This window comes from Leuciscus leuciscus (genome assembly GCF_965113295.1).
Source record: "Leuciscus leuciscus genome assembly, chromosome: 17".
Lineage (NCBI taxonomy): Eukaryota > Metazoa > Chordata > Actinopteri > Cypriniformes > Leuciscidae > Leuciscus > Leuciscus leuciscus.
Window position 1 is genome coordinate 26,795,535 of NC_138741.1, and position 144,179 is coordinate 26,939,713.

General features: G+C 37.8%; 8 protein-coding genes and 3 long non-coding RNA genes across 27 annotated transcripts in view; 7 read left to right on the plus strand and 4 right to left on the minus strand.

Moving 5' to 3' along the window:
- The first annotated feature begins 3,868 nt into the window (after positions 1 to 3,868).
- baz1a (bromodomain adjacent to zinc finger domain, 1A) lies at positions 3,869 to 31,982 on the plus strand. Of its 8 annotated transcripts, none has more exons than XM_082142287.1 (28): positions 3,869 to 4,003; positions 4,318 to 4,459; positions 6,282 to 6,560; positions 9,277 to 9,429; positions 9,528 to 9,629; positions 9,753 to 9,840; positions 9,972 to 10,106; positions 10,282 to 10,342; positions 13,118 to 13,272; positions 13,474 to 13,569; positions 13,653 to 13,791; positions 13,972 to 14,133; positions 14,476 to 14,571; positions 14,680 to 14,904; positions 18,579 to 18,744; positions 18,846 to 18,950; positions 19,051 to 19,142; positions 19,399 to 19,938; positions 22,344 to 22,501; positions 22,618 to 22,760; positions 22,867 to 23,015; positions 23,225 to 23,305; positions 26,522 to 26,769; positions 27,176 to 27,363; positions 27,485 to 27,819; positions 30,128 to 30,303; positions 30,488 to 30,575; positions 30,957 to 31,982. In XM_082142287.1, exons 2-28 carry the CDS (start codon positions 4,347 to 4,349, stop codon positions 31,127 to 31,129), a joined length of 4,446 nt encoding a protein of 1,481 aa, XP_081998413.1. In that variant the 5' UTR covers positions 3,869 to 4,003; positions 4,318 to 4,346; the 3' UTR covers positions 31,130 to 31,982. The 8 variants fall into 8 exon arrangements, with proteins under 8 accessions (XP_081998413.1, XP_081998414.1, XP_081998416.1 ...); XM_082142288.1 differs by having other exon boundaries at positions 30,131 to 30,303; XM_082142290.1 differs by having other exon boundaries at positions 13,972 to 14,118.
- LOC309478717 lies at positions 14,934 to 18,564 on the minus strand. 2 transcript variants are annotated; one of them, XR_014199071.1, is made up of 3 exons: positions 17,988 to 18,564; positions 15,733 to 16,884; positions 14,934 to 15,700 (listed from the first exon to the last, which is right to left on the minus strand). It is a non-coding gene; the product is annotated as an uncharacterized lncRNA (long non-coding RNA). The 2 variants fall into 2 exon arrangements; XR_014199072.1 differs by having other exon boundaries at positions 14,954 to 15,400; positions 16,567 to 16,884; positions 17,988 to 18,559.
- A 522-nt stretch (positions 31,983 to 32,504) lies between the features above and the next one.
- On the plus strand, positions 32,505 to 37,579 carry cfl2 (cofilin 2 (muscle)). Its single transcript, XM_082142385.1, has 4 exons — positions 32,505 to 32,668; positions 34,433 to 34,740; positions 35,226 to 35,302; positions 36,598 to 37,579. Exons 1-4 carry the CDS (start codon positions 32,666 to 32,668, stop codon positions 36,708 to 36,710), a joined length of 501 nt encoding a protein of 166 aa, XP_081998511.1. The 5' UTR covers positions 32,505 to 32,665; the 3' UTR covers positions 36,711 to 37,579.
- Positions 37,580 to 42,799: 5,220 nt separating this feature from the next.
- snx6 (sorting nexin 6) lies at positions 42,800 to 56,338 on the plus strand. The gene is made up of 14 exons (XM_082142934.1): positions 42,800 to 42,868; positions 43,004 to 43,054; positions 44,851 to 44,955; positions 45,077 to 45,187; positions 46,480 to 46,601; positions 49,190 to 49,313; positions 49,767 to 49,862; positions 50,705 to 50,810; positions 51,648 to 51,723; positions 51,814 to 51,853; positions 53,030 to 53,116; positions 53,442 to 53,601; positions 55,328 to 55,413; positions 55,500 to 56,338. Exons 1-14 carry the CDS (start codon positions 42,863 to 42,865, stop codon positions 55,551 to 55,553), a joined length of 1,224 nt encoding a protein of 407 aa, XP_081999060.1. The 5' UTR covers positions 42,800 to 42,862; the 3' UTR covers positions 55,554 to 56,338.
- Positions 56,339 to 56,663: 325 nt separating this feature from the next.
- eapp (e2f-associated phosphoprotein) lies at positions 56,664 to 63,759 on the plus strand. 2 transcript variants are annotated; one of them, XM_082142936.1, is made up of 7 exons: positions 56,664 to 56,830; positions 56,982 to 57,166; positions 57,261 to 57,374; positions 59,254 to 59,368; positions 59,441 to 59,566; positions 59,659 to 60,880; positions 63,049 to 63,759. In XM_082142936.1, exons 1-6 carry the CDS (start codon positions 56,670 to 56,672, stop codon positions 59,975 to 59,977), a joined length of 1,020 nt encoding a protein of 339 aa, XP_081999062.1. In that variant the 5' UTR covers positions 56,664 to 56,669; the 3' UTR covers positions 59,978 to 60,880; positions 63,049 to 63,759. The 2 variants fall into 2 exon arrangements, with proteins under 2 accessions (XP_081999062.1, XP_081999061.1); XM_082142935.1 differs by having other exon boundaries at positions 56,665 to 56,830; positions 57,255 to 57,374.
- On the plus strand, positions 60,751 to 63,759 carry sptssa (serine palmitoyltransferase, small subunit A). Its single transcript, XM_082142937.1, has 2 exons — positions 60,751 to 60,880; positions 63,049 to 63,759. Exons 1-2 carry the CDS (start codon positions 60,778 to 60,780, stop codon positions 63,150 to 63,152), a joined length of 207 nt encoding a protein of 68 aa, XP_081999063.1. The 5' UTR covers positions 60,751 to 60,777; the 3' UTR covers positions 63,153 to 63,759.
- Positions 63,760 to 63,883: 124 nt separating this feature from the next.
- Positions 63,884 to 65,626, minus strand: LOC309479086. The gene is made up of 2 exons (XR_014199159.1): positions 65,377 to 65,626; positions 63,884 to 65,188 (listed from the first exon to the last, which is right to left on the minus strand). It is a non-coding gene; the product is annotated as an uncharacterized lncRNA (long non-coding RNA).
- A 4,572-nt stretch (positions 65,627 to 70,198) lies between these two features.
- On the plus strand, positions 70,199 to 76,877 carry egln3 (egl-9 family hypoxia-inducible factor 3). Its single transcript, XM_082142374.1, has 5 exons — positions 70,199 to 70,810; positions 75,314 to 75,433; positions 75,528 to 75,664; positions 75,750 to 75,823; positions 75,910 to 76,877. The coding sequence occupies exons 1-5, from the start codon at positions 70,433 to 70,435 to the stop codon at positions 75,936 to 75,938; spliced, it is 738 nt and encodes a 245-aa protein (XP_081998500.1). The 5' UTR covers positions 70,199 to 70,432; the 3' UTR covers positions 75,939 to 76,877.
- Positions 76,878 to 76,996: 119 nt separating this feature from the next.
- Positions 76,997 to 82,984, plus strand: LOC309478711 (uncharacterized protein). Its single transcript, XM_082142391.1, has 4 exons — positions 76,997 to 77,263; positions 81,854 to 82,034; positions 82,253 to 82,347; positions 82,964 to 82,984. Exons 1-3 carry the CDS (start codon positions 77,249 to 77,251, stop codon positions 82,282 to 82,284), a joined length of 228 nt encoding a protein of 75 aa, XP_081998517.1. The 5' UTR covers positions 76,997 to 77,248; the 3' UTR covers positions 82,285 to 82,347; positions 82,964 to 82,984.
- Positions 82,985 to 110,150: 27,166 nt separating this feature from the next.
- Positions 110,151 to 115,878, minus strand: LOC309479568. 3 transcript variants are annotated; one of them, XR_014199312.1, is made up of 5 exons: positions 115,016 to 115,878; positions 111,678 to 111,857; positions 111,386 to 111,576; positions 110,901 to 110,928; positions 110,151 to 110,735 (listed from the first exon to the last, which is right to left on the minus strand). It is a non-coding gene; the product is annotated as an uncharacterized lncRNA (long non-coding RNA). The 3 variants fall into 3 exon arrangements; XR_014199313.1 differs by having other exon boundaries at positions 111,678 to 111,852; positions 115,005 to 115,072; XR_014199314.1 differs by lacking the exon at positions 115,016 to 115,878 and having other exon boundaries at positions 111,678 to 112,238.
- A 25,353-nt stretch (positions 115,879 to 141,231) lies between these two features.
- The window catches only part of npas3 (neuronal PAS domain protein 3), a 323,145-nt gene continuing 320,197 nt past the window's right edge, over positions 141,232 to 144,179 (minus strand). For all 6 annotated transcript variants that reach the window (XM_082142316.1, XM_082142315.1, XM_082142314.1 and 3 more), the window contains one exon: positions 141,232 to 144,179. This exon is cut by the window's right edge. The gene's annotated coding sequence lies outside the window, so the exon portion shown is untranslated.

Consider the following 144,179-nt stretch of genomic DNA (forward strand, 5'->3'; position numbering starts at 1 on the left):
TTGGGACGACCAGAACCCTTCCTAGAGCTGGCCGTCCGGCCAAACTGAGCTATCGGGGGAGAAGAGCCTTGGTGAGAGAGGTAAAGAAGAACCCAAAGATCACTGTGGCTGAGCTCCAGAGATGCAGTCGGGAGATGGGAGAAAGTTGTAGTAAGTCAACCATCACTGCAGCCATCCACCAGTCGGGGCTTTATGGCAGAGTGGCCCGACGGAAGCCTCTCCTCAGTGCAAGACACATGAAAGCCCGCATGGAGTTTGCTAAAAAAACACCTGAAAGATCTCTGGTCTGAGTTGACCAAGATAGAACTTTTTGGCCTTAATTCTAAGCGGTATGTGTGGAGAAAACCAGGCACTGCTCATCACCTGTCCAATACAGTCTCAACAGTGAAGCATGGTGGTGGCAGCATCATGCTGTGGGGGTGTTTTTCAGCTGCAGGGACAGGACGACTGGTTGCAATCGAGGGAAAGATGAATGCGGCCAAGTACAGGGATAGCCTGGACGAAAACCTTCTCCAGAGTGCTCTGGACCTCAGACTGGGCCGAAGGTTCACCTTCCAACAAGACAATGACCCTAAGCACACAGCTAAAATAACGAAGGAGTGGCTTCACAACAACTCCGTGACTGTTCTTGAATGGCCCAGCCAGAGCCCTGACTTAAACCCAATTGAGCATCTCTGGAGAGACCTGAAAATGGCTGTCCACCAACGTTTACCATCCAACCTGACAGAACTGGAGAGGATCTGCAAGGAGGAATGGCAGAGGATACCCAAATCCAGGTGTGAAAAACTTGTTGCATCTTTCCCAAAAAGACTCATGGGTGTATTAGATCAAAAGGGTGCTTCTACTAAATACTGAGTAAAGGGTCTGAATACTTAGGACCATGTGATATTTCAGTTTTTCTTTTTTAATAAATGTGCAAAAATGTCAACAATTCTGTGTTTTTCTGTCAATATGGGGTGCTGTGTGTACAATAATGAGGAAAAAAATGAACTTAAATGATTTTAGCAAATGGCTGCAATATAACAAAGAGTGATATTTAAGGGGGTCTGAATACTTTCCGTACCCACTGTATATACAGTACTGTACAGTACAGGATATTAACATGCCTAAGACTTTTGCACAGTACTATTTATTTATTTATATAGGGGTTGGACAATGAAACTGAAACACTGGCCAATATGGTTTTGGAGGTTTCACTGATTTTACATTCCATCAGTAAGAGCAGATAGTCCAGTCATTTTAAGCCAAAATGTGGGTCAACATTGAACAAATTGCAACAGAAGCAAACTCAACTGATTTTGTATCCTCAATATGTCCTGAGTAAGGGAGAAAAAAAAAAGCCCAGAGGAATCCCATTAGGGGAAAGTTTCGAAAAAGACCCAAATATAGCCTATTCATATGCCTATTCATTCTTTTTCTTATGTCAATAGGGTAACATTTTTAACCTTTAGATATCACCATGAAAATTACAGTGTTGATTACTTACATCAAGACAAACAAAAAATGTATTACAAGTTTTTTTTAAATTGTTTGTTAACATGGACAAACGGTGCATAATCTAATTGCGTATGTGTTAATTTGCATAAATACCACAACAGATCTAAACATTGGGTATAGCCAGGTGAACATGTCTTGTTGACACATAATAGTAAAATACTTAATGTTAAGGTCTGAATGGAACCCATTTAGGCTACCCATGAGCATTAATACATAGAGGCAGGAAGAAGTTTAGAAACCAGCCTTTATTAATTTTTAAGAGATGGGGTTTGGGGCTGGGTCTGTGGGACTGTTTCTGGGGGACGAGTCTGAGGGAAGAACAGGAGACAATGGTAAGGAGAATGCAGAAGACAAAAGGTAGGCAAAATAAAAAGTGAATCCCCAGAAACAGTCCCACGGACCCAGCCCCAAACCCCATCTCTGCAATAATAATTAATAAAGGCTGGTTTAAAGTACTTCTTCCTGACTCTATGTATTAATGCTCATGGGTAGCCTAAATGGGTTCCATTCAGACCTTAACATTAAGTATTTTACTGTTATGTGTCAACAAGATTCAACAAGACATTTCACCTGGCTATATCCAATGTTTAGATCTGTTGTGGTATTTATGCACATTAGCACATTCATAATTAGATTATGCACCGTTTGTCCATGTTAACAAACAACTTAAAAAAAACTTGTAATACATTTTTTGTTTGTCTTGATGCAAGTAATCAACACAGTAATTTTCATGGTGATATCTAAAGGTTACAATTTGTACCCTATTCATGTAAGAAAAAGAATGAATAGGTTGGGTCTTTTTTGAAACTTTCCCCTAATGGGATTCTTCTGGGCTTTTTTTTCCCTTACTCAGGACATATTGAGGATACAAAATCAGTTGAGTTTGCTTCTGTTGCAATTTTTTCAACCTTTTTTCATAAAATGACTGGACTAAGAGGGTGAAGGTTGAATTAGCAGAGCAATAGCACAGCTGTACAAAGAATAGTGCAGTCCACACAACATAATGGGAGTTCAAAAGAGGACAAATTGTTGGTGCGTGTCTCACTGGCTCATCTGTGCCCAGGACAGCACGTCTTTGTGGTGTATCGAGAGCGATGGTATACAGGGTAATGTCGGCATACCATCACATCGGACGAACGAACCACCTCCAACAGGAGTGACTGTCGACGCAAGAGAAGCTGTCCGAAAGAGACGTCCAGATTACTAACCTGTATTGTATCCAAAAAAATAAATAATACCACAGCTGCTCAACTCACTGCAGAATTAAATGTGCACCTCGGCTCTCCTGTTTCCACTAAAGCTGTTTGTCTGGAGCTCCACAGAGTCAATATTCATGATTGTGCTGCTATAGCCAAACCTTTGCTCAATTGTGCTAATGCCAAATGTTGGTTTCAATGGTGCCAACAGTGCAAATCTTGGGCTGTTGACAATGTGAAACGTTCTGTTCTCTGATGAGTCCACCTTCACTGTCTTTCCCAGATCAGTGGGAGTTACAGTGTGGAGAAGCACAAAGAGGTTTAACACCCGGACTGTTGCTGCCCAGAGTGAAGCACAGGAGTGGATCAGTGATGGTTTGGGCTGCAATATCATGACATTCTCTGCTGTGCTTACCAAACCATTCTGGAGGACCATGTGCACCTAATGGTTCAAACATTGTACCCTGACGGGAGTGCCGTGTATCAGTGTGATAATGCATCAATGCACACAGCAAGACTTGTGACAGCATGGTTTGATGAACATGACAGTGAAGTTGAACATATCCCATGGCCTGTACAGTCAACAGATCTAAATATTTTTGAGCCACTTTGAGGTGTTTTGGAGGTGCGAGACATAAAACGTTTTCCTCCACCACCATCACAGTGACCTGACCTCTGTTCTGGAAGAGGAATGGCTTAAAATCCATCTGGCCACTGTAAAGGACTTATATCAGTCATTCCCAAGACAAACTGATGCTGTTTGGCCGCAAAAAGAGGCCCTGCACCATACTAATAAATTATTGTTGTCTAAAACAAGTTGTTTCAGTTTCATTGTCCAACCCTATATGTATTAGTATGTGTATATATATATTCACAGAAGAGACATTTTACTTTAAATACTACATTTGTTCACAAAAATTATTCTAATCATCTCTGAAACTAGGCTTTTTGTTTGGGAAATAGTGCTACAATTATCTGTGTGTATTTCCAATATATATTTTATTAACCTAAAATGTCTTTCAAGAGTCATGAAGCTTCAGTGGTAGAAAAAACCCCCTACAATTTCCACTTTCGCCTCCTACAATTGGCTGCGGAGGCGTGATTGGCACTCAAAACGCCCAATGCAATGACAGAATTGTCGTGGAAGTCCCGCCCCCAGCGCTGCCCGGTGGGTAAGTGAACTAGAGCGGATCAAAACTTGTCGTCAACACGCTTAATATCCCCCGCTCGGAGAAGTGGGACATACTCTGATACTCTTGTGTTTTTCTTTCCCTTCCGGAGCCGATTATCCTTTTTACATCATAGATTTGGTAAATATCATCTTTAGTCGTCTATGTATCAGACTAGTTTGATATATAGTAACCAAGCGTGTGCTTTATATTCGGGTTGAATAAAACGGCTAAACATGTGGGCTGGATTTTGAACGTCACCCGGGAAGCGCGTGTCATTAACAAAGACTGAAGAATATATCGTTTTTTTTTTTTTTTTTTTACATTTGAAATCCTAACGGTTTCATTTTAACCGATTTCGACAAATTTCACAGTCTGACTTTTAATGGATTCTCCTTAATTTGACATCATCTCACTTTCTGATTGTCTTTTTTTGTGTGTGTTGTTTTTGAAAGTCTCCGAGAAAGATAAAGAGAAAGAAAAGATGCCGCTTCTCCATAAAAAGCCGTTCGTGAGGCAGAAACCGCCCGCTGATATCAGACCCGATGAAGAAGTCTTCCTCTGTAAATTCACACACGAAATCTTCAGGACCTACGAGTAAGAGATTTTTTATTATTTTCCTGCTTGTACATTTCAACTTCCCCTTTGATGCCAGCCAACAACAGAAGAAGCTCCAGAAACTAACAACAGTAGTGACAGCCCGCTTTAAAGTTTTGTTTTTCATTATTAAAATAACTACCAACCTACATTCCATCTTAGTTTGCTATTTTAAACCAGATGTACCCATAATCCACCACCCCTGGTGTGAAATAACCTTGTATTTATCAAGAGTTCAGTTTTTCCCCCTTCATACACCCGGCAGGTGTCAGTTTGGAGGCCTTCGCTAACAGAGTTGGTTGCTAGTTAGTTAGCTTAGTTTAGCCAACTAAACCACGATATATAGACCAGACTGAGGGAAATAATTATTAAACCTATTTCTCGATTTGTTTTAAAGGCTTACATAGTGTCTCATCGCGGATGGGATGTCCACAGGAAAACCCCTGGTCGGGTGTTTTTGGGGTTGTTAGCGGGGATGGGACAGGTCTCATCCACACACAGGATGTTGTTGCTTGAAACGTGGTCGCTGCTATTGTTGGTGTATTTGGCCATTAGAGGCAGGAGTTTTACTGCTTTTCCCATTATTATGTTGATGCCACTTGTTATCAGGCCTTGGGGAATTAACTTGCTTGTTATATGAGGCTGGAATGGGAAATATTAAGATGACCAACTAATTGGACTGGTCTAGATGATTGTCTTTAGTTTTGATCTTGAAGAAGGCAAATATGTCATCTGTCAACAGCTCTTGGAAAGTTGTCATTCGTCTTGATCAATTTTCATGTGAGGTTTATTTAGGAGGTAGGATGCAGATTACCATTTAGAATCAACTATCATTAGGTCTGTTTACTGAGTTATGGCTATTAGTTAACTAACAGTTACTTGGAGATAAATCCTAAGGTGTGCTATTGGCAGATATTGCTTTTTAAGATCAACTGTCCAATAACTGATTTTTTTTTTTTATCACTTTATTTATTTGTTAATTATTAGTTATATTGTTAATTCTGCAGAGTTATTTTGAAATATAAATGGTATATTCATGTTTTTTGTGGAGTTTCTGTCTTATTGTTAAGATACACATTTCTCACCTGAGTTTGAATGGGATAAAGATAGTGTGTTTGTTAGAGCTTTTACTACTATAAATAACCATCAATAAGTTTTGGCTTCTAACTGTTTAGAAATAAATCAAAAGATTTGCATTGTTGCCCATTTCAAGTAATAGTAAAACTTTGAAGTGAATAACATTTATTATGGGAATTTTAGATGAGATCAAGAGAGACGAAATAGCTTTGCACCGTTACAGTGTTGTTCAGAAAGCTTGATTTTTGTTTGTTTTTTGCTATTGCATTGATTCTACATGTCATAAGTCCATACCTGTCAAGTATCCTGTTTTGGCCGGGAAAGTCCCGTATTTTACCCTTCTTTCCCGCCGTCCTCCCGTATTAGTATTTTCCCGTAAATCTCCCGTATTCACACCATATACAATTTCAACCCGTTTGTCACCTCAACCTGGCAACCTATAACCCAGTTGCGCAGTCGCAGAAAATTTAACCCGAAAGCGAGCCGATAGACATAGCAGGTTGTGTCCCCGCAAAGAAACCGAAGTACAGTTGTAACCTACCTCTTGCTATTCTACCTTCTTTTTTTTAGAACAAATAGATGTATTTTGGGTAAATTTCTCCACTCTGTTTTTTTGTTTTCCCCAAAACATGAACTTTTTGTCAAGTTGATTAGTCAGTTGTGAGCAATATGTTAATCTCTGTAAACGGTAAAGGTGTTAGGCTAGTTAATAACAACATTACACATTGTGATTTTGTTTTTACAGTGAATTCTTTGAGAGGACCATTCTGTGTAACAGCCTGGTGTGGAGCTGTGCGGTGACGGGGAAGGCTGGCCTGACCTACCAGGAGGCTCTGGACAGCGAGAGGAAAGCCAGACTCAATCTTCAGAACTTTTCCAATTCCCTGGTCATCCCCCTCCTGCACCTGACAGCACTTACGCACCGCTCACGCCTGCATGAGATATGTGATGATGTGTATGCCTATGTCAAAGACCGCTTCTTTCCCGGAGAGATTGTGGATGTTGTCAGTCGCTCTGGTACCAGGTGAGATATTGTTGTTACTCATAACTCATCAACATGAATCACAGCCAAACACGTCCGCCAAACAGTAAAACAACAGGAAAAATAGCGTAATGGAATGCAAAAACCTGTAAAGAACTACTTTATGTTTGATATTTCATGTTTGCATGATGGTGACAGATTGAAAGGTGCTGTTATTTTCTGATTTTAAAAAGCATTTGCTGTTAAAAATAGCCTATTACTGGTGTTATTTATTGCTATTTCTTTTTGGCTAAGAAATATTTAGCTTTTAAAATTTTTATATTATTATTATTATTATTAATATTTCTCTCTCTCTCTCTCTCTCTCTCTCTATATATATATATATATATATATATATATATATATATATATATATATATATATATCTGTATAGAATACAGAGTGTATAGGATATGTTTAAGATAATTTTGTACAATATTTGCCTTCATATTTCATGCATTTTTTCTGCAAAGGTATGTGTCAGCTCACAGAAAGCACATACTGGGCAGTAATTAGCAAACGTTTTGTAAAGAAATGAAAACGATTACAACAATTATTTGTGACACATATGCAAAAATATTTAACAAATAGCAAGTCATTAGTTTTACATTTACACCATGTTGATCACTACAGGTGTGGTGCACTTGGAATATAACTTTTTTTTAACCAGATGGTTAATAAGGGAAATGTTACTTCAGTCATATTGTAGTTAAATTTTTAAGTTGACTTGTTAAACTTTAAAAATGAAAAAAAATGTGAATTGGTCGATCCTTCTGAAAAAAATCAAGATTTAATTTTTTTTGCCATATCGCCCAGCCCTAGGCCGCGCTGTATGTTTTTTGTGTGGTACTAAAGATTCAGTCTCTGAATCTGATTTTAGAGTAAGAACTGTTCTAAAAAAATAGATACTAAGATGCATCACGAATCTCTCTTCAACGATTCACAGCACTCAGACACGACTAATTGATAATCAAATTCGTTGTCGATTATTGTCGTTATTGATAATAATCGATTTTATTGATTATGCCTAGTTGCAGCACTACTTACAATGTGCAGACTCGCCTGCTGGTATTTCAGTGTTTTCCCCTCAAAATGCTCTACGAAGGCATCGTTTACCACTACTAGAAAACACTCTGTTTATTGGTTGTAATGTTTCTTTGTTCTTCTTTATTATTTACTCTTTGCTTGTATGCTTAACATACAATTGTTTTAATGCAATTTATAGGCTAATTTGTCATTATTTTATTAAGTACTTTATAATTACACAAGTAATTAAAACATTTAATAAATAAAGATTTAAAGTCGGAAAACAAAAGTTTATTTTATTTTATTATTTCATTTTATTAAGAAAATAAAAATGCAGATGAAGAATCGTTTTGGGATCGAATGGTCGCATCGAATCGGATTGTGGGTGCCTAAAGATTCCCACCCACAGTGAGAAAAAATAAATCTTGTATAGAAAAAAAGATGCATTAAATAATCGTTTTATCACATCGGAGCCTTCTGAATCGTAATCAAATAGAATTCTGAGGTGCATAGAGATTCCCCTCTCTAGTCCATTTACTCATTTTGATAATGGTTAAATCTGTCTTTTGAATTGCAAAATAATTTAATGACAACAGTTGACTTCAATGTTTTGTTTTTACTGGAAGAAAACAACCATTATGCAGATGAGCCACAATTGTGTTGAAAAGAAAGTATGTGAATGGTGATGAACAATAGCCCTGTATAAAGTACTGTTTAGAACAGACCATGGCTTAACAGAAGAGAAACACCCAGATGTCAGTGTGTCTACACCCTCGCCTGCCTCCTCTGGACAAAGCGTATTTGGAGCTCTATATGTCTTTGCCAGCTCTGTGTGCAGTACATTATCAAGTCTTAGAAAAGAAAAATGACAACCCTGAACAATTATCAGTCCAGAGATAATAACAAAGACTGCGCTGTAAGCCTGATCCTGAATGGAAACTTGCTTGTTAAAGGAAAGTGTATCTGAGCTCTGTCCTTTAGGAAAGGATCAGAGTCAGCCAACACGAGCTGACCTTGCTATTTGGAGATAACATAAAGTGAATGGGTGGAGCTAAGAGAATCCTTCCGATTGGATGAACTGGTGCAAGGAGTTGCCCCAGACATCATCAGAGCGTGCAGAGACAACCAGACGTGAGGCAGAATTGAGCCCCACTGGTAGACAGGGTGGAGGGGGAATTTTTTTTTTTTTTTTTTTTTTTTGGAAGATAAGTAGGAAGACTGCTGTCTGTGTCTGGCTGAGTCTTGCTGTCTCAGTCAGTCAAATAGATCACACCCAATCCTGTATTGGTGGTTGGTGGAGTTTATCTATTCTAGGTTGAAAGTGGCTGGTCTTGAAGAAATTGCTATATTGCTTTGCAAGTAGTGATGTGTTCTCTACATTTAGGATAATTATAATTTACAGCTGTTTTCACATAGTAAGAAAGAATTCAATATATAAATGACTATTTTGGGAGTGATGGAGCCTCACATTTTTCACAGTTTCTTTATGAACCACTCTTTAAAGGTTATTAACTTTTTATCTGTACCTACTTTTTGTAGTATTTTGAGGTAGTTTTCTGGTTCTCAGGCTAAGGCTAACATTTTGTCCCATTTCCATTCTAGTTCTTTTTCAGATCACTTGGTTCACACTTCTTTTGGACTTAACATTTTGTATGCAGATTTGTTTAATTTATTTTAATGTTTCGGTGTTCAGCAGGCAACCCTGCAAAATATTAGAAGTTACTCCTCCCCATTCCAACGGCCCAGCCAACGGCCATGCCAAACATCGCATAGAGGGTGATTCAATTGTGATCAGTGACAGTGATGAAGAGCCCACAGTCACTTCTCCCAAAACACCATCTAGTGGGTCAGTGTTCAGAACTGCCTTTCTATTAAATGCTTCATATGTGTATCCTTGAATTCATTTTTAAATAAATTGTGTGTTTTATGCTTTGTTGTCTAAAGCAAGAAGAAGAAACCCACCAGTCCATCTTCATTTAAATACAGAGTTCAACCTGTCAGCCCAGAGGGTTGTGAACCATTTGTTACAAAAGCTGCTCAGATTAAGTGAGTTACACTAGAGAAAGATTCATGAATAAACTCTGTTTGTTTCTCTTGCTTGTTACTCAGATTGTAAAGTTGTTAAAAAAATGACTTGCAATTTTTTTCCCTTGTTGTTCCTTCCTATAGTCGTAAGAAGAACATTTTTAGTCGAGACAGATTGAAGCTTCTTCTTAAACAGCACTGTGAACTAATTAACGGGACCGTCAGACTGAAGGTAAAATCAAAATGTAGTAATTGTTTTGGACTGCAGTTGTCCAGTTTGCCTGATTTAATTATTTCAATTTTAATGTTTGTTTTTCTCTCTCTCTCTCTCTCTCTCTCTCTGGTTGCTGTTATTCTTTCCAGCCATCTACAGTTGTAAAATATAAGTTAGCTGAACAAGATTTCTCCCACTTCTTCCCGGACGAGCCCCCAGTGTTTGCCTTCAGTCCACCAGGGAAGGGGAGGGGTCGCCGTCCAAATGATGCCTCTCCAACAGAGGTTTGTCTTATTGTCTGCTTACATGTTTGTTTACAATTAGAATTTTGCCTAGGCCATCTTAATTCAGGCTATTACAAGCATGACATGTCATTAAAAAAACTGTCTGGTGTAAAGTTTTTGACATATGCAGTTTTAAATAGTGTTTCTCTGAAGAGTATTTGTTTTCCAATTTTAGATGAATTATGTTGAGGAGAGGTTAAAATTGATGCAGCAGAAAGAACAAATGATGGCCATGGGTAAGTTTAAAATGCAAAATACATGTTACACATGAAAATGTATCTAGTAGTCATGGGGTAAACGACTTCAATTCCTAGGCTCGAAGTTTAAAAACATTTTTTTTTGCATATGTTCCTGAAATTGAATGTGTGCAACCTCAAAAATATTTTTGGGAGCATTTGTGTGAGTGCAAATAATTGTTGTAATCGTTTTCATTTCCCTACAAAACGTTTGCTAATCACTACTGCACAGTATGTGCCTGCTGTGAGCTGATATCAGTGACCGGTCCACCGTTCTATCACATAACCAATTACAATTCATCTTTACGTTCTTAACTTTAATGGCAATTTTAGGTTGGTTAATATTAGCTGTAAATCGATTTCACAGCGCTCTGTTGTCTCATGGCTGAGCTAACTAGTGCGCAAAATGTGAAGAGCTGAAGAGAGAAGATGAAAAGAACACAGATTTATTTTGTACGCCACCTAAAGTTACAGATAATGTAACTCCTGAGGTTGGTGATGGTGATCAAATAATTTGAGTGGCTCTGCTATGAAAATGGCCCAAATTCACTGTAAAGCCTGTGGGACTAAGGTTGCAGGTAACACTGCGTTTGCCTCTGAATCCACACTAGAGATGCATGGATCAGCTCTAAAGTCACCTCCAAATCATCCACCCGAACCCTATGATTTTCTCCCATTTAGATATCTGCACCCGACCGTCGCATTACAATTATTCTAATTCTCAGTGTTGTCTTTAAAATCAACATTTATTTAAAGTAAAGGTTCTTCTTTGGCAAAATTACTTTTCCTTAATAGCCTAAACACAGGCTTTACTCCCTTCCAACCCAACTTAAATTGTCACTGTTTCCATCACTGCAACTTTCCGAACACACGCAAGACATTAAATCTGTTCAGCCCAAGCAAAGGCTGGAAATGGGTTTTATTAGTTTGTCACTTTTAAAGGGTTAGTTCACCCAAAAATGAAAATTCTGTCAGTAATTACTCACCCTCATGTTGTTCCAACCCCGTAAGACCTTCGTTCATCTTCGGAACACAAATTAAGATATTTTTGATTAAATCTGAGAGCTGGCTCACTCCTCAATAGGCTTCTAAGACACTATAACTTGCTGGCCCAGAAAATGCATTAAAGAGATCGTTAATATAGTCCAAGTGACTACAGTGGCTCAATCTTAAGTTTATAAAGCGACTTTTGGGTGAACTAACCCTTTAAGTCCACAAGACCGAAAGTACATGTTAAGTGTGCCAATTGGAACAGGGCCTTTACAGATTGCCGGTTTGCAGGTTCCCTATTAGCACTGGGTTTAAATCCAAAGAATTGCCATATAGGTGCTTTTACATTTGGCTTTGAAGCCAAAATGATTTTTATTACCATAAACAAATCTAAATGACGGTGGAGTGATGGACAAGTGATGTAATCGGTGTGCTGCTGAACACTGTAACATCGGGGATTATATACGTACATACACACACACGCATACATATATATATATATATATATATTAGAGGTGGGCATAGATTCATTTTTTTAATCTAGATTAATTTTGAAATTAATCTAGATTAATCTAGATTAAAATGGCTCATTTGAATTCTGCCGAAGGCATTCAGAATATGTGTGCTACCCAAATAATGACTATAAAAGTAAGTCTTTGAGAACGGGTTTCTCAAGCCAGGTGGCGCATTAGACCAGGGGCTCATCTCCTGTTTCCAAAATGCATCACAAACTGCTTGAGAAAGCTGTTCTACTCAGACTGTAAAAGGTTACTACTGTACTGTTACCGTCCGTAGGCAACATTAGGTAGGCCTATGTTATTATCAACTACTATAGGCTATCAATTAGGGATGGGCGATATGGCCTAAAATCTATATTGTGATATACATTGCAGCCTCTTGCGATAACGATATACAGTATATTATAATAAAACCATTTCAGAACAGATTACACAGACCCATGCTAAACAACTGCTAAATGTATTTTTTTTTTAAAGGGTGTATGTAGTTTTGAGAACATATATTGTGGAAAACTGTAAGTATACAACATAATTTTGCAGATAAATAAAATGTAAGTACACTAGCTGCAGAGACTTAAGTAGGTCTAATGTTTATTATGGCTTGGAGCTTATGAAACCCCAAATTTAAAATTAGAATATTGTCTAACTGATGTCTTTTCAGTTAAAAAGAAACACAACAACGATTCTTAAAATCGAGATTATGTGCTACACCACTAAGATATATTGGAATGGGAATAATACGCGCGCGCTGGTATTCAGTGATATCATGTTTCGTTTTGAATTTGAGGTGGTCGAACGGATTAGTCGTGTGTTAACTTACCGAACTGTTACCCCACACAGTATAGTTTGCTGCTGCTCGTCTGACGGCTTAAACCCGAACCAAGTCCAAATAATGGATGTTGCACCGATCTTTTTCACCAGCTTTCACTTTCAGCCGTGTTTACTTAAGATGACGACGAATATGCGTTGCAGCCGGGTTTACCTCGCGGCCGCGGGTAGATTGCGTCATCATAGCTTGTGTCGTATAGAGCCAGCTCCCAACCCAACTTGGAGAATAGATTAACGGCGATATTTTTTTTATCGCGCGATAAGAGTCTCGCGTTAACGCAGCACGTTAACGCCGATAACGGCCCACCACTATATATATATATATATATATATATATATATATATATATATATATATATATATATAGTGCTACATGGTATTAAAAGTTAATTTCAAGCCCTGAAATTCGCTGTTTCTTTGCATGGCTTGCATTATCAAGAAAAATTCAAGAAAGAAAGAGAAGATCTAATAGGGGCCAAAAAGAAAGAAAAAGAGGACAAGGAAAAAAAGAGAGAGGAGATGAAGAGGATACTAGAAGAGGAGAAACAGAAGCGGAAAGAGGTGAAGGAACGATTGAAGATCGAGAAAGAGAGGGTGAGTTGGAAGAACTTTTTTTTCTCTCTCTGTGCACATCTCATCTCCAGTCCTGCTTTTTGGTCCTACATACATTGTCTAAATATTATTCTTTTAAATGCTTATCTTTTGTTATATGCTATTAATTATTGCATCTGTTCTACTTTTATAAGTTGTTTACTAAATCTGATTCCATAATCATCTCTTTGTGATGTGCTTCAGGAACGAGAGAAGCTAAAGGAGGAAAAGAAAAAATATGCAGAACGACTGAAGTTATGGAACAAACCTCGAGAGGACATGGAGTGTGATGACCTAAAGGTAAGCATTCTTTCTGAGAACTCTGTGTTGGCACATACATAAACAGCAGACTAAACACTGTTTTTAAATTTGCCTGTCTTCAGGAGCTGCCAAAACCACTTCCAGTAAAGACACGTCTTCCTCCAGAGCTTTTTGGAGATGCTCTGATGGTTCTTGAGTTTCTGCATGCATTTGGAGATCTGTTTGATCTAAATGATGAGTTCCCTGATGGTGTAACACTTGGTAAGATATACTTCCTGGCTGCTCATTAACACAATACACCATGGGATATTTTTAGAATATTAGGTCTTTCTTGTTCACTGATAGATCTAGCCCGAGTGCCCTAAATATATTCTAGCTTACAAATTTTCTTTTAATTTATCATTTTTGAATGTTCCTCATGAGGGTTGTTGCTGTTTACAGAGGTTCTGGAGGAGGCCGTAGTGGGCTGTGATCCTGAGGGTCCGCTCTGTGAATTGCTCTTCTTCTTTCTTTCGGCCATATTCCAGGCTCTGGCAGAGGAACAGGAGGAAGTGGCTAAAGACCAAGTGGCGGAAACAGACACAAAAGGTCAGAGTGGCAGAGGTAACAACTAATTTATAATAGAAACTACACAAGCGGTCTTGTTCAGAATTGTGAAAAAATTATTTTATCATATGAAGTCTATATTGATTATGATCAATATACTTAATTGATTTCAAGGTCGAAATTAAATCCCACTGTATACTCAATATTTGGGCTCAACATGTGCGCTCCAATTACACTGGTTATAGCATTCGCTTAGTCCAGTGTCAGTACTTTAAGTGCCAAATTGCAGCTAATTAGTTCACTGATATTGATTTACGACTACTGAAAGTTCAGGTGTTATGTTAGTTACCTTCAGTACCATAGTGAGCCAGGTGTTTTTGACTGTTTTCTCATTCTCAGATCTGAGTGAAGCTCTGGAGGATGATGCTGACCCCACACAGTCTGCCATCAGCGCTGTGGCATCTCTTGCTGCTGCCTGGCCACAACTGTACCAAGGTCAGACAATGTGCCCTGAAATATGTTTGTACTGACAGTTATAATTTAAAATTGCTGTAAATTCAAACATCTAGTGAACCTCCATGTTTCTTCCATTTGTCTGCACAGGCTGTAGTCTGAAGCAGTTGGATCTGGACAGCTGTACGCTCTCTGAGATTCTGAGGCTGCACATCCTGTCCTCGGGGGCAGACTGCAGCTCAACCAGTGCAAAGTTCCGCTATCAGAAACAGGGGGGGTTTGGCTCCACAGATGACCCCTGTGTGGAGCTGCGTCTGTCAAACCAGTTCCTGCTCAAAAAGCTATCCTGCACTGCTGTCTATGACCTGCTGCCTGGTGAGTGTTTATTTCTTTTAATTTTCATCCTTTGTGTTTGACTTTGTGTCTTGTTATTCAACAAACAATAATATTTCCAAACTGTAGATGTTTGTGGAAAAAATTTAAATGAGATGTTTCTGATAGGGCTGGGCGATATGGACCAAAAGTCATATCGCGATATATTTAGGCTGAATATCGATATACGATATATATCCCGATATTTTTTTCCGCAAAGTGAGAGAAAATGTTCAGTCAAAGCCAAATATTACGTCACAAGTAGTTTTATTGAAACCAACTATTTCAGTGAACAGTTGCAAAATCAAATTAATAAATAATAAACAGGTTTCTTCACCTAAGTTAGGGCTGCACGATTATGACAAAAATCATAATTGCCGATTATTCCCTTCGAATTGTAATTGCGATTTATTAATTATGATTATCAAAGTTTACATTCAATATATATAGGCTATAAACAAATTTTGTGTAAACATGTTATAATTTGCCTATATATATACTAGTGGTGGGCCGTTATCGGCGTTAACGTGCTGCGTTAACGCGAGACTCTTATCGCGCGATGAAAAAAAATATCGCCATTAATCTATTCTCAAAGTTGGGTTGGGAGCTGGCTCTATACTACACAAGCTATGATGACGCAATCTACTCGCGGCCGCGAGGTACACCCGGCTGCAACGCATCATATTCGTCGTCATCTTAAGTAAACACGGCTGAAAGTGAAAGCTGGTGAAAAAGATCGGTGCAACATACATTATTTGGACTTGGTTTGGATTTAAGCCGTCCGACGAGCAGCAGCAAACTACATAGACAGAGTGTGTGGGGTAGCCTAACAGTTCGGTAAGTTAACACACGACTAATCGCTTCTACCACCTCAAATTCAAAACGAAACATGATATCACTGAATATCAGCGCGCGCGTATTATTCCCAATATATCGTGGTGTAGCACATAATCTCTGTCTGCGCCCGATTTTAAGAATCGTTGTTGTGTTTCTTTTTAACTGAAAAGACATCAGTTAGACAATATTCTAATTTTAAATTTGGGGTTTCATAAGCTCCAAGCCATAATAAACATTAGACCTACTTAAGTCTCTGCAGCTAGTGTACTTAAATTTTATTTATCTGCAAAATGATGTTGTATACTTACAGTTTTAGACAATATTTGTTCTCAAAACTACATACACCCTTTAAAAAAAAAAAAAAAAAAACATTTAACAGGTGTTTAGCATGGGTCTGTGTAACCTGTTCTGAAATAGTTTTATTATAATATATATCGTTATCGCAAGAGGCTGCAATGTATATCACAATATGGATTTTATGCCATATCGCCCATCCCTAATTGATAGCCTATAGTAGTTGATAATAACATAGGCCTACCTAATGTTGCCTACGGACGGTAACAGTACAGTAGTAACCTTTTACAGTCTGAGTAGAACAGCTTTCTCAAGCAGTTTGTGATGCATTTTGGAAACAGGAGATGAGCCCCTGGTCTAATGCGCCACCTGGCTTGAGAAACCCGTTCTCAAAGACTTACTTTTATAGTCATTATTTGGGTAGCACACATATTCTGAATGCCTTCGGCAGAATTCAAATGAGCCATTTTAATCTAGATTAATCTAGATTAATTTCAAAATTAATCTAGATTAAAAAAATTAATCTATGCCCACCTCTAATATATACATACATACATATACATATATAACATAAATTGTAAGAATATGACTAATAGTAAAGACTAGTACTAATAAATAAACATTAGGCCTATGCTAAAGTTATTAAATAGCAGTCCCAAACTAGTTTTTGTTAATACAATGTTGGTATGAGCCACTACAGTCATTTAAAAATATAAAAAATAACACAAAGAAAAATAGTGGCATTTTGGGGTTAATATGGAAAGGACAGTTACCATGGTGAATACACAATATTAACAATAACTGTTAATGAAACATGGAAACTGCTCCTGGTGAATAGAATGAAAATCATACCTGCATTTAGTGTTGTCACGGTACCAAAATTTCAGTATTCGGTACCGATACCAGTGAAAATCCACGGTTCTCGGTACCAAATTCGGTACCAAAGCTTAATTTAGATTAAATTTACATAATTATATTAAAGTGTATATCACAGTTACAAAGATGGAAACTGTAGTATTAAAAACACTTTACAATAAGATTCCATTTGTTAGATAACATAAGATAAAATGACCTAACAAAAAAACAATAGCCTAGTTATATACTGTCGCAATTATTCTCCTTTAGGGGTTAATTTAAAAATACATTTTTAAAATCAAAAGTTAACATTATTTCTGTTAACATTATTTAATGCACAATGAATGAAGTGAACAAACATGACCAATCAAGTGTTTGTATTAAATAACATTCACAAACATTAATTAATGTTGTAAAAATATATTGTTCACTCAATGTGTTATGTTAGATAACGCATTAAGTTATGTTAATGAATGGTATCTTATTGTAGCATTACCAAACTATACAGGAGATAAAATATGTTTTATTTGACTTGACTATACTTTTATTTATTCCAAATCTGTATTCATATTTAACTTTAAAAGGGCTTTTTAAACCTGCTAAGAGTTATCCAGCCAAGAATAAGACTAGAACTGCTTTTCTGACGGACTGATATTAATGACGGCTTTTTATTTCTCATCTCCATAAATATATCTAGTAGTAAAGCTAATGCAAGGGCTAGAAATCAATTAATAGGCCTATGTCACACTTCCTCGTCGTCATGGAGAGCGCAGTTCCCACAAGCGTTTGTACTCCCGTGGCGTTTGTCGTTGCTATGCATCCATGAACGCGCATGGAAAAGCGAGCGCGCCGCTTCTATTATGAGCGCGCTTGCCGCGCGCCATTTGAAATAACGTATCTGCACGCGCAAAAACATCAGCACCACATCAGCAGCAGCACCGCCGATCGCCATCAGCGCTTTTATGAAGAGGACGCAACTGCACGCGCTTCGGGCATGCACGCGCATCAAGTACCGGGTTTGAGAAAACCTGGTACCGTGACGTTTAAAAAAAAATAGTACCGACTTGGTACCGAAGTACCGGGTCTTTTGACAACACTACCTGCATTACTTTTATTTCGTGTAATTTACAACATAACGGCGTTGCATGCTCGTAGTTTCTTTTGCACTTGATCAGTGAGGCGATACAGCGCGCGCGCCGCCGCATTTGCGCGTGCAATTGAAGAGTGTGCGCTACGAGAACAGGATAACGGCTGACAGGACAAGAAAGTCAGTTTTTCTGAGGTGAAAAACTTTATCTCAGCGTACACTTATGTCACTGCCTGGTAGTTCCTATTGTGCTGGGTTTTCTGAAGTAGTCATGATTCGCCTCTCATAACAACATACTCTAATCACGCACGCACAGTGGAAAAGGAGGCGCGGGGAGCAAGGATCACAGCGCAAATTTGAACTATATCGATATATGCGATATGGTCTAATCCCATATCGCATTTCAAAAATATATCGATATATTTTTTATATCGATATATCGCCCAGCCCTAGTTTCTGATTTTAAATTGACCTGAACTAAAAAAATTAAATTAAAAATAAATGCATAAAACAAAGAAGCCAGTATGATGTAAAATGAGTTAAAGTAAAAGTCACCATATTCCAATTTTGCAAGTGTATAACTTTGTTACAAATGTGTGTTCAGGAGAGAAACTGAAGATCCTCCATTCTCTGTGTGGGAAGCTGTTGACTTTGGTTTCCACAAGAGACTTTATAGAAGACAATGCCGACGAGCAGAGATCTGCCAAACAGGAACTGCGAGAACTTAAAGCTGAACAGCATCGCAGAGAGCGAGAGGAAGCTGCAGAGAGGTACAGCGTTACATAGACCTGCACCTACCTATCAGCACCAAAGATTTTTATGCTTCGAAATTAATAGTTGTTAGTAGTTGGTAATAGTCTCCATATTCCAGGGTTCGAAAAAGAAAGGAGGAGAAGCTGAGGGAACAGGAGCAGAAATTGAAAGAAAAACATGAAAAACTCAAAGAGGAGGCAAAAAATGGAGGCCATGTGGCAGGGTAAGCTGAACCAATAATCCATTCTCAATCCCTGGGTTTCGGGACACAGCTTATATTCCAGTCCACATGCTTGATGAAGCTTTCTGTTTGTTGGTTGTAGAGAAGAGATGGACACCAGCACAGAGAGTCAGGAAGGTCAAGCTGAACAACACACAGAGGATGAGGAGGAGCAACCAGCTAAATCTAAAAAAGGTACCTGCTCTTAAAATGATCAGCAGCGTATCGCATCAGTTTACTTTCATAAGACACATTCTTGGTCTTGTTGTGATCAATAATCAGTTACTTGAAAGAGAAAAGATTTGGTTTTTAGATCAAATGAGCTAAACAATTTTTTTAATAAAACATTCAATTGATGTGTGAAATGTAAAACCTAAAGAATAATGGTTGTTCATATGCTAATTCTGTAGCATATATTAATAGTATTCCTATATTCTTTTAAATTTTCCAGTAAAGAAAACAAATGGCAGCCCAAATCAGAAACAAGTTTGTGAGGTTGAAACGAAAGACAGTCTGAGCCCAGAGGAGTTACAGCAACAGCAGCTCAAAGAGAAAGAACTCCTGGAGCGCATTCAGAAGGCTATGGCCTGCACCTACATCCTACCTCTCGGCCGAGACCGCCTCTATCGCCGATACTGGATTTTCCCTTCTGCCGGGGCACTGTTTGTTGAGGATGACTTCTTTGGCCTAACAGAGGACATGCTAGAGCCCCGCCCCACTCCTGAAGCCAAAATGGAAGAGCTTTTCTCAGCTGAGAGTGCAGTTAAGACAGATGCCACCACTGAGGAGCTGGTGCAGAACACCTCACCCCCAGTTAACCGGGCCAATCAGTGGTACTTCTACAGCATGCCTGAGGAGGTGGAGCAGCTCATAGAGGCTCTGAACCCTCGTGGACACAGAGAGAGCGGCCTCAAAGAGACTCTGCTGCAGGAGAAGCAGCGCATCACTCAACTGATGGATAGCAACGCTGCTCAGCGTTACCGTCACTCAGGTACTGTGGGATTTTGGAGCCAGGTTGCTAAGTAATGTTTTATTTAATTGTTTTAGGGCTGCACGATATATCAGAATTAGGGATGTCAATTTACACAAATTCCCATGATCGATCGTCTTTTAAATTAACAATCAATTAATCATTTAATCGTTGGCCTTAAAGGGTTAGTTCACCCAAAAATGAAAATTCTGTCAGTAATTACTCAGCCTCATGTTGTTCCAACCTTAGGAATCTTAGGAACACAAATTAAGATATTTTTGATTAGGGTTGGGTATTGGTTGGGTTTTATCCGATACCAGTACCTACTCGGTATTTTTCAAACGGTTCCGGTGCTTAAACGGTTCTTAAACCGGTACTTAAGAAAATGAAACCGCACACACTTTATCAAAAAAATAATACCTGTGTGTGTTTTCTGAAAAAGATTTTCTGATTTCTGATTAAATTAAAAATGTGCCGTTTAAAAGGCTACTGATGTAGCCGAAAACACTTAAGTTAAGATCAAAATTTTGTCTTCTCATATTATTTATATATATATATATATATATATATATATATATATATATATATATATATATATATATATATATATATATATATATATATATATATATATATATATATTATATTACGTATTATATATTATAGACTTTTACAAAACAGAGAAATATCTGACACTGAGCAGAAATATTTAACACACATAGTATAGCCTCATATAAATATACTTCATATACTTCATACTTGATATGCAAGATTTGCAGTTGGCATTAAAATACTAGACTTACCCGAAGAGGAACACTGCAGCTGAACTTGAACTTTAGTCAAGAGTGTCAGAGGTTTTGGGTTCTAATCCGCATTCGTAGTTTTTTGTTTGTTTGTTTGTTGTTGTTTTTTTAAACAGATTATGCTCATCAGTGGTTGTATATCAAGCAGGGACACTTTGTGTGCATTAGGCTATATTTTGTGATTTCACCAGAACGAATAGATATGAGGCGCCGTCTAGGGCTTAAATCGAACTTCATTCACGCACACATAAAACGCTTGCATACACATATACTAAGTAGTCACACATACATGTATACTGTTGAATGCTCCAACTATATGAAATGCACAACGTCACATCTAAAGTCGCTCACGCACACACACATAAACTCTACACACACGAGATGCGCGGAACTCTCCGCGCACATACTCATCTGAGACGCGAGCACACACACACACACAAACTCGCGCACATACTCATCTGAGACGCGAACACACGCGCACATACTCATCTGAGACGCGGGCACGCACACACAAACTGCACGCACACACAAACTCTCCGCACACATACTCATATAGATGACGCCTCATAAATAGATCGATCTCTGCAACGTATTGAAGCGCGCGTCCGAGTGAAGAAAGTGAGGTGTGCGCGAGCCACAAGAGAAAACACTGTATCCGCGCCACTGATCGCAGCGGCAACGAGCACTTTGATCATTTAATGTTGTTTAGATGTTTTGTTATTGGATCATTCGTGCCGCGAGATGTTTTATAGGGGGCGGTGAAAAAAGTCAGGCACCGAAAGTTGCGTTCTTATTCGGTCTCGATACTACCGTTTACGACGGAACCGGTTCCCTATTGGAACCGGGTTTCGGTACCCAAACCTATTTTTGATGAAATCTGAGAGCTGGCTCACTCCTTCATAGGCTGCTAGGTAATTGATATCTGCAGGTCCAGAAAAGTTCAGGATGGTTCGAGGGTGAGTAAAATCATGGGGTAATTTTCATTTTTGAATGATCTAACCCCTTTAATTGTACTTTCCTTTTCAAAGTGATTCCAATCATATTTAAATCAATTCAAAACCATAATGGCGAACTATGTCTCAGCTGGAGGAAATAATCCATTATTTATCAGCTTTAAGATATCGGACAAATTTTGGTTCAATAATGAGAACATTGAATGAACATTGCCATTGTCCAATGGCAATGAACATATATATTGGCTGATAACGATATGGTGGCCGATATATCGTGCATCCCTACACTATTTGCCTCTTTGTTCTTATTTTTAATAACAAAGATAAATCAAAATAACAAAAATAAATCATAATATTTAATGTTAAAATGACATTGTTAGATTTGTGACATTACTTTTTATTTAATGCTAAAACACTGCTGTTCACTTTCAGAAGTTATAGTGATCTTGCTTTTCCCAGAAAGAAATACATGTATGTGAAACATATATTGGTTAGTTTTTAAATATAATTTAAACAGATTTTACACTTATAAAGCATTATCGTGGAGACCTAATTTATTTTTTATTTTTTAAAATAAAGTTTGGTGCCCTGTGACTTTAATAGTGACGTTTGTTGCAGATAGCATTAACATACTGTACTATGTGATTTATATATGTAATTTATTGTGCAGATGAATCAGAGACCAAAGTCACTGCTGTAAAGCCAAAAGTTGGCCCGTCTTACCCACAAAGCACTGTACCTGCTGAGCGCTTCATGGAGAACCGTCTCAGAGATCTACTACTGGATATTGAGGACCGCATCTATCAGGGAACTCTAGGAGCAATTAAAGTATGTTGATTCCACAGTATATTTTCGTTTTTTATAGCCTGCTGTGGTTTAATCTGGATCTTTGTTAATAGCAACCTGTCTTTTTCCTCCTCTTTTCACCTCTCATTCCTGGAAAGGTGATGGACAGAAACTCATGGAAAGCCGCACTGGAAAATGGGAACTATGAACTGCTAAACCCGGAGTCCAAAGAGAATGGGCTGATCAATGGAGAAGATGAGCCGATGGAGTTGGATGAGAATCACGTCAGAGTCAAAGACAGGTTATTTTACTGTAATATATGTTATCTGTGCATTTTTACTTCTATGTTCAGATGCTGCTGCCGAGTCTGTTTGCGAATGGGACAACTGATGGTGTCTTATGTTTAGGCTGCATGAATTGAAGGCAGAGGGTCAGAGTGTCACGTCCACTAGTGTGAGCACACCACAGCCTGTCAGTAACATTGTCCACTACTTGGCACAGGCCCTGGCACAGATAGAGCAGGGCATAGAGCGCAAGTTCCTGAAAGCTCCACTAGGTAAGATCTATTTAGCTTTGTCATCCATTGAAACTTTGAGGGTTTGGCATATTTATTTGTATAAGGGTGTGTTCCTGAAGATGATTGCTTTCTGAAGGGTGTGTTCCTGTAAGGATGATTACTTTGTTTTTAGGATCATGCTTTTGTTAAATATTTGAATTCATTAATCCACAGGCTCTTATTTCTGAATATGTTTTATTTTTAATCAGGTGATGAGGATGCCAAGAAAGACCAAAAGGTCAAGAAAAAGGACAAAAAGAAAGATGACGACCAGTCCAGCGAGAAAGATGGTAAGATTTATTGTAGAGGTTGACCGATAGTGAATTTGACTGATAACTAGGGGTGTAACGATACATGTATTCGTATTGAACCGTTCGGTACGAGGCTTTCGGTTCGGTTTTCGGTACGCATTTTCAAACCGAACGGTTCGTTGGACCATTTTTCCTGCCGGCCAAAATTTCGTTATTTCAAATGTAGGCGCGTTGCGTGTGGCAAGCGCGCTCATAATGAGACGCCGGCGCGACCACAACATTGCCCAACATCAAATGGCAAACGTGATGCAAGCGGAACGAAACTGATCGTTATTGTGTGGTTGAAGGACCATTTATCAGTTTGGACCAGTGCAGCGCGAGCCGATCGTGATCATGCGACACTGTTACTACACAGCGCTAATAAGAGATCCAGTAAAGAAAGCATTTGAATTCGCCACAGCAGTAATAACATCGCTGCGAGATCTAGTGAGAAACATTCACATTTCTCTGTTATTAACGGATCAAACAGCGCGGACGTGGAAACCTGGAAGAAACATTGTGCCATGAATGAACTATCCAGTGTCCATAGATCAGCAACATTCACCGTGGAATGGATTTACTGTAGTAACACTAACTGTAACCATGGAAGTTTGGCAGGAATAGTAGGCTATAATGCCTTCAAGTAACATTACGTCGGTTTTATTTTGACATTATGAATACAATTGCTGCCCTCAAATGTTAATCTGAACTAAAATAAACCTTTGTTTATAACTACTACAATATTACATTTCATTTTTTCCAAGGAGCTGTTTTGTTTTATATGCTCCTAAGAAGAGTCAATTATAGCTCCAGAATTGCTCAAAGTAAAAAAAAATCATACTTTATGATGTTAGTTTTAATAAAAAATTAAATCAAGGAAATTTCTCTGGCATTTCTTTCTTTTTGCTGTATCAAAAACATACCGAACCGTGACACAAGTGTACCGTATCGAACCGAACCATGAATTTTGTGAACCGTTACACCCCTACTGATAACAATAACTAGGTTGGCCCACACTGGCTGATAACAGGTTAATCAACTGATATAAATTATTACATTTTAAAGTTGTTAGTAAATGTTGAAATTAACAAATGAACAATACTTTTATTAACCTTAGTTAATGTTACAAATGGACTCTTATTGTAAAGCGTTACCATTTCATATACATACAAACAGATATGCTTAAAGATGGCCATATTTAAACATGCATGAACATATCGATTTGCTTTCTCACATCACTAGCTTTAAATATGCAACTTCGCTGGATAACGAATGCATAAAAGCTACCAGCTAGATGTAACTAATGCAAATAGATGGTAACAATCGTGACATTAAACATTTGGGTTGGACTTTCATGTGTTTTTGTCACCAGCTATGTTTCCATCCAAAGTTGCGAATTTAGCGTATTGTGGTTGCGGGAGAATTGAATTAAATTGAACATCTAAAAAAACGAATAAATTGTCATTCATCTGTTGCACAAAAGCAACAAGTACAACTAAAACAAAATAGAAACGATTTACAGGCCAGAGTCTCTATCTATTTATAACATGTTTGCAGCGTTGAACAATGTAGCCAATCACAGACATATGTGTTGATTTCTTGAACGCCAATCAGATGCATTTAAGATAGAATCCCCTCACCGCTCAAAATTGACTTTTTGTTCAGTGCTGAATTCTGCATACTGGCAAATCATCTGATTATAGCAAACAAAGTGTAGATATTATGAAAGATTCATTGTGCAGCCAGTTTCATTGATAATAACAGAGATTTGTGAGATCGCGATGAACTGAGATGTCAGCTTTTTAGGAATTATTAAGGGAGAAATCCGTCCCGCGCAGGTCTCTAATGTAGACTTTAAAAACAAACGACTAACGTTATATTTACATTAACAGTAGCCTAGGCTGCAATCTAGTGTATGTGAACCTTTTTGCAGATAAACACAAGTGCATTTTCGGACAAGTTAATTGAGTAAATCATACTCCCACTACGGTAATTAATAACAGACTATAGTAAACACATTTCCTAAATAGGCCTGTGTATCTTACATTTTATGAAATAGTACCATTAGTTAAAAATAAAGTTTAAAATGCTTCCTGTTCGCATATTTCATAATAAAATGACAATTACCCTTTCTGAAAATTTTTTTTTTTGTCATCATTCATAGATTTCATGTTAAAATAATATACAGATGCACTACCCTCTTCAAAATACAGCTGATATATTGTTGTACTTATTATTTATTGGAAAGTTTGCCAATGGATAAATCAGCTTAATCATTAGATTAATCGGAAAAATAATCGTTAGATTAGTCGACTAATCGAAGAAATAATCGACAGATTAATCGACAACAAAAATAATCGTTAGATGCAGCCCTAATTAGATCAGACAGCGCTGGCGTGGAAACCAGGAGAAACATTGTGCCATGAATGAACTAGTTATAGTCTTTTAAGTCCACAAATCAGCAACATTCACCATGGATTTAATGTAGTAACACTAACTGCAACCATGAAAATTTGGCAGGAATAGTAAAATGCTTTCAAGTACGTCTCACATATTTTTCCAGCACTTCAAAACTCAAATATTATCATGTTATTTTTAATGTGGTGACCAAAATATTATTTGTTCATCCTTCAAATATTACCCCATTTATAAAACTAAAAGTTTCAAGATGTAGGAAAACGGACTTCATTGGTGTAAAATTGGAGCATCATCTCAGCCTTGACAGCAAACATACTTCTAATGTTGCATCTAGTCATCAAATGAATTACTTTATAATGATATGAAAACATGTACTGTACTGTAGTGTCCTGTATACAGTTTCATTATCTATGTTTTAAATCATTATCTGAAGTGTCCCGCTCTGTGCAGGTGTCAAAACAAACTCCATAAGGCTTTAGTGATTTCGCCTCTAGAGGCTGCTCTCGTACTGTATAATGACAGCGGACCCTTATTACTCGCTCCAGCAATCGACACAACACAACACTTAAAAACTATTGTTGTTGTTGGTTTTTTTTTACTGGAACAATTTGTCATGTGTTAATTAATCAGCAAAACCAATCAATCGGTCAACCTCTCATTTCTTGTTTACCAATTTGTGAGACTCACCAGCTGTTTGCTTAAAAATGTATTTATCAAACTAAGAGTGTTTTTTATTTTAGCACATATTGGTTTAAATTATCAGTACTTAACCCATTTTCATCTGTGTGCTCTCAACAGATGGCAGTGAAAGTGGGCGGCAGGTAAAGACTGTGCAAGAACGCTGGCGTGAGTCTCTGTTGGCCTGCTCCAGCCTGTCACAGGTTTTCCTGCATCTCTCTACACTTGAGCGCAGCGTTGTCTGGGCCAAATCCATCCTCAATGCCCGCTGTAAGGTGTGCCGTAGGAAAGGAGACGCTGAGAATATGCTTCTATGTGACGGCTGTGAGAGAGGCTATCACATCTTCTGTGTTCGGCCAAAACTGAAGGTGAGAAATATAGTTTTTGGAAGGTTTGATTTAGGCGACACCATTTTTACAGTTCTTTGTCATAATTAACTCTATCTTGCCATATAGTTATAAGGTGTGTGTGTGTGTGTGTGTGTGTGTGTGTGTGTGTGTGTGTGTGTGTGTGTGTGTGTGTGTGTGTGTGTGTGTGTGTGTGTGTGTGTGTGTGTGTGTGTGTGTGTGTGTGTGTGTGTGTGTGTGTGTGTGTGTGTGTGTGTGTGTGTGTGTGTGTGTGTGTGTGTGTGTATACATAAACACATGCAGCCAAGAACAAAATACAGATACATATCAGGAATCTATTTATAAATCTTTTAATACTTTGTCTAAGTAGAACATCTTTTAAACTTACGAGTTCTGAATAAAGTTTTGATATTCCTTTGTTCTACAGGCTGTTCCTTCTGAAGACTGGTTCTGCCCTGAGTGCCGCCCCAAACAGCGCTCTCATAGAATAAATTCCCGTCAGCGCTCCTCCGTTGACTCGGAAGAAGAAATGGAGGACGAGGAGGAGTCTGAACAAGAGGAGGAAGAATCAGAAGAGGAAGAAGAAGAGTCAGAGGAAGAGTCAGAGGAGGAAGAGTTAGTGGACTTTTTTTTTTAATGTTTTTTTTTTAATGTTTTTTTTTTATTTAGTCAATTTATGCAGAAAGAGACCAGAAATGTCATGCAAGTTGTTTTCTTTTTTTCATTTATTTAACAGAGTGTCCAAAAAGGATGCCATCAAACTTCCACTCCAGAGCAATAAAGGAGGTCGTTTGAACACCAAATCAAAACAAGCTGAATCGGGTCATTCCACGCCTCGCTCGCAGCAGAGCACACCCAAACAGAGCCAGTCTGCTAATAAAGGAGGCTCCAAAAACTCAGGGAAGAAATCCATCTCGGTGTCCAATGGCAAACCCCCACCCCGGGCAGGAAGCCGTTCCAGTGCTCGTCTTAGTCTAGAGGTGCTCGCCACTAATGGCACAACAGCCAAATCCAGCAACCAGTCCAGTCCTGCTGCAGAGAATACAGACTCAAGGAAGAGACCCATTACTGGTAAGGAGTGTGAGTGATTTCGCTCAAAAAATAAAAAAATCTTTTTTAAATGCATCACATCAAATTAGGATACAGAATGAAAGAAAAGGATGAAATAGAACCATCTATTTTTTTTATTTGTTTTACATTTTTATATTAAGCTGGGTTTTAGAGAAAATAGCATTGAAACACTTACATACTTGACCTTTGAATTAGACACCTACACGTTTACATTGTTGCGGTTCTTCCCATACTGTCCGTAACGCTCTGTTTAGTTCCTGTCTCTTATGAAGCCCCTTTTTCCGAAGAGTGCAATGTGCCCTTATTGGTCGGCTGGACCAGTGTGGTGTTATTAGTCAACTGCTTTGAGCATGTTTTGGAAATGAGCTGCGTGTCTCTGTGTGAATGAGAGACACAACAGACGCAACATTCATTGCGCAGTTTCATTGACCACATACACTGAAGCACGCCGAGTTTTTCAGCCTCTGCAGTCTCACTATATGAGAATATGAATGCATTTCCAGAGCCGTTCTGTGAGTCACTGAAGTTCATCAGCAGTTGCATTTAAGAAAAAATATCTTTACATCATTAACACACGGAAATTTAGATATCGCAATTTAATAATAATACTAACACTAATAATAACAATAAATGATCAAAAATTTAGGAATAATCACACTTTCTTCTATGTTGTAATTTTACTCAGTTGTGCCACGTTGTTTGACAGTTTAATTTCATATAAAAGATCAATTAAATTAATGTTTTATGTCTTCATTTGATTCACATCACAGAATTTGTGGAAAACAGAACATTTCATAGAAATGTTATTTTTATTACTAAAATTGTTGTTTTTATTCATATTCAAGCATCACAGACAGCGACCAAGGCAGCTCTGGCATAAGGTCAATAACAATTCTACAAATTACTTATTTGAAAGAAAATGGTTTCTTTACAGTTATTGAGGTAAACATGCCTAAATTACAGAAAAAAGGTACCGTTGGCTAACAGCACCGAATTTCAGGTACCGGTGTCTGCCACGGAGCCAGAGAAAGCAGTTATCATGTATAGGTATGAAACCGCTTCACAAACAGTCTTTTCAACATCAGAGTATAGTTATTTCTCTTACAAATATTCAAATAATCACAGTAGAACTGGGATAAAAGTTTATAGTTCAGATATAAACACTGATGGTCTACAGTAGTGATCAAAGCAGAATACTTCAAATAACTATCATTACATCTTTACACCAGTAGGTGGCGACAAGTGACTTAACATTTATTTGTCAGTAAAACATTCATTCAAGTGATTCATTCAAAAATGCTGATTCATCCAGTAATGAAACAAGTGTTTATGAGCGAGTCATTAAATGAAACATTCAAACCGTTTAAAAAAAATTTTTTATTACTTAAACCTTTTTAAATGGACTGCAGCAGTTAACATTTTGTCAGAACCTCTAGTAAACGGCATGCTATTTTGTTTAGTTGTCTGTTTAGAATCATGATCTCTATTTGAAACAAAAAATTGTAATTTTCAATTTATCCAGAATCGTGCAGCTCTACTAAAGTGGTGTCTTAAATTGTTCTGGTTCATACGGTCAGAATCTAATATTTTGAGGCATGCAACACACTGAGGTCTCTCCTCATCCACCGTTGTACTGGTGAATCCAAAGGCAAGATATGCCTCGTCATATTTTCTTGTCTTTAAGGCTGTCTTCACTGTTTGTACGTGATTATGAGTTCTATTTGCTTTTCTTTTGTCATTCACACCATTCACGTCTGGACGTTTTGTTTTGGTTGTTGTGACGTTTAAATTAGATCCATTGTCTGCTTTACATTTACATTTATGCACTGACAGCCCTTTCACAAACTTCTCCATGCTTAATGCAGAACCATGTATCATTCATTTATGTTTGTACACGTCTCCCTACAATATTCAATTCAGATTATTTGATCGCATCATCTAGTCATCTGTTATTGCATGACAACAACCGCTACAACTGATAACAGACTGCTCAAGTGGGTACAATGAGTAATCTTGAGGTAATAAAATGTCAAATTTGGTGTTCAATTGTTTACTTACGTGGCAAGAAGCTGCATAATAAGTGGGATAATTTCACAGTGGGGTCTTGTATCACCCTGAAGAGGTTTCTTTTGCATAATCTGCTTACTATACACTATGCCTTATCCTTGCCGTGCCCCCAAGTTTTGGAACTACTGCACTAAAGAAAGTTAAACATGTTTAAAAAAGCTTAATAGGACCCATTTTAAGAGTTGTTTCATCTAAGACTTGTTCACAACTCATGTATTGTGGTTTGATGGTGTTTCTCCAGCAGAGGTCTCCCCAAAAGCCAAGATCATCTTGGCTCCCACCACCACTTCTTCCAACCGTCGAAGCTCAGGGAGAAACCTAGGCGTCCACGAGCTGTCAGCCTGTGAGCTGCTCACTGTGGACCTGGTCAGACATGAGGACAGCTGGCCCTTCAAGAAACTGGTGTCCAGAACTCAGGTAGTGAGCCGATCACACTTATATCCCTCTGTAACAGGGTCATAAAACCCCCATTCTTGGTTGATTTATAACCAGCGGGACTCTTAAATAATCTGTGCAATAGTTATGCGTGACATCTCGCTATCCCAGCTTTACACTGAGACATTATTTTCATGTATTTAATGACTACTTTTTATTTTTTTAGGTGCCCGATTACTATGACATAATCAAAAAACCCATCGCCTTGAGCACAATCAGGGAAAAGGTCAACAACTGTGAATACCAAACTGTTGGTAAGTTAACTTTTTTTTTTTTTTGTGGAAGGAAGGTTTAAATCTAAATATTTTGGTAGAGTCAGGCTAGTTGTCTAAAGGGCAATTTTTAACTATGGAGTCAAAACCCACTTAAATTAGAATCATTTTCTGGTAATTGTATGAATCCTGTTTAAAATACTCTAAACTCAAACCCAAATAAAAGCGTAATTGCCTGTTTCATGGTAAGTTCCATGTTCTTGTGTTGGGGCATGTACACATTGACAACAGAAATATCTACTTGAGTAAATAGCATGTCAACATAAGCCCCAGACTCCACTATATTAAAATGTAATAATCATATCCAAGCACAACATAAGTCACTGCTGATTGTAATTTCTAATTGTGTTTTTAATCTTACAGCGGAGTATATAGAGGATGTGGAGCTCATGTTTTCCAACTGTCTGGAGTACAACCCACGCACCACCAATGAAGCAAAAGCCGGTCAACGTCTCCAGGCCTTCTTCCATTCTGAGCTTCAGAGACTCGGCCTGGCTGACCGCATGACCCCTCCACAGAAACGGCCACGGATGTAAACAAAACCCCGTCTTCCACACAAACACGCCAACTGGCCAAGACCGAAAGTCCGTTCATAATCTGCTGTCTAATTATGTAGTTCTGTGACATTTGTGGAATGTTCATAAACATTCCAGGATGGTTTGACTCAATAAAAATTCTACCTAGCCCTTGTACACAAGAAAATGTATTTGCAAAAGTGCAGTGTGCAAACAAAAAGGCATGCTGAAGGATATCAAGCGGCATTTATCTTCACAGCTAGTGACAGGAGTACAAATCGGCCTTTAATCCTATGGAGCAAAGTGGAGAAACTGCTGTGAAGAAAAAAAATATTTGCACTGTTTTCTGATAAGTTTTTTTTGCGTTCACATTAACTCAGGACAAAATGCATTGTGTATTTTTGTCTGTAATTTCAAAATGGTGCATTTTGTTTTTTTGTACATCAACTGCATTTGTAGACTACTATTTTGTATAGCTTTTTACAGACCAGAGTCTCTGTTGTGACTATAAATTAAGTCAAAGGAAAAAGTAGAATTTCTGTTCTGTAGTTAAATAGTTGTAAAGAGAAACTCAGTTATTTTGGTGTGGTCCCTATAGCTTGCATAAACACTACTTAGGAACCAGACACACTTTTTGTTGTTTTATTTTTCAGTTTTTGGTTATTTATTTAGATTTGGGTATAATTTGCTTGCTTTATTTATAAGATTGTCATAGTTTGTTTTTGTCTTTTTTTTTCTTTCTTTTTTTTTCTTTTTTTTTTTCTCAGAAAGCTTGATGAATCAGTTTTCCCCTCATGGTTCTTAAAGATTCATTTTACCTGCTGTGTAATTCTTTTTTCTGTATGTAAAATAAATTGTTAATATTTTGGCTTGACCACTTGTTTTCATCACTGATTTCCATTTTTGCACAAACTTGTATACGTGTGTTCAGCAGAAGCCTCAGTTAGGTGCACTTTCAATGAAGATTGTCCAGTATAACTTTTAATTTGCTTTAGGTTCTTTTAAAGTTTTTACAACAGACCATCAGTTAATGTGCCTCCAACTAGTGTGAAGTCACTGAAAACCTGACAGTAATAGAGGTAATTTAGGCATGAAAAGATCTCTAGTGAATACTGGAAAAAAAAAATTTGTACATTATTCTCAGTTTTTCTCTACACTAGAGCTAAATCTATCAATGACATTATAGAAATTCTGGTCTATAATGTCATTGATAGATTTAGCTCTAGTGTAGAGTAAAACTTCTGACTGACTATTATGTAACGTTTATGATTTAAAAGTTGAAACAATTTGCATTATATTTTGATTAGGCTATATTTAAGTGACTGCTGTAATTCACATTTATGATATCTCTTGCCAACTGTCCCAAAGACAGTGAATGACAGTGCATATGCTCGAGCAGTCCTTCACTGCGGCTGTGCAGTGATGTCTGTCTGTCTTTCTTTCTCTCTCTCTCTCTCTCTCTCTCACACACACACACTCACACTGTCTCGGCTGTTCACATTCACAGATAGAAGTACCAAGAAAATAATCGTTCATTGATTCATCGCATCGGACAGTATGGTAAGGACAGTTTTTTTTTTTCTCACACGTAGTCAATTCTTAATTCATAACAGATGTTATAATGTTATTTTGAAACTCTTTCTGTCAAACTTTTGACCAGCAACTGTCACGTTTTCATCTCTGGCAGGATCTGTATTGCGGCGCTGTGGCGCTCTAGCGGATCCGTCAATGTATGCGCTCCGGCTGAAAAATATAATGCTTTATTCGGCTCCAAGTTTATTTTGTGGTTTCTGAAATCAGTTTAATTAGCTATAAATCTATATATCAGGCCTATAGCCATAGGCAGCCATTTTAAGCTAATTTTAGCCGGTGCTTTAATCACTCTCAGCGCATGCCTCCAACTTTTACTCACGGACGCTGGAGAAATAAATGACCGGGACTATACTGATGGACACAAACGCGTATAATCAGATTTGAATGAACTGTTTCATGCCATGAGACGACTATTATGTGTCCTTACAATTGAATTAGGCTACTTACTTATGATTCAATAGGATTTAGTGGTCATAGTGTGTGTGTGTGTGTGTGAGAGAGAGAGAGAGAGGGAGAGAGAAAGTCGGACGTCTACACCAGCTGCTCAGAGTGCGTCTCTGCGCATGCGCTACTAGTACTTTAGATACTAGTATATTACAATAGTTAATCGTACTTATTTATTAAATATTCAATAGATACAAAAAAATAAATAGTTACTTGTAAATGTGGAATAGGAACTAGTAAGGAGCTACTTGATATCTGATTGACACAACTCCATAGCACTTAACTGCTTAAAAAATTGCCATAACTAGCAAGTTATGCTATATTTTACAGTAAAATATCTAAACATTCTTAAATCAAGATACATTTGCTTGACAAACAAGACTTAATAAAAAAAAACTCACTAAATTTTGGTAATTGTTTCAGAAAACAAGACTTAACATCTTAACTAATTTTGAATATGCTGATTTAAGAATGTTTTAGATATTTGTACTAAAAAACAAGAAAAATACTGAGAAAACCTTTTTTTTTCATTGCAGTGCGATTAGAATATTAACAGTAACCGAAGAATAAGTAGTACAAGTATCTAAGTTCTGATAATTAGTAATCAGCATTGCTTACGAATATCTTGTTTTAAAATATTGAATAGTCCTCTAATAATATCTAATAAGTACTATATTCAATAATTACCATTAAAACTAGATACTAGTCAGTATAAGAATAGTTGCTAGCAGATAAAAATACAGGGTAATAAGTTAGTTTCCAGTACGTTTTAAGGAATAAATCCTAAAATGGCATGTGGGTAGTGTAGAGAGAGAAGTTCATAGACGTCAAGCACTCGTTTGTTCGAATGGATCAGTGCACCGAGTTTCAACCTTCCGAGGGCCCCGTTTGTTTTGAGCGTGAAGTATCATTGATCATGAATCCAAATGTCTTTAAAAAGTCCCAGGAGGAGCTCTCATAGTTGTATCGTGGCCCAGGCACCCCACTATGACTTGGCCTTCCAGTCCATTTTGGAACGGGAGTGAGAGATTTGAACTGTGGTGAGAGACCAGCTGGCTATGCGCAGCACGTACGTGAGTCAGGGTTTGTGAGCAGCGCTGGATCAGTCAGTGCCAAATCTGACGCCTTGTTACTCCTAATATTGCCTGGTAGTTATTTTTTACTATGGATATGTATTATGATGCTGGTGATTCTGCTACTGACATCCAAGTATGGATCTACAGACTTGTATCTTTGCTGTTTTCATCTCAATCAACTGTTTTCACCCCAGTCTCTTCCTCATCACAGGCCTCTGGTGTCACAGTCAATGATGAAGTGCTCAAAGTCTTCAATGACATGAAAGTGCGGAAGTCCTCGGGCTCAGACGAGGTGAAAAAGCGCAAAAAGGCAGTGCTGTTCTGCCTCAGCGACGACAAGAAGAAGATCATCGTAGAGGAGGGCAAGCAGATCTTAGTTGGAGACATTGGAGAATCTGTCGACGACCCCTACGCCTGCTTCGTCAAGCTCCTACCTCTTAATGACTGCAGATACGGCTTATATGATGCCACTTATGAAACTAAAGAGTCTAAGAAAGAAGACTTGGTATTTATATTTTGGTACGTAGTCTGTCTGGAAAGGTTGTTATAGTTTAGGAAAATTATTCAGATTTCAGATTTATTTTGTATATATTTATGCATTTTTCTATTTATTCACACATTTATTTATGCATTTTTGAATTTAGTTGAATTTTTAGAAAGTTTTAGACGTTTTTTATTTAAAATTGTAGAATTTTGATTTTATAAAAAAAATTTAAGTATTAGTTTTTTATCTCTTATACCTTTCTTGAACAACAAGCGAACTGAGATAGGTTATTTTATGTAATTTTTCTATGTGAATTTTAATTTAAAAAATGTATAGAATACACTGAAGTAAAACAGACCATCCAACATTGATTGACATTAATTTACTTCTGTTAAAAATATCAAACTTGCTGTTTGTTTCTAATGAACTCTGCAATACGTTGTTTAAAGTTCTTACACTAAGTAAATTCATCTCAATTTTTTGTTTGCATTCATATTGAACATTGTTATTTTGACTTTAGGGCCCCTGAAGGTGCGCCGTTAAAAAGCAAGATGATATATGCTAGCTCAAAAGATGCCATTAAGAAGAAGTTTACAGGTGAGTACTGTCATATTCACTAATAATGCATCTTTACAAAACAGATCCTGGGTTCTGCATGCTGATTGGCAATACAGTCTTCCAGGAAAAGCACAATATAGTAACAGCCATCCATATATATATATATACACACACACACACACACACACACACACACACATAGATGCCTCATTAATGTCTGTTTCTATGGGCTGCCATACGGTCAAATCCAGTCTGTGACCACTCGAGAACAAGTTGACTGTGCATCAGCAACCTAGTCATTCAGATGTTTGAATATAATATAATAATAGACATTAGCAGGTTATTTGGTTACACTTTATTTTAAGGTGTCAAGTGTTACAGTGTAATTATACATTTAAGTACTGAGTAATAATAATTAACGACTTGTAATTACTATAGGGTTAAGATTACGGTTAGGGTGTGGTTTAGAGTTAGTTGCATGTAATTATGCTCAATTTATAGTAATTACTATAGCGACAAAGACACTGTGAAATGACTGCATCTGAAATCGCATACTTGGCTTCTGCAAGCAACCATTGGCTGCATCCGCATACTTCCCTACTATATAGTAGACGAAAAACAGTATGTGACAAAAGACGCATGTCTGAATTCACTGTTCTCATAAAAGAGTAGTTAAAATGTACCCGGATGACCTAGCCTACTACTTCCGGAGACATTCTGAAGTGTGCATAAGATGGGCACTTTACTATCCCATGAGGCCACGGGAGAGGATTTGTGAATGGCTGGTAGGTCACATGATAATGTACACACTCATACTATATAGAACATACTTTTTTAGCGGTCGTGAAATAATTACTTATTCAAAATTAGCACCTACTCAAGAGAGTATGCGATTTTGAAACGCAGCCATTGTCTAGTTGGTGTATATCACTGAAATATTACCACTACTATTAAAAAGATTTTGCTGTATATACAGTATATAAACTTTAACTAAACCAATGCCTAAATCAAAAATTGTAGCCATGACTTTCTTTGCCAGTTTACTACACATAGACTAAGAAGTAAGTCATTTGTAGCTTGATTTCGAAGCGCTGGAGAATCCCGACCAGCTGGACACAACAACACTGGCTCAAACATGTTATGCAAGTAATTGCATTTTGATGAAAGATTATGAAGACAAACTTGTTTTTTTTTTGTTTAGTTTTTTGCACTGAAGAATCGTTCACTGAAGTTAATATTCAAATAAAACCCCCACAGTGGGAAAATAACTGAGCGTCATTTCTAAAATGAAAAAGTTTTTTTGAAATCTTATGCAATCATGCCTCTTTTTTCAGGTATCAAACACGAATGGCAGGTTAATGGTTTAGACGACATCCAGGACCGCTCAACCCTGGCAGAGAAGTTGGGAGGAAGTGTGGTCGTATCGCTGGAGGGGAGACCGTTGTAAACCCAACAGCCATGTGCCATCTGGATTCCACACGCTTTCATCTTAGCAGCTGTCTCTATCATTTGATCCTGAAGGAATAGCCCTAGTTTGTCTTTCTTTTATTTTATTTTTTATTTTATTTTTTTCACATTAAGGAGATCTCATTAACATATGCAAAAAAAAAAAAAACTCTACCAGCTGAATGCCAGCTTAATTTTGCAGTTCATATTAGTTTTTGTATGTCCCCAAAGAACGTTCTGTCTCCCTCTGCGTTTTGCCAAACGACAGTAGAAAGCTCGGATGTTCACGTAGATTAACCAGCACAAACTCAGTTGATATCTTTATCGTGTATCTTCAGAGATATTCTATTATGCTGTCAGAGAACTATATGAGAATGCTGTACGTTAATGCCTCACAGCAATGCATTAACAAGTGACAAGCACTTTACAAGCCTGAAGCTGTTTATTTCAACTCTTCTACCTAATCTGGCTTATTTGACACGGTTTATGCAGATAAACAAAGCACTTTTCGTTTTTACACTACCAGTTGAAGGAGGACTTTCTGTCTGGAATTTCTGTGTCTGTCAACCCGGAATTGAAGTTACCACAGTTTTCATTCCTGTTACGCATATGGACATTAACAGATGGGGCTTGAACTGTTCCATTGCAGCCTTTGATTCAAATGCACCGCAGAACGTGAAGGCCGAGATGCTTGCAATGTTTTTTTTAACACTACATGAAAATACAATATTATCTGTAATGATGGCATTATTTGCAGCCTGAAGTGAAACCTTGTTTTTGAGATCGAGGAAGGTGCCACTTTGAAATAAAATCTTGTGGCGGAATTCTTGGATGGATTTCTTGGCTCAATTAAACGGTCTGATTTCATTAGAGTGTCACCTCAATAACCTGTGCTATGTTTGACCTGTGTGTATTTAGTCATCACAATTGCTTAATTGAACGAGTTGTTTAATGAAAAAATATTTTTCTTATGCATTATTTTATTAATTCATAATTATTAACTATTTTTTTAATTATCAAGTCAAGGATAACCTGTAAAGATTTTAAAGCAAAGACTATCGTTCTGTCTATTCATCCATCCATCTATCATTTGTTCAATCTCCATCTAACTTATTCTATCACTGTATCTGAGTATTGTTACATCTGTTGTTCTGTTCATCGTTCTATCCATCCATCCTCTATCGGTCATTCTATCTATCCATCTATCTATCTATCTATCTATCTATCTATCTATCTATCTATCTATCTATCTATCTATCTATCTATCTATCTATCTATCTATCTATCTATCTATCTATCTATCTTTAGAACTATTGTTCTATCTATTGTTTTGTCTATCATTCCATCCATCCGTTCTATCTCCATCTATCTATTCTAACATTCTATCCATCTATTGTTCTATCCATTTATCTATCTATCTATATAACTATTGTTATATCTATTGTTCTGTCTATCGTTCCATCATCCATCCATCCGTTCTATCTCCATCTATCTATTCTAACATTCTATCATCTATTGTTCTAGCCATCCATCGTTCTGTCTGTCTATCGATCATTCGTTCATTCTTTCTATCTCCATTTTTTCGATCATTCTAACTATTCTATCATTCCATTCATCCATCCATCCATCAATCAATCATTCCATCCATCTATCAATTGATCATTCCATCCATCCATCCATCCATCCATCCATCCATCCATCCATCCATCCATCCATCCATCCATCCATCCATCCCTTAATGCTGTATAGATACAGAACTATTGAAAGTACATAAAGCCAATACAAACTTAAAGACTTTTTAAATATGCTTTAAGCAATCTTTCTTTTTCTAGTGGCTGATTTTTTTGTAAGTATTTGGTTAGGTTTGTATTGTTTTGGGGCATTCTGAATCTTGTATACTAAGCTAGTAAAGCGTTGAACACACTAGGAGAAAATCTGATATTTATATCTGGGGCAGCCCCATACCTGCATGTCTTAAAGCATTTAATAAAGTTTAAATGAACAGCTCAACCACCTTTAACTACTCCTCACAGGCCAAGCGGTTTCTATGAGCGTGGTCTTGCAGTAGATCTGGGCTTGAGGCCAGTGGCTGCTTTTCCCTTTGGAGAATTTGATCCGCAGGCAGGGAGCAATCCTCTGCTGCTCAGCGCTATTTATGGCCAGCGTGCTTTTGTGTCTTGTCATCGTTGTCCACAAATGGCAAAACTGAACATGCTTCCAAAGAGCTACAAAAGGGACACTGGTGGACAGACAGGCTGGCCAGCGGTTATAAAGAGTGTTTATCACTCTTGAATGAAGTAGCTCAGATGAAAGGAAGGTCTCCGTTTCAGTGAAAAACTGCTCTCAAATATCACACGATAAAGAAACAAACAATGTTAGATTGTCACAAAACTAATCCATGAAACCCCATTGTATAAAAGCTTTCAGGAAAGTACTGGCCTTCATCTGTGCTGTTGATTATAGTTCAGTTATGCACACATGTCCACATTGACGGCTTCTCTGGGAACTTTCTAGTAATGGTTATGAAACTAGTTCTCAGTGCATGTAGGCTCATATTGCGGGGGTGCAGACCTGGACATATAAACTCATACTGGTTTTTCAATGGCCAATGACAATATCTAGAGAGAAGAAAGACTGACTGCTGAAATGCCAATTATTACATTTCAATGATAGCAAATGTGATGTACACAAAATAAACACTTATTTTACAAAATATTTATTAAATTAGCCTAGATATATTATAGTCTTTATGTATGTTTATTATTTTGGAACTGACACATCAATGCAACAGTCTCAAAATATCCAAATATCAGCCAGTTAATAGGCCTGGGTGAAATATTGATCGGTTTCAGAAAATAGTTTTCGATTAATAAACTCTTGCACAAACATCTCTTCAGCTACACTATCATTGAAAAGAAAAGGTTTTTATGGGTTTACACGACCTGAAAAAGTTACGGTTATCATTTCCATGTAAACTACAAAAACGTGAATTTGTGAAAACGGTGATGTCATGCGCATGCGTGTATCGTGTTCAGTCTAGGCGCCTAGTGTTTTTTTTACAATGTGACATCGCCAACTACTGGCCTGGGAGCAGAATACAGCGTTTTTAGTTGTTTTCGCAGATCCGCGTGAATGGGGATCGCTTTGATAACGCTGTTGCCTGTATGCGAAAAACGCAAAGGAAAAACTTTTACGTTTTTAGTACATCGCTGTCATGTAAACATACCCTAAAAGTCCAGGAAAACTGAATGTTACAGGTGTATTTAGATATATCACAAGGTGATCAATAAAATGTTGTCCTAAACCTAACCCTACCCATAACTTATCAATGAAATTAGAGGGAATTGATTGGTGAATACTTATGTAAAGCACTAAACCAAGCCTAAACTTGACATCAACTGTAAACTTGTCCCTCAAAACTGATTGGTTGATTGGAATGTTGTTCCAGGATCAACAAAGACGTTGATCCAGGAACATTTTGTGGTGAAATCACGTTCACCAGTTAATTTGTAAAAAAAATAAAAAAATAAGATATACTAAAATTAGAATTAAAACAAAACTTGACAAGGATACATATCCAGATCTCTACCATCAATTAAGACACCATGCAGACAGCAAGAAAGTCACACGTTTATTTAACTGCCATCTTAAAAGATGCATCTATTTTGGGCCCACGTAGCCAACTTATAATGTCAGAGCTTTTATGTCCACCGCTGTACGAAACAAAGTGCCTTTCATGTAAGCCCTGATTCTCTGTGTCTGGACAAGTGAGCTGAAAATAAACAAATGACCTCTCCTTGCTATCCAGTAGATTCTGTGCTCTGAAAGGGTGTGCGCACTGAGTATTGATAGCTTGCTGCTGCAAAGCATGTGAGAATGTGCAACATGCTGTTAAAAATATTTCACAAATACTGTCAACTGGATTGGCTGTTCCTTCTGGTTTAAACAGAATGTCAGTGAGTTTAAGGGATGGAGGAATTTGAGCAAAGAGGAGGTGCAATCTTGAGTTATTAGAATGTTGTTTCTCAGAATAAAGAGGAACAAGACATTGACCTTCAGGTTTGCAGTGTTTCCGAGACTTTTGGATGGTTATGCAATGCATACGTCATGATTTACTCTAACAGTTGCTGAAATTCATCGATAAACATTTTATGGGCATTTTAGTTAACTGAACAGTTTGATCAGTTGTTTAGCAATATATTTGTTATGTGTATTGCAGTGCAACATGACCTGTCGAGAGGGCATATCAATGTTATTGCATGTTGCAGGGTCACACGATTTCACTTTAGGACAAAGTTACTCAATATGTTATTATGAATGCTCACATCTGTGATGTTGATGCATGCATATCATTTCTCAATATGTTTTGATTTCATGAGCTTGTGTTTTGTTGTTTCAACGTCCCATTAACAAAAAAGAGAAATATATAGCATACACTTCATATACAGTAGTCAACATTTGAAATGGATCAAAACCTTTCATCAAAGTTATACATGAATTTTGAACAATACCCGTCCTTGATCCACTTCAAATGTTGACAACTGTATTAACACCTAACACTTGTCCATGTTGTTTTGACATCAATATTACGCAGCAGCAAAACAGCTTAAAAATAAAAACTATTTTGTACGTGGTCAGATACAATTCAATAAATAAGCATAAATTACAAATTTGTTCCCATGCCATTAACTTGAATGCACCAAAGTTGAGCAATTCATTTGAGGTTATCTGATTTTATACCTTATAATGACACGTATTTGGTGTACAGAAATCATTATTTACAGTTTTATGATGGTTAGTTCTCTGGAGGACCAAGATTGACACTTGACCATTGGTTGATCATTAGGCCTAGGATACCTAGTTCTTTCAGAAACCACAAACTACAACACGGACCAAAGCGGTGAGCAAAAGTCAGATAATTATTGTATTATCTGTCATTTTGTGATAAATAATAATTCTGTGAAGATTCAGTTCGGCTGCATTCTATCAAACTCATGATAAAACTCACTGACTCGCACTGATCTGGGTGGGGTGTTTCAGTAATAACGGAGTCAGTCACAAGATAAGCAGTGTTCCTTTCCATGGTTAAAGTCAGTTTGTCGCCCTCTATTGGTGAGTTATCACATAAACTCACATGTACCCTAAATAAATCAGTGAGAATTGTAGCAGTGACCCATATTCTGTGCAGATTTTGTGAGGGAATATTTCACTCGTACGACTGTAATGAAGTCTGTTATATAATCTCTTTATAACATAATAATTGTAATATATCTGAATAATAAGATAAAAAACATTAAAATAGCAAAGCCAATATATAAAATAATATAATATAATAATTGCAATCGATAAGATTATTATTATTATTAATGTTATTTATTCATATAATAAAACTGTGTTTACAAAGTGATTCACAGGAAATATATTTAGCATACAGCCATACATCTATATGTAGATACAAATAAACATAACATATTTAATAAGATTACACGAAGATTGAGAGTAAAGCCAAATATAATATAATATAATATACACATTTCGATAATAATAATAACAATAAACGCTATTCATTGTATTCATATAGTAAAAACAGTGTTAACAAAGTGATTTACAAGAAATATATTTAGCCTACACATATATGTAGATACAAATAAACATAACATATTACTAAGATAACCATACAATTAGGAGTAAAGCCAAACATAATATAATATAGTAATGTAATGTATCATATTATATTATAATAATGTGATGTAATATCATAATATACACATTTTAATACTACTACTAATAATAAACGCTATTAATGTATTCATATATTAAAAAGGTTTTGTAACGTAGATTCTAATAAACACATCTAATAACAAAATTAAAAGAGTAAATGACATACATTTACATAGGCCTAATATAATTTATATATTGTATTATTATTATTATTAAAAGAAAGAAAGAAAGAAAGAAAGAAAGAAAGAAAGAAAGAAAGAAAGAAAGAAAGAAAGAAAGAAAGAAAGAAAGAAAGAAAGAAAGAAAGAAAGAAAGAAAAACAATAATAATGTTGCGGTTTGTACTCGTCCAGTTGAAGCTCCACCTCTCAGATCTCCTGCCTCACTGACGTCACACACACTCCGCCACATTCATACTCCACCCGCAGCAGCCATGATGGTGTGTGCTTTTCTCTCTCACTCCCTACACCTTTATCATTTACTCCTCCAATCCTCCGATGCATCGAGTAATAACGAGCATCTGTCGTCTTTCTATTCCGATCGTTCGTTCTGATATTTCTGTGTCTCTCCACAGCAAGAAGGGCTGGACGATGGTCCCGATTTCCTCTCGGAAGAAGACAGGGGAGTAAGTTTTTTTTCTTTTCTCATTTGTATTCTCTCTCTCTGTTCTCCTGCTGTTTGTTGTGCGTGTTTGTAGTCGTGTAAAGGACGTGTGTATTACTGCTGGTGTCACTGTGGCCCAGAATGTGTGTGTCCTATATGAGTCCGTCCGTTCACTTCCTCCTGACAAACCTCACACACACAAACCCATGTATGCACAATGATTCTCTAGTCCGATGGTAACAGCAGAAACTAGGGCAAGAAGCCACAAAACCACATCATGCCATTAACCATAAACTGATATAGTTGGTTAAATAATCCTGCTAAAGTTAAAGAATAATTGGTTAATGTGTTTGTTGAACAGCTTTAGTCTCTGTCTCTGTCATCGTTTATTGGTTTGCTCTTGTGCAAATTCTCTGGTGAATATTACTTAGTAAAAATGGTTACTTTAGCCAAATAATGTGACATTCCTATTTGTATAAAACTGAAACATTGTTACTTTATAAATAGTGATGCACCGATATGAACATTTGGGCCGATACCAATAATTCTTTATATTTGAAAGCCGATAACCGATATATTGGCCTATAAATCTAAATCTAAATTTTTATATAATTTTTTAAAGCCTGATTACAAAAACAAAAGTCTTGCCATAAAAATCATCCATGTCCCAAGCACACAATTATAATGTTCTCATTGTAATTTGATGTAGCCTATATGGCAGCCTATATGACAGCACATGTTGCACTTTATTTTTCCTTTTTGTGATTTGTGAAGTGATTTCAATCATATATCAAGCAATTCACAACCATCATTGCGAACAGCTGAAGGAAATAATCCATTATTTATCGGCTTTTATATATCGTCCGATACCGATATGGTGGCCGATATATAGTGCATCCCTTTTTATAATGTAACATTAAATAAAACAGTGTTGCTCTATAATGTAACATCAAGTGTTACAATGTTATTCTGCAAAATAACTCTTAATTGTAATGGTTTGGATGAATTTATTTGATTAAGATATGCCTTATATGCAGTACCATGATGCACCATGCTACTGTGCATAGTACTAAAGGTATTTAAATACCCTGGTACTATCATAGTACATGTCATGAAAACCATGGTATAATGTCAGTTTTGTAGAGAATATGACTTTGTGGAAAACCTCTGGGTTGCTTTATGATTAGAATGAAAATAATGTGTGAATTCTTCACAAACATCTACCAGAGTAACTAACCATAGTTTCTGCCAAAATACTGTATTTATTACAGATATTGTTTCTGCAATAGAGATCTAATATTATAGTTGTACTGTCAAACCTAACATTTCAGTGCAATGCTGTTTTGTTGGAGGTTAAATATTTGTAGAATGTATATAGTAGTTGATGATTGTGGACATTAAATGTATTTATTTTTATAAGTGAAAGAATATATTTTAGGTGCTGTAACTGGTAACAATTCCTTTGAAGTTTTTCATCGTTGTTAACTCTAACAAATACATTTTTGAAAGTGCAAATATTCTAGGTTTCTCGAGGAAAATGTTGTTTTAAATAGTTTTAGATTGAGCATTGCACTTCTGTCACTGCTCGACATGTCATTCTTCTATCTAAATGTAAGGATGTGTATTGTAACTGTTTTGTAATGAGATGAAACTTGATAGTTCTTGTGTACTATTCAAAAGCAGATAAAGTATGATTGTAATCGATTCCATCTCCCGTGGTCCCATTGAGGAAAATTTTATATGTATATGTATAAATAGTATATGAAATATTGATACTATTAGAGTTGCACTGTGTTTATTGATGACTTGTTTTAATAGCCCAGGGCAGTGAATGTGGATCTTCAAACCGACGCCACACTACAGGTGGACATCTCAGACGCTCTGAGTGAGAGAGACAAGGTCAAGTTCACCGTCCACACAAAGGTACACAGCATCAACGCGTAAAAACAACAAGGATTGTGTTTGTGTTTTCAGCCCTGCCTCCAAAATCAACTTGCCATTTACTGCATTCATTCATTAAATGATGATTTATGTTTTTTTCCAGAGCACTCTACCTAATTTCAAGCAGAATGAATTTTCTGTGGTCAGACAGCATGAAGAATTCATCTGGCTCCACGACTCGTTCGTGGAAAACGAAGAATACGCAGGTTATATTGTAAGTATCTTTAAGTGTTTTGCATATTATAAACTATGTTTGATTAGTGATGTAACAGATAGGCCTAGCTGTGAGTCGCAGTCACAGGCCTGTAATTCTTTCATTTGCTTTCCACCGGACGCTTGTTTGAACTGTCTGTGCCATACTCTCTTTTATACTCTACTACTTCATTATGGGTGTTTGAGAGCAAACGCCCCAGCTGTTCTTGCCAAGCCTGAAATCAGTGCTCGTCCTTTTATAGCCCTGGTGTACATAAAAGGATCTGTTGTCGCATGTCGAATGTCATTTTGTTGTAGTTCAGGTGCAAGAATAAAGGGAAAAGATCTTTGCCACAGTTTCCTATTTGGATTATATTGGTTGAAACTATTGTTATAATGTAAAAGAGTTAGATATTTACTGGGATATTTGATGTGCTTTGCTATTTTTCCAGGTCGTATTATGTGTACCGTTCAAAAGTTTGTGGTCATTAAGGTTTAAAAAAAAGAATACTTTTATTCAGCAAGGACTCATTAAATTGATAAATAATAATGGTACATTATTTCAATTAAAAACTGTTCTTTTGAACTTTTCATCTGAGTCTTAAACAAAGAAATGGTTTCCACACGTGATCATAAATGTTTTCGACATAATAATAAATGTTTCTTGAGCAGCAAATCAGCATATTAGAAGGATTTCTGAAGGATCATGTGACACTGGAAACTGGTGTAATGATGCTGAAAATTCTGATTTGCATCACAGGAATAAATTACAGCTTAAAACAGATTAAAATAGAAAACGTTTATATAAATAACTGTAATATTACTGTGAAGAAATGTAAATGCTGCCTTGGTGAGCATAAGAGATTATGCTATAAAAAAATATTACCGACCTCAGACTTTTGAATGGCTGTTGGAACAATGTATATTATTCAGTGAAAAATCCAGTCATTAGAAATGGACAGGGCCTGCTGTTCCCTATTCAGAATTTTCACTGGCTTATTTTCTGCATTATTCTAAGTACAAGAGGTCTGTCATTTTCTTGTCTGATTTAATGTAGTTTAATTTGGGATACTCCCATAAGTACTCAACAAAGAAAGAATCATGTAACTGACTGCCATTAACAATATCATCAAAGCTGGCCTGAATTATTTATAGCAAAGTATCATTAGGAACAGAAGTGTGAGTGATTGCGTTTTTCATTCAGTGACTGATGATGTAACGAATCCCAGAGTTTCATTACCAAATACCAATGCTGAAACAGTTTTGGGAATCAAAATGCCTCTTGAACAGCTAACGGAAAGACTTTCCCTGTAGATTCCGCCTGCTCCTCCGAGACCGGATTTCGATGCATCACGGGAGAAACTTCAGAAGTTGGGTGAAGGTGAAGGATCGATGACCAAGGAGGAGTTCACTAAGATGAAACAGGAACTGGAGGCGTGAGTTGATTTGTCTTCATATCGATTGTTACCATGTTGTTAGTTACACTTAAGGGTTAGTTCACCCAAAAATGAAAATTATCCCATAATTGACTCACCCTCAAGCCATCCTATGTGTATATGACTTTCTTCTTTCAGCTGAACACAATCGGAGTTATATCAAAAAATATCCTGGCTCTTCCAAGCTTTATAATGGGAGTGAGTGGGGGGCGAGATTTTTTTTAGATTTATAACATCCGTACGCTAGTCGAGTTCCGGTGGAAGAGTGACCTCTGACCCGACGCATGGCGTATTGACAAACGCAGAAGTACAGAGGATAGAGCAAAATAAAACACTGGTCATGAATTAGAAGTCTAAAACTAGAATTTTTTAAGCGAAGTGTCGGAGGAGCTTGAGTTTGTTGTTTCAAAGTAAGCTTACGCAACGCCTACATCCTATGTCATGCGTCGGGTCAGAGGTCACTCTTCCACCGTAACTCGACTTGCTTACCGCTGTTACCGGAAGCCAGTGATTTATAGTTTATGAAGTTATAAATATGGATATTTTTCTTGCACAAAGGCATCGCTTCGCTTTAGAAGGCTTTTATTAACCCCTGGAGCCGTATTGATTACTTTTATGATGGATGGATGTGCTTTTTTGGGCTCTCACCCCCCCATTCCCTCCCATTATAAAGCTTGGAAGAGCCAGGATATTTTTAATATAACTCCGATTGTGTTCGGGCTGAAAGAAGAAAGTAATATAAACCTAGGATGGCTTGAGGGTGAGTAAATTAACCCTCTGGGGACCAAAAACGCGCCCGCGCGTTTTGCTCGTTTTTTTTTTTAGCAATGAAAAATAAACACAAAATGCTCTGTTAATTTTGATCTTTCATTTTCGTGTAATACATCAATCGATCCTGTTCAGTTTCTATTTTTTTTCTGTATACTCACAATACAAATAAAGTGTTTTGCTTTTTGACAAATAAAGAAAAACTAACATGATGCTATTTCTGCCTTCTCTCTGACAGTAAACTCCCATTTGAAACGCGTTCGAAAATTATCTATAACTCCGCGAAAATTCAGTCAAACAGGCAAACAGACCCACGGGCATAAAGCTTGAGATCGCAGCTTTTAAATGAAGTAATTTATATAAAAAACAAATATTATCAGCTTCTGTAATCTGTATAAAAAGAGAGCGACTCCAGTCGAGCTCATTAGGAGCCATTCAAAAGTAATTTGACCACGCCCCGGAGAGCGCGTGCTATTCAAACGCAAATTCTGAGAACCATTTCAGTCTGTGAAACGCCCCCACATCAGCTGTAAACAAAGAGGCATAATATAGCCTACCTTATGGAGAAAATTTTCCGTGCTGATATGAGGAGCAGATCCCGCTGAGGAGTGAGGTAGGCTAAGTTATCCTTTCTCAAGTGTTAATGTGGAATAACGTTATGGAATAACGTTGTAGGCTTATGTAAACAAAAAGATGAATCGTGTTTCTATAATATGAATAGCGTTTCTGTGAGATGAATGAAGGGTACATATTTGTAAAGACTGTTTAGCCTAAATATGAATCGCGCGTCTGTGTGTGAAAGAATAAACTGCTTTTACAGTTACAGTTACTGCGTTACAGTCAGGCGAAGTATGAAAGACAACATTTTGTTGACTAGATTTGGGTACAGTTTTTACTGTAGAATATACTGTCACATCAAATAAGCTTTTCTGCTCATATATATAAAATACTATTTTGTCAAAAATAAAGTCATAGACTAAGATGTTCCAATGTTGGCTATATTCAAACTAATGAATACATATGATAAAATGTAGGCCTATAATCTTTTTTTTTTTTTTTTACAAAGAAAGAGTACTTTTTTGCAGAAATATTGCTGAAATTGTAATTATTGTTGTAATTGTAACCTTTTTAATAAAATAGCAAAACATATTTACAAGATAGATGTAAGCAAAATCTTAAATGGTCAATATAAGTCTTCTTCTAAATATATAGGCTATTTTGTCCTTGCATTGTGGCTCAGTCAGTGTCACACCTGAATGAATGGCTAATTATGCAGAGTCATTATGCAGAGTGGGTGGGACTGGGTAATCTAAGGTGTAAACTACTCCTCCCCCTCGCATATTGGCTTTCCAAGCAAAACCTGTTTTACACCATTTAAATCAATGTATTTTTTTTTTGTGAACGATAAAGCAAGACTATTTTCACATAATTTTGAAGCTAGAACTCCAAGAGAAAACATCCATTAGTCAAAAGTCTTGTGGGCACATATTTTGTATGAGTTTTGTGGTCTTATTTCAGCAACTTTCATTTTTATTTTTTTAAATAACCACGCATAAACATTATTCTCTTAAAAATACAAACATCTACATACATGTTGCTCGCATATTATGGTAGGCCTGTTTGTGCTATATAGAGTGAATTTACACCTTTGCCATTAACATGTTTATAAATAACTGAAAAAAGCACAAATGTCAGAGCATGTCAGAACATCTCAAGGGCCCCAAAAACAGCTTGGTCCCCAGAGGGTTAAGGGATAATTTTCATTTTTGGTTGAACTAACCCTTTAATAATAATAACAACAATATGATAATGTGTTGCAGTGAGTATCTGGCCATCTTCAAGAAGACCGTGGCAATGCACGAGGTCTTTCTGTGCCGTGTTGCTGCCCATCCCGTCCTGCGCAAAGACATGAACTTTCATGTTTTCTTAGAGTACAACCAAGATGTAAGTGTGACATTTCTTAACTCTGAAATTATTGTTCTAAAATGTTTGGAAACTTGTTTTAAAAAGTGTTATTGCAATTAATATTGTTTTTAACTATTATTATTGACTACTGTTGTGCAACTCTTGTATTATTTTTTTTAGGTTCAACAAAAAACTTGTATTATTAACCATTTGATTGACTTTTTTTTTAATCCAATGAATTAAAATGATTAAATGTTAGTTGAAATCTCATTTATTTTTCTCGTTTCATTTGAAACTTGATGAACACAAACCAAAAGATCAGATTATTCATAGCAAATGTGAAAACAGCTTCAGTTAAGGTTGTGCAAAGCAGTTTTGTAGGCAAAACAAACCCCAAATAGAAATGCAAGTGTCATTCTGAGTAGGTAAAACAAATATTTCTGTGCATTTTAATTGTTCATTTGTCCTTCAATTTTCCTCTTGAAATTACAGCTGAGTGTACGAGGGAAAAACAAGAAGGAAAGGCTGGAGGATTTCTTCAAGAACGTGGTGAAGTCTGCAGATGGGGTTCTTGTGGCAGGAGTGAAGGTCAGTGCAGTCAGTGGACTTTTTCTCATGTCATGTGACTTTTATGTGACTCTGCTTTAGAAATTAGGGGGAGGAGAGGGAGGCCACGACGACAACCACTATTCTGAGAAATGATTTACTTAGGCGTGAGCTTCTTTGCGTTTAGCTGTGTCTTGAATGATGGTTTATGTCTCTCTGGTGAATGCTTCTCTAGTAGAGGAATGCACATTTACCAAAGTCTTCTTGGAAACATATAGTCAAAAATAGGATTGTCACAGTTCCCAAATTCCAGTAGTCAGTACCAATACCAGTAAAGTTTCACGGTTCTCAGTACCAATTTCGTTCAATGATTAAAAATAAAAAATAGTACAAACATTTAATGAGTTTATTACTTATGATGATAATAATAAGTATGTAATACATGTAAACAGCATGTAGCCTTCAAATGTTTGTGAGTAAACATTGTTTTAAAAAGGTCCTGTTTTCGGATATTTTAAAATGTAATTTATTCCTGTGATGCAAAGCTGAATATTCAGCATCATAACTCTTCAGTGTCACATGATCCTTCAGAAATCACTCTAATATGCTGATTTGCTGCTCAAGAGACATTTCATATTATGAACTTTAAAAACGACTTTGTAGAAAGTTACACTTTTTTTTCAGGATTCTTTTGATGAACAGAAAGTTCAAAAGAACAGCATTTAATTGAAATATAAATCTTTTGTAACATTATAAATGCCTTAGTGTCACTTTTGATCAATTTAATGCATCTCTTTTAAAAAATAATCACCTCTTAGAATTGTCTTCTTTATTTATTTGTATATTACTATATTAATTGTATATTTATTTCTATTTCATCACAGGACGTTGATGATTTCTTTGAACACGAGAAGACATTCCTATTAGAGTACCACAACCGTGTCAAAGACGCGTCTGCCAAATCTGATCGAATGATCAGGTCTCACAAAAGTAAGTTTCTCTTTTCATCACGCATTTATAGATGCTTGCGGCTCACATGACCGTGTAGAGTCAAGGATAAGGCAAGGTCAAAGTTCTCCAGTCACAGGAAGTGTGTGTTATAGAGATAACATGCCTTTGCCAATATAATTTCAGATGCATGCTCAAAAAATCTGAGTGCTTTGCATCTCCCAAGGTTCATTTGATAAAACATTTTTTAGACTAATAAAACCAGTAGCTGACTTTCATTTTCAAATCTATGATCTATGAATACAGAAAAGGTTTCCTTGTTTTACATTCTCTAGTTCTATTTATGCACAACATTAATTTGCCTGCAGCTATGGACACCGGAAAGGTTGGTTTTCTTTGTTATGGAGCGCTAACAGGAAATTGAAGGACGTATTTAGTGCTGTTTAGTGGGAAACGTGTAATTTGTCAGGAAGCCAGCAAATGTCAGGTGACTCAGTTGGCCTTTTAACACCAACAATGAATTCTCCCTGAGGAAAAGTGTCTGATGACATGCAATGTTTTGTCAAATGATCTGAATAATGTTAATCAGCGTTTTTGTTTTAGAGATTTGAACGCAACACTTTCTATTAATGCAGATTTATTCCGAAATGTGTTTTTGTCACTCACACCATTTTCTTGCATCACGCGTCTTCCCAATTCCGAGCCAAATGTTTTGCTTTTTCTTGTGTGCCGTGAGTCTTATTGGCACAACACTGAAACATGATCTGGAAAAGCAGAATGCTGCGAAACAGTGTTAAGTGCTGCAGCACTGAGGCAATGGATGTGTGAAAGACTGACAGCATTTCCTCATCTAGAGATCTGACAGGACGTGTGTTTCAGGTGCGGCGGATGATATCAACAGAATCGCCTCTACGCTGTACACCTTAGGAACACAAGACTCCACAGATCTGTGCAAGTACGACATCCATTTCCCCAATCAGCTCCACAATTAACTGTTATAGCCTCTTTTTTTGACTTGCTTTTTATTTTGGTCCCTTCTAAACAGATTTTTCCTGAAAGTATCAGAGCTTTTTGAGAAAACACGGGTAAGCATTTCCAGTACTATAACATAATTTTAATATAGATGCACGATTAATCGTTAAAAGATCGTGATCTCGATTCAAACACCCACGTGATTTCTTTCCTAAATGACACAGATTCGCCTATTAAACGTGTCTATTTAACCTTTGACAAAATCACAACGGAATATACAGATCATCTCTGACCCAGAAAGAGTATTTTTAACCACACTATCATTATTTCTATTATAAATATTCATATTATCACTGAGTTTATAGTTCGGATATAAACACTGATGTCTACAGTAGTTATCAAAATAGAGTAAGTCACTTTGATAAATGACTGTTAAAAAATGTATTTGTCATTGAATCATTCATACAAGTGATAAGCTAAAAAAGCTGATTCATCCAGTAATGAAACAAGTGAAGTATTTATGAGTCATTGAATTATTCATTAAAACCGATTCTTTATAAATAATTAATCCAGATTAATTAACCATCTTTAATTACACTGCAGCAATTAACATTTTGGCACAACCTCTAGTAAATGACATGCTATTTTGTTTAGTTGTCTATTCAGAGTCGTGATCTCTATTTGAAATGAAACAAATGTTCGCGCAGCTCTGTATAGATGCATTTGTAATATATAGTGGCATACAATGTTTGCACCCTCCTTTAAACCTGTAAATATATATATTTTTTATCATAAAACATTTAAAACACAGAAACATTGACATAAATTGAATAAGAAATATTGCTAGCACCTTACAATATAATATATTGTTTAATCTATCAATGAGCAATATTTGTTTATATTGCTCATGTCTTTGTTGAAGTTAGTTAATTAAAATACAATTATTCATTGTTTGTTCAGGTCAGTTCTAAGTGCATTGTGCATACCGTGAAACCGTGATATTTTCTGAGGCGATTATCATACCGTGACAATATCATATCGTTACAACCCTAATTGCAACTAATGCACTTCAATTGTTTACATTAAAATTGATAATGACTTTTTTTAAATATATTTTGTAAGTGTATTTTGTAATTTGGTCATTTGGTGTCTTTCTAACCTCAGCAGTTTTTATTCAAAAACAAGGCAGAATTTGATGAATTCAACTTCTGTAAATTTGAATTCATAAGGGACTGTTAAGTCACACACTACTTCCCCACACCTGTTTTCAAACTCTGTTTCCTGTGCAGAAAATTGAAGCACGCGTAGCGGCCGATGAGGATTTGAAACTCGCCGACTTGTTGAAGTACTACCTCCGAGAGTCGCAAGCCGCTAAGGTGAGACGTGTGGTCAGCATGTTGAACTGACAGCTGCTCATTAGAAGTCGTTCCTACATTAGTGAGTGATTTGTTAATCTAGCCAGACCCTGGGATACAATGTAATTGAGCTACAACACTGATTCTGACTATTCATTTTACACCAAGCCAAAACAGTGGAACAGTGACCTCTTGGACCATAAGATTCAGTTTTATACAGTATTGATTATTTGTTGCCCAGAATTAATCTTTTACTATTCCTAGTTATTGCTTGCTGAAACCATTTAAAAATGCTTTTAGATTCTACAAGTTTCTTTAGTTGTAAACCTCATTATCTCCTCAACAGGACCTCCTGTACAGACGAGGAAGGGCATTAGTTGATTATGAGAATGCTAATAAAGCTCTGGACAAAGCCCGAGCTAAAAACAAGGACGTCCTCCAAGCAGAAACCACACAGCAAGTGTGCTGTCAGAAGTTTGAGAAAATCTCTGAATCTGCTAAACAAGGTACTATATATATATATCCTTCAAACAGTGACTTCATTACAAAACCTGTGAATGGTTTTACATAGTTTCCTAACCAGCTGCAGCATAGTAAAAGCATCTCTTCCTTGTAAACCCGCACAGGAAATTAATTGAACTGCTGTTAAATCTCATTGGTCCAAAACCTGGCTCCACAGATCTGCACATTTTAAAGATCACTTCTGATTGTGTCAGTTCACACTAATTGAGATTGGGAGTTGTTCTATTATCAAATTGCAACGGCTACAATCTAATTTAATATACAGGGGTTGGACAATGAAACTGAAATGCCTGGTTTTAGACCACAATCATTTATTAGTATTGTGCAGGGCCTCCTTTTGTGGCCAAACAGCATCAGTTCATCTTGGGAATGACTGATAGAAGTCCTTTACAGTGGCCAGATGGATTTTAAGCCATTCCTCTTCCAGAACAGCGGTCAGGTCACTGTGACTCTTTGCCTCGCTCCTCCAAAACACCTCAAAGTGGCTCAGAATTATTAAGATCTGGTGACTGTGCAGGTCATGGGAGATGTTCAACTTCACTTTCATGTTCATCAAACCATTCTGTCACAAGTCTTGCTGTGTGTATTGGTGCGTTCATGCTGAGACACGGCACTCCCTTCAGGGTACAGTGTTTGAACCATTAGGTGCACATGGTCCTCCAGAATGGTTCGGTAAGCACAGAAGGGAATGTCATGATATTGCAGCCCAAACCATCACTGATCCACTCCTGTGCTTCACTCTGGGCAGCAACAGTCCGGGTGTTAAACCTCTTTGTGCTTCTCCACACCGTAACTCCCACTGATGTGGGAAAGACAGTGGACTCATCAGAGAACAGTACGTTCCACCATTGAAACCAACATTTGGCATTAGCCCGAGTGACCAAAGGTTTGGCTATAGCAGCCCAACCATGAATATTGACTCTGTGGAGTATCCAGAACCTGTATATCCCTTTCAGACAGCTTCCTCTTGAATCAAAGCCTCCAACACTATATTGGCCAGTGTTTCAGTTTCATTGTCCAGCCCCTGTATTTGCAATGCGTATTTCAGAGTGAAGTGTGGAGCTGTTCATTTACACTTGTGCAGCTCCTGATCTGGTGTTTTCAGAGTCTCAGAGCACTTATAAAGTGGCTGTTGTCAACAAGAGATGCTTTAAAGTTGCGATAAACTGGAAGTAACAACAGATCTTTTCTTTTGTATTGTGGCATTCATCTGACTGAACCGGATTACCACAAAGAATAAGTGTTGGGCGGGGACTTGGTTGCATGAATGGGTTGTTGATCGGATTTTGAAATGTGGACGTTGCACTCAAAAGTGAAGGCTGATGAACGTGAGCTTGCAGGATTGGGGCTTAAACTGTTTTGATTAAACATTATAAAAGCGTGGATGAATTGTTCACAATAAGACCTATAATATGCCTTTAGATTTTATAATTTTATCTCAAGCTGACTTTACGAGCTCCCTGCTGTTTTCCACTAAAATACAAAAGACAAAATTTGGGCCAAATTATTTGCAGATATTTTCTCCAAATTTATTTTGGACAGATCAATTTGTTTTGATGTTGTGTTGTGGAAATGTGGCAAACTGCTATTAACCTAAGATTGCTATTCTATTAAGACTGCTGGAAGTAACTTAGGATAAAAGCATCTGCTAATTGGCTATTTGCTTACTAAATATTAATGCTCGTTGTCATATGCTTGTTTTCCATTTAGAACTGATAGATTTCAAGACACGGCGAGTAGCAGCATTCAGAAAGAACTTGGTGGAGCTGGCCGAGCTGGAACTCAAACATGCCAAGGTTTCCATTTTCTTTATACTGTGACGCATCAGATGATTTCAGATCCATGGATAATTTATTGATGATATGCCCTGATCTCTCTCCAGGGGAATCTACAGTTGCTGCAGAGCTGTTTGGGGGTCCTGAAAGGGGACACTTAGGTCCTTGAACCAGGTTCTCCATATAGGGCTTTCCCTGCTTTGGTCTCGTCTTCATTCGGAAGATGGAGGAGAGAACATACCTGGGGTCAGTTTGTCTAAAGAGACGTCTGTACTTACCACTACCAGAGACACCATACTCCCTCCACAACCCCCCCTAAAAGTGAGGCAGTCCACTGTGGAAGATCAACCGGTCCACACAGCACAAGATATATGACTTCATTTAATCACGCATTTTTAACTTTTGATTGTTAATTGTTTTTCACTATTTCACTCTCGTTTCTGTAATTTTTGTCCAGTTTGTTTTTCTGTTTCGTTTCGCTTGTTTTTGTTTTTCCTGTTGTAATCTCTAAAGTTAGTTTTGGTGATCTGTGTGTGGATGCTGCTCAGATATCTTGTTCAAGTTGAGCTGATTGTTATTACAATTAAAGTGTATGGTCACTCAAAGCCTTGTACATGTGTAAGTTTTCATCGTATAGCTATGGATCATCGTAATCAGACTAATTTTCTCATTTTTCATTCCTAACAAATAATGCTTCAGTATGTTTGCCTTAAAATGTAGATTAATATGATATTGTTAAAAAAAAAAAAAAAAATCATACATGGATGCATTTTTTTTCTCCCAATTTTTTTTTTAAGTGCACTGTATACGAATGTTGTTTTCTTATTCACAATATGTGACCAAAGCTTCCGTTTATTCAGATGGAGGAATGCTGACATAAACGCTGGTGAAAAATTATAAAATGACCATGAAAAAAACAAAAAATAAATGATGCTGTTTACTTTAAGTGAGTTTTTTTTTTTTTTTTTTTTTTGAACAGAAAAACTGATGGTCTAAATTAACTAGGGGGAAATAAAGGCTGTTTTCGCTTTTTGATCATAAACAATGGGATTATTAAATACAACCCAGCTGCCACTTACAAATCCTTAGTGTGGGAGAACTTTAAATAGCCTATAATTACTAAAATTACAATATTAAAATACATTTACAGCAATTGATGGCCCTAATAATGGTAATCTGATATATTTAAAAAATTTAAATAAATATCTGTACATTTTAATGGCTTTTATTTTGACAGCTTTATTTTGAAAGTCAAACGTGTGACCCGGAAATAGTTTATGACTGGCTTTCCTGTGTGTGAATTGTATGTAAAGTCAAATGGTAGAGTAAAAACACGTTTTATTTGCGCTGATTTTTACTCGGAAAAAATGAATCGAAAAGATGATTATGATTCATATGAGATTGAAGAGCCAAGTGACGAGGAAGGAGCCCTAAGCAGGTACGTAACAGAACAAATTAATTTAAATATCTCGTATGTGTAACTTACACATGTAAACAAACAATTGTGAACATCTTCAACGCTCCACGAAGTGCTGTTGATAGATAGAGATCAGACTGACTGATCAGTGTTTTCTACTTGTTCTTCTCAGTTCTGAGGATGAGCTGGATATCCTTCTCAACGGGACTCCGGATCAGAAGAAGAAGCTGATCAGAGAGTATCTGACGGGGGAGAGCGAGTCCTCCAGTGGAGATGAGTTTGAGAAGGAGATGGAGGCAGAGCTCAGCAGCACCATGAAGAGCCTGGAGGGCAGCTGGACAGCATCTGCAACTCAAGGTGTCACAAACACGCATGCATTTGGCTCTGTAAATATAACAATCACTACAGTAAATAACCTCAAATAAATTTTGATTTAATATTTAAGTTGCAGGTCAAACATCTGGGACCGGTGACAACACTTCCACAGCAAACAAACAACCGATCCAGCAGTATGACAGCATTTACTTTGACTCGGATGATGATGATGATGATGATGACACAGCTGGTAATTATTCAAAAAGCAAAAAGAATAGCGTTTTCAGATCACTAATAATTACAAAATAATATTTTCCTCTTCCTCTTAAAATAAATGTTTTATTCCAGACGTTTTCATAAACAGTCACTATCAAAGTTACTAGATTTTTTTTCTTTAATTTCTTTTGTTGCATAAAACAAAGGACGTTCAATTCAAAACAATTAATATTAATGTATGTGCAATTGTGCAAAGGTTTTATAAAAATTATTTAGATCCTTAAAGCAGTTGAAAAAGAGGAATGCTTTAAAACTCTCTAAATTACTTATACATATTGCTTAATCCCCTTAGGTTTAATTTGTTATGCTTTTATTTTTGGGGGTATTTTTTAATTAAGTAATTTTTGTTGTGTGTGTATATATGTACCTATGTATAGATGTATATATGTGTATATTTATATATACAATTGCAATCAAATTTATTCACCTGCAAGCCATTTTGCTGCTGAGTACAACATTTTATGAAAACAATCCAACAAAGTCATCAGTAAACTATTATAGAAAGTTCATCAATACACATTTGAGTGATTCTGAGAACATAAAGTTAATGTAAAATGGAGAGAGAAAAAATCGTATTGTTTTTGAACATTCATGTACAAAACTCTTCGACCCCCAATACCCCTCAAGTTTTGTGCATAATCTTTTATTCTTTATAACCAATATATGCTTGCCAGTAAGTGCCTAGATGCTTCTGTCACCTCTCTACTAATCTTGGCCCATTCCTCGCTTGAAAAAGCTTTCAGATCACTAATAATCTTTGGTTTTCACGTTACCACTGCTCTCTTCAAATTCCACCAAATATTTTCAGTGAGATTTAAATCTGAAGACAGCACAGGCCACTCAAGAACATATGACTGATCCCTGATCCAAGCTTCAGTGGATTTGGATGTATACTTTGGGATGGCTGTCCTGCAGAAAGGTCCATTGATCCTCAAGCTTTAGCGTCTGCATCACCATCTTTGCCAAAATGGCTTGATACTTCAAAGATTTTGTGATGCCCTTCGTACAGTCAAGATTTCCTTTTCCTGCAACAGCAAAGCTCCCCCATAACAACCTTGCGTTTGAGCCAGCTTGTTGATTGGTCCAGAAAGTTCCAGTTTGGTCACATCACTCCATAAAATATTCTTCCAGACCTCCACAGGTCTACCCAAATTAATTTTAGCATATTCAAGTCGGCCTTTTATGTTCTTCTTGGTCAAGAATTGCACACGGCAAGATGTCCCAACATGAAGGCCATGCTTGTCTAGTACTTCTTCTTATTCTCTGCATTGAAATGCGTTTTCCTCCTTTTATCAGGTCATCTCGCAAGTCTTTTTGAGGGTTTTTATCAGTTGCTCTGATCAAACATTTTATTCCCCTCAATAATAAACGTATGAATAAGGCTGCCAGCTGTGTCTTTAGGAACTTTTAGGGCTTTGTAAATCTTCTTGTAGCCATAGACTTTCTTACGTAAAAAAAAACAATTTGTTCTCTATAGATTTTGTGAGAGCTCTTTTGACTTGGCCATATTTGCTACTCAGCTTTAGTACATGCATGGGCTAAATGTATGTATGTATGTGTAACAACACAAGATAATTCAGTTTTGTTATAGCGCTTCCAAAAGCCTAATTGTGTTTTAACACAATACTGAACCATACCATACAAATAAGTGACTTAAAAGTGATTTACTTAAAAACAACAGCATTGAATAGGGGTTGAATAATTCTGACAGCTGTATTACAAAAAAAATCCTATTACTCAAAAGCATTTCATTTTATATTGGGACGGGGGATTCAGTTTATGCTTTATGGTTTATGCTGCTTGGATTTATTTAATAAAGGTAAAAAAAATAACTATATGGTCTCCTGTATCAGGGAGCTCTCAGGGTCTGAGGAGGAAGCAGCGCTCTGTACTCACAAATGATGAGCTGTTATACGACCCAGATGAGGACGATCGGGACCAGGCTTGGGTGGATGCAAAAAGAAAATCGTGAGTTTTACTCGCTAAAAGATTATGCTAAATGGTTGTGATGTTTAGAGCTTATTTGCATTTGTGATACAGATACAGATATCAGAGACGGTTACCCCCGTCAGCAAACAGAAAAAACAAAGCCCAGGCTCTTCCAAGCAGTGACGCCGTCCTCAACTGTCCCGCCTGTATGACCACCCTGTGTCTGGACTGTCAGAGGTACGGCCTCTTTGATTTCATATTGCGCTGCGAAGATTATTTAATATTATTTCACAACTATCACAGAAAATAAAATACTTTTCAACCCGCAGGCATGAGAAATATCGGACACAGTACAGAGCAATGTTTGTGATGAACTGCACTGTGCACAAAGAGGAAGTTCTGCGCTATAAAACCACCAATAATAGAAAGCAGAAGCGGCACAAGAAGAAAGCTCGTCAGGAGTCCACGTCCGCACCAGCAGAGGCTGAGATGGAGTCCGACTCTGGTCTGACTGACGCACGTTTGGCAGGAATGGATGAAGAAGAGATGTATCACCCTGTCAAGTGCACGGAATGCTCCACTGAAGTGGCTGTGTATGATAAAGATGAGGTGTACCATTTCTTTAACATCCTAGCAAGTTACTGCTAAGGACATTTACTGGACTGGATATCCTAAACCACAGGTTTTGCTTGGTTTTATGTAGTGCATCACCTGGCAACTTCACTGTAAAGTGATTCTTGAGAAAGATATAAAAGTTTTTGTGCGGGTAATGAATGTGGTTAGACGTGGTTTTATTTATAGGGTTTTTATTTGATTTATATGCTGTAAAATTTCAACACTTCATGTAAATTGCATTTCATATTTCCATAAAAGTTGTTCTATTCCTGCCTTTTATTAAATTGTATTTTTATACTCAGTAGAGGGCATGGGATTCAAATTAAACATAAGTTAAACATATGACTTGAACATGTTTTTAATTTTATTACACTGTTGAAAAATCATTTAGGTAAGCATTTTTTTCCTCTTGATTTATATGAAAAATGAAATGCTGTTAATTTTATTTTAAGGTGACAGTTACATTGTACATACTCAAATAAGTACTGAGTAATATTAATTAATTACGTGCACTTACTATAGGGTTTTGTTCAGGGTTAGTTACTTTTAATTGTGCATAATTTACTGTTATTACTATAGTAAGTACATGTAGTAACATCTAACTGTCACCTTGAAATAAAGTGTTACCTTAAATTCCTAAAAAAAAATATGACTGCATCTTTGAAGTATGCAGATATTTTATTTTATTTTTTAATCACGGGTGTGCGTCATCGCTCAATTTTATGTACTTGTGGGGACTTTTATTTTGTTACTGTCAGGATTTTTTTCAGCACACGACTTTTATTTTGTTACGATCTGTACCGGAAAGGAGCGGTGGGACCATTGGAAGAAACATGGCGTTAGCAGATGCCTGGAAACAATTATCGTGGTTTTATTACCAATATTTGCTTGTAACAGCTCTGTATATGTTGGAGCCTTGGGAGAGAACTGTCTTCAGTATCCTTTTTTCATAAAAAAAGTTGTATATGTGTAAGGGACAATATTTATGGAGAGTTCTTCCACGCAAGGTATCAGATTGTTTCCTTACTCTTCAGGTGTGTCGTAAGATTTACTAATACGTTCAGGTAAAGAAATTTTTTTATATATATTATAAAAATATTTTATGTATTTTCATTACCGACCAACATTGACTACAATTAAATTAATCTGACCTCTCAAACCTTCTAGAAGAAGTTGTGAACTTAAGAAGTCATGTAACATAACGTTAGTTCTTGTGTGTGTGACCGACGTCGTTTAAAATGAAAATAACCGACCCAACACGACCTGATTTTCAGGTCCCTCAGAGGAAGACGACTCCGGGAACATGAACTTAAATTTGACTGTAACTAGTTTCGCTTGCCACACCTTTTCGGTAATGAGAAATGTTTTCATGTGGTCGCGTGAGGAATGTCAGCTGACACTTATAGAGCGGCGTGTGTTAGTGTTATGTTTGAACATCGCAAATATTTCTTGCAATATATAGTAAGAAATTTCAGCATCATTACTGTTTCCAACATTGATAATAACTGAGTATCAAATCAGCATATTAGAATGATTTCTGAAGGATCGTGTGACACTGAAGACTGGGGTAATGATGCTGAAAATTCAGCTTTGACATCACAGAGATAAATTACATTTTAAAGTATATTAATATAGAAAACCAATTTTTTTAATTAAAATAATATTTCACAATATTACTGTTTTTTCTGTAATTTACGATCAAGTAAATCTTTGATGTTGTCGATGAGCATAAGAGTCTTCTTTCAAAAACATTAAAATAATAATGTTTCCAAACTTATGACTGGTATTGTATATTGTAAGAACGTTACAAAAAATGTTTTTCTTCTTTTCTTTTTGCTGTATTTGAATTTAAAGCCAGTAAATAATTCATGTTTAACACACATATTTATAATAACAATAAATACATTTTTATTTGTAGGTCATAGTAGTATATCATTTAATTAATTATATTTTAATTATAAAATATAATTCCATTAAATGGTCAATTACTTGTCAAAAAGTTTGGGCGCACTTAACTGAACTTGTTTCTAATCGACCTTTAAAACCTTTAATACCTGAAGCATTTATATTTAAATGCTTCAGGTTTTGTAGACTAATATAAATTGTACCTGTGTATTTATAAAGCCCAATGGGTCATGAAAAAGTAGGTCGCTTTTTACCATAACCTTTAGTGTAGTGGTTCTCAACTGGGGCGTTCAGAGAACAACAGGGACGTTGGAAGCAAGATTTATGAAAGGGGGGCGTTCAGGTGTTCACGAGTTTACACCAAAGATCCAGGCAAGACAAGATTAAACATGTAATTACTTGCAAAATAATTGCCCACAACATTCTAAAATCTGCCAGTTTAATGCGACATGTATCTATGTATCTTGATAAATGATAAAGCTATGTATCATTTCTTTTGCAACAACTCTATTATTTCTCCAGGCATAGACCAGCGCTCAAGCACTGACTAGAATCAGCATTCACGTGCTCAAAAATGTGTTTCTCCCTGACAACACTCCGGTGGTGGCTAGAATCACGCAGCGAAGGAATGGAAAGTTGACAAGCCTTTAAAAAAGTATTGACTTAAGAACCACTTATATGTTTTCAAATATTTTCAATAAATCATGTTCCCATTCACTCCGGCGACGAATTTTTTAATTAATTAAACTAAATTCTATTTATAAGGTAAAACTTTTACATGTTTAGGCATTAACTAATGCCAATGCCAAAATGTTTTCTTTGTTCACAAAGTGATTTACTGGTCAGGCATTATTGTTAACTCGCGACACTGTAGAGAAAATGACATTTTGGTAATGTATTAATTCCGCCGTCACATCTGAGCGCGAAACGCTGCTTGGATAGTTTCAAGATAGTTACAAATAATTAATAATGCAATAATAATTTAATTGTTCATATGTGTTTATTCTTGTTAGAAGATTTTTTATTATTAGAAAAAAAATGTTTTTGCCCATGAATGTGAGGGACCTGGATAATGGATAGGGGGCGCTGGCCCATAAACGGTTGAGAACCACTGCTCTAGTGTGTGTAGTTTGGGAAAATTGTGCTAAATCAGTCGTGTTTTCCTTCTGCAAAAATAGTTTCCTTAATACGAATGCCAGATTCTCTCCTGATCACAGTGGCAGCGATGGCCGTCTACACTGGTTATGTGTTCATGCCCCAGCACATAATGGCGATATTACACTATTTTGAAGTGGTCCAATGACGTCATCTCCCATACTCATCAGGTTGCCCGTGACCTCCCCTGGTGGCCGGAAAAACCAAACGACCTGCTCTTGAACTGTTCACCACCATGTGATGATGTCTGTGATTACTTCAAACAAGGACACTTGTGTACGTTGAAGGAGACCAATGCTGAGGAGTGTGATAAAGGCATGTGTAATTATGTGTGTGTGTGTGTGTGTGTGGCTGTGTAGCCTCATATAAGAGCACAGTCCGCTACTGCAACAGCACACTGCCCTGTCTATAAATGTACCCTTTTATATATAGTGATTTTTTTGTTTTTAAATAATGCTTTAGTTTTGTTTCATGACAGTGGTTTATTCAGATGATGACTATTTTTTTCATATAAATGTGTATATTTAATTGTATACATACAAAGTTTTAGAGAGATTTATTTTGGCTAACCTTAAATGTTTTAGTTTGCCATAGTTGACTGATGAGTTATTGATACTGTCACCACTGGAAAATCTTTTTTTTTCTAAGTCATGTGATAAATCATTACCTGCACTAATGTATGATATCATCATTGTTGACTCTTAGCTTATAAACCGGAGGGGGGAAATGCTTAAATAAACCCTTTCTATAATTGACTTTGAACATTTATTCAGCATGTTTCAGATTGAGAAGAAGTTTTACTTTGTGAGGAATTTTAAGAAAAACTCATTTTTCTTTTCAATTTGCATGTTAAGTTTTTTTTTCTTCTGTTATGCAAAGTTTTGATGCCTTTGACTGTAAATTTGTATGTATTTGATCAGTAGGTAAACATTAACATGAATAACAAATGCTAAAGCTGTCCCTGGCAGTGAGGTCAGTAGTTATGAAATAGAAACTGTATTAAAAGTTTGAATCTTTAAGATATTTATAAGTGAACATTATTTTAAGCGTTCCTTACTCCAGCTGATCAACATAGTTTTGTAATAAAGATTTAACCCATATCAAATTGTTTGTTCCAGTTGTGCTTTAAATACTGTCCCAAACTAAAATATTTAGTGAATATTCTTTGCTTCTACCAAGTGTTTGCTGAATTAAAACTAGAAAAATGTGTCAATGTAATTTTTTAAAGGGGTGTTGGCAAATATTAAAATGTCTTATGCCAAAGGATGGCTGTTAAAGAATATTCCCGTTATCACTCACTTGATACATGTATGCTATAAATATTTGAGCTGGAACAGCATGACCCAATGTGTGCATATACGTGTCTCAGCTCGTCAAACCATATTTCAATAGGGGAATAAAATGTATCAGTTGTTTAGAGTAGATATGGATATCTGGCTTAACCTACAATACACTTTACAGATGTTTCTCAAACACTTTTTTGTTTTCCTCACTAAGTTGATCTATAAATATTGATCTTTGCCACACAAGGCAGGTGGACCTGAAGATATGGATGGATACATTTAGTTTACAGTCATCTTTCACACAGCAACCAATGATATCATGTCCAGCTCTCAGATTCATATCACTCGCATGAGCTCAAGATGAAAATAGCAGCTGGTTACACTTTAAACTACAGGATGAGGGTGTTCTCACGTACGCCGCCGTGGGTCGTATGGAGTTTGCACTCTAGAGGCACAGCAATGTCCTGTCAGAGTTGCAATTCTAAGAAGTTTGATTGGGCAAGGCAGCGCTTCAGCTGTTTAGCAAAGTGTTGGTACATACTTATCCAGCCCGCCCAACACTTTTCCTGGACAAAAAAATAAATACAAATAAAAATCGCTGTCTGGATCTAAATAGGCAAATGCTATTGGATCATTATTGCAGTGATTATTATGTTTCTAGCATTGTCAATACAATTTATCTTGACCTAAAATTGAGGCACCTCTTTATGGAAAAAACATTTATTATAGAGTCCAGCACTCTGTAAAGTCTCCTCCAGCACATCCCAAAGACTTTAAACGAATTTAAGGTCTGGACTCAGAGGTGCCGATACATGTGTGAAAATGATTCTTCATTCTTTCACAGTTTGAGCCTGATGAATCTTGACATTGTCATCCTGGAATATGGCCATGATGTGTCTTCCTATGGTTGTTTACAAAATGAAAAGTTACATACTCCATCAATTAGGGTTAGAAGAACTTGCCAAAAATGAAAAACAAATCAGGAAACACATTGTTAGTCAGGCCATCAGGTGCAGGCTTGATTGCATGCTTTGTTAACTGAATATATGTCATGCACTTATAGTATTGATTTAATGTAACCCCACTTACCCATGAAAATCTGAGGTGAACTGAACATTTGAAATAGTAGTTTACAACATCATATCATAGTCCATTGTGCAACATGTCAGTTCCCTCTGACCTTTCTCGCAGCAGAAACCAAAGCCAGCAGATATCATTTAAGTCAGTACAGACGTCACATCTGTGATATGGCTTTAATTATTTCCGTGCTATTTTTAGCAGATCAACGTGCATTCTATGGTGTTTCAAGCCATTTCAGAGCCACAGCAAAAGATTTAACCCATTGTGCATTGCACAGTGAGGACTATGACACACAAAAAAAGGGAACATTACTGTAAATGGAAGTGAAAATAGACTTTCAGTTAACATACAAACACAGCTGACATTTGATGATAAACTAACTGACCAACTGGGTTATGTGCATTTGAAGATGAATGACTGGCAAAGCTTTTTAGGGGGAAATCTTGGAAATCCAAGTTAAATCTGGATATATATATTAGAAATATGCAGGGTTATTATAGTTAACATAAAAAATCATATTTTCATTACTTGAAATAAAATCACTTTTTCATTACTTGAAATAAAATCACTTTTTCATTACTTGAAATAAAATCACTTTTAAACTGAAATAAAATAAGAATATATAAAACCTAAATAAGGCAACATTTTGCATATTAATTTACTTTAACTTGATGTACTAAAATACCTAAAACTAAAATGAAAATGAATAAAAACTATATATAGACATATTTGTATAAAAAAATGTAATTAGAATTTTTTAAATAAAATTCTAACAATTCAACTGAAATTAAAACGAAAAAGGAAAATATAAAAATAAAAACTTTCAAAATACTAATAAAAACTATAATAGAATCTCAATGATACTAACATAAAAGTGCAGAATCCCAAATATTTCTTAATTTTCATCATAACTTATGCCCCATTTCTAAGCAAATTTGTGTCACTGATGAACTGTACAGGTTAGATTTTCTTAATGAAATCTTGAATAATAATTAAAATATGATTATTAAATACTTTGTTATTAACAGCATTTTTAATGCCTGAATGACACTTATTAACACTAACGAATTTATGAATGACTGACTAATGCATCATGACAAGCAGTTAATACTGACTCACATTTAGGATGCTCCCCCCGTATATTTATTTAGGCCCTATGTATTTATTAATGTATGGCAGCATTGGAATTCCATTCCTCCAGGGCATACATAGGCTATAGATGTCATTTTCTTTCATCAGTGAACATCTTTTCTGCCCCCCAGGCTTGTGTGAGCTCTAAATTAGGCTTTGACACATGTGATGGTGTTCACGTAGCTCCTCAGACTCTCCACTCTCATCTGACATCAAGAGCGCGCGCTGCACTTCTGCCGCACTGGACTCAATGCAATGGCAGAAAAGCAAGGAAATCTGGCGGATGAACAGATCCGAAAAGATCATCAACGTCAAGGGCCGCAGCTGCAAAGTTGTCCAGATGAAACTCGTGGACGCATGGAGCTGCCCAGAGACCGCAGGAACACCCGCAGTAACCGGGCAAAATCTAATGAGCGCAAACGCATAAAGACACACAAACTGGTCTTGCAATACATAGTCCCGTGCATGAACTCCTACGGTTTGTGTATAGTGGATAATTTTCTAGGGGTGAGAATCGGAGAGCGCGTTCTGCAGGAAGTGAGGCGCATTCATCAGAGTGGACACATGCAGGACGGACAGTTAGTGAGCCAAAAACTGGGCAAAAGCAAAGATATTCGAGGGGACGAGATTGCGTGGGTCGATGGCACCGAAAGCAGCTGCCTAAACATTGGCTATCTGCTGACCCGAATGGACAAACTCATCACGTGCGCGGACGGCAGACTGGACAAGTTCAAAATCAGAGGGAGACACAAGGTGAGTGAGTGAGGTAGGCCTACTCGTGAACTTTTCCTCACTGAATTACACCTCTCAAGTTGCTTAAGCATCCAAACCTGGCAAGCCTAAAACTCTGTGGAGCCTGTACTTTGGGAAGTAGGCTACTACATTACGCATAAAGTCGCATGCTTTAATTTGCAACATATAGAAATACAATCATAAAAGTATTGCAATGCAAAATTTGGAAGTTGACCGGATGAGATGCAGGTGTATTTATCTTGTAAAGTTTATAAAAAGTGCATAAAGAGCTCACTGAAGAGATGTGTTCTCATGCAGTTGTTGAGAAACGCCCCTTTCATGTTTGAGAGTAAAGCAGATTTGTGCGCGTACATGCGACTCTTCGGCTCCGCAATGGCGGTCAGGTCAGGCATGATGACTATAGAATGATCTCATAACATCATACGATGTGTAGCCTACTGGCACTTACTCTAATCATAGGACGTGAGTCGTTGAGATAAAGGCAATGACAACCTTATTTACATTGTTTTAATCTTTTTTTCTCCATGAATTGTTTGCCAAAGCATGCATGAGATCAGTCTCGTGTCCCTTCTGTGGCCTGACCCTGCTGGGCATTAGCCTACAGACACACTGGTAAATCAGCACAGCGGTGTTAAACTCATTGAAATACAACACTGCGGTAGAATGGCACTCAGTGTGAAGAAGAGTTCTTAACTGGGCGGGGCTTAATGTTCCTGGACGTTGTCACGTACGACATGAAAGCTGAAAGCAAGGCTGTGAAGAGAACACTTATCGTGTTATCATTGGCATCGGAAAGATATTTTTGCAGTGTTTCGTCAGCCGAACAATTCAAAAACACAATAAAGGGTTAGTTCACCAAATAATGAAAATTATCCCATAATTAACTCACCTTGAAGCCATAGGTGCAGGCTATATTACTTTCTTCTTTCAGCCGAATTATATCCTTGCTCTTCCAAGCTTTATAATGGGAGTGAATGGTAGGGGAGACCGGGGACAGTTGCAACACTTTTTGCATTTCTCTCAATTACTCAGAGACTACTTGGACTAGACCAACCAAATTTGTATATATTAAACTTGCATCTGTCTGCTAATTACCCATACCATTTAAAGATGATTATATATGACATATCGTTCACAGTATTTATTTGAATGGAAGAAGTCAGATGTTGCAACTGACCCCGACCCAGGGGACGGTTGCAACACAACCCAGGGACGGTTGCAACATGTTAAAGATACCTTAAATTTCATTAATTAACTTAAGCTTTTTGTCTCATTGAGCAAAGAATTCTGAAAATATGAACTGTTTTAGGCCTACTATAATATTATAGTATTGTTTATTTCAATAATATTATTGTAGCCTATTATTTATTTATTTAGTCATATTTATCAAATAACAGTTATTGAGTTTTGTTTGTTTATGTGTAGAACATAGGCCTACATAGATTCAGTGTGCAGGAGATACAGATGCTATTCAATCTCTCCATATTTCAGTGTCAGACAGGAAGAATTTAACAATTTGCAATGCAACAAACTTTTATTAAACATGCAATTTATAACATGTTGCAACCGTCCCCGACCCTATCAGCCATGACAGAACATCATATTCCTGCTAAACACACTGACTTTGACACATGCTAACCATGTCACTTAGTAGTCAATAAAACAACAATTCAAACTATGTAAGTTTTGATTAAATCATACAAAATTTCAGGACAGTATGACAAAAATATATCTCATGAAAAAATTTACTTTCATACCTCCAAAACAAGTTTTGTTCAATAAATGCAGCAGCAGATGTTGAATATGTCTACTGTCTTCTTGGTGGGTGGAGGGTCTAACTGTGCATGTGCAGTATGAGTATCATCACTCTAGCTTGTTTCTGATTGGAGAAAAATGACATGTTGCAACCATCCCCTGTTGCAACTGTCCCCGGTCTCCCCTACCTTATATATTTTGAAGCCCCCAAAACGTACATCCAGCCATCATAAAAGTAGGCTAATCCATACGTCTCCAGGGGGTAAATAAAGGTATTCTGAAGCAAAGTGATGCGTTTTTGTCAGAAAAATATCCATATTTATACATTTATAAACTATAATCACTGGCTTCTGATCAAATACATCATAGCCTATGTAGCCTATTGAAAATTTTCAGTTAAAATCTCTTTTTTATTACCAATTTATTCATTTATTTTCTAAAATGTATTTATTCTGGTATTTGTTTCTATATTGTTTCTATTTTATGTTTCAATTAGCATTTATTTACATCTAAAAAAATTTTTTAAATCAACGAACATAAGCTATTCGTTACAGAGCCTAACAATAATATAGTTAAGTGTAGGCTACAGTGCCAGATTTATCAGAAATCATTGATTATGAAACAAACTACAGAAGAGGTCAAGTGCAAAGAAGAGAAATAAATTGTGTGCGTATGTGTGTAGTTTAAGTTTGTTTAATTTACTAATTTAGTGGGTTGTTACTTCCTTATTGGTTGATCATCATAGAATCACGTATTCAAATCAGTGGATTTCTCTGTCATTGTTCATCTGTGAATTATTTTCAGTTAGGCAGGCTACTTCTGAAGTAGCACGTAGGCATTTGCTATCACGTGGTGTTCGTTCCTTTTCAAAGCGTTGCTCAGGCAGGATGGCTCAATCAAACTCATTTTATAGCGATTTCAGTGAAAGATTTCTATTTGTATGCCAGGTTCCAATCTATGAAATTGATATTTAAAAAATATTACACTTTAAAGAATACAAAAGTCTCCAAAAAGACAGAAATATCCTGAGATTTGTACGCGGCTGAATGGCGAATTCGGGGTTGTGAGCCGCCTTGCGCCCCCTGAAGGATGATAACACTAGAGTCGTAGGAAACATGTATTGTCCAGCCCCATTTGTTGAACAGAAGCGCATTGAATGGGGTTTCATGTGAACATCCGCCCACTCTAGCGCGACACACATTCTGCACGTTCCACATGCGATTCAGGTGCGCTCGCGCTGCTCTCGGATAGTCTCGCGCTCATGATGGTCCCTCACACAGAGAGATCATAAGAGCAGAGCAGAGCCCACCAACAGACCCTGTATACTGCATGCGCCATTATTTACCCGTCTTTTGAAGGACGAGGCTTTGCCATTAGATAGGCTATCACTTAAAAAAAAAAAAAAAAAAAACTTCCATTGATTTGAATGCACCAAGCTCAGGATAAAATGCCGTTTCTTCAACTTGCACTGGACACGCAGTTGGAGACTTTGGCAGCCGAGCAAGTGGTGCCAGCTCTGTTGGACCAGGGATTCTTTTATGTGGATCATTTTCTGGGGGACATCGTGGGACATATGGTTCTGGGTCAGGTCAAACGCATGCATTACTGTGGGCTTCTCAACGATGGGCAGCTGGCCGGGCGAAGCAGTGGAGTTTCCCGGAGAAACATCAGAGGGGATAAAATAACATGGGTTAACGGGACCGAGAGGGGCACGGAGGCTGTCAACTTCTTATTAACACTCATAGACAAACTAATTTCTTTGTGTGTTGGTCATCTCGGCAAAAGTATTCGTGCGAGGTCAAAGGTAAGCCTTATTGCACTTTAAAGTGCTTTCAAACTAAGAATGTGTCAGCTAAAAAAAAAAATAAAACTGTCATATGTATTTGATTGATATCATTAATTGATTACACTTAGGCTATAGTAACTTTCATTAATAAAACTAACCATTATTACTTTGTATAATTCTTATCAGATTATAAATGTGTCTTCAAAATGTTATGAAACTTTGATTCATCTTTTTAATGTAGACTACAACATTACATTAACTATTAACGTACGTGTACATTTTACGTCAGTGTACTTTTCAAAATGTACAACTTTTTAGCATAACTATATGAATTATATATTGTTTATTTATAGTCAGGTAGTTGGGACATGTACTTGAATTTTGATTTGAAGATGTTCATTTTTATTATTATTAAAAATATAATAAGCATCCTTAAAAGTAAATTGGTCATTAATTAATGTACAGATTATAGGTTAATGTACATTCAAATAGTTTCAGAAATTTGTTTAGGAATTTACATGAAGTACCAAGCAGTAGAATGTTTGCTATATTTCAAAATGCTACTTGGTCAAATTAATCTACATATACACTAGCATTTAAAAGTTTGGGGTCAGTACGTTCAATTTTAAAATATATTGTTAAAATTTACAATAACTGTTTTCTATGTTGATGATATTGTAAAATGTGATGTCACAATGTGCATCATTAAGCCAGTCTTCAGTGTCACATGATTCTTCAGAAATCATTCTAATATACTGAAGAAACATTTATTATATATAACAGTTGTACTACTTAATGTTTGTGTGGAAACCATGACACATTTAAAGGATTCTAATTTTTAATTTATTAATTTATTAATAATTTATTTGAAATAGATTTTTTTTTTTTTATGTAAAATGTAAAAGTCTTTATTGTCACCTTGATATAAAATGAATAAAAGTATTAATTCCTTTAAAAAACAAAAAAACAAAACTGACTCCAAACTTTTGAACGGTAGTGTCTACACAACCGTAGATTGTGATTATTACAACTTGTTGATTAATTAAGTGTTTTTAATTATTTCAACAGTTTGTTTGTTCATCTGGGTGAATACAGGTTCTGACTCATTAGTTTCAGTCTTTGCCTCGCTCTTTGTTTAGAGCAGTTACAGTAGAGTGCTTTTGGCTCACACAGTCTTTGCTGTGCCTGGTGATGAATGGCAAAGATAGGCTTTCAGTTTGTGCTGTAGTGAACGTACGTGCCTCCTCTCACTTGTGTTCATTGAGCTATAGGAGGCCCAGAGTGAAGCAACAGGATGTTGGAGGGACACTTTTCAGCTGTGGACGCAAGAGTTTTACTTGCTCAAAAGTGTAACATTTTCTGTTTTTATTTTTTATTAAAACACTGCACAGAAATATTCAGTGCTGCCCTAAACACTTTTTTTGTGTGTCAGCTGATTTTACAATCCAAAACCTTACAGACATCACAATATAATAGGGGTGTAACGATATCCTCATGTCATGATTCGATACATATCGCGATACTGAACTCACGATACAATATTAATGCGTTACTCCAAGACTTATGGTAAAAGGTTTACAAAAAATGTACTGTTGATTAAAATGGTAAATTTGGTATTTCATTCTGGGTGGAAATGAATAGGGTTGGACTTGGTACTGAAAACCCAATGCACAGGACAATAGAGACAGAAAATACTGAATTATTTTAGACGAACATGGTTGCACTCTGTCACTGACAAGATATATTTAAAATAATCTAGGCCACTTTTTACTGGTAACAAGACATTTGGCATTATCAGGACCCACACATATTTCCCCATTTCATTATTCAACATTATATTCAACATTATATATAGTAGTTTAATGTAGTACTGACACTAAAACTCTGTAAACTTTAATTTTTTCACGCACAGTAATTTAAATTTTGGGTGAACTATATAGACAATACATATTGTCACCATCCATGATACATATTGTTGCATTTTTGTATTGTGTTATATTGTGACAGGATATATGTTACACCCCTACAATATAATACATAAAAAAGACAGCCTTGACTGTAATAATGAAAAGAAGCGGTTTTGATAACCCTTTATAGTAAGGTCTTATTAGTTAATGTTGATTAATGCTTTAACTAAAATTCGGAGAGGCTAGCAATAGCAAACTAACTTTGAAAGCATGAGATCCCACCCTCCCTTCAGAGCGTCTCTAAAGCCACGCCTCCTCCAAAACACAGCGGGGAGCAAACAAAAGCTTCACGGGAGACAGCGTTAAACTACCTCATGTCTCAAAGCGAATAACATAACAATAATAATGAACATAAACAACTTAAAGAGCACTGACTTGGACCACATGACTGCTGCAGATTAATTTCGCCTTGATAGTGTTCACATTGAAACGCATAAATTCGAGTCACAAACCATCTCTTCCAAATTACAGTAGTTATGGCGTGAACGCGGCATAAGCTTGTTGTTTTGGTTCAGGAGGAACTGTGAAAGGCGGCTGCTGTTTCGGTTGCGGAGCTCAGTGACTGAAGTCTAACTCTGCATAGCATGAAACGCGCTGATGACGTGTGATGTCTGCTCGAGCAGGATGTGTGGATATATATATATAGAGAGAGAGAGACACACACACACACACACACACACACACACACACACACACACACACACACACACACACACACACACACACACACACACACACACACACACACACACACACACACATACATATATTTAGACCACTTCTATAATTGATTACTATCAGGATGCGAAGAGGCTTTCATGTTAGCTCTGGTCCAATAAATAATAATAACAGATACAACTTTTGATTTTTATAATGTATTAGTAAATGTTGAAATTACCATTTACTAAGATTAATAAATGCTTGAACACTATTTTTCATTGGCAGTTCATATTAACCAATGACAATGTAAAGTGTTAACTAAAATTCTTTAAACAGAGTTAATGCAATCATTCTCCTTTAGTAAGAGGAAATGGAGCATTAATATTTCTCAAGTGGGTGTTTTGATATGGTTTCATATTGACTGCGCCTGTGGGCTGAATCAGAGCTCTGGATTGTGTACGCAGCTGAAGTCTGTGTAGTGCTGTAGACTCACGCTCAACACGTAGCACTGTCATTAAATCCTCAGCACACTGGCTGCTGGCCAAGCTTGCTCTCTTTACTCTCTCTGTACACACACACACACACACACACACACACACTGGTGCACGCAAACACTTCCTCCTGCTCTCTGTGCTGCTACATGTTTATATTATGCTATGACGACAAACTTGCGTGTGCACTCTTATTGTAGAAACGTGATCATGATAAAGACTTGTCTGCAGAAATGTAAACATGGGCACAGTGACTGTTGCCCCCATTGTGTGTGTATTTGTGAGGGCTTACCAGGATCTGCTGAGAGGATAAATGAAGTGCTTTGTTTTTGAACACTAATAGTATATTTACATTTTAGATTTTGCATTCATAATTATTCCAAGATGGAGCTGATGCTTTTCTTTGGATATATTTTTATATATTAAAGCATCAGCTTTTACATGAAAAGATTTTGGTAACACTTTATTTTACAGTGTCATATGTACTTACCATAGTAATGACAGTAAACCTCAATCAAACAGTAAACCTCAATTCTTTTGAGTTATTTTTGTCTTATGAAAATAAAACTGCCAAAATAATTAAAAGATTAATAATATAATTTAGTTTTTCAGAAAAATATGGGTTTTGATAACAAAGTAAAATGTCATAAGGTTCTAAATTAAGAGTTTTGTTTAATGAATTTTTTTTAAGTCAATCCAAAAAGAAATAGAAAAAGGGCAATAAAAGATAAATGTTCAATATCTTCAAATGATGTGCTACAAAAAGTACATTAATCACAAACAGTATGAATATATCTACTAATGGCTGAATTTACAGGATAACATTTATGAATAATTTTGTCCAAATACTGTGCAAATACACTGAGGTTTAAGCCATTATGATTTACATGGAGGATTGGATCTGATATTAAAGGAATTTCAAATAAAATTGTTATTAAAAAGTTTATCAAAAAAGGAGAGGCCATTTATTTTATTTTTTTTATTTTGTAAGGTTGTATTCTTATGGTTATGTTATTTGGTTCTTCCCAGCACATTCAGTCACTCTTAACACTCCTCACACCCCAGGAAAATCTGATAAGATAATCTCCATCAAGATAATCAGGATTTTACCTAGGATTGTCGGAAGGGGAGAAGTATCTTGTAGTGTATGTGTGCCTTTAGTTCATCTCTCAAAAATATTGTATAATTTTGTAGAACATTCTTTGTAACATTTGTTAACTTTACAATACAAACTTAATTCTGGTCTCTGGTTGTTTAAGAGGAGAAATGCCTTCGGAAATTTAGAGTATAAATATGATAACCTAAATAATTGTTAGCATGTTTACCTATAAAAAGGCTTGGCTGGGATAAGTTGTAATGTACGACTATCTATCAAGCTTAGTTTGATCTGTCATCTTTTCCAGGCAATGGTGGCTTGTTATCCAGGAAATGGAGCCGGATACGTGAAACATGTAGATAACCCTAATGCAGATGGCCGCTGCGTCACCTGTATTTACTATCTGAATAAAAACTGGAATGCCAAGGTACACAGTCATGCTTTTTTAAAATACAATGTCATCTTCAAAATATTTATTGTACGATGATGATAATTAATCAAATGCCACTGTATGTTCTTAGGAGCATGGGGGACTGCTACGGATCTTTCCTGAAGGGAAATCTTACGTAGCCGACATCGAGCCTTTGTTTGATCGACTTCTGCTTTTCTGGTCAGATCGTAGGAACCCTCATGAAGTTCAACCGTCGTATGCTACAAGGTTAGCGCATGTGTTCGCTTTCATGCTGTAGAACGATGTCAAGATGTTTCCGGCATCATGCTGAAGTGTCTGCTTTGTGTCACAGGTATGCAATCACTGTGTGGTACTTTGATTCAGAGGAAAGAGCTGAAGCAAAAAGAAAATTTAGAGATCTCACAGGTTGGTTCAGCTAAAATCATCCGTGTCTGTGTATGTTTTTAAAGTCTGATTCTAAATATCTAATTGCTTAAACTTTTATATTTCAGCCACCTCACAGGAAGGTTCATCACCTTAACGTCATCTCAACTAGCCTGTCTCCTCTGAGAGGATTTCTTTTGTCTGTTGTCTTATTTCTTTGCAATTTGTTTTTTCTATTTTTGAATTGCTGCACTAATGGTACCTCTCCCTCCACCTGTATATGTGATTTACTTGGATCCGGTCCTTACAATCAGTGAAGAGTCGTTTGAATAACCCGCTGCTAATGAAAAGACAATTTTGTGATAAAATGTATAATCTTAATACTGATAAATGAACTATTAGATGTTTACTGTAATGAAATTGTTCTTTATTAAAAACATTTTCAGAGCTATATTATGGTCTATTTAAAGAAAAGAAAAAGATAGATGAGATAAGAAATATAACTCTAGTGATTGTTTGTTTTAGAAATGTCAACAAGCATTATACATATTTTTCTTTTCATGCTTGTCCCTTTTTTATATCCTGTTATTTGCTGTTTTTATGTTTTTGGCACATATTTTTTCATTCTTTGCTTTATTAATGAACACTTCAATAGAAAGGACATTTGAAACTTGTCAGTTGTGTATATATTAGTATTGCTTTTGAATGACAGTTTGATGCTGAATGAGACCTTCAAATAGAGATGTTTATAAAAGTCATATGTGTTCACAAAAAGTTTTTTTTTTAAAAGCACTTAGTGAAATATCACTTTATTTGTTCAGCCTTAATGTTTTATGGCTTAATGTTTAATGAGATAATTGAATCGGCTTGCATGCAGGTCAGCAATGCTGCTCAACCACACCCTTGGATCAATATTTGACAGTTGTTTCATAAAACTTACAGCTTTATAAAATGTTGGAAAAATAAACTTGAAATGTGTGAACAGTTTGTTCATGTACTGTACACAAAGTGAGACCTTCAACTATTTGAAATGGCCAAATTAAACAATGTGAAAGTTTTGAAATGTTTTCAATAAATGTATAATTACTGAATTATATACTGTTTTGTTCCAGTAATACATTTTTTCCTTTGGCCATAATTTAACAGGTGTTGTTGTTGTGTTCTCGTTTGTACTGTCTTTGGACTTTTACCGGAGATTATGCTACCAGCCTTTTGATCCAATGTATCACATAAAGATTAAAAAAATCTAAAGGCACCTTGTATATTTACAAGTATAAATGTTTCTATATATATATATATATATATATATATATATATATATATATATACATTTATTTATTTTTTGATCTGTCGTTAATGGCTATTTTTTTATTACAAAAAAAGAAGGAAAAAAACCCTGCATTGAATACAATAACAAAATGAAAAGGAAAGAGAAAGAGAAAGAGAAAAAAATACAGACAAATAACAATGACACCTCAACCAGTAAGAAAAATATTATCATAATTCAGAAACTTGTTCTTATTGTTATTGAGTTTAAGAGATTTTATAATAAGGGAAATCTCAGCGATAAAGACATTAAGTTTTGAGAAATGTGTTTGTGAATAAAAAAATTACAATGCTACACAAATAAATGAACAAGATCAATAGCATATCACTACTACATTTTTTTTATTTTTTATGTGTGTATATATATATATATATATATATATATATATATATATATATATATATATATATATATATATATATATATCTCTTTCAATGAAAAGTTTAAATCACATTTTATAAAAGGAGAAAGATAACCACTTAAGTCCTCCCACAGAGATGTAACCTGATTGCAACGGTCAAATAAATTTTTTTCCTCAACTTTGTAAAAAAGTTGCTATCTGGGATTGAGATTATGTAGAATCTTGTAGCCTACCTCTCTCATTTTTTTCGACATACAATATTTTTCAGGGAGTAACCATGCTCTCTGAATAGTGTAAAAAAACAAAAAACAGGGGACATAAACTGTGAAATGTAACAATAGCTTTATATGTTTACAATAAAAGTTTGTGAGCTAATGGCTAATTTTATCTCGGGCCAAACAAACGGCGATGTATAATATTGTAGCTCCGCCTATAGCAGCTAACGTTATCTACAATCAGCACCAACCGAACCGACAGTTAGCAACAGTTAGCTAAAATCGCTCACAAAAATGATTCAGTGAAAAGGCGTGAAACGGTCCTCCATTACTGAACTTTGTTAAAACACGAAGGACCATCTCACAATAAGAGAGGGTAAGGAGCAATAATCATTTATTTTTGTAGTTCTTCGTGAGTAATGCATTCACCTCATCAGCTAATTAAGTAGCTAGATTTCCCGGTAGAAAACTAACTTACATGTAAAACTACAGTGAAATTCTTATAAAATATGTCTAAGTACAGTATAAATGATAGAACAATATAAATTATTATGTATTTGATCTATTGAAGTGAACATTTTCCTGCCAAATCAAGTAAACAATTCACTTAATTCAAAAGACTCAAAATGATTTCCAAGAAGGATTTCCACTGATGACGTGAAAATATGTTAATGTCGAATTTGAGGTTTTTATTATTTTAAATGAAAATCATATTTAGACTGTCAGTTTGTTTGTGAACTAAATCTGCTGTTAAAATGGCGAGCAAAATGCTTGGACATATCCACATGTGTGTATTACCATCTGAACAGACTAGGTTTTAAACTAAACATAACGTTAAAATAACTCAAATGAATACCCATGCATCTTCCCGGTTGTCTTAGCCATTTAGTTAATTATGTAAAACTAGTATGTTTGCCTAGATTTCTTAAAATGTCAACACGTTTTTCCCTGTGAGACGTTTTTATAATGCATTTTTATAGCTATTTACCAACACACACTTACACACATTTTGTTCCTCATTTCTATATACTATATGGTATATTTTCTTATTTTTACCTGCTTGCAAACTATTAGTAGTATATCAATGCATGACCAGGGGTGCAACCAAAGCCTAGCTAGGGAATTCTGGGCCCCTGAGAAAACACAGATGTGAGCCCCCACCGCCCTCCCACTCATATGGTGCTCATATGGTGTTTCATCCACATCTGGTGCCATGTATGTAACCTAATAGGGATTACTCACAAAATAACAAAACAGACAAATAAATAAATGCAAATAAAAGTTTTTACTGGACATCATATAAATATTGCTTTTGCTTATTTTATATAAATATACAACATTTTATAAATATTACATCAAAACAATGGCATTAAGCGATTAATATGGAGTTAATATTGTGCCATAATTAAACAAACAAATCCAGCATTTTGCAAACAAACTCTTTACTGGAAAAACTTTACTGGAACCTACCCAGATACCCCCGCCCGCCTAGCCTGGTTAAAACCAGACCATTCTCAGTAGTAACGGAGTTATGGTCTGGCAAAGCTTCATTAATAACTCATTTCCAAAGGGGCGTCACCAACGGACGTTGCTCAAATGCCTCTGGGCACTAAAACCAGTCAGAGCGATCGTCATCGTGTAAAGCCATATGCTGCTGCGTCCCAATTCGCCTAAGTTACACTACGCCATAAAAGTATGTACTCTTTTTGTGAAGAAAAGGTATTTACTTTTGAATGTGTAGCAAAAAAGTAGGCAAGCTTTGGGACATACTACTTCGTCATCTTTATCGGACGGATCTGTCGCGTGCATCCTGTCACGTAAACTGCCCTGTCAATCATCTTGTCACAGTTAAAATCCTCTATTAAATCTAATATAATTTCCTACCGTTTCGGAGAGAAATGTGGTAGCACTTTCATCTGCCAGTGGGTCTTTCATGGAGACTGTCCTCATGTGTTTGCAATTTTAATATAATAATGCATTTAAAAGTTGCTGCGCTTCACCAACGGACGTCGCTCAAATGCCTCTGGGCGCAATTGGATAGACCTAAAACCATAGACAGTATAAGAAGTGGACAGAGCCATCTCATTGGAACTCAATTGAGTCAAGTGAAGCCCGTTTTTAGCGATTTTTTTAGCACTTCCGTTCCTGACGCGCAGACTCAAACTAAGCTTGATGATGTGAGCAACCTGTCTGACAGATTTAAATATTCTAGTAGCTGTGCGTGCAAACTGCCAACGTTAATCTTGCAGAGACGGCGAGCTTGAGCAAAGAGTTCTTTGGCGTGAGTGAGCAGGAGTAAGTATTCTGATTAATTATTTTGACAGTATAATATATCTATGGGCTTTTCCCTTGACATCCCCCCGATTGCCTGCGAGCTTCTCCTCCTGTCTGTACGGTAATTTCTCTACTGTGCGACAGAGAGTCGAGTGGTTATGACGCAATCGTTAGCCTATTTTTTACAAAAACTGTTTCTACAGGGCCATAATGTAACATAAAAGGTAATGGAGCCCATTATACATTGTCGTGTTTCTTTAGAAATAAATAATGGACAAATGGAGTCTTTAAACGCCTCAGATGTAAAGTTATTCGCTGTCAAAGTGACGACAAAATGAATGGGAGTCAATGGAATGCTAACGCAAGTGAAGTTCTGCTACAAGATGGCGGCACGCGGCCGGCTTCAACTTCCTGTCGATGGATTACCTGCCTGCCTAAAACCAATCAGAGCGATCGTCATCATGTAAAGCCCGCCCCAACGTTTCTGATTGGTGCCGCGATTTCGAGGGATTAGAAATGGGCTTGAATGAGCTCTTTGCCAGACTACTTGCAGAGCAAATCTAAATTTGCCGGAAGTTGTCTGGGTTTTCCCAGGCTACCGCCCGCCCATTTCTTCAACTGTTCTCGGAGCAGCCTCAAATCTTATTGGTTCTGGGGTGGGACTTGTGATTTGATTGGGTCCCTCTGCTGTTTGTCACTGACTGAGCTGAAATAATTAATAGCAGACTAATCGGACTAAAACATTTTTAGACCATGGAAACACTAAAGACGCTGTAATATATTATGTGTTTTATGATAAAACAGCTTATGGGATATGCGTTACCCCATATACGCACGAACGGAGGAAGCGGAAGCGTTCTGCGGCATAATAAAAGCTCCACTGCTCTCGAGCCGTGTGTCGTGCTTGTCTCTCATTATCAATCGCTCCAGCGGCCTCGTTCCTCGTTTTTAAGCATTTTGCTTTATGAGGATGCTTGAGTGTGGTTTATATAGCATAATTATATGTGTAATATAGAATAGGCCTTGTGAATATATAGTCTTTGTATTCTATCCCCTAGGGGTATTCAATTGAAGTTCCAAGACGTCTCTATATTTTCTTTCCAGCGGAGGTTCGCACAATGCTTTTTTGGAACAGTTATACATTTCCATTGTGGCAGCCGTAGTACATTGTAAAAGAAAAATCCTAAACTCGACTGATGCTATTTACACTAAGTGAAAATAGTGATGTAGACCTATATGATATTTACACTAAGTGCAAATAGCATATATTCTATTCACACCATGTAAAAATAGCAGTATTGTCTTTGCAGTAAATGTTAATTGTAGTTAGATACTATTTGCACCTCAGTATTTGAGTACATTATAAAATAGTATGCAATAATATATTGAGTGTAAATTATTATATTTATTAAATAAATGCTGCCTTATTTGGGCTATAAAGCCCTCCCTACACATACCCCTAATCCTACCTGATAAACACTTTATTATTAAGTAACCGTTAAGCACTTTAATTCCACTTTTCACATATTTTCTTCATATTAATTGAAAATAAATGCCTTTCAGAGAAATGACCAGCATAACGGCTGTGTCCAAAGACACATCTGCTGCTTGTAGTGCGTTGCTTACATGTGTGATCTCAGCCAAAATGTCATACCAAATTATCAGTGGTGATTATAATGCGTGAACGCGTCTTCCTCTGTTGTAATCTATTTGAAAGGGGAAGCATATTTTCCACAAGTGGTATTCACTTCCAGTCACTTAAAAGAAAAAACTAAGTTTTCTGATTTTTCTTAGGGTCACCTCTGTCTGTGTGTCCTCCCTAACTGCTGTACAGGAGATTTAAAAAGACATTCCTGATGTTGAACAACTGTGTGTCTTCTCTCACCGCTGTGCAGGATGTTGATAAAGACATTCCCAGTGAAAAGCAAGGGGGCATCAGCACTCACAGCAACAGTACTTCTCTGACTGTGCCTATGATCTATGAGGAGGAGAACAACAGCACTGCTTCATCATCAGACAATATTTTTTGGAAGACTGAAGAGGAAATTATCCATTTAAGTTTAAAGGGAAATACAGGTTAGTTTACTTCCACAAGCTCCAACATGACACATTTTTAATGTCTTCTTCTGGATATTGTCTTTTTTATCCTAATGAAAATGTGGACTGAGGATCAAGGATATATTTTGGTTGTGTGAGGCCCCATAGCACAATAATGTGTCCATTCTAAGGCAAACTTTAATCAGGTTTCTTTTTTTCTTTTTTCAGTTTATACTGTAATTTTTGTATATTAACAGGGGACATCTTCCAGGACGATGAAACTGGTTGAATGCTGGCTAAAGGATCATACGGAAATGTCTTTGAAGGAACCCGTTTGTCTGATTCTGGAAAGGTTTGTTTCATTACTTGCTAACAACAGTTATTTGCACTCTTGGAATTTAAACTCATGAAAAATTACATCAAGGTTCATGTCTGGAGTTATGTGACAGATGTGCAGAGATAATTCATTAATTGTAACCCATTCTCACAAAAAAAACATATTTTTTGGGTAAACAGGTGGTAATCAAATATGTAGTGAAGACAGAAAACATGGAAAATGTCAGTATTGTAAGTAGACTGCTTCTCTCTTTGTTTTCTTACTCTCAGAGTATGGTCACTTTAGCGATAGGCTGTTTTAACGGAATTTTGCCAGACAAAAAGGCCCATTGTCAATAGCGTATGAACTTTCAAGCCAAGCAGATTTCTGTTTGTCAGCACGGCGAATTCGCGTGACCAACATGAACGAGTAAAATGTGCGTGTGGAACTTTTTCGCCCTCACGCAAAATTGGATTTCGCCTATCAACAGTAAATGTGACCAGTTAATATTTACAGTTGAATTTGTTTAAATTAAGAAGTCCTCAAACCTACTTACCCCAATGCAGGACATCATTCTGTTGTAGTAATTTAGATAAGTTAAGCCACGCCCCCTAATCATCTCACTTTCATATAACTATTATCTCTCCTGTAGGATCTATTTGGCAAAAAGAGGTCACTATAATGGTTCTTCTGAACAAAGGCTCCAGTGTTCCTCAAGTAAAAGAGCTGCTGGACTGGTATGAGAGACCAGATGAATACATACTGGTCTTAGATCGGCCCACGTATGCCATCGACAGCACGAGTGGTGATGTGTCAGGTTGTCACTGTTGCAAAAATATGCTGCGAAACACTTTGCAGGTCGAAGTAATAGACTTTGGCTGTAGTAGATGCTTGCAGAAGTCTGCCCATTCAACATACAGTGGTACGTATTATTCAACAAATCTATGGTGACAAGTTTTAATGAGCCATTCAGACAGAGCCAGTAAGAACAGTAGATCATTTGTTGTATTATAATAAATAAATAAATAGACAAAAGCTGTGGAAATACAAACTAATGGCAATGGACAAAATCTTGTTCTTTCTTCCAGGCACAAGAGCTCCCCATGAGAGTGCCTGTCTTAGAAGGAACCACAGCAAGCCTGCAACAGTGTGTTCTTTAGGCGTACTGTTGTTCAGGATGGTGTGGGCAGTTCCCTCCCTGTCAAGCAGCTCCCTGAGATCTTTGCTAGGAACTGGTACACAGAAGAATTTTCCAAAGGTGAGAGCATGTGGACGGATCATACATGATATGTGATCTTGCGTATAGATCTTACATTAATTACATTTATTGATTGATTTATATGATTTATATTTTTTTTTACAGAATGCATAGATCTGATCTGTTCATGCCTGGAAAGTGATCCAGCCAAGCGGATTGTTGATTTATATGTGTATATATACACAAATGCAATTACAGGCGCAAGCACAGCTTATATGCACTTTTCAAAAGAAGATTTTTTTTTTATTATTAAAAAATATTTTTATATGCAACTAATATATTTATTTATAATTTACTGTTGTATAGGTCCAAGCAGCAATTACAGATCAGCTTACATGCACTTTGCAGAAGAGAAAGAAAACATATGTTTTGTCTTCTATAATATGTTTACATTTACAAATTAAATATATTATTATATTATATTAAAAAAGTATTAAATAACGATGTGGATGGATAAATCATTTAAAATACTGCAATATTCCATACAATTTTTTCAATTTTAATTTCATGGTGACATTAAATGTGAAATGTCCTGTGTGTTCATCTAGCAGCTTTGGCAGCCAGAATTCACTGAAAAAATATGGTGTAATTGATTCAGGTATTATGGGATGGCATATTGATGCTTGTATATTTTACAACTTATAACCATATATTTTATCAAGTGATTTAATGTTAAATCATTACTGATAACAAAAAATGAGAAGCAAATGAATGTAAATAAAATATAATAATTTTCTGATGTTTTTAATCAGATTTTCATTGTAAATCATACAGCAATGCATTGTTTTTACTTTCATATAATGCAATGCTAAACCATTTACAGTTTTACTCTGTTTATCAGGGTTATTCAATTTAAGTTCCAAGAGGTCCAGCATCCATGTTTCTTTCCCAGCAGAGGTCCAGACAATACTTTTTTGGAATGGTTATAAATGATAATTTGTGAACAGATCTAATACTTTGTAAAAGGAAACCAAGAAGGATATTGGGGCTAAAGTAGAGGTGTCTTGAGAATTTTCTACAAAAACATATTAAAATATAGTTGCAAGCAGCAATTAAGGGGCCAAGTGCAAGAAATGGATAAGTTATCAAACTGCGACAAATGAAAGACATTATTTTTGGCACAATACAATCACTAGTAATGATTTAATTGCTTATCACTTTTGAACAATAGGTGGCACTGTTACCAAATTGATGTTGTTTAGCCAGCATGAGGTGACAAAAACATACAAAGTTTGGTGTCAATTTGACAAAACATTTTGACAAAACAACGGAGTTACAGCCTCAGAATCATCATGGCATGACACCAGTTTCGTTGATGTGTCATTTAAGAATAGTTCTGTCTATCAAAAAGCTTTTGATACATTTTTGCAAGCATTATCTGATGATATGAAAATTGGACCAACAGTTTATAAGGAGTTAGTAAAAGGTAGGTTTGTAAAGAAATTCAAAATGGTGGACAGCAATTTCGGCCAAAAATTGTATAATTGTTACCATTGTTCTCGGTATGACTCAAGGAATGTATCAAGGGCAGTTTAATTAATTAAAAGCTATTAGCATTTTTTTTTAATTCATTTTAAATGAATTGATACACCTTTTAGTACCTTCAGGGAATGGTGGCAATGATACATACCTAGTTTTGTAATGTTACGCTTAATGGCAGACGTCCAAAATGCCCGATATGGGAAAATTGGCTGCTACACTGAAACAAAAAGAGTGATTCTATCTCCTGACCAGTAGGTGGCAGTGATGAAATGATGCAAGTAGCCTCAATTCATTCTTGTGATGAATAATCGACAAACAGACTCAAGCAAATGTCCTTTAAATGCTTTAATCAAGGCCAGATCTTCCCGAGCAGTTCTCAGGGAATCTCTCCCAAGAAGCAAGGCCGGAGGATCTCAGACAAATTCCATTGAGAATCCCACCGTAAAACACGGATACAACAGTTTTTATAGAATCGAGAAAACAAATAAGACAAACATGTCGCCTTCAATGATTGGTTCAAAAGCCCCAACCTTTTTCCACAAGCAAATTGTTTTTGTGATTACTTATCACAAGGTTTGAGAACTATGTCTAGTTTCACGTCCCCTATTTGTTATTTATACACACACATACACACTCAAAGTCACAAGTTTTCCCCAAAGAGTTTGGAAACATTTAAAAGCATATGAACGTCGTTCCTGCAAGAAAAACAAATGTTAGTTGATTAATTTAAAAAATCCATCACATTCCACTCTCTGGTCGTAATCATATAGCTGGATTTTTTATTCCTCTAATGAATTATTCCATACCCACATGATTTACCTGCAATCTAATTTACCTTTACCAAATCATCCTGTTATAAGTCAGTAACTTTAATACCACCTGATATCTCTAATCATACCATGTTTCCTCTTTTTATAATACCAGTAAGATATTCCTTCAATCAGCATCCTAAGCTGTAATGAAAATACAACCAATTTCCAATGTTACCAAATACACATACCATCTTCTCATCTTCTTCCCAACATTCTATCTTCAAGCAATTTAATTCTATCTTTAGTAAAAAATTAAACATACCATAGTACATTGCCTTTAGTAGATCTTGAGTCAAGTTCAAGTATAATTTTTCTCTGGATTTCGAATAACATTGATCTATTAGGCCTTTAACAGGCTGATATTGCTGATTACTGATTGCTGAAAAGGGATACTCCACTTTTTTTGGAAATAGGCTCATTTTACAACTCTCATTCCTGCGTAATAATCATGGTAATAATCAAGACACTTTGCTGCCATATGGGTGCAGCAAGCGTAATATGACGCAGCGCCTGAAAATAGGTCTAATAGGTTAGACAAACTTAGTCCCGGTCACGTTGGAAGTTACCGAGCTGGGCACTATTTTCAGGCGCTGCGTCATATCATTACGCCTGCTGGACTCATGGTACGGCAGCAAAGTTTCTTGATTATTACGTATGAATCAGAGCATAGTTCCTAGCCATATCAGCCTAGAAAATCACAACTTTTCATTTTCCGTCGGTCTTAGTACACGATGTAACTACAGAAGAGTCAAGTTTAAAATAGGGAAAATATCGAAACGAATTTTTTTGAGAGAGATGCTAATGGTCCTGTCCGATTCAATGATCTATGCTAAGCTATGCTAAAAGTGGTACCGCCAGACCCGGAGTTCGGCTGAATGGATTCGAAAACGGTAAGACTCAACTGTTTAACTCTGGGGGAGTTGTAAAATGAGCCTATTTCCAAAAAAAGTGGAGTATCCCTTTAACCATTTTTCTTAACCTTATTTTGTTAGCTTTTAATTTGAGCAGGTGATTATTTTACTTAGTAAGATCTATTTAAGGATCTGTGTAATAAAATCTAACCAAAAAAGTTCTAAAATCTTTTCATTTTTATCCTTAACACAAATATCAATAATTGTATTATTTTGTTTCAAACAATGTCATTATTTTAAAATTAACTCTATTTAACCCAGCTCTTGCCATGAGAATAGCCTTAGCTGCCGACATGCCATATAATCTTTTAACTACCTAATCTTCCTACAGCCCTATTTTTCAGAATTAACTGATTTCGCTGAAATGTCTAAACTGATTAGACTCATTTTAGTTTAAATTTAACATGTTTGGGTTACACTGTTCTTGGTCTAGGTTTTAACTTTGTGCTCACTACATAATTTGTTTTAATTAATGCTCTGGGCTTCATTAAAACATTAAAATCTTTAGTAATAAGTTGGAAATTTGGTTATACTATAAAGCTCTTCAACTAATAATAATTCAGAAATTAAATAGTTTCCTAAAATCAATCTCCTTTTGAAAGTTTTTCTTTTGCTATTTTAGCAAATGGAAACACCTAAAAAATATTTAATGTAGTCATTCATTCATCGCTATAGAAGTTTACCCAATTATCTATTCGGACCTAGTCCGGCAAATTAACTTATCATCCATTCTCTTATTAGGCAACAACTATTGCCACTATTAATTTTTTTTAGCATCTATGATGTCTGCATCAGGATTTGAACCCCTTAAGTTTCTTCAAAAATAGTCCCTAGATTATTTCTTATTTTTACAGTAATGTACCTAGTATTTAGAGTCCCTATAGGCTACAGAATTAAGAGATTTTCCTCTTTTCAATTTACGTGTACCTGAAATATTTTGAAATTCATCAGTAATTGTTTAAATCTCAGATCTATATCAATTCTCAGTCCTACAGTATAGTTTGATTGAACCAAATAAAACATCAATAAACATCACACAAAATGTATTATTATGCTAAGCTTAAACCATTTGTTAGTCCAGATCTTCCTCCAGATGTGTTGATCATCTCGTTGCCCCATGGACGTTCCATCTTCACCAGGGTGATTCTTTGCGAACCGTTGCAATGGGCTTTCCCTCGTTGGCAAGGGAGGTACGTTACTAGCACGTCCTTGATCCCCCACTTTATGCTTCGCGTTAGCGTTTGGGGTTTTGCTCAGGCTGGTTGGTGTAGTTTAAGGTGAGATGCTTGGACGGAGGTGTCACACTCTTGCTGATAGTTGCAAGAATTTTCCTCAGAACACAACTGCACTCCACTGGACCTTCTTTGTGGAGTGAACCACAAGAACAACCTGTGAATGGAGACCGTAAGTATTTTTGTTAGTAACAACATGTATCATGTCGCCAGACTCATCTGCTTCTCTGGCCGGTCCTCCTTTTTTTGATGAGACCTGTAAAATTTCATGTTAAACAGTAACAAGACAATATTTGTATACATTTGGACCAGAATCAGTTCTGATTGATGAGATCCATCATGACATCCTGTAAAAGGAAAAAGTTCATTATATGGTGGACAGGGCAAGCTTGCTTGCTTGCTCTCTGCCTTCCAAAAGTTATACGCTGCACAGGTGTGGCACTGTTTCTTTCTGTCACAACAATATCCCAGGCCAGGATAGTTAGCCAAATTCATCCATGGTCGTTATTTTGTTGGGTATGTATATTTTACCCTGTGGGCCCACTTAATAAATTTAGATACAGCTGTTTTGATTGACATCATTTATTTGTCTTGGTTTCTCTCAGAACACCATTTTTCACACACCCCTCTCTGGCCAGAGAATCATACCTTTTTGTCTGCCATAGCAGTTTATGAACTGAATTGGGAACATATATATTTATTAGGAGTGGAATACCACCAAATCTGAATGGTAACAAAGTTCGATGACGACGACGACAGAAACATACTGTGGCATTCCCCTTGCGACAGTGTCTAAACGTTAGGATATCAATTTTCAATTGTCGGACGCAATCGCCATGTGTTTGAGTTTAACACAGTGGACATAAACCTAACTTTTCAAAATCAAATAGATTAAACACTTTAAAATAATAATCGTATACTATAGACCTACAGTTGCAGTTGAGAGAGTCAGTTTTAATTTCTCAAATGCAATTTGTCATTCATTGCACAATTTAAATTTTTCAACTTTTTGTTGTTGCAAGCTATTAAAAACATTTCTATCTCGTACCCCTGATGATGACAGCATGTGATTTAAAATGTTTATAATTAGTATAATTATTAATCTAGAAAATTACCTTTTAAATGAAATGGAGTGACCAATATATTACATGCTTTTACCACTAGTTGGTTAGTGTAATAACTCTCACTGCCATATCCAGCCCCAGTTTTAAAGGTCCCGTTCTATGTGAACCCATGTTTCAAACTTTAGTTAGTGTGTAATGTTGTTGTTAGAGTATAACTAATATCTGTAAAATTATAAAGCTCAAAGTTCAATGCCAAGCGAGATATTTTATTTAACAGAAGTTGACTACAAAAAACGGCTGGATTGGACTACACCCCTCTACTTCCTTCTTTAATGATGTCACTAGAACCGTAACCTCCGCCCACAGGAACACAGGCGTATTGATGGCGAAATGTCAACAGACGTGGTTGATGTTTATCTATAATCGGATACCGCAAAAGTTTAATTCGAAGTTGTTAGCTTGCTCTGTCCATTTCACCACGGACTGTTTTTCTAACCTGGAATAATATCAAGCAGACTTCTCTCAGCGTCTCATACTGACGAAGGGGGCAATTTCAACTATATTCCAGCAAGCGGTAAGTAGTGATTTAATATGGAAGTAGCGATCACTCTTCACATCGTTCGTTTCTCTTAGTAGGATGAAAATAATCTTCCTTAAACTGTGATTAATATGCAGAAAGCGATCAAAGAACAATCCCTTTCCAATCGCCCAAGCTGCTGTCGGTGACACAGCGCGAGTTTATCTGGACTCTTGCCAAAACTCGTTATGAAATCAATGACGCTGTTACACTGCACAACGAAGCTCTTACTGTATTTATATACCTCATGTTTGCATTGGTGAAATCATTAGTGAGAGTGCAGAAACTGCGTTGCAATGATAAGATCTTTCACGCGATCAACAGGCTGTCATCTGCTCAATGCTCATCACTGCAACCTTTTATGTAATGGTAATAGATCTAAATACTTAAAAAACTTCTCACGATTCGTTAATCCAGATAGCTGTAATAGTAAAACCGTATAATAGCTGTAATAGTAAAAGTTTTCCAGATAGCTCCACATGTAATGCCAGATATTTCATATGCAAGCATGTCAGCCAATCACAGCAGTGGGTGTTTACACTGAAGTCTCACAGCAGACACGCCCCTTCAAACAGAGTGTTCAAACCAGGGAATGAAATCAGGCTAGGAAATATGCCTTTTATTTCTAAATTATAACAATTTTTTATCTAAAAAACATACTAACATTATAAGGGCACCCCTGGAAACATTATTAAATAATAAAAATAAGCCATGGAATGGGACCTTTAACTGATTAGGGCTGTTACTGGTACCTATTGAAAGCAGATTCAAAAGTGTTAGTTGAAGAAATATAAAGAATTGCTGAAACCAGTGGATAATCAAAAACAATCAAGTTAAATAATAACTAAATTTGAAACGGTCTCTGTAGTGATCATTGAAAATGCAGCACCTAGTCCACAAGGCCGGTACACTGGATTGTCTTTCTGTGTGGATTGTCATTCAGTTGACTTCAGGCTAGGGATGTCAATTTTCACAAATTCCCATGATCGATCGTCGTTTAAATTAACGATCAATTAATCGATTAATCGTTAGCCTTAATACTGCGATATGCGTCTACTGCAGTGGCTATAACCGCATGACAGGGTCTGCAAATGCTGCTCAAAACGCTGTTCCTCACCAAATCAATTAGAATGGTTTTAAATATAAATAAAGGGCTTGTAGGATTGTAAAATGTTTCGATGTGATTGATAATTAAATGAATTATTTAATAATCAAATATAACTACTAATACAACGTGTCATCAACGCCGCCTCATATGCGCTTAGAATGTGTGACTGTTGTGGACGCGCTCTTCCTGGAACAACTGCACGCGCTGAATGAATCTGCTACCGTTAAACTGGAGCACTTTGCTAGCACGTTATTTATCTAAAAGAAACGCATCCTATATGAGATTAATCAGATATATTCAAAATAAACATAATATTACAAATTATATCTGCACAAAATGACGCACATTCATGCTCAAGTGAACTTGAACTAAGTTACGTGCCATATTCATTCAGAACTAGGCTACTCATGTTGTGGACGCGGTCTTCCTGGAGCAACGCGACACAGCAACTAAACCCAAATAATTCACAATGTTTTATTACAATATTGTAATCTTTATAATGTTATGTAATATTACAGTCCCAATAGTCATTATTAGTCGTGCACTGCCGTTTGAGCTGCGCGCGCTTAAGCTGACGCTTTACTACAGAGTTAATTCTTAACCAAATGCATCCAATATGAGATCAATCAGATATAGATAGGCATACACAAAATAAACTGTATTACAACTTACATTTGCACAAAACAAAAGCCTGCGAATGCACACGCAAACTTATAGTCATGATGAAGGTGAAAAATGGTCCCAAACATAACTCCAGCGCGCTCGCTTACATGTTTCGCGGTTGAGCAGCGCGCACGCGCATGAAGACCTGCTTAATCGATGATCGATAAGTTGTATCGATTAAATGTATTATCGACAATTAATCGATCGTCGATTAATCGTTGACATCCCTACTTCAGGCTGATACATTTGATTGTCAGGCTGTGATGGCACTCTCCTCAGTCTGGCTTTTGATCTATGTTGCCACAAAATTTCATAATGCATGGCAAAATTGTCTTTAGGTAAAGTCTCAAGTGAATTGTCACCTTTGCAGGCTGAATCAGTCTCCCTATGCTGACCCCTCTCAGAAGTGTCTCTCTTTCAGGAGAGTGACTGCAGGCCCCACTTCCTCTTTTGTTTTCTTCTGCAGTCATCCCACTTTTCAAGGCAGCTGTCTGAAATCTTGAACACTCAGAGAACCGCAAAAATCTAATTAAACAGCTTAATTTCCAAAAGTCTCTTCTGGTTTACAACACAGCAATTCTTCAATTTATTAAAAAGCTTAGTCCTTCATTGCGGAAAAAAGCAAGCACTTCTTCGTTGCAAAGACGCAGGAAAAAGCAGGAAAGCTCTAATTATAATACAGTGCATAATGTAAACAAAAATAATTCTTTGTCTTTTCTTTTTTACAAGAAACCACAATAAAATGACTGTAATATGTCTGTTATGTGCCTGTTCAAATCACAATTTATATTTAAAGTTGGTCACCCAATCTCATTCTCATTCAATGCACAAAAAATATCTTCGTTAACAAACCAAAATCTTAGAATCTCTGCAATGGATCAGTTTTTCACACTGTCTCCCACAAGGGATACAAATTCTAGACACCTTCAGATAGAAAGTATAACATTTAGACACGTTTAGTATATAAATATATAGTACTATTTTTTCATCACTTTAAGAGCACCTATTACTCGGTTTTATACATCTCATACATAAATAAATCAAAGTCTAACTCCTAAAAGTTTCTTCATGACTCAATTTCTTAATTATCACAGAATGCATATTCCTATTATTATGATTTATAATTTGAACAATTTCTGCAATGTTTAATTGATTTCAAAATGTAAAAATTCATAAATCTCAGGATAACAATACACACTAAAAAAAAATGGTTCTTCAGCTGTTCTTCAGGGGTTCTTTGCGGTGGTTAAGGTGCTATATAGCACCACTACCATTTAAAGAACCTGTTAAGCCCAGTTTGGTTCTTCAGCGGTTCTTTAGCGGTTCTTTGGGGTGGTTAAGGTGCTATATGGCACCATTACCATACAAAAAACCTGTTAAGCACCTACAGTTATTTAAAGACTCTCTTAGTCTCTTAGTTTAGTTGGTGATAGGATTAGAAAAACGACATTAAAATATAGTGATTTTCCTGAATACAAGTCCCGCCTATATATATTCCAGGGCCCCCACACAAGACTTTTTGACCACAGAAAAAATGTGTGTGGATGTGAAGTCAGATATATAGCCTACTGAAATTATGTCACAAACTTCAATAAAAAGCTATATTCATATATTAACTGCTTTTTGTTATTTGTGTAGGCCTAGTCAAATAATGAGGCTAAACAAATGAGTGACGAGAGAAGTTATGTTTAAAAACGTGTTTAAATTTATACTTACACAATTTGAAAATGTGTCAAGAACTTGTTGTTGAATTCTGTCATTTTGAAAGTAAAAAAAAAAAAAATTATAATAAATAATTATATAATTAAATAAAAACGTACGCACCGATTAGTGTGCACTGTGCATGTCAGGTGCACGTGAGCGAGCGCGTGCGCCGCATTCCTCAAAGAAAATTAAGTGCCATATAGTACCAAAAGAGGTTCCCCTATTATTACGAGCCAAAGAACCACTGTTGGGTACTGTTGAGCACCATTTTTGTTGAAGCAATTATAAACAACCAAGGTGCTATATGGCACCTCTTATGGTTCTACATAGCACCATTTGACAAAGGTGCTGTATAGCATCTTTAAAGATAGGTGCTATATGACACTTAAAGTGGTTCCCCTATGATTACAAGCCAATGAACCACTTTTAGTGCTATTTAGCACCATTTTTGTTTAGAGTGTACTGATCTATTTATCTTGTCTCACTCTTTCAACTTTCTCTCATTTCTTTCTTTCAGTATTAAAGTCTCATTCAAACAAAAAGCAAGTTTCATTACTAAACTGAGCACTTCCTTCCTGCTCAGCTATCATTCGGACGCTCTTGCTTACTGCTCCGCGCTTTGCTCTATCGCTTTTATATTTTATCTTCTATATTGTTATATTTTATCTCCTTTTATCACCTAATTTTAACTTCAGCAAATCAGCACAGTGCTCAAACGACAAAGTTTGGATTACTACAAAAACGCAGAATTCTTCTACCCAACCAGCTTACATTCCGGGGAAAGGAAAACACACCTGCCTACAAGGATAAGAGAGAAAATGCCTCTTCTGGAATCTACTTGCCGCACTAACTGCCACAGACTTTTACAAAGGATTGCAGTTCTTGAAACAAAGTTACTTACGGGACCACCAAACCAGACGGAACACACAACAGAGCTTCGTCATGGACACCCTCAGCATATAGCCGGTGAGTCCCATGAAACTAGTGCTCCTCGACAGGTAGAGAAACAAGCCGATCGACTTACAAATCGATGGCACAAAGGCACTCGAGACTAGAGCCCGACTGATAAAGGATTTTTAAGGCCGATACCGATACAAATATTTGGTGATTTAAAAATCCGATATTCCGATATATCGGCCGATATATATATATTTTTTTAAATCCAGAAACGCGTAACAAAACATGAACAGATTTCCCTAACATTAGTTATTTGTCGTTATTTAAGAGTCCTCAGCCTTACTAAAATAATATGATAATGCAGTTTAAAAATAAACTTGTTTGTTTTATTGTCACAACAGAACAGAATATATATAAGTTCTGATAAATATAATGTATAAAAACAAAGTTCTTTGAACAAAAAAAAAAGTCAACTATTATTAATATTGACAGTAATAAATCAATTATGTAATAATATGTGTGTGTGTGTGTGTGTGTGTGTGTGAAGAACTGATAAGATTGTAAATGTGTACCTTGAAATGCAATGTAAGTCGCTTTTGATAAAAGCGTCTGGCAAATGTCAATGTTATAAGCTACCTTATAATTACAATGTCAACTTGCTTATCCCTTTACCTGCACTCTTTTAATTCTATCCATTTATTCCATCAAGCTACAACAAACCATTTTCAATCATCATTTGCTGCCTGCCTTCTAAAATCTACTACTTAGTGATGCACTAAATACATTATGTGACTCGTTAATGCTGCGGCTAAACGAAGTCAGCAACGCACACTTGGATTTCACACACGTGTAAAAGAAAAGCTAACTTTTATGCACAGGCTATGTTTGATACTTTTTCTCTATGTCTAAATGTTCACTCCTCGCGTGCCTAACTTGCATTTTACAATGCAGAGACTGGAACTACAGATATGCTAGTTATAAATACAGTAATCATTACTTTATTTAGGCAGAATAAGGTCGTTGTGATTTCCAAGCTCATTAGCCGCGTTTCCACTGTCGGGCCAGTGCGAGCCAGGGCTTTAAACGGGCCGTGCTAATAGCACCGGGCCTGCGTTTCCACTGTCGGGCCAGAATCTCCACAGCATTTCACTAAAACACGCCCGTAACACGCCTCTCTGGAACAACGTCACACTAACCCATCATTTCACCAACAAATGGAAGTTTTATCAGAAAACTAATCAGAAATCACTGGAAACAGCGTTGAAAACAAACCAACGCATTCTCATCCTTGGGCGTCATAATACTGACGCTTTTGACATTTCGTCTACATCGAACGCACATGGCACCCTTTAGCGTCAATATGAGACGCACAGAGCTTTGTTCAGCACTCTCTCGACTCCAATACAGATATTTTCTGTCAGAGAAACAGAGGAAGCTCCCGAAAAAAAAGTTGCTTTATTTTATGATAGTCCGGTATAAAGAGACGAGACGTAGGCTACTGACAGATCAAATAAAAACATGACTGTGATATAGCCTTTATGATTGGTCTGATTTCTTCAAGTGTTCACTATGTTTTTACACTATGCGTATCTTCAAGCGTTTACTATGGTAATGGTTAGCGCCAGAGCCGATCCTGACCTCCCTGGGGCACTAAGCAAAATTCTGTTTAGGGGCCCTCATACCTGACCCGTGAGCCATGAACCATTTGCCATTGCCACACAGTCACACCTGACACCCCTGTGTTCCCACTACAATCCCTCCTTTAACTAGTTCTAGTGAAAATGTAATTCCTGATATCAGAAGACATTGTTACTAGTAAAAAGTTCATTCTTAATATCAAGAATTCACATTTTAAATAGTACAAATTGAATTATTGATATCAAAAATGCATATCCTGTGAATGAAATAAAAGCTAAAATGGCGCCATAGCATGTCACTGTGTTTTAAACAGAGATGGGACCAAGTCACACATGTGCAAGTCTCAAGTCTCAACCTTCAAGTGTCAAGTAAGTCCCAAGTATTTTTTTCTTGGGCAAGTCAAGTCAAGTCACAGCCACAGGCTATGTCAAGTCAAGTCAAGTCAAGTCCAAGTCCAAGTCAAGTCACCTTATTATTGTAATTTTACCTGCAGAATCTGATCTTAATAAAGTGAAAAGACAAGATATAAGTACCCTAACTGTCAGTAAATTACAATCATTTGGATTTGCATTGTAAATACTCATGTTCAGTAAAATACATCATGGAATCAAACAAAATTGTAACTTCATAAAATTATTTATTTTTCACTTCTGCCAACAGTGTTTGAAATGTTTTAAATTGTCAACATTGAGTCCATAAAACAAATAACAGCTTAAAGGAGACATATCATGCTTTTAAATTGTTCCTTTTTACACATAAATCATACATTTGTAGTCTATATAAAACGGAACTGCAATGCTTGGGTCTGAATTCCTCATTATTATAGCTCCACAGGCCCCTTTTCTACCCCTTTTCTGATGTGCGTCTGAGAGCAACTCGTTTTGGTGCGGTCTCTTTAAATACAACTGAGGCCCCGTTTACACGTACATGGTTATTTTGAAAAACGGAGACATTTCCCTTCGTTTGCACCCTTCGTTTACACGCAAACGGAGGATTCGCCAATGAAACCGATTCTTTCTAAAAACTCCGGCCAGAGTGGAGATTTTGAAAATCTTCGTTTGCACGTTTGCATGTAAACTGAGAAAAACGGAGTTTTAGGCAGCGACGTCACAGAATGTGACCATTTTCGGGATTCTGATTGGCTAAGGTGGGCTTGAGCTTCTCGTTACACTGCCACCTACAGGTTTGGCATGCTCTTGACAGCATATACACAGGTTCGTGTGCACGATGTTATTTTTGAAAACGAAGAGGGGAGAAATGTCCGTTTATGAAAATAGCCATCCACGTGTAAACGTAGCCTGAGACACTTCATACCCCGCCCCCTCTCCAGGTTGCAGAGGTTCAACTCCACCCCGTTCGGCCATTTTTGTAGTTTGATAGCAGAGATACGATTATCTAGTGGCACAGAAACTTTTTATTCACACGTTATTAACAAAATGTCAACAACGGAAGACTTGTCCAGCCAGCCTTACATGTTCGAGCCAGAGTCGGAGCCGGAGCGAGATGAAAATGAAGACGACGAACCTGCAGAACAACGTCTTCATATGGATGTATGTATCGCAATGGTGTGTTACTGTATTCACACATGAAACTTTGGTCTTCCGACCTTTTACCACCGTGTCGATTTATTTTGATTAATATGTGCGAGGGAGAGAGAGCAAGACAGCGTCTAGTTTGGAGACGGTGATGTCTTGTTTACACTTTCGCCTGGCTCTGAAGAGAGAGAGTGAGCGCGCGCGCGACCGGGGTCTCTCTCTCTCTGCTCGTTCTTTCAGTTAAACATGCGTCCTGTCACAAGCGCGGCAATTCATCTACATTAGACGGTGTAATGAAGCGTGTGGGTTACTACATCCAACAACCGAACATTTTAACTTACCCTCTCGTAACTTCTGCATCCTTTAGCTTGGACTACAAAATTGTAGCGAGAAATAACAATGGCGGATTGCTCGAAGTGTTGGGCCGGAAGTCAATGTCCTTATTTGGCAGTTCCGCTGCAAATACTGTGACGTAATAGTTCACAAAACGTCATAGATAACAGAAAAATCGGAACAGGTTGAAAAATATGACCAAAACAGAATATAAAGATATCAACGAAGCACTTGAATAGAATAATTTCATATTTTCTGTACTTCTAAACACTCCAAATATACAACAAAATGCATTTAAGGGCTAAAAAAGTGCATTTGGCATGATATGTCCCCTTTAACATCCAACAGACTCCTCTCTGAACACCTCCCTCTCTCTCTCTCAAACACAGTTTACGTACAACATTAAACTTTGTTACATTTCTCCTCTCTCTCTCTCTCTCACGACTCACACACACTCACTCTCACACACACTCACTCTCTCTCTCTCTCTCTCTCTCTCTCTCTCTCTCTCTCTCACACACACACACACACACACACACACACTCACTCTCTCACACACACACTCACTCACTCATTCTCTCTCTCTCTCTCTCTCACACACACACTCACTCTCTCTCTCACACTCACTCACTCTCTCACACACACACACACACTCACTCACTCACTCACTCATTCTCTCTCTCTCTCTCTCTCTCACACACACACACACACACACTCTCTCTCTCTCTCTCACACACACGCGTTTTTTTTTTTCGCGGGCCTACAGAGACGCGTTTTTTTGACGGCCTGCTTATGGGGCGGGCAGCTAGCGGATCGTTAGGAAATATTAGATGAATGTGATCATTTATATTTGGGCCTTTTTTGGGCCTGAAATCGCTGATAAAACCTTAATGGCTACTTTAGCTATTATTACATTAGCTAACTACCAACTAACCAAATAACATAAACAAATTGACAAGCACTTACTGGGCAGAATGGCTGTTAATGTTGCATGTCTAGCAAAGCGCTGTTCGTCTTTTGCCATCTTGTGAATAATTCTTGAAGCCGAAAGCGATGACCCTCGGTACCCCTCCGGCTGACATGTTGATGTGATATCTGATCTAAGTGGGCGTGGTGTGCCTGTTCTTTGCTGACATCAAACTTTGAGAGGAGAGCACACAAGTCTACCTGAACTGTTGCCGCAATTAACTCTCATGGTGTTTTTTCCTCTCTCTTTTCGTGACCAGAAGGATAGTTCCGCTTCATTTTGTCATCGATATTGTAAACATTGATTGATGCGCTTTGACACGAGGGGGAGGCGGGGCCTTGAGTAATTTGCGGGGCCCTACGCACCTTGCGTAGTGTGCGTATAGGGCTGATCGGCTCTGGTTAGCGCGCATAGTCTTTTGCATCACAAACACAAGGTATTCAAACATGAACGCGAGTTAAATTATTTTAAAAGTCTTTAATGCTGACAGAATCATCCGGCGCTGCCGTCTCCCGACTCAGGAGAACTCTGGACTCTGTTCGTAACCACTCCTCTAGCCCGAGCGATCTTCCTTGTATAGTGCCCTCTGGTGGACAAACTATGCAGCGCCAACACTCATAACATGGTTGAAGGGTGTTTCGTCCGCTTTTATTTTATTTTTTAAATATTCATTTATCGGCCATTATAAATGCCGATACCGATAGTTTGAAAAATGCCTAATATCGGCCGATAATATCGGCCCGCCGATATATCGGTCGGGCTCTACTCGAGACATCAGATTGTCACGAGCCTCACATATTGCCGCAGTAGCATCCTCTACCCCAGATACAGCTCTGACAAGGATTGCAAACACTGGTCTCCTACCAACACTAGGGCTGGGATAAACGATTATTTTTTAAACGATTAATCTAGCGATTATTTTTTCGATGCATCGATTAATCTAACGATTATTTTTTCCAGTCCGATTCGATTTTGATTCGATTATCTCCCCATTAATTGACTAATAGCAATTTATACATGTTGATTTACATATCTGAATGAAAAAAAACATGAATTCCTTAACATTGCAATATGTTTATTGCTCTTAAAATTCCAAAATAAAACATTACACAAGTGCAAAAACACAAAGGCCTAGGTTACTGAAAAAAAAAGTGCATCTTGTAATTCTTTCGGATGAAAATAACAACAACTTGATGTCTAGCATTCAATAAACAAATTAAAAGGTCACCCAGGCAGCCACTCTTTCTTAGAGCTATTGAAAGAATACAGTAACTATTGTAAACTTGGGGGCTTTAAGCTAATACAGAAAGTGCTTTTCCAACAAAAAATAAATAATGAAAATAAACATTCAGAACTCAACATTTATGTTGAACATAGGCCTAGCTTACTGAAAAAAAAGCATCTTCATTCACAATTCCACATGCAAATAACAACTTACACTCCTGACACTTTCCTTTCACCTTAAGAATACTGTGTGTGTGTGTCTGTGTGTCTGATTCAAGACAAAATACAGTCATATATTGGAGTGGAGGAATGTGAGCATTTCAACATGCTCAGGAGTCAGGCTTGCCCTTTTTTTAGTAACAATGTTCCCAGCAACTGAGAAAAGCCTTTCAGATGGCGTTGATGTGGCAGGTATAGACAAATAGGATTTGGCTACTGCAGCCAGGGTGGGGAACCTTGTAGCGTTATCCTTCCACCATGTAAGGGGGTTGTTATCCCTTGGGATAGGGTTTTCCCCAAAATACAAAAGCACTTCTTTCCTGACTGTCTCACTGTCCCCATCACCATCCTCCTGGTGAATGTTTTCTTCATTGCCGTCTTCCCCCTCAGAATCTGTGCCCAACAAAGTGTCCAACAAAGAGCAGGACCTCTTCTTTGGTGGGGAGCTTGCTGAGGCTTCCTGCCCCACAGCTGCCTGTAACAATCTCCGCTTCCTTCTGATATCAAGAGCAACAGTCTGTATTTGAACTTGTAGTTTGAGTGCATCATCTGCTGAAAGGAACTTCAATTTCCGAAAACGGGGATCAAGTGCAGCAGCAATGAGAGACACATTTTTCCCACCCTCTTGAAATACAAACACCTCCTGCCACCTTGACAATATCTCCTCTTCTGCTTTGGCCTGGAAAAAGGTCATGGCAGCAGAATCAAATTATTTATTTTGGGTGGATTTCAGGAGACCCTTCAGCAGGGGGGGGGGAGAACAGAGGCTGTGACATAAGATTGACCACTAAGGAAAACCGTGGCTTGCTCATAGGGCTTGAGCACCTCTTCCAGTTCCCCCAGAAGAATCCATTGATCGTTTTTCAGATCAAGATAGTGCTTTCCGCGCTGTGTGATTTCTGGATCTGATAGCGTCGCGACCACTGGCCATCGCTGCTCTAAAAGACGTTCAATCATATAGTATGAACTGTTCCAACGAACTGCTACATCCTGTATCAGTTTATGTTCAACTGTGCTCATCTGTTTTTGTTTTAGCTTCAGCTTAGTGGTAGCTGGCTCACTTTTCTTTATGTGTTTTACGAGGCACCGTGTAGCTAGTGCCTTGTTAATCATAGGGTTGTCCATTGCATGGTTGACTACCAGTTGAAGTGTATGCCCAGCACACCGATGGGATACCACCCCAAATCTCTCTTCCAAGATTCTGAGAGCTGCCACAATGTTACGTGCATGTATGGACAATAGCAAGGATATTCTCAAACGAAATGTCAATTTTTTTTGCCACATTCTCCAGCCAGGAGGCAATGTTTTCTGCTGTGTGGCGTTCTTCAACTGGAAGTGTTGTCAAATTGAAGGAGACAAGATCCCAACTATCATCAATAAAATGACAAGTTACCCCTAAGTAGGCTTCTGTGACCAGACTTGTCCAGGCATCAGTGCTAAGGGAGATTTTGGATGTGGCCATTTTAAGTTTGTTTTTAAGTTTCTCCACTGAAGTTTCGTACTTGTTCCTCATCATAGTAGTGAAATGGCGCCTACAGGGCAGAGTGTAACCTGATTCAAAGGTGGTCAGCAATTCTTTGAATCCCTCGCCCTCAACCACAGAAATCGGCCTCATGTCTTTAACAATCATTGATAAGACGCTCTCAGTAAGTATGGCAGCCTTCTGGGGGGTGCAGGGTGTTGTATTTTTCTTGTGAAAGTAATTTTCCACACTATTCTTCTTATCCCTGAAAACATAAAGTACACACACATTAAAATAAATATAATAATAAACCAACAACAAAGAAACACAATATACATTTTTTTTATATATCCACCTCAGCCTACAGGCTATGCCCATTGATTAAATATCAACAAGTAGGCTAATCAAATCCTATGTGTGTAACATACAGATTTCAGATTAATATATTCGTTTAATATATTCGTTTTCCTTAAAGGGGTCATATAATGGTACATGCACTTTTACAAGTTGATTGCACTGAAATGTCTGTTGGCAGTGCCTGTACACAACCATCCTATCATGATAAAAATCCATCCAGTGGTTTTGTTTTAATCTCCTTATATGTTTGACCATCTCTGAAATCAAGCCGTTCGATATTGTGACGTCATAAGATCGTACGCCCCTCCCGCTATTGTGATTGACAGCCGTGTTTCAACACAAGACCCGCCCTGAGCAAGCTGTGACAGCCGTCTTCATAGTAGTCCGCCATTGTTGATATGCTGGAGTAGAATGGCGTCTAAGCGATTGTGGTGTTCTGTTCTTAGATGTAATAAGGAACACAGCAGTCATTTGGATGTTCCTAAATCCGAGCCGTTGAAGAAGCAGTGGCTGAGTTTTGTTTTTGAAGCGATATGCCCAAAGGATTGACGCGGGGATTCCCTCACGGGGATTCCCCACGATCGTCTGTGCTTTCATGTTTGCGCGAATCATTTCACACCAGACAGCTTCACAAACGAGAAAAAACGGATCGGTACCAACGTGTTCCTGCTGAACCTCCAGAAGATGTGAGTGTAATGTTTTATTAACCTTTATATTAGTATTTATATTAATCTTTGCGAAATTTGCAAACCTTGCTGCAGGCTTCACGATGAATGCGTCTAAGGTTTACACTCAGGGTACATTACGGCATGTTTTCTATGTACGACGTTCTCAATATAATTCATAATCCCACGTTTATAACGAATAACACGTGGTTATTGTGTTAGATACGGTCAGAGAATGTCTAATACGGTGTACCCACAGAACAGAGGGGCGGGGTGAGCAAAGCTCATTATCATTTAAAGACACATGCACTGAAACGGCGTGCTGAAAACAGAGCTGTTTTTGACCAGGTAAAATTAGTGTTTTCTTACAATACTAATGAGAATTTTTAATTAAAGTATATTACAAACTTTTAATTTAGACCCTAAAGAATCATATTAGCTTGTACAAAAATGGCATTATATGACCCCTTTAAAATTTGAATGAACAGAACAACTTAAACACTTTGCAGTTTGAATGATGTCCTGTATAAACAAAATGACGGGAGTATGTTTTTGTTTCCACTGTTCAATCGCACCTCACACACACACAACACACACAGTCACATACAAATATAATTAAACACTGCGACTTTTGCGATCTCGCCTCTCTCTCACACACACACACGTACACAAATATAATCAAACACTCTGCGACTTTGCGATCGCGCCTCTCTCTCTCGCTCACACACACACACACACACACACACACACACACACACACAGTCACACACACGTAACTTACACAAATATAATCAAACACTCTGCGACTTTGCGATCGCGCCTCTCTCTCTCGCTCACACACACACACACACACACAGTCACACACACGTAACTTACACAAATATAATCAAACACTCTGCGACTTTTCGATCGCGCCTCTTTCTCTCTCTCTCTCTCACACAAACACACACAGTTAATTAGTAATTCATTACACAGAAAACATACACTGTAGCCTAAAACCTTAGGTTTCGACAACGTATCATAGCCTACTCCAACATCGAGTGCAAAGTGGGGAGTTGAAGAAAAACTTACGGTGCTCTGTCATCTGCAGCTGCTCCCGGGTGGCGCCTCTTCAGGTGCTGGTGCATTGCCGTGGTGCTAGAATGGAAGGCCATCTCCATTTTGCAAAGACGACATATCACGGAATTGTTTCCTTTTAAATTAAAGAATTCCCATACTTTAGAGGAACGAGTGCGTGCCGCCTTGCACTTCTGAAAGTCTGAGGAGCGAGTGGTGTTGCTACTGCTCTCCGACGCCGCCATTTTTGTTTTGGGTCTGACGAATCGACGTGTATATTTTGCGTCAACGACGTCGACGCGTTGTCCCAGCCCTAACCAACACCTATACATCTTGAGAACAGATTTGAAGTACTAATGAATGTAAATGAGGAATCCCCAAACATGATGAATATGATCGAACACAGACTGAATCAGCCTGTAGCTAACACTGATGCTAACTGGCACTCAAGGTCGAGCAGATAGCGGTACTCAGCTCAGAGCACAGCCGAGCCCAGGACTCTGATAGTGGGGGACTCCATAATCAGAAACATTAGCAGCAGGGATACAACTACATGCTGCCTTCCACAAGCTACAACTTCTGATATAAACAGGGAACTTCAGAACATTCTAATGAAACATAAGACTGCAAATCAACTCATCATTCATGTGGGGAAGAATGATATTCATAAAGAGCAGTCAGAACTCCTTAAGAAGGATTTCAATGAACTTTTTGAAACACTTAAAAGACTGAAAGTTTGGACCACTTCAGTGGACCACTCCCAGCAAGAGGAACAAACAGGTTTTCACGGCTGCTTGGGCTAAATACGTGGCTGCAAAAAATATAAATATGCAATATAAAAGGAGTAAACTTCATTGACAACTTCAATCTTTTCTGGAGTCAGAGACAACTATTTCATCGGGATGGCCATCACCCAAACAAACTTGGTTCAAGAGTGTTAAAGGACAATATCTACTTCTCCCTCCATCATCCTTCTGCAGTGTGTGCCAATCCACTCAATCTGAACGGCACACACACACCTGGACACAGTATGAATGACCATGGGACTTCACTTCAGCAGCAAAATGGACATGCGGTTGACATATCACACAAGGACAATGATAACACCACTCAGCCACAACAACCTCTGCTCACAGACACAATCTCAGCTGAGCCCTGCCCACAGAGCTCACCACAGACAGACATATTAGAACTGCTCCAAGATTCAACACCCAAGGACGACTTCCTGGAAAACAGCCAGGGAAACCAGGACAGCATATTACAGCCTCCGATAACACCTGAGCAACAGCCCCTCTCACCAGACACGTTATCCCTCTCTCCAACATCCCCACTTCTGTGTTTCTCACAGAAAATGGAAGAACTGGTGCATGCTGGAACCTATCCCACTCTTTTGCTGCAAGCCCCCAGATACCAACCAAAAAACGGCAGGCACCTCAAACACCAAGGCCTGCGCGCCAAGCTCGCCCGCCCCCTCCTCCTGTGAGAGCTCTTCGGCCAAAACGCCAGGGCCCACACCCTCCTCCATCTGCTCGAGGTCAACCAAAAACAACTGATACCAGCTCTCAGTGATATGTGTTGGGTCCCTGCTATGATAACAGTAACTTTCTCAAATGTTTACAGAACAAGCGGGAACCCAGTGTGCCTATATCTTTCTCTATTGCTGTTCTATTACAAGATAGAAAGTCTAAGGCCTTCAATAGCCGTACAGCAAACTCAACTAATCTGGTGCCTATTACATGTCAAACTAAGATTGCTGTGGGGACAAAAAGTAAGACTGTTAAGTTAGTACTTTTAAACATTCGCTCACTTAAAAATAAATCACTTCTAGTCAACGACTTAACCACAAACAACCTGGGCCCGTATTCATAAAGATTCTAAGAATCCTCTCAGAAAACTCTTAATTTAGCTTAAAAACTTTTACGTAGGAGTCTTAGCTTAAAAGCGATTCGGGACCGATCTGAGAGCAACTCTGAGTAAGGAAAAGACAAAAACTTTCATCTTAGTAAGGAGGCGGGATTGACCCCGTTGCTATTGACACAATCTTTTGACGACTGTGATTGGTTGGTTGTCCAAGAAGGGAAAAAAAAGTGATTTTAAGTATAGGGTCTATTCTAAGCCTTCACTTTGAAATTACATACGTAATTTTTCCTATTTGACCGTTCTCACACACACACACACACACACACACACATTATATATGTGTATATAAATCCTTTTTATTTTTATTTACCATGCTGTTAATTTCCTATAAGGTATTTGCTTGGCTTAGAATGATAAAAATTGTTCCACTCTTTCCAATTACACTAATTGCTGGCATGTCTATTTAAGTGGTGGTTTGAATGTTGGTTTTAATGTATCAAACATGGAATTTTCCCAGTTGCCAAATATCGTAATATAGTGATTACTTTCATTTCTGGCGCTATGGCATATGCACTGTATCGGAGATATTAGCGTGTCTCTAATAAGATCAGTCACAAACATGATCCCTGCACGATCTAATCTATAGCGTCTTATTAACTCACTGTTATTCATTGTCTTCAACACATTTCTTCTCCCTCTTCGTCTTTCTGCCATTTTCTCCTCTGCTAAAGAAACTCTTAAGCCTCTTAAAAGTCCTCGTCCGTGCTCCTAACAATTTTGACCTTAAGACCTCTTTTAAGGATTAAGATGCTTTCTGAATTACTCTTTTCTTTACTAGGATTTTTTCTTTAATTTTAAGAGTAAACGCCCACATTCCTAAGAATTTTCTTAGAATTTTGTCACTAGGAGCTACTCTTTGCATTAAGATTCTTTATGAATACGGGCCCTGGACTTTATGTTTCTAAATGAAACCTGGCTAGAAGACAGCTGCAGTGCAACAGTCCTCAATGAAACAGCCCCTCCTAACTTTACTTTTATGAGTGTCTGCAGAGCTGTAAAGAGAGGTGGGGGTCTAGCTGCTCTTTTTAAAGATATCTATCAATGTAAGCAAATATCATTTGGGAATTACCCGTCTTTCGAATATCTGGGTATTGTGTTAAAAGGTGCTCCACGCATTTTACTTATTATGTACAAGCCTCCAAAATACTCTCCAGCCTTTGCTGAGGACTTTACAGAACTGTGATCAACAATTACCTCAGAGTTTGACTGTTTTGCCATTGCTGGAGATTTTAACATTCACATAGATAGTGCAGAAAACAATATGGCAAAAGAAATCAAAACTGTTTTAAAAACTTTTGATCTGACTCAGCATGTACATGGACCCACACACAATCGCGGACACACTTACTTATCAGTAAGGGTCTAAACATTTCATCGATTGTTGTTAAGGATGTAGCACTGTCTGATCATTTCTGTATTTTCTTTGATATATTGATCTCTCCTGCCACTGAAGCTAAATCTGTGTCTGTCAAGAAGAGATGCTTTAATGAGAACACTAGTGTACTATTTATGAAGGCTATATCCTTAACACCAAGCATATCTGCTGACTCTGTTGATTTTCTCCTTGATTCTTTTAACTCAAAAGTTAAAAATGTAATTGATGATATTGCTCCTGTTAAAGTCAGGAAGAAGAGTGGCAGACAAAAAGCACCTTGGAGAAACTCAATAGCAGTGCAAATTATGAAAAGACAATGCAGAAAAGCAGAGCGCATGTGGCGGAAGACAAAACTTGTAGTCCATTATAACATCTACAAAGACAGCCTGCATGCTTTCAATATGGAGCTAGGCAAAGCTAGACAGACTTTCTTCTCAAATATTATAAACAGCAATTTAAACAACACACGCACTCTTTTTGCTACTGTAGAGAGACTGACAACCCCCCCAAGCCAGATTCCCAGTGAAATGCTCTCAGACAACAAGTGCAGTGAGTTTGCTTCTTTCTTCTCTGAGAAAATCAATAATATCAGAAAGGTGATCAGCACATCCTTGAGTTGTGCTGGGGTCAGACAGATCAGACCACCTGAGAAAGTAGTTACTATGTCTGATTTCAAAGAAATTGATGGCAAAATTTTGGAAGAAACCGTACAGCACCTTAAAACATCAACATGCGCCCTTGACACACTTCCCACATCTTTTTTCAAAAGTGTGCTAAACAGTTTAGAAGCAGATCTTCTAGAAGTGGTAAATGCCTCACTTCTTTCTGGGAGTTTTCCAAACTCCCTGAAAACTGCAGTTGTCAAGCCCCTCCTGAAAAAGAGCAATCTGGATAAGACCATATTAAGCAACTATAGACCGATCTCAAATCTTCCTTTCATAGGCAAGATCATTGAAAAAGTTGTCTTCAATCAGCTGAACAAATTCTTAAGCTCGAATGGATACTTTGACAATTTTCAATTTGGTTTCCGACCACACCACAGCACAGAGACAGCGCTCATAAAGATAATAAACGATATTCGCTTAAATACTGATTCAGGAAAATTATCAGTGCTGGTACTACTCGACCTCAGTGCTGCATTTGACACTGTCGATCATAACATACTTCTTGACAGGCTGGAAAACTGGGTGGGGCTTTCTGGGATAGTCCTAAAATGGTTCAGGTCATACTTAGATGGGAGAGGTTATTATGTGAGTATAGGAGACCAGAAGTCTGAGTGGACATCCATGACATGCGGAGTCCCTCAAGGCTCAATTCTTGCGCCACTCCTGTTCAACCTGTATATGCTCCCAATGAGCCAAATAATGAGAAATAAACAAATTGCTTACCACAGCTATGCAGACGACACACAGCTGTACTTAGCCCTATCGCCTAATGATTACAGCCCCATTGACTCCTTGTGCCGATGCATTGACGAAGTCAACAGTTGGATGTGTCAAAACTTTCTTCAATTAAACAAAGACAAAACTGAAGTTATTGCGTTTGGAAACAAAGATGAAGTTCTCAAGGTGAACGCATACCTTCTCTCTAGGGGTCAAACAACTAAACATCAAGTCAGGAATCTTGGTGTGACACTAGAGTCAGACCTTAGTTTCAGTAGTCATGTCAAAGCAATAACTAAATCAGCATACTATCATCTGAAAAATATTGCAGGAATTAGATGCTTTGTTTCCAGACAAGACTTAGAGAAACTTATGCATGCTTTCATCACCAGCAGGGTGGGTTATTGTAATGGACTCCTCACTGGCCTTCCCAAAAAGACCATAAGACAGTTGCAGCTCATACAGAACGCTGCTGCCAGGATTCTGAGCAGAACCAGAAAATATGAACATATCACACTCAGGTCTTTACACTGGCTCCCAGTTAGATTTAGGATTGATTTTAAAGTATTATTACTGGTATATAAATCATTCAATGGCCTAGGACCTCAATACATTGCAGATATGCTCACTGAATATAAACCCAACAGATCACTCAGATCATTAGGATCATATCAGCTAGAAATACCAAGGGTTCTCTCTAAGCATGGCGAGTCTGCTTTTAGCTATTATGCCAGCCGCAGCTGGAACCAGCTTCCAGAAGAGATCAGATGTGCTCCTACAGTAGTCACATTCAAATCCAGACTCAAAACACTTCTGTTTAGCTATGCATTTACTGAATGAGCACTGTGCTGCTGTTTGTCCGACTGTTTGTACTGTACTGTATTTTATTTTATTTTTCTAAACTGTTAATTATTCTCATTTCTTTTAATTATTTTAATTTCTCCTATGTGATAATGTGAAAGTGACGTGTATTAATGTGGGTTTGAAAGTAGAACAGTATTTAAATGACGATATTAAAGTTTTCGTCTGAGAAAGAATGTGAACGCAGTGCTAAAGAAAGTGAAAAGAACGTGTGAGTAAATGAGGGAGAAAAGAAAGTTAAAGGAAAGTTGATAGATGGAAGTCGTAAGAAGATTGAAGGTTAAAAGAAGGTTGAAAGATTTAAGTCTTAAGGGAATCCTTTTGAAGGAAAGATCTATAATAATATTCTTTTTTTTTTTTTTTTTTTAAGTACTGTATTTTATTTTTCTAAACTGTTTTAGTTATTCTTAATTCTTTTTATTATTTTAATTTCTTCTATGTAAAGCACTTTGAATTGCCATTGTGTAAGAAATGTGCTATATAAATAAACTTGCCTTGCCTTGCCTAATTGAGTAAACAGCTATGGAGCCAGAATTGGCTATTGTCATTTTTATGTTTTATATTTTACTGGAGGACATGGTAAGGATGTTTCAGCCCCGGCGCTGCCGGATCATGTATTTTCGGTTTAGCCCTGTTTGAATATAAAACCCAATTGAATATAAAAAAGTCCAGTATTTCTCCCGCTCGTCATCGGCAGCTGTCACAGTTGCCAGGCGACAAGAACAGTCCTTGTAGGCTAGACCGGTCAGGGCTTCAGATGCGCCCTTTGATTTGGGACGCAGCTGTAGTTAGCAACAATTTGTTCATATAGTGACAACAGACCTACATTTTGTTACTTTAATTTTCGGAACTGCATATTTCATTAAATATTCACGTACAAATGTGAAGTAACCTACTGAACCTGTTTTCCCTCACATATGATTTTACATTAAACTACACAAAAGTATATAATGTAACAACCTTGAAAATATTCAGAAGTAAAATGCAGTAGTAGCATAATATAAATACAAAACTATAATAAAAACCCTGACAAGGAGTTGTTTCCCCTGCAGAATACATACCTCTAGTTTTACTCTTGATACTAAAAACTAAAAAATAATAGGACAAATGAAAGAACACATGAATAAAATGTGGCAAGAAACAGCTGTTTATTTAGGCTAGGCTGTTTTTTTTATTTAACAATGACATGCAACATTAGCACATTTAATGACAGTTGACTGTTTGTGCCTCAACTATTCAATCACAAAACACGCCTATTTAAAAAGTGAAGTTCATGCATACTTCTTTACTAGAAACACATCTCACATAGACATTTCTAAGCATCATCATATAACCAGTTACCTGCTAATTTATATTCAAAATGTGATTCTCTTCATGCTGTCTACTATACATGCAGTTTTGATGATATTCTGTATGTCATTGACATTATAGGATAATTTGAGCGGCTGACAGTTACTGCTGAAAATCACAAAATGCTAATTTCATTCTTCATTAAATGAGAGGCAGACTGTGTGAATTAGCACTGGATTAATTATCAACAAAGCAGTTTAACTAAAAAATATGCAATAAGCGCCAAAAGGATAATGAGGAAAAAGAGCAAAGAGCAATAAACCAACGAGAGTAACGAGCGAAACAAAGGAATCTTTGCGTTGAGTCTCAGTGATTAGTCTGCCATTTCCAGCACTCTATAGTCTCTGGATAGATTTCGATTTCCACCATCTTCTGCAAGAATGAAAGACATCTTATATCAAATATAATACCATAGGTTTTTGTTTTATTCCTTCACATTCCTTCATTTATTTTTATAACTATAATTAATTACGCTATTGCATAGTAAGAGTGAACATTTTACTGAAGAATGAAGAATGTAAAGCTTGGAATACTTACTACTCAAGAAATAATATGAAGTCAGATTCTGGAAGGGAAATTAATATATGAATATATTTGTGTTAAATACAATAAAACACACATTCATCTTTCACTTTGGACCCTTTTCACACATTTGCTGGTTTCAGAAGCGGAAGTTGTCATGAATGGGCAAACTTCTATACAGCAAATATGATCATTGCATTCCTGATTGTTGCAATAGCAAAAGAAAAGAAATATACACGATATCTTTTCCACAAGTTTCTAAACGAGAAAAATATATAAAGAGATTGATTACAACAGTCAGAAGAGAAAAAGGTGTCAAATTTAGCCTACCTTCCCTCCCTGTATTTATGTTGTATTTATTTTTTATAAAAAAAGTATAGTGTTACAAATGTACATTTAAAAAAATGGAAATATAAAAACTTTGCTAGATTTTTATGTTAATAACTGGAAACACATCATCGCAGTTTGTGAAAAGTGTCCATGGTGATCAACATGCCTACCTTTGATTTGAGGTACTGTGCAGTTTCAGCAATTGCATTGTCATTCTTCTGACATCTCAGTAATTCGTTATCAAAAATCAGACAGTCCACTGCAAATATGTCATGTCTCTTTATAGCATTGTTGCTGTCTGGGATAATTCTGTCAGGGTCAAACGTAGAATGGAGTATCACCAAGATGACTGGCGTGAAGCCTGCAGGGCAGTTAAAAGTATATTGTTAATTGGATCATAAAAAAAAATTAAAAAATTGGTTAAGTTTAATTAATTATGTTTTATTATTAATCTGGCTTCACCAATTGTAACTTGATCAATGTACTTCATTGCAGCGTCAATGTCAGTTCCAGCACTAGAAACAATGGTGCAGAAAAACAGTATGAATTGACATTGCTCAAGGGAATAGACCTCCTTCAGACCAGATACTTTATTACGAAGACTTCTCTTGAATTCATCTCCAACAGAATCCATTGTCTGTCCTGGGTCCAAAAAAAAAGAGGGGGAAAGATAAAACAGTTGAAGAACAGAATACAATTTAGAATATTCAGCATTTTAACTAGTTACATCTTAGCCTTTCATTAACACAAACTTTCATTAAAATGTTATTTTATTAATCAATTCATTATCCTTCAATCCTTATGCTGCCTCATTTTCATTCCTGTTAAAAAATTGTCTAAATATGAAATGTCAGCATTTTGAATGCATTTATGGTCAACAAATTACATTATTGGCAGTTTATTGTATGGATCTACTGCATGTTTTCAAATGGATGATTTTTTTTTTAGGACTCTGGCCCGCCTATCTATACCTGCACATGTCTACCATTTCCATGTTTACTAAAAATGTATAGTAATAATTAGTATATAAATAATGTAAATAAAAAAAATTCTCGGTGGACATGGACTCCGGGCTCCACACTAAAGTTTATTTTTTTTTTTTTTTTTACAAAGCCCCACCACAAAAAAGCAAAGCACACACACACAAAAAAAGATTCTGTTTTGATCATTTTTGACCCATGTAAACTACTGCTTCCAAGACATTATTTTTCAGCATTATTTATTTATTTATTTATTTATTTATTTATTGGCATCGTAATTGAAAGCTGCATGGGTTATCCCGTGGAATTGGGCTACTTTTACACTGTTTCCGCAGATTTGTTTTTCCCCAAAAATGTAGAAGTATAATTTAGGGAATATAATTTGAATAATTATAATATAGGGAAGGATTTGTTATAGGCACAGGAGGAGAGGATAAGGGTTAAATGTGTTAAATGTTTTTTTGTTTTTTTTTTGCTCTCTCGTTTTAATTGCTGCGTAGGCTACTTTGCCTCTCTCTGAAAATCCTGTTCTAATCTTTAGGAAGCAGGAACAAGGAAGCAGCACTAGGATGTGGTCACAAATGTTCTATAAATAGAACCTATTATAGTGGGATTTTTAATTTATTTTTTAAGTGCTGTAGAGGAGACCAATGTTGGAGAGCTAACGAGAGCTAAAAACCTGGGCTGAGTTTCCCGAAACCTTCTTAACGCTACGTCGTTCTTAAGTTACACCTTAAGCTGTACCTTATGGATAATACGTGTTTCCCGAAACGTTCTTAGTTAAGTATACCTTCTGTAAGTCATACTTTCGGAAGGTTGGTCTGGACCACTCTTAGCTTCACCTTATCACTGTTGCAGGGCAATATGAATATAATTCTGAAGTTTTAATACACACAGACAGTGTTCAGTTAGGCTAATTCAAGTGTTTTCATGCAAAGAATAAAATTGTCATTACACTGATTGTTGTTAGAATTTTAATTATATTATTATATATAATTCAATTTTATAAATGTATTTTAATAAAAGAGCGATTTTAAAGGCCAGTGAAAGCAAAGGCTACTGTCAGTTAAGTCCTATTCGGACGCTGATATTGTTTATCATGGGCTCGTCCGGTATTTTAAACATTTACAGGGGTGAGTCTGTGATTTTAGTGCCGTCCGAATCCATAATATCAGTGTTTTTTCTCACCCAACCCACGTAAAAATCCCTGGCCAAATTAGTACCTACTGTTTTTTGACAAACAGGACGTGTGGTAATTTAATTGCCGTCTGAATCCACATCTCTGCGTTTTCGAGAAGAGATTCAAAATTCACTGTTTAAATCCTTTTTGATCACTGCCGAGCACCGTACGTGATGTACACTTTTATTACTGAAATGCTTGAAAGTATTTACAAGAACAATATTTCATCGCAGCTCCACCTCAGCGAACAAAAATGGGAAAGAGAAGAAAGCACATACAAATTTAAATGGTTATTATGGCAGCAATATATGATACAATTTTAAAATATGTAGGCAATGCTATGATAGGCTATTATAGTTTGGATTACTTTTTATAATATCCCATGAGTCCTAATAAATGCAACTTCAACTATTTCTAAAGTGCTTTTTTTTATAAAGAACACCGCTTTCTCAGATAAACAGCCCTTGCACGAGAGAATAATTGATTCTCGAGCCATCGATATCAGCAGATTCAGCACCATCGCCATGGACAGCACCCGGTAACGTCGCACGTAAGAAGGTATATCTTAAGCAGCTTCTTAAGGTATAGTTCGGGGAACACGCCTAGAAATGGTATACCTTCAGTTAAGTTATACCTTATGAGTCTTCGTAGCGCGCTAAGAGACAACGTTATCGGGAAACTCAGCCCTGACCAATATCTCTCTCTCTCTCTCTCTCTCTCTCTCTCTCTCTCTCTCTCTCTCTCTCTCTCTATATATATATATATATATATATATATATATATATATATATATATATATATATATATATATATAGGTATATAGATAGATAGATAGATAGATAGATAGATAGATATAGATATGCTTAATCTTTTGTATTTTTTCACTTGGAAGTCTTTTTATCTTTCATGCTAGATTCCCATGAATGATCTGGATCTTGGTGAGCTGCCCTCCTTCTGCTTCCTATCCCACTGAAAATGAACTGGGATGATCTCGTGGTTGTACTGTAAAATGCATCCCTTGGCCAAGTGTGTAAGGTATAGCCTATTAATAAAATGAATTAAATAAGTAGGTAAATACAAACAAGCAATGTGCCAAATTTCTCTTTTCCCGGCTGCTCGCGATGACCAGTCCGTGACTGCCTTATATTTAGCACATTTATAATAATAAAAACTATGGCACTTCCGGTGAAAAAGGTTGTCCTCTGTGTTCAGTCTTTTAAACAAGACAGTCCACGGCCACACCCCTGTGCTACAGCTCACGTCACAAATTACAAGACCAAAACTGGAAAAATAGAAAATCGGTTTATCTTAGCAAAAGTAGGATCAATTTAGCAAAAGTAGGCCTATCTACTGATGAAGTAGCTACACACAGAAACGAACGTCTGGTTTCAATTTTTAATTTTTGTATTTGCATTTTTTGTATTAAAAAAAAACTGAAGCGACACGGACCAATCTTACAATATTTCTGATCTATATATCATTTCGGCTAAAACATTGGTGGAAGATTTCCATCCATTTGTATTTTACAGTTCTGTGATAGGCCTATGCACTTTAAAATGTCATTCACAAATAACCAGGTAAAGTTCCAGTGGGATAAAAAAAAACATAAAATAAGGCATAATGAAGGACATGCTACTTACTGTTCTTCTTCAGAGGCTGAAAGTGCTGCGTGAGGTCTGAGGTCTGAGCGCTGAATCCTGAGTCATTGAGCAACACTTTCGTTTTTAGTTGATTCAAGCTCAATGTTCTTTCAGTTTCGTTTTGACTCTAATGCGCAAATAAACGAATAAAAATCAGTTACAGCACAATAGGCTGCATGCGTCTGTTTTATAATTAGGCTACTGCTTAGGCTACATAATAATCTGTAGCAGAAAATAAATAATTTTATTGAATCATTTAATAGTTAGCCTATAGTTGTAAGTTAAGGTGTGTAATAGCTTATGGATTTTAACAAAAGATTAATTGTGTTACTTTATTATTGTATAGGCCTACTCAAGTTCTCTTTCATACACTTAATAAAATGAAAACAAGCCTACAACAATTTAGAAAGTGCAAAGTTCAAAAAGAACCTGTGACCTAAATAATTAGCTTGCCTTGACCCAATTCTTCTTAAAAAAAAAATCTCTGGGTTGGGTTTTTTAATCCAAAATAAACTCATGTTCCAATCTGTTTAACCTTTAACCCATCCTGTTTTAACATCTCATAAACACATTTACAAATGATTTAACACGTTCTTACAAATCTTCCATTGGGATATCTGAAAGTCATGAAAATTAATTGAAGGACATACAGAATCAGTTTATCTTCAGAGACAGAGAGTGTTGTAACTTTAGGAACCCAATTTCAGGAAGATAAAATGTTCCTTAATTCCCTATATGCATCATAGTGTAACTTACAACTTTGAACTTTAACTTATTAAATACTTAGCTTATTAAATCATAAAAGTTAAAGTTCAATGTTTTAAGTTATATTTAGTAGCATGCTATCATGATCATCATCATCATCCTCATCTGATCTGCTGACAAATAGCCAACTGACTAATTAAAAAAATGCTCAAGAAGTAGCCTAAGCCTGAGACAGAAAACAGAGGAGAGCGAACCACAGATAATTCCAATATTTCAAAAGCATTCAATTCAGACGTGTAGAATTCTTTTACTTGTTAGCAATTTTAATTCCAGATGTCACATGAAACCGAATTTCATTGACCACGTCTGAATTGTTGCTGTTGTCTCAGTGTGTTGTGACACCTGAAGCTGCTTTTTCAGTTCAGCCTTCAGTCTGCTGCATGTGCAATGCATTCACACATTTTAATTTGTGCAGATATTTTTTGACCTGCAAAAAACTGTGGTACTTCTGTCTGCTGTTTAGCATTTCACACCCTCCTCGTAAATTTACTTATCTTATCAGATTCAATTCAGTTGGTGCACCCCAGTCAAGGAATTTTTTTGCGTGCTATTACCTGTGCCACACTCCTAGCCGTGTTTTCTAACGGTGAAAAATAAAGGCATACTCCGCCCCTTTTTGGCACTGGGTAGCACACAAATGAAATTCTGTTTCAGAAATTCAATTTTAATGACGAAAGTCACACTTCTCCAATTATTGTCCTGCTCGGCGAGTGTAATATAATGTTTATTATAATTCAAGTTATAATATAATTATCTTCTTTAACAATACAAGTCAAATTATATTGTTTTCGGTCTCTGAAGAGTCTCTGGAACAACTTAACGCATGGTCAAATCTCTACTTGTTCTCATGTCAATACATTTGAATATTAAAAGGCCTTTTGGCTCAGGGCTGATAAGATGTTCATTCGCTGTTTTTCTTTTTTCCTTTGCTAGGTTTCAAATACCTTTTCTTCTCATTTAGTCTTTTGAAATGGCCATTATAACGTTTGATTCTTCTATTTACTCTTACTTTATATTTTTCCGTTTATAGATAAGGAAAACTATATCGCTTTGCAGTCCTTCCCAAGGATGCACGACACAAGTGGTCAGCCCCGAAGATCAGAAGCTGAGGCAGTTGGCTAAATATCTAGGGATTTTGCCGTACACGCTGTTTTATGGTGCTTAATTTAACCCCTTGTTTGGGTCTTAAATATAGACACCTTCTACCTTATTTTGTTTATTCTCAGGTTAGGTAAAGTCAGTCAAATTCGTTCTAAACAATAAGTATATACATTTCCATACTTACAATTCAGTCGAAAGACTGCTCTGTGGTTTAGTTCAGCTCAATATTTTGTAAAACAGAGACTTAAGGCAGGCGAGCTTCTTAATTTCAATTATGTATTTTTTTTAAATGAAATATAGGTTAACTAGTTTACATAAAAGGTACTAATATATAAAATAAAAATAAAAGCAAATCCAAACCAAATAATTTACAAGCTTTCATCTTCATGAGGCGCAATGGCAAGGCATCTAACACCGGAGAGGCCGTCCTTGGTGAATCAGCGTCTGACTGGACATGTCATTCCAGCTCTTTTAAAGTCCATCAACTTTTGGACATCTTCAGAAATCTCCTCCTGGAAACTCCCTAAAACTTGTTCATTGGTCACCCTCTCCTGGAAACCCCCTAGGACTTGGTTATAAAGCCTTTGTCTCTCCGTCCTCCTTCTTCTGGACCTTTTCTTCATCGCTGTATCTTCTGTGTCTCGGCCGCAACACATAGACGGTAATGATTGCATTTTTCTTCTTTCTTTGGTAAAGCTCTTTCTAATACATAGTAGCCTACTATTTTTATCTAGCCTATTTCTTCCTTTAATAAATACTTATAACACAGAATATATTTCCGTCAATTCATTGCATTACTTCAATAAATGATTTTTCTACAAATGGTTTACAGTGTCTTTTTTCTTTAACCAATCAGCTTTATCAATAAAACAATTTCAAATCAAACATGTCTCAGTGTCATTATTATAAATCAAATAAACAATTTCAAATCAAACATGTCTCAGTGTATAAATCAATTCAAGGGTTTCTTATAAAAACTCTTTTCATAAACCAAGTTCAAGGGTTTCTTATAAAAACTCTTTTCATAAACCAAGTTCAAGGGTTTCTTATAAAAACTCTTTACATAAACCAAGTTCAAGGGTTTCTTATAAAAACCTCTTACATTGTTTCCATACATTAAGGTTTCTTATAAAAACCGTATACAGTGTTTTCCTTTACATACAAGCATTGTTATAGTCAATATAAGACTATTTATATGAGTCATAATAGAATCAATTGCATATTTCACCCAACAACGCGCAACAACCAAAGATATATACAATAGCCCCCTTGGATGCCCTTCAGGAACTTAATTCAACCGTTTTCCAAAACTATTAAATTAGAACAGAAGTCATCGGAAGCGTCCAAGCTAGGTTAATCAACCAGCGTAAAGCTGATCCTAGTCGGACTAACCCATCCTCTCATCCAAGTCGCCCGTACACTTCCTGATATCAGTTATTAGCCGTCGCCAATCTCTGACGAAATCTTGTGGAAATATACGAATCCGTTAATCTATTTTGGAAAAAACTAATCTCAGAGTAATTCAGAATACATTCAAACATAACAATATTTAGTTCTCTGAAGCCTTAAATATGAAAAGGTTTTTGTTTCAGGATTAATGAGATGCGTTCGCTGTTTCTGATTTTCAAATTCATTGTGAATCACATTATAGCCACCAAATTTAGCATAGACACACGTGTTTAATTCAGTTCCCTTTCGTCAGCAGGGAACTCCGACGCCTCGTCGGGGGAGTTCCCCTGACGAATTGGGATCACGCTAGGGAGCCAATTGCCTTCGAGAGAGTTAACAACGAGCCAATGAAAGAGAAACTGAATTGGCATGCAATATTTGCATTCCGCGGCCCGCCTACCAGCGCGGGTATAAAAGGCGGAAGTAAACATTGCGCAATGCTTATCGCCTCGGAGCCGAACAGGATTGCATTGTCTGCTGCTGTTTCCGCCTGAGAAGTTTTCTTTGAGTTTTTTCAACGAGTCTCTCTTCCGGAAGAGTCCTCTTTGGTGCCGGTGTTACAGCCTCTTCAGCGATCGCCGCTTTCTACCAGCTGTGCTTATAAAAAAAAAAAATTATAAAAAAAGCCGTTTTCACGGCTGGTATTGAGTGCCCACACGGGCTTGCAGTTTCCCCGTGTGTGGCCGCGGTGGGTCCCTGTGTGCTTCGGCACTTGAAAGAGAGGTTCTCTCTCTTTCCTGAAAGAGCTTTTGCGGGCGACCTGCGCCTTTGTCTACGTGACAAAGATGTCATCTCGCCCGTGTGTTTCTGGATGCGGTAGACTTCTGTCTCAGGGTGATGGTCACAGATACTATGTCTCGTGCTTGGGCTTAGCGCACGCAGAGGCAGCATTTGTGAACGAGTCATGTTCTCATTGTGGGAACATGACTCTGGCGGCGCTCCGCTCAAGACTAAGTATCCTTCAGCGGAAAGTTGCTGAAGGTGTCCCTTCAGTCTACACCCGATCTAGTTCGTCTGCTGGTTCAGTCCAGCAGGCGACTACTTCGGCTGTGGCTGTTGGTGAGCGTATGAGGGTTACAGTGCGGAATATCTCGCCAGGTGAAAGATCCTCACGAGGTTCCCACTCCTCAGTAGCGCCGCTGCCATCGGTGCCCCCGTTGGAGCCGCTGGGGCCGCCCCGTGCGGTTCCGGTAGTCTCCTTCGGAGCGCCACCTGAAGATGCGATGTCTATCGCTGCATCGGAGGGAGAGCGGTCATCCTCTGGTGGCGAATCGGCGGGTCTACCCCCTTCGGGTGTGGTGGCCGCGCCCGAGCCGGATCCTGAGATGGCCGCTATGCTTGCCCGGGCGGCCGCGAAGGTCGGGCTCGTGTGGATCCCTCCACCGTGTCCCGAGCCTTCGCGGCTCGATGATTGGTGTATCGGGGCGGGCCGCGCTGGTTCTCAGCGTCCCGCTCCGGTCCCATTCTTCCCGGAGGTGCATGAGGAGTTGACGAAGTCGTGGACGGCACCCCTGACTGCCAGACACAGACCGACTCACTCCTCCTCCCTCACCACTCTGGATGGTGGAGCGCTGAAGGGATACGAGGGAATCCCCCCAGTGGAGCGGTCGGTTGCGATGCAATTGTGTCCGAAGACCGCTTCCACTTGGCGGGGTGCCCCTTCACTCCCCTCCCGCGCCTGTAGGTTCTCCTCCGGTCAGGGAAGAGGCGTTCCTGAGACGGGCGACCCAGAGGACCGAAGAGCTGCTCTACAGGAGGGGGCCTCTGCTCCCCTCCTTCCCCCGGAGGAGGGCCGGGTGGAGAATCCTATGTTGGTTTTTTCTGTTCCGCCGCCGACCAGCCGGTCGGTGGTACCCAAAACTTCAATAAAAGAGCAATTTCTTCCTCCTCTGGGTCATTCACGGTTGGGACTGCTGAACAAGCAGTCTCTCCCGTTAGAGAGTGGGACGGCAGTGTGCGCCACCCTTGGGTCTCGCCACTCTCAGTCCCCTCTCCCCAGCTCTCAGATAGCAGTGGCGCCACCTCGGTCACGCCACTCCTGTCTGCCGCTGGGCGGGAAGGTGGCGAGACCAGCAGCCGCCCTCGGGCCTTGCTCCTTGTCTCCCCCCCTTCCCTCGCCAGGCGACAGCCCGCAGCAGAACACTCTCGGGTCTTCTCTGCCGTCTGTCCCCCGGCGGAAGCAGGTAGGTGTTGTCCAAGTACACACCCAGACCCCGCTCTCGGCCGCTACAATGCCACCGGAGCCGTGTCCCTGCCTTCCGCCTCGCTGCCCCTCCGCGGGTACGCCGGCGGTGCGGGTGGGCTCGTTGCGGCAGTTTCTCGGAGCCTGGCTAGCGCTCCCGAGGCCGTCGCACTGGCTCATTCGCACCATCCGGCTCGGCTATGCAATTCAGTTTGCACGCCGGCCTCCCAAGTTCAGGGGCATCCACTTCACCCGTGTGCGTCCAGTGGATGCTCCTGTCTTGCGGAAAGAGATCGACGCCCTGCTGGCGAAGGACGCGATCGAGCCGGTCCCTCCAGCCGATATGAGGTCAGGGTTTTACAGCCCTTACTTCATTGTACCCAAGAAAGGCGGTGGGTTACGGCCAATCCTGGACCTGCGTGTATTGAATCGGGCCCTGCACAAGCTCCCGTTCAAGATGCTCACGCAGAAACGCATTTTCGAATGCATCCGTCCCCAGGATTGGTTTGCAGCGATCGACCTGAAGGACGCGTACTTTCATGTCTCGATTCTTCCCCGACACAGACCATTTCTTCGGTTTGCTTTCGAGGGTCGAGCATATCAGTACAAGGTCCTACCCTTCGGGCTGGCCCTGTCGCCCCGTGTCTTCACGAAAGTCGCGGAGGCGGCCATTGTTCCCATGAGAGAGCAAGGCGTTCGCATTCTCAACTATCTCGACGACTGGCTCATTCTGGCGCACTCGCGGGATGTGTTGTGCGATCACAGGGACATGGTGCTCCGGCACCTCAGTCAGTTGGGGCTTCGGGTCAACTGGGACAAGAGCAAACTCTCCCCTGTGCAGAGGATCTCTTATCTCGGTATGGAACTGGACTCGGTCGCCCAGACTGCGCGCCTCACGGAGGAACGCGTCCAGTCAGTGCTCAACTGCCTCAAGTTTTTTCAAGGCAAGTCAGCGGTCCCACTGAAACAGTTTCAGAGGCTCCTGGGGCATATGGCAGCCGCAGCCGCAGTAACGCCGCTCGGTCTGTTGCATATGAGACCGCTCCAGCACTGGCTTCGCGATCGAGTCCCGAGGTGGGCGTGGCAGAGCGGCACGTTCCGGGTCAAAGTCACCCCGCACTGTCGCCAAACCTTCACCCCTTGGTCGGATCCTGGGTTTCTACGGGCCGGAGTGCCCCTAGTCCAGGTTTCCAGGCATGCTGTGGTTTTCACAGATGCTTCTGCCAAGGGCTGGGGGGCCACGTACAAAGGGCATGCAGTCTCGGGTCTGTGGACGGGGCCCCAGCTGCATTGGCACATCAACTGCCTAGAGTTGCAAGCAGTACGCCTAGCTTTGTGTCGCCTCAAGGGGTTTCTCAGACACAAACACGTACTGGTCCGTACGGACAGCACTGCGACCGTTGCGTACATCAACAGACAAGGTGGTCTACGCTCCCGTCGTATGTCGCGACTCGCCTCCCACCTCCTCCTGTGGAGTCAGAAACATCTGAGGTCGCTTCGTGCCGTTCATGTCCCCGGGGAGCTCAATCGTGTGGCCGACGAGCTTTCACGTCGGTCCCCCCTTCCGGGAGAATGGCGACTCCATCCCCAGGTGGTTCAGCTGATTTGGCGAATCTTCGGAGCCGCACAGGTAGACCTGTTTGCCTCTCCGGACACGACCCATTGCCAGTGGTATTACTCCCTGACCGAGGGAACTCTCGGCACGGATGCCCTGGCACACAGCTGGCCCCAGGATCTACGCAAATATGCGTTTCCCCCAGTGAGCCTTCTTGCACAGACACTGTGCAAGGTCAGGGAGGACGAGGAGCAGGTCCTTTTGGTGGCCCCGTATTGGCCAACCCGGACTTGGTTCCCAGAACTCATGCTCCTCGCGACAGCCCCTCCTTGGCCGATTCCTCTGAGGAGGGACCTACTTTCTCAGAGAAGGGGCACCCTAGTGCACCCGCGTCCAGACCTTTGGAAACTCCATGTCTGGTCCCTGGACGGGACGCGGAGGTTCTAGATGGCCTGCCACAGGCAGTGGTAGATACCATCTCTTCAGCTAGAGCCCCCTCTACGAGGCGCCTCTATGCTCTGAAGTGGAACCTGTTCGTCGGCTGGTGTTCTTCCCACGGGGAGAACCCACGAACTTGCCCGATCAGAGTTGTGCTCTCCTTCCTACAAGAGGGCTTGGAGCGAAGGCTGTCTCCCTCCACCCTCAAAGTGTATGTTGCTGCAATATCCGCACATCACGTTGTAGTTGATGATAAGTCCGTGGGGAAGCACGACCTGGTCATCAGATTCCTCAAGGGTGCTAGGAGGTTAAATCCACCTCGCGATTTGCACCCTGTACCCTCTTGGGACTTGACTTTAGTGCTTAGAGCGCTTCAAAGTCCTCCCTTTGAGCCTTTGCTGACAGTCGAGCTTAATATCCTGTCCATTAAGACAGCGCTCCTGTTAGCATTGGCTTCCTTCAAGAGGGTAGGAGATCTGCAGGCTTTTTCGGTCGACGAATCGTGCCTAGAGTTCGGGCCTGGCCTGTCTCATGTTATATTGAGACCCCGGTTCGGATATGTGCCCAAGGTTCCTACCACTCCCTTCGCGGACCAGGTGGTGAACCTGCAAGCGCTGCCCCAGGAGGAGGCAGACCCAGCCCTAGCTTTTCTCTGTCCTGTCGGGGCCCTCCGGGTTTATATAGACAGAACGCAAAGCTTCAGGACCTCAGATCAGCTCTTTGTTTGTTATGGAGGCCAGCAGAAGGGGAAGGCTGTCTCCAAGCAGAGGTTAGCCCACTGGCTAGTGGATGCTATCACCAGGGCTTATAAGTCCCAGGGTGAGCCCTGCCCACCCAGGTTGCGGGCTCACTCCACTAGGAGTGTTGCCGCTTCCTGGGCTCTGGCACAAGGCGCCTCGCTAACAGACATTTGTAGAGCTGCGGGCTGGGCGACACCGAACACGTTCGCTAGGTTTTATAGCCTACGTGTGGAACCTGTTTCCTCCCGAGTACTTGCTACGGCCAGTAATTAGAGGGAATAGGTGTGTCGGCTTGCGACACACCTTCATGATTCCATGAGCGGATACGTGCGTCTTTTTGCTCCGTTGGTTACCCAACAAACGGCTAACCTCGGGAGATCCTCCTCCACCCCCTCCGGTGTCAGGCGTTGCGGACCGCCGGCACCAGGTCTGCTACCTTCAGTAAGGAGTTGCTAGTAGACTGGGTGCCTTTTTCTAGTGGTCCCTGCGGCGACCCATGATTGCCACGTGCAGTTCAGCCGTGTCTTCCCCTTGACAGACTCATTCTGTCGTCCCTGTTGAGTACGCTCCTCACTCCTCCGGACTGGGACTACCTTCAAGGACTGCCATATGTTTCACTACCCTGCGTGGTTAGTACATGTGTGTATTTGAGGGCCTTCCTCTAGGCTGCCTCAGCTTCCGCAGCGTTCCCCCCCAATTATTATTTTACATTTACATTTACATTTATTCATTTAGCTGACGCTTATATCCGAAGCGACTTACAATTGCTATATATGTCAGAGGTCGCACGCCTCTGGAGCAACTAGGGGTTAAGTGTCTTGCTCAGGGACACATTGGTGTCTCACAGTGGATTCGAACCCGGGTCTCTCACACCAAAGGCATGTGTCTTATCCATTGCGCCACCACCACCCCCCATTTTCCTTGGGGACGGGCACGCTTTCCCAGTGTTATCCAATATCCACTGATTGGGTCTTGCGGAACAGCAGTGTGATTCCCTAGCTAGCTCCCGCAAAAATTCTGGAAACTGCTGCAGGGTAGCTTAGCTGGGCGCTGGAAGGGGCCAGCACCATGGCGTTTTGGTAGGGATCCCAATTCGTCAGGGGAACTCCCCCGACGAGGCGTCGGAGTTCCCTGCTGACGAAAGGGAACGTCTCGGTTACGTATGGTAACCCTCGTTCCCTGAGTCCAGGGAACGGAGACGCCTCGTCCCGTCGCCATGTTGCTGTACCTTCGCGGAGGACTGGACACTGTTCGGCTCCTCAGCGAAAAGCATTGCGCAATGTTTACTTCCGCCTTTTATACCCGCGCTGGTAGGCGGGCTGCGGAATGCAAATATTGCATGCCAATTCAGTTTCTCTTTCATTGGCTCGTTGTTAACTCTCTCGAAGGCAATTGGCTCCCTAGCGTGATCCCAATTCGTCAGGGGAACTCCCCCGACGAGGCGTCTCCGTTCCCTGGACTCAGGGAACGAGGGTTACCATACGTAACCGAGACGTTTACACAGGACACATGCTGCATTTCTGAAACCTATTTTGATTTCTGCATTTTTTCCTTTGAGTAATTCAGAAAAACATTTCTGAAACTTATCTGCATATTTGTATATTGTCCATTTTACTTGCAACAATGTATTTGGACATCAATTCAATTGAATCTCTATGTTTGGTTACACCAAAATAGCACTGGTTGTTTTGTTAGAATGCCATTTATTTAAATGTTTCTAGAAACAGGGTAAGAGCTTGTAAGATCTTCCTTTGTCCTTCCTTGACCCTCTATAGGAGTACTATTGACGTGGTAATTAAAAATCAGGTAATTAATGAGACCAAACGTACCACTCACAATTGCTGACATGAACATCGTATTTTACATTGAACATGACATGATTTTTCCTTATTGCATTATGCGTTCCTATGCATTTCCTTACGACTGTAAGTTCATATGTGCTCAATCGTGAAGCGGACATTTAAGATGCTTTTCAGGTGTCGCAAAATGGCCCTCAAATGGCTTCTATCCCACAGAAGGGGGGTTGCCTTATCTCTAAACCAGTTTTCTATGAACTTCTATAAACCTTATTTCCTTTTATTTTATCTATCTGGATATGAGATATCTGTACCACTCACTTTGAGACATTTCAAATGACACCAAAAGCATAACAGTCAATGATAAACATTCGCATTAAACCATGTTCTTGTGTGAGTTCTTTGTTGTTAGTTCATGTGCTTCTGTGAGTTCAAATGTTAATTAGCCAGCCGGGCCCTTTTGTCCCATAAATCAGGCCTCAACCAGTATTTTCAGTCTTACACAACTCCTATTAATATATTAACAATGTAGAGAATACAATATATAAACTACAATTTAACTATAAACTAAAGCTCATAGTGTATGTCAAGAATGTATTAACCATAAGTAACTGTCATAGTTCTCCATGAGCTAATGTACAGTGATAATTATTTACTTATGTTGTTAACAAAGAATAAAAACCATTATCTTAGTCTTTAGATATGACCTAATTAAAATATTTTAATTTCTACCCTGAAAAAGAATGAAGAACTCACTATTTGTATAGTAATCTATTTATACATAAACAGTTAAGAGACTACAATAGATAAACCATGAATTAACTGTAAAATTTCCAATTGATTTGGAAACACTTTTATTATTATATATACTTACTATAAAGTGTATTTTTTTCACAGTTACTGAGTACATAATAAAAAAAGTAGCTGAATTACAGCTTATTACAGTTTTCAGAAATGTTAGTACAAATATTAATTTTACCATAATATAAGATTATTTCTTGTCTGGTAATTGTAGGCCATTTCAGTTTTATGTACTTACTGGAAGAAATTTGATTGGCTGCTGTTTTTTTTATTTTATTTATGTAGCCAATTCATATTGGACGTGTTAGAACATTCACCAAAGAAGATGCATTCGTTTTTTGTAGCATGTTCGTTTTTGTTTTCTATCTATCTATCTATCTATCTATCTATCTATCTATCTATCTATCTATCTATCTATCTATCTATCTATCTATCTATCTATCTATCTATCTATCTATCTATCTATCTATCTATCTATCTATCTATCTATCTATCTATCAGTCTGTCTGTCTGTCTGTCTGTCTATCTATCAGTCTGTCTGTCTGTCTGTTAAAAATCAGAACAGTTAAAATAGAGCACTGATTTGTGAAAAATGTAATTACAGTGTTCAACCCCAAGGATCCATTTGTGGACAAGAGTCTCCTGTTGGACATGCACATGGGTTTGTGTCCTTTTCTTTGTACATTTTCTTATTAAATTAGCTATTAGACATAGATCTCAAGTGTTAAATTATTAAAAGTACTTAAATAATTAGCACGCAAATAATTATGTAATTATTATGCAGTTAACTTTGAAATAACTTTATAGCAAAAGCTCTGTAGTACTTTTCTATTAAGTAAATAAAGATCAAATATTTTCATTATTGTACTGTACATTGGATTACTATTTAATAAGATGTTTTCATTTTGAAAATAATATTACTTTATTATTCATGTAGGATAAAACAAAAAAATGATTAAAGTTTATTTGTAACTTAAGGGGCCCTATCTTGCACCCAGCCCAAGTGACTTTGTACACCGACGCATGTATCATTCCTATTTTGCACCCGCGCAAAGCGCGCTTTTCCCTCCACAGAAGCACGTCGCTAAACTAGGGAATGAACTTGCGCTCCCTGGGGGGTTCAGCGCAAAAAAGGAGGCGTGTTCCGGCACAAACGTTCCTTCATGCTATTTTGATGGTTTAGAAAACAATTGCGCGACTAACCAGGAAAAAATAGTTTAAAGTCAGTGGCGCGTTGCGCATGTTATTCATATGCTATTTTAAGGGCGCATGCTTGGCCATAATCAATGTAGCATGTGCACAACGCGCATACACTTTGATTCTCTCATCTACACAGAAGCAGCAGTTTTCATTTTTGCAAATCATACATTATTACGATAGATAGATAGATAGATAGATAGACAATTTATTATAAAAGCATACATCTAGCTTAAACATTTACCCAAATTATCATAGTTAATTTGGGTGGGTTTCTCCATTTCAATGTAACTTCTCTCTTTTTTGGCTGTGAACCGCTCCTGGCGTGCGCCTGGCAAATCCGCCATTACAATAGCAATCCGCTATGGAAAAAGCGCGTCTGCTCTTAAAGGGAATGTGAAATGACGCTCTGATTGGTTTATTTCACGTTACGCCCAAACCACACCTATGAATAATGAAGCTACTTCAGACCAACCCATTTTAGATTTGCGCCTGGCGGCTGGCGCAAGAGGCATTTATCCCGCCGGGAAAATAGCAACAGCGCCGAGACCCGCCCACAAAGTTACTTGCACTTTGCGCTTGACACTTGCGTTTCAGATCGTTAAAATAGGGCCCAAGATGTTCGATTTAATATAAAAGTATACAAAGTTTAATTGTCACAATTTTCCCACACCAGATTCAGTGCAGCAACTGTGAAAGGTGGTACCACTCTGTCTGTGTCAACATTCCAAAAAGAGACATTCGAAAATGTAAGAAAACGCTGTGGTTGTGTGTATTCTGTAGGTAAAAACTACAAAATCATTTGAAATTGTCGCTGTAAAAAAATATTGTTTTACTCTTTTATGTTTTTTAAATGTTTTATTTTGTTTGATCAGTTTGTTCAATCTCCTCCTATGTCTTTGCATAAACATGAGTTCTGTCAAAATGGCTGTTGTCCGGACAATTTTCTGAACTTTTTAACAACATATGGTAATTTTTTTTTCATTTTTTATTTCATATCAAGTCAAGTCACCTTTATTTATACGGCACTTTTTACAATTCAGATTGTTTCAAAGCAGCTTTATGTTATTAACAGGAAAATTCAGCAAATTTTGTCATTGATATAAATCAATGATCATATAGTAATCTAAATAAGGTACAATTTGTACAAAAACACAAGTGGTGGTGAAAAGAGATATTGTGAAAGTTGTCCCCTCTCCTCCTCTACTGAATGACAGTGGTTTGATGTCTCTGTCTCCCCAATGAAAAAAGCTATTACAAAAAGAATGTTAATTTTAGAAATGCAATATCCATTTAAGCCAGTAGGGGTAAAATAATAGATTGTGGAAGTTGTCCCCTATCCTCCTCTACTGAATGACAGTGGTTTGATGTCTCTGTCTCCCTGATGGACAAAGCTATTACTAAAAGAATGTTAATTTTAGCATGCAATACCCATTTCAGCCAGTAGGGGTAAAAGGAGAGGTTGTGAAAGTTGTCCCCTGTCCTCCTCTACTGAATGACAGTGGTTTGATGTCTCTGTCTCCCTGATGGACAAAGCTATTATGTTAAAAATCCCAATTAGTCACTCTCCTGTCACTCTATTGGGAGACACGCCCACTTCCTGGAACTTTCTTAACCTGAGGATAATTACCAATCAACCTCACTAGTGTGTCTCTCTTTGTGCTGACTGTTTGCTCCTCTGCTTGCTGCGTCTATGACTTTGTACGTTTATTTAAACCTTTTGTATTGATATTAATTTGATAACTGTTGATTTGTTTAATTTGGTTAAAGATTTTCTTTATGGTTATGTGAATGTATAATTATTATTATAATGATTTGTATCAGTAAAGTTAATTTTGTTTGATTGTAGACACCAGCAATATGCAGCAATTGTAAAGCCACATTAAGGAAATGGGACAATGAAGAAAGACAGCAAATGGCAATAAATCAATTGAGAAGTAACTTCTGGACTCATTCCTGTGTTCTAATCGACACACCATTCTGGTAGCACTCATCCTTAACCAGCCAAAAACCAAATATTGTACATATTACTAAAATAAAGTTAATTTTAGACATGCAATACCTATTTCAGCCAGTAGGGGTAAAAGGAGAGGTTTTGAAAGTTGTCCCCTGTCCTCCTCTACTGAATGACAGTGGTTTGATGTCTCTGTCTCCCTGATGGACAAAGCTATTATTAAAATAAAGTTAATATTAGACATGCAATACCCATTTCAGCCAGTAGGGGTAAAAGAAGAGGTTGTGAAAGTTGTCCCCTGTCCTCCTCTACTGAATTACACTGGTTTGATGTCTCTGTCTCCCTGTTGGAGAAAGCTATTACTAAAATAAAGTAAATTTAAGCATGCAATACCCATTTAAGCCAGTAGGGGTAAAAGGAGAGGTTGTGAAAGTTGTCCCCTGTCCTCTTCTACTGAATGACAGTGGTTTGATGTCTCTGTCTCCCCAATGAAAAAAGCTATAACAAAAAGAATGTTGATTTTGGCATGCAATACCCATTTCAGCCAGTAGGGGTAAAAGGAGAGGTTGTGAAAGTTGTCCCCTGTCTCCTCTACTGAATGACAGTGGTTTGATGTCTCTGTCTCCCCAATGAAAAAAGCTATAACAAAAAGAATGTTGATTTTGGCATGCAATACCCATTTCAGCCAGTAGGGGTAAAAGGAGAGGTTGTGAAAGTTGTCCCCTGTCTCCTCTACTGAATGACAGTGGTTTGATGTCTCTGTCTCCCTGATGGACAAAGCTATTATGTTAAAAATCCCAATTAGTCACTCTCCTGTCACTCTATTGGGAGACACGCCCACTTCCTGGAACTTTCTTTTTTTCTTTTTCTTTTTTTATTTATTTTATTTATTTTTTATTTTTTATTCAGTATTAACAATACAATACAACAACATCTGTTTATGCCAGGGTTGATACACAAAATACATTACTAAAACAGACATACAAGACAAAGACAAAAAACAATAACCACAAAATAAAATAAAAATAAAACGAGACCAAATTACATAAAAGGATGCAAATTAAACATATTTAGAGAGTACAAGATCAGTCTTAATAGCCTTTCTATTTTTAAGACACTTCCTGGAACTTTCTTCACCTGAGGATAATTACCAATCAACCTCACTAGTGTGTCTCTCTTTGTGCTGACTGTTTGCTCCTCTGCTTGCTGCGTCTATGACTTTGTAAGTTTATTTAAACCTTTTGTATTGATATTAATTTGATAACTATTGATTTGTTTAATTTGGTTAAAGATTTTCTTTATGGTTATGTGAATGTATAATTATTATTATTATAATGATTTGTATCAGTAAAGTTAATTTTGTTTGATTGTAGACACCAGCAATATGCAGCAATTGTAAAGCCACATTAAGGAAATGGGACAATGAAGAAAGACAGCAAATGGCAATAAATCAATTGAGAAGTAACTTCTGGACTCATTCCTGTGTTCTAATCGACACACCATTCTGGTAGCACTCATCCTTAACCAGCCAAAAACCAAATATTGTACATATTACTAAAATAAAGTTAATTTTAGACATGCAATACCTATTTCAGCCAGTAGGGGTAAAAGGAGAAGTTGTGAAAGTTGTCCCCTGTCCTCCTCTACTGAATGACAGTGGTTTGATGTCTCTGTCTCCCCAATGAAAAAAGCTATTACAAAAAGAATGTTGATTTTGGCATGCAATACCCATTTCAGCCAATAGGGGTAAAAGTAGAAGGTTGTGAAATGTGTCCCCTTTCCTCCTCTACTGAATGACAGTGGTTTGATGTCTCAGTCTCCCTGTTGGACAAAGTTGTTACTAAAACAATCTACATTGTTAAAAGCGCTATATAAATGAAGATGACTTGACTTGACTAAAATAATGTTAATTTTAGCATGCAATACCCATTTCAGCCAGTAGGGGTAAAAGGAGAGGTTGTGAAAGTTGTCCCCTGTCCTCCTCTACTGAATTACACTGGTTTTATGTCTCTGTCTCCCTGATGGACAAAGTTGTTACTAAAAGAATGTTAATTTTAGCATGCAATACCCATTTCAGCGAGTAGGGGTAAAAGGAGAGGTTGTGAAAGTTGTCCCTTTTCCTCCTCTACTGAATGACAGTGGTTTGATGTCTCTGTCTCCCTGATGGACAAAGTTGTTAATAAAAGAATGTTAATTTTAGCATGCAATACCCATTTCAGCCAGTAGGGGTAAAAGGAGAGGTTGTGAAAGTTGTCCCCTGTCCTCCTCTACCGAATGACAGTGGTTTGATGTCTCTGTCTCCCTGATGGACAAAGTTGTTACTAAAAGAATGTTAATTTTAGCATGCAATACCCATTTCAGCCAGTAGGGGTAAAAGGAGAGGTTGTGAAAGTTGTCCCTTTTCCTCCTCTGTGAAGAGGGAGGCCTTCACAGGGAAGAGCCTAGTTGACATTTCAGGACTGCGCTGTCGTCACGTCCAGGCACAGGTCCTTCATCAGATCTGGATACAGCCTGGATCCGGCGGACTTCGGTAAACCTCGGGATAAACAGACTAATATTAGCGTAGACGCCATTCTTCTTATGATGTAACGAGTACATCAGGATTTATGGGAAGTGTTCCCGGTTCCAGCTGACCTAATCTATGCAGCCTAACATTGAATTATAAAAGTCTATAATGTGTTATGTGTATGCTAGGTCAAAGAGATGTGTTTTTAGTCTAGCTTTGAACTGACAGAGTGTCTCTGCTTCCCGGAAAATGTTAGGAAGACTGTTCCAAAGTTTTGGTGCTAAGGATCTACCGCCAGCAGTTGATTTTGATATTCTAGGTATTATCAACTGGCCGGAATTTTGAGATCGCAATAGACGTGAAGGACTATATTGCGTTAAGAGCTCGCTCAAGTACTGTGGAGCTAAACCATTTAGTGCTTTGTAATTAATCAGCAATATTTAAAAATGTATACGATGTTTAATAGGGAGCCAATGCAGTGTTGACAGAACAGGGCTAATATGGTCATACTTCCTGGTTTTAGTAAGAACTCTAGCTGCTGCGTTTTGGACCAGCTGTAATTTGTTTATTAAGCGTGCAGGGCAACCACCCATTATAGCATTACAATAATCTAGCCTTGGTGTCATGAAGGCATGAACTAATTGTTCTGCATTTGTCAATGAGAACATATGATGTAATTTAGATATATTTTTAAGATGGAAAAATGCGGTTTTACAGATACTAGACACGTGACTTTTAAATGAAAGATTGGTATCAAAGAGCACACCCAGGTTCCTAACCGACGACGAAGACTTGACAGAGCAGCCATCAAGTGTTAGACAGTATTCTAGATTATTACGTGAGGACGTTTTTTGTCCAATAATTAGAATCTCTGTTTTTTCAGAATTAAGTAGTAGGAAATTACTAGTCATCCAATTTTTTATATCACCTATACATTCCGTTAATTTAGTGAATACGGTAAGTTTCATCAGGGCGTGAAGAAATATAGAGCTGAGTATCATCGGCATAACCGTGAAAACTAATTCCATGCTTCCTAATGATATCTCCCAAGGGTAGCATGTACAGAGTGAAAAGCAACAGTCCTAGTACTGAGCCTTGTGGTATCCCATATTGAACTTGTGATCGATAAGACATCTCTTCATTTACTGCTACAAACTGATAATGGTCAGATAAGTATGATTTAAAGCATGTTAATGCAATTCCACTAATAGTCCATGAGCAAGGGGGGTTGATCGGTATCATCGGGGGGACAAACGCTATCATTGTTTTTTGGCAAGGTATACACCCCTAGTACTAGAAAAATCACGATAGCAGTGCAGGGGTGGTAGCAAAATCACTTTTTTCAGCTCATGAAGATAAACTCCCTAAGATAAATTCTGTTTTGTGTGTGTAAAGAAATGTACTTGTGAAGTTGAACTGCCTCGGACATGGATCTACACAAAATAATACACAAAAAGTGGTGCTGTCGCCGCGTCATGGTAGGTGCGGCGTATATTTTCCTGCTTTTTTGTCCTTTGCCAGTCACATCTATGATTTATCCAGTTCCATCTGGTTGAAGATTGAATCATTATTTACTATCATTCCTTGTTGTTTACACTGCTAAATATAACTTACTCAACATCACACATTATCCTGACATCGCTAGCTTCAATCTAAATCGTTATTGCTAGCACAACACGCTAGTAATTCGCTAGCCTGTTAATGTGCCATCTGTGTGCTCTTTATTTCTTTATTTATTTTTGTGTATTATGGTTGTATCTCTCTATTAGTGTTACTCGATCTTAGTGCTGCATTTTATACTATTGACCACAACATTATTTTAAATAGACTCGAAAATGATGTTGGCATTATAGTCCATGAGCCAGGGCCCCAAATTTGGTCCATCGGTATCATCTGGGGGGACAAAGTCTCAGTGATTTTTGGCAAGGTATACACCCCTAGTACTAGAAAAATCACGGTAGCAGTGCAGGGGTGGTAGCGAAATCACTTTTTTCAGCTCATGAAGTTACTAACCCCCTAAGATAAATTCTGTTTTTGAAATCTGGTGTATATCTGGTTTAGGCTCATGCTAGGGATATTGTCAATATTCTATCTATAATATGGTGCTTGGTATCGTTGGAAAGGAGACCTTTTAGGCTTTCATTTAAGCCCAGTACTGAATCTGTCTGACAAACACAGAGGTCACATGACTTCTTTAAACCAGAAATAACAAATTTTTTCACAATTTCCGCCTAAACTGTATGCTTTCTTTTATCCCTGTGGCATGAAAGAACACCACGGACACAAAACTCAACAACTTCAATACTCAAGGCACTCTGATGACTCAGAAAATGTATAATATACCCATACTATTTATTTGTGAGAGCCTTAAATTAGACTTGTGCGAGCCTTAAATTAGACTTGTGCAGCCAGCACAAGTCTTCAAAATAGAATAGAGTGAATAGAATGGACAAATAGGATGGAGACCTATTAGTTGTAAAAGTCAATAAAGAAACAGGTTGTAAAGTGAATATATTTAATCAAAGACTGGTTTGTATGTTGATGTCCATCATTTTTTTATCTAATCATCATAATTTTCCATGTCGTCCTCGTCTTCATCTGAACTTTCTACACAGGTCACCTGGTTTTCACACTCTGTCAGTTTACACATGTCTGTGCACCTGAGGCCATTTGCAAGACACATACATCGTGGGAGTGAACATTTTTTTTGTGCAGTTGCAGGCGAGTAGATCCAGGACAGCTTCAGGGGCTGGCTGGCCTTCCATCCAGTGCAGCACCAACTGTTCACCTTCCTCCTCTGTCTCCATCTTCCATCCTCTGCCAACAGGGCTTGGGTCCTTTTCTAAACATCTTTTCCAAATACCAGCCTGATAGTTAGCTCGCAGTGTGTGTTGCCTCAAGCCATCCTTGCACGGTGGGAGTTGCTGACTCTCGATTTCACCTTTCTTTGCACAGAAAAGGTGGTACCTGAGCTTGTTGATCATGGTGGTTGATGCTTTTGGGGCATAGAGGACACATGTAAATGCCTCCAGTTTGTTGCTCAGTTCTGGTGAGAGGTCCCATTCCTGGCCCAACTTCAAGACTGTGTCTTGTGTTTCTTTGTTGTTCATCAGTAGCGTAAGTGCCCTTGTCTTCCCTTTGCCTGCAAAAGCACTTACAGTGTCACATCCTGTGTAGGCGCTCAACCCAATGAGAGCCCGACAAGTGTCCATGCCAACAGTGGCTGCAACCTTCCTGATAGCTACCAGCCTTGTACGGGTTCTTGTGCCACACTTCAGGAACAATGGGGCCTCAATCTTGTCAGAATGCTAAAGACATGATAAAGACATCTGTGTCTTCTGAACAGATAACTATAGATTGGGTATCCCTCTCTTGCGGCATGGGCGGCATGGAGTAGTAGTCGTCCATCTGCTTCTTCTTGTTGACATTGAAGAAGCAGACACCTCCTCAGAAGTTGACACCTCCTCACTGTCTTGATATGTGATTCTGTAACATTTGTCTATTACAGTTGCATAAAGAATCTTCTCCTGTAGCTTTTTTCTGTATTGTGGCTTCCTCCATTCACTATGAAGCTAATGAGACTAGTTTTGCTATTGACTTTGGTCAGGAAGTTCCTCCACTGCCTCACCATCTGTGTGCTTATGATATCCTGCAACTCATGACCAGTCTCTTCACCCCGTAGAGATCTTTCACTATTTTTTATTGAGTTCTGCTTATATGTGTCGAACACAACATCTATTCTTCTATGCTGACTGCCTTCCCTCAGAGCCATACCCAGGATTGTTGTGGCAACATCTCTGAAAGTAACTTCATCACCTTTCACTCGTTGGACTAAGAGCCATGCATGCGCTTGAGCGCGGAATTGAGCAGCACAGATTTATGTTACAAGGTAAACAATACTTTTTCACCATTGACGTGAGGAAAAGTAACGCAAGTTATTCTAGAGGTCGTTCTGGTGTTATGCACAACCATGCTATGGTTAGACAAGCAACTATAAAACTTCGAATTTACACAAATAGGCTGGATTATCTGTCGAGAAGAAAGCAGGCAACTTCGGCGTCTGTTTTAAAATCTTTGCTCCTCATGAGCTCTTTCCATCTGGGAAAAGTTACTCCAGTATTGACTTTGGTCTTGCTGATTTGCTTGTCGCGTTGACGTTTTAATTCTCTCTTTCGCTTCCTTGGCGACTCTGCTACATAATCGAAAATAGGCGTGATCCTCCATCAGCAATCTTTAAAATCTGCCGACAGTCGCGAGTAATCTGCCCCTCGCATTCGTCTCTGTGTCACTGAGTGTAAAGCGCGAAAGGCGAAGCTTGAATTTACAGGTATGTCCCTCTTTGGCTAATGTAGTTTCAAGATGGAGGGGCAACATGGCGACCGGCATTCGAACCCCTCACCCGTATGCAATATTTTTTTCCCCAGGATGGTAGGGGAAGACTCATGAATATTCATTAGGGAAGTCATCCCTGATTGGTCTGATGACCTACCCCTAACCCCACCCCTAAACCTACCCGTCACTGGGGGTCTTATGACCTCCCTAACCCCGCCCCTAAACCTACCCGTCACTGGGGTTAAGACCAATCAGGGATGACTTCCCTAATGAATATTCATGAGTCTTCCCCTACCATCCTGGGAAAATTTTTTTCGCCACCCTTATGTACTTTCAATGGCAGATTATAAACTTACGAGAATACTTTATTACTTGAAAGAAGTAAATATACATTAATGAGCACATATATTTTTGAAAGAACTAAGTGTTTTTTGCTAAGAATCAACAAAAAAAATTACACAGTGTAGCTTTAAATTAAGATACTATATAAGATAAGATTCTGTTAGATGTGTTTTGACTACTTTTTGTTTAATTATATCTCCAGGTAATGAAAATATAGGCCTAGCCTATTAACAAAAATAAATATTATATATAATATATAGCCTAATATAAAAAAAACGTATAGGCCTATATAAAATAATTAAAAAAAGGACCTCATTGATTAATTTTGCCTGATTGGAGGCTGCTACTATTTGCTTAAGCTTTTTGAACGTAGAAGTGTGATAAAGGCGCGATAGGCTGTCAATTTTATGTGGATAAAGGCATATTTTGTACATGACTACACATGTCCTTATAAGGCCAAAAAAAAAGTTGTTTTAACGACATAGCATCTCGTTATTACGAGAAAAGATGTCGTTAAAACGACATAAGATCTCGTTATTACGAGAAAAGATGTCGTTAAAACGACATAAGATCTCGTTATTACGACATAATTGAGGGGAAAAAATAATATGTATGTGGCAGCAATGCGTCACCGTAATAGGTAACCAGTGTAGAGATAATAAAATTGGTGTTATGATCATATTTTATTGACCTAATAAGAACTCTATAGCAGCTGCATTTTGGTCTAATTGTAGCTTGTTTATTGAGGATGCAGGCAAGGGCGTAGATTTGGTTTGAACATTGGGGGGGTTGAAGTTTGGGTATGCCTCCTGATATTGTGATCATGGTATAAATATTGGGGGGGTTGTAATGCATAGATTTAAATATTGGGGGGGTTGTCTCCCCCCCAACCCCCCCACAAACTACGCCCCTGGATACAGGACAACCAGCTCGTAATGCATTACAGTAATAGTCTAGAGGTCATGAATGCATTAACTAACTTTTCTGCATCAGAAATAGCATATTCTGCAGTATGAAATATGATTTTCGAAAGATAAGGTGCTGTTTAATATAACGCCCAGGTCTTTAACTGTAGAGGATGAAGTGACAGTACATTCTTCCAAATGCAAATTGTATTCTAAGAGATTCTGTGTACAGGTTTTTGGTCCAATATAGGTAATACCTCAGTCTTGGCTGAATTTAATAGAAGAAAATTACAGGTCATCCAATATTATAAATCTTTAACACATTCTGTCAACTTAGATTGAATTCATCTGGTCGTGATGAAATGTATAACTGAGTATCATTGGCATAAGAGTGGAAATTAATTCCATGTTTTCTTATAATATTACCAAGTGGCAGCATATATATTGAAAATAGCAGAGGGCCTAACACAGATCCTTGCGGTACTCCATAATTGACTGATATTATCTTCGATCTAAACCACCTTAATGTCTGTCCCTGAATACCAGTGTAATTTTGTAATCGATCTAAGAGTATTTTATGATCTATAGTGTCGAACGCAGCACTAAGATCAAGTTAAACTAGAGATGTAGCCTTGGTCAGAAGCTAGAAGTAAGTCATTTGTCATTTTAATGAGTGCCGTTTCTGTGCTATGATGGGGCCTAAATCCAGACTGAAATATTTCATATATATCATTATTTTGCAAAAAATAGCCTAATTAAGCGGACACAACTTTTTCTAGTATTTTAGACATAAATGGAAGATTTGAAATGGGTCTGTAATTTGCTAATTCATGTGGATCTAATTGTTATTTCTTTATGAGAGGCTTAATAATTGCCAGCTTGAACGATCTTGGAACATAACCTAGAAAAAGAAAATGTCATAAAAATTGAAATAACATGGCAGACACATGACAGCCTTATTTAGTTTCCATACAACTGCACCCGACATGGCTTATAAAACAATAACGCCTTTAACTATAAGTGTGTGTAATGTTATTTAAATGACTGATATATTTATACATATATTTTATAATTGATCATTTATTTAACTTTAAGGTGATAGCCTACAAAGTTATTACATTAATGAATCATTTAATTCATTCCTCTGAAGTCCTGACCCTCCTGCTGTGGATAATATGGATGATATATTTTTGTTTAATTTAAATGTTGAGGGGAAATGTTCGTTCGTTAGCCTAAAGATCTGCTTAATTTAGCGAAACAATAATTTCAGGGTCATTGCGAGATACAGGCCGTTTGTTTTCTTCCGTGCATCATAATGAAGGCTTTGTGAAATTGCGCAGTTCATAGACACTTTATGACCTGAACTGTGAAATCCACAGTGTGGCAAGAGGGACATCTAGTGGTTACAATCAGTAATGACACACGAAAAGCTTCTTTTTTTTTTTTCTTTTTTTTTTTACAGGGATCTTCTGTAGGCTATACTTCTGTGTTGAGTAATGGCAGAAAAATACTTTGTATTATTCTCACTTTGTATTATTTGTCCAACGTGAAAACAATATGATTTACACATGAAATCCAGCATAAACTCTGGCACAATCTGCTTATTTTTAAATCTGCTTATTTTGAAATGCTCAAGACATAGGTCACTGGCATTTTTCTACCAAACCTGCATTTAGTTTTTTAGATAAACAGTATGATTCTATACTGTTTACTCTAAACTATACTGATGATCTAACTGATGATAGATCCTGCCATTCACAAGAGGTCTCAGAAGTACAGAATATCTCTATTGAAAAAGCAGCTCCTCAGATGTTTTTACTGACTGTAACCACTAGATGTCACTCGTGCCACACTGGATTTCACAGCTCAGATGAAAAGCATCTGTGGCTCTTAAGATCTAGCTGAATAAAAAAATTATAAAAAAAAAACCCTACTCAAATACATAAATCTACTATACAAGTACTCATATATCTAATCTGTAAAGTAATCATATATGAAAATCTATCCATCCATCCATGCCTATCTTTATTTATAACTGCAATGTAGGTAAAACCATGCCCGTCTCTGCTCAAACAAATTTAAAACCTGCTTTTGATCATAAACCTATGTAGATAAGAGAGAGTTCATATTTCATATTCATAGAAGTGTTGAAGGACCTGTAGCTGCCCTAATAAGAGCCTCTTTGCTATATAAACTCCAGTAAGGACTGTATAGGGGAGATGGACAGCTCCTAATCATTAGGGAGGATTTAGGTTTGGGCTTTTTCACCTCCTCCACTCTCGCTCTCTCTCTCCTGTGATCTATCATTCATGGGCTTCATTTAAAATTGCGTAAAATATTTAAAGTTGGTAGGATTTCTTCAGTGGGCTTCAGCGGTGACCTCCCCCTCAGTGCCTGAAGTCAGTGGAGAAAGATATGCAGCAGGGAGAAGGGAAAGAACAAGAGAGAAAAACAGGGCAAAGAGGAAAGGTGTATATGAGACACAGAAACTGTGAAGTTTCACTGTTACTTAGCATTGAACAAAAGCTGTGTTCGGAGTGGAGCACTAGCTTATATGTACCGACTACCGAATACTACACAGTAAACACTATACTGTCTACACTTAAAAATATAAGTAGTGTAGTGGTATTATTCCACTGTAAGTGTTTCAAACATTAGTGTCATTGTCAAATGAGCTCATTATGTTGCATGTGAGTGACATCCAGTTATTATCTTGGAAATTAAAAACGATGTGCATCCCAAACATATGCACGATTCTTTGCCATTTTTTAGTATAAATAGTGCGAGTAGTGTTTTAACACTGAAAATTCCAAAAAGAAAAAGTGCACTTTATACCCGGATGATGCGGAAGTTGTGATAGTCTTTTCTTCCGTATTGTGATGTGTATATCCGAGTGAATCGGCTTCACAAACAAGAAAATATGTAGGGCGGGACCTGATTTTGTCCAGCGGGAATTGATTGGATGGTTGAGGTTTGCTATCGGTGGATCTCATGTGAGTGACAGGTTGCCCCGCCTTCATGTCAGTAAACACATCATCAGAAAAGAGAAGAGATGATGCTTCAAGAGGGAGGGGGGGGGGAAGTAATTTTGATTAAAGATTACAGGACACATTAATTTTTAAACAGTAATGATGTGACAGATTAATCATTTATAACAAATAACATCAGACTCCAATGCTGAATGACAATGGGAGGTCAATTCTAGCACATTGCATTGTGGAACACAAACATTTCTGTGCACAGTATACATGTGCTGGAGAAATAGTATGAATAATTGTAATAGTAATCTTACTCATTACATAAAGTCAACATGAAATCAAAATTGACTCCATTGACCTTCTTGCGTGTTTCGGTCCCGTTGTGAACAATATATTGCCGCATGTTATTTCAAAGAGATAAATATCTTCATAATCTTTCTTTCATAAAAAATAAATGGCTCATTCTGCCACTGAAAAAACCTTCTTCAAAGCCAACCTTGTCCTCTTTGCACAATCCAATCAATTCCCAATGGATTAAATAAAACCCCTTCACTCTAAACCCCTTTTCTTTATGAATATCCTGTTTCACTTGGAAATTCATCACATTATGGAAATGAATTGGGTTGAAAATGGTGTTTCAACAACATCTGATCAATAAAGTTGTCACAGACCAGGACCTAACATTGTGGAAAAAACATCTAAAGTAAAACACTTTTTTTTAAAGGAAGCATTTTCCCCTTTTATTTAGCTTTGCCGTAGGAAGTTACAGTGAGATCAGTATAATAGAAGACACAGATTGAAATATTCCTGCTAATTGAAAACCTGGTGAAGATACCGTGAGGTGGAAAAACATATCAGAAATACCCGTGAGAATCTGTCCAACGTAAAGGAGATTTACTCAGCCACTGCTAAAACATGTCGGCCCTGGTACAAGTGCACTGGATTGCCATTTATTGTGTGTGGATGCAAAAGTCAGCAGGGCTACATGGGAATATTGTGATATTCCCTTACCTGAAACCTGTAGGTAACTTAAAAGGCTTTGACTACATTAACCAAAACTAAAGACCGGGAGAAAAACATAGGAGGGAAAAGAACAAACATAAAGAGGCAAAGAATAATCATTGATGTTCGGCATTCACTTATGATGAATAGAATGTAAAAGAAATGATGCCAGATAGTAACAAATCCAAGAAAAGTTTATTATGAATATGGCACCTGTAAGATGGTAAAAAAACTGTGTTACAGAAAGACAACCATGTATGACATGTCGCTTTAACTGATGAAAACCTACAAAAGTATAAAATAACCCTGTTGTAAAATGAAGTATGTACATTTTTGAATTGCAGCATTATTCATGGTAAATGAACAAAAAATGTGTTTCCAAAAAAATAAGCCAGGCACTCAAAGTTAGCTTCAGTTAGTTGTTTTTTTGTCTTTTTTTCCTCTGAAAACAAAAAACAAAATCAAAATGTACCATAGTTTTCTCTTTTTAATATTTTAATTTGTTTGTACTTAGAATTTATAACACTGTTAACACTGATACTAAGAGAATCCCCTTTCTCCCATATTCTTCTACTTGGCACCAAGTTCCTCATAAAAGAATCTGTATAATTGTACAAGAAATAGTTAAAAACACAGACACAGTCTTCACAGGTAAATGAAGTGATTTCTCATATTGTAATTTTAAACACTATTTATCTGACAGCAGCTGAGATTAGTTTAAGATTAAATCACCAGCAATCATTTTGACACAACACAGATACATTGAGACAGCTCGCCCGGCTGTTCTGTTAGTAACATATGGGTGTATTTCCTGGTCCACAGTGTCTGTTTTTGGAGCTGTCCCCAAACCCCCGTCCTGACCACTTCTGCTCTACGTACAAAATGCTAAAATCTAGGATCCTGTTAACCTGCAGCAGCGACGCCAAGCTCTCCTGCAACCGCTCAGACAGCGAGTCCCGTTATTGTCATTTTTAAAAACATTAATATCATGACCTGGGTTTGAGTAACAACACGTCTTCACAGAAACCACAGACACAAGTTTCCTGATGTCGGGGGGAAGCCTGATTCAGGTAAAAAGACGAAGGCCCCCCTTCCCTTTGCCGGACAGACTAAAAAACACTAAACATCGACAAAGCCGCTGGACCGAACAAAATCAAGTAAACCAAACAATCAACTTAGTAAACATGCATTTCCAAAACACCTATAAAAATAGATTTTATAGTGCGAAATACTTTTTTCATCTCTTTAGAAATCTTTAAAATTGTTTATTGTCCTGAAATACTACTGTCATCTTCTTTTTTTTTTTTTTTTTGTGAGTTGCAGGGTCATTGAAGTCAACAGGTTTGGTGGAAACCAATGAAATACACCCAATGCACAAGAGAAGCACAAGGGACTCTGGGAATGTTTCACATCTGAGGCTTTTAAGGTTCCAGTCTGCTAAATGCTACTTCAGTTTTTTTATTCCTCATCACGTTTGGGCTGGAAACTGCAATCCCAGAATACCTCAGTGGCAAAAAAATGGCTCCTTAAACCTTTGAGCTAGTTTAGAGTCTTTTATCTCTGAGAAGAGAGAGAGAGGTCTGTAGACTACACAACAGCAAAGCAATAGCAGAAACAGAAAAAAGTAATACATACAAAAAGGAAGCAGCAAAAAAGGTGACACTACATTGGAAGGCCACCACACAAAATCCACTAACCTCCACTGGTTCACTAAGACTGCAAGGGGGCAGGAAGGAGAACAAATGTTTCCCCGTCCAAGCCCGGACTAGCACAGAGAGGACAAAGGACAAAACAGCTACATTAGCTCAGTATATACTGCATATAGTAACACACACTTAAGTTGCTATGGAGACTGACAGCCAATGACACTTACACATTGTACAAGTTTACGGTTATCACGCTGCATAATAGATGACTTGATGGACGGCTGTCAAAGGATGAAGTGACAGTTTTCTTCCGTTTTATTACTTTCGTTTTTTTAAACATCAAATCACAGTGTTTTAACACCAAACTGTGAGAGTAGTTTTTTTTTTGGCAACAGTGGATAAAAATTAGGAATGTGGATTTTCAAAACACATTTTTTGATTGAAAATGCATGTCCTTATTACAATCTCTGTTTGATATGTGATTTTTAGAGAGAGTTTAAGGGGTAAGGGATGAAGGGAAACTGATTTCTGAAAGGAAACCAGGCTTGTAAGCTAAAGAGGGAGTGTAAACAATTAAGCCAAACATTTATAATAATAATAAAAAAATCCTCAAAACAATTAAGAATAGCTCTGACCTAAGCCTGTTGGAGTTTTAACATTCATCTTCAAGTTTGTGATGCAAAATTAGCCTCAGTTGCACTGAGAGATAGAAAGGAATTCGACAAAAAAATTAAAAATAAAATTCAAACTTTAGCGTATCCCTCTCTCCGGATTCATTCAGATTGAGTTAAAATACTCAATGTACCACATGCTCACAGGTGGTGAACATAATAATAAGTGATGAACATAATAATAATAAAAATCAATCATAACAAAAGAAGTCTGTTAGATGTTTGACTTTTCTGTAGAAAAGCTCTGAAGCCGCCATTTGTCTGGAGTTCCGGAACAGTACCTACATCAGCCAGCTGAGTGAGGGTAACTCAATGATAGCACCATGGATCTGCAAAAAGATGATGGAACTGGAGAAATCTCACACTGACCTGTTCCATGTCCTGGGATTTTATAGTAACATTCTATTCACAGGTCAATACCCGGCTAAAATTGCTTTTTTAAATGCATGATTTGCAAGTTGAGCTATAAAAAACGAAGAAAAAGCATTATTTCTAAAATACTATTCCCCCTTTAGAAAGAACCTTAAAACCCTTTGAACTACATCAAATAGGGTAACATCCTTTTATCAGCATCAATCTCGATTACATCAAGATACCTTTAGAAACATGAACCGTTTCTTTTCTTGTCAATTTTCTTTTTCTAATACCTTTAAGACATCCTAATGAGGATGTTAGATACTCTGGACAAATATTTCACCCCAGAGAAGACATACGCTACAGTGCTATGAATTCCCTGTGGCTCAGAGGGAACTCTTTACAATAGAGATGAGTCTGTTTAGTCCGTTTAGAGAAACCGTCATCAAG

Bases quoted from the DNA above. Each gene is read 5' to 3' on its own strand.
- baz1a (XM_082142287.1), top strand. From the start codon at position 4,347: ATGCCGCTTCTCCATAAAAAGCCGTTCGTGAGGCAGAAACCGCCCGCT. The intron at 14,905-18,578 runs GTGAGTGTTTAT...ATGTGTGTTCAG, and splicing joins TGTCTATGACCTGCTGCCTG to GAGAGAAACTGAAGATCCTC. The intron at 26,770-27,175 runs GTGAGAAATATA...TTTGTTCTACAG, and splicing joins GTGTTCGGCCAAAACTGAAG to GCTGTTCCTTCTGAAGACTG.
- cfl2 (XM_082142385.1), top strand. The intron at 34,741-35,225 runs GTACGTAGTCTG...TTTTGACTTTAG, and splicing joins GACTTGGTATTTATATTTTG to GGCCCCTGAAGGTGCGCCGT. The intron at 35,303-36,597 runs GTGAGTACTGTC...CTCTTTTTTCAG, and splicing joins CATTAAGAAGAAGTTTACAG to GTATCAAACACGAATGGCAG.
- snx6 (XM_082142934.1), top strand. The intron at 43,055-44,850 runs GTAAGTTTTTTT...TTGTTTTAATAG, and splicing joins TCTCGGAAGAAGACAGGGGA to CCCAGGGCAGTGAATGTGGA. The intron at 46,602-49,189 runs GTGAGTTGATTT...AATGTGTTGCAG, and splicing joins ATGAAACAGGAACTGGAGGC to TGAGTATCTGGCCATCTTCA.
- eapp (XM_082142935.1), top strand. From the start codon at position 56,670: ATGACTGGCTTTCCTGTGTGTGAATTGTATGTAAAGTCAAATGGTAGA. The intron at 57,375-59,253 runs GTAATTATTCAA...CTCCTGTATCAG, and splicing joins TGATGATGATGACACAGCTG to GGAGCTCTCAGGGTCTGAGG. The intron at 59,567-59,658 runs GTACGGCCTCTT...TTCAACCCGCAG, and splicing joins CTGTGTCTGGACTGTCAGAG to GCATGAGAAATATCGGACAC.
- sptssa (XM_082142937.1), top strand. From the start codon at position 60,778: ATGGCGTTAGCAGATGCCTGGAAACAATTATCGTGGTTTTATTACCAA. The intron at 60,881-63,048 runs GTATCCTTTTTT...TACGAATGCCAG, and splicing joins TTGGGAGAGAACTGTCTTCA to ATTCTCTCCTGATCACAGTG.
- egln3 (XM_082142374.1), top strand. From the start codon at position 70,433: ATGCACCAAGCTCAGGATAAAATGCCGTTTCTTCAACTTGCACTGGAC. The intron at 75,434-75,527 runs GTACACAGTCAT...GTATGTTCTTAG, and splicing joins ATAAAAACTGGAATGCCAAG to GAGCATGGGGGACTGCTACG. The intron at 75,665-75,749 runs GTTAGCGCATGT...TTTGTGTCACAG, and splicing joins CAACCGTCGTATGCTACAAG to GTATGCAATCACTGTGTGGT.
- LOC309478711 (XM_082142391.1), top strand. The intron at 82,035-82,252 runs GTTAGTTTACTT...GTATATTAACAG, and splicing joins AAGTTTAAAGGGAAATACAG to GGGACATCTTCCAGGACGAT.